The sequence below is a fragment of the Canis lupus genome, chromosome 28 (genome assembly GCF_011100685.1).
Source record: "Canis lupus familiaris isolate Mischka breed German Shepherd chromosome 28, alternate assembly UU_Cfam_GSD_1.0, whole genome shotgun sequence".
NCBI classification, from domain to species: Eukaryota; Metazoa; Chordata; class Mammalia; order Carnivora; family Canidae; genus Canis; species Canis lupus.
In genome coordinates this window covers 21,799,041-21,943,219 of record NC_049249.1, presented here as the reverse complement: position 1 = coordinate 21,943,219, position 144,179 = coordinate 21,799,041, and the positions used below count along the sequence as shown (strand labels likewise).

Here is a 144,179-nt window from a genome sequence, read left to right as displayed (position 1 = left end):
TAAGGAAGTCACCGGGGGTGGGGGTTCGACTCAGCTGACCTTTCTGATTAGTGTTCTCTCCTGGGGAATGAGAGCTTCGGTGTTGTGATGGGCCGGTGGGCAGAGGCTGGTTCCTTCATCTGGGGACTTTCAGGGGCCCCTGTTGCAGACCTGACCCTGTGCTAGGTTTACCGTCCCCAGCTGGGAAGGACAGTTAGGTGAGTTCATAGTGCAAGGGGAGGGGGCAGGCATGTGAAAGCAGATGGAGTCCATGGGTTGGCAGAGGAGCAACACGCCCATGAGTGCAGAGCCACCCCAAGCAGGTGGGAAGTGGTGGCTGGAGTGCAGGCCCGAGACTAGGACCTGGCACGGCAGGAGGTGTGGGCAAGCAACAGGGGAGCTAGATGCAAAAGCAAAAGGGGCATGTGGCTGCTGAACGTGGTGGTGAAGGGTAGCTGGCTGGAGCCGCAGGGGGAGACACAGCACAGCCAGGAAGACGGAGGAAGAGGAAGGAGCTCAGAAAGAAGGGGAAGAGGAGGGAGGTGATGAATATGCCCTGAGCACCTCAGCCAGCCACCGTGCTAAGCAGTGTTCCTTTAATCCTGTAATGTTAGAGTCCCCCCCTCCCCCCCCGTCCCAAACCAGAAAGTGAGGCCCAGACAGCATCTGTGACTCGCCCCAGTTCTTAGGCTGTGGGTCTCCAGCTGTTACCCTGGGCCCTGCTGTCTGCCTATCTTCAGGCCAACAGTCTTGTTGGAGGAGAGCCCCGTGCCTTTGCAGAGGGAGTGCAGCCTTGCAGAAACTCCCCTGTCGGGTGAGATGATGCAGGCCAACGCTGTCTCACATGACTTGTAGATATTTTCATGTATTTGTTTATTCTAACTCAGCCAAGAACTTCAAGGGAGCATCATTCCTGGAGGAGTTGTTCATCGATGTGTCACAGTTTAGCTACTGAGCCCATGGGCAGGAAGGAAACGGGCAGGTTCAGAGACCCAAACATCTGTGCCCTGTGTGTCTTGTAAAGTCGGGGAGCTGAGACTCCTGCAGCCTTGGGCTGGCACCCTTGGTTGCCCTTCATTTAAGGAGAGGGAAGGGCCAGCAGGAGGTCCATCCAAGGCGGCAAAGTGGTCCAGTAGCTCGGCCCTATAGCAGGACCAGTGGCTGTACCATATTCCCCGGCTCTTCTTGCGGCCCTGGGAGGAGGTGGCTGCCCGGTGCCGGCACTGCACCTGTGCCACCCCGGGGTATACCCCACAGAACCTATAGGTCGCTGTCCCCATGAGGATGAAGAACCAGGGGCGCAGAGCAAGTGCCACTTGCGGGGTGAGTTGAGAGCGTGTTACTCAGTGACTTCCTGGCCTGGCCCACGCCGCCAGCCGGGGAGGCGCTGACCTGGGATGCAGACAGGTCTCAGGAGCGCAGCGTGGTCGCCCTCCGGTCCTGAGAGCAGCACCTGTGCCTCTGATCCAAGCCTTTCCTTGCTTGAAGCCCAGTCCCTTTCTGGGGTTTCTTTGTTCCTCCTTCTTTCCCCCCCTTTTCTTTAGACCTTGGGGGTTGGGGGAGGAGAGCAAAGGTGGAGATGTGCTGTTTTGCACAACGGGCTCCTCTGCACGTCATCCAAACACCGAGTTCCGTTCACAGAGGAAGTGAGAGGTGTCCGATTCGGTCATGCAGAACGCAGCTGGGCTGCTTGAAACGAAACACAGTGGCTACTCTGAGGGAGGTGTTGTCCCTGGGCCGCTACGGGGTTGACTCACAGCAGACGCCACTCCCACGTCAAACATACTGGGCCATGGTCCCAGGGAGGTCAGCCCCTCACTCAGGTCACTTCCGACCCACTCCCTGGAATCACATGAAAGGGAGTAAAAAAGCAGCAGCAACCAGGAGGGCTGAGCAGGCCGAGTGAGAGGACAGCTGGCCATCGGGCAGCACCTGAGGCGGGGAGGGCCCCCTCGCTGGGTCATCTTCGCCCTGGTCACATCCAGGACCCAGGAGCCCACCTCAGTGGCGTGGCCTCCAAACACTTAGAACTTGGGGCCATTCTTAATAAAAAGAACACAAAATTCCGAGGACAAAGTTAAGTACGAAGGTGAATATTTATTTAGATGCGGGGGCGGGGATCACAGTAGATTGCTGACACCCCACAGATTCAGATCCGTTTCCTCAGACACCTCCTTAGCCAGGTTACTAGAAATGCAGACTTAGAAACACTTCCTGTTTGTAACCCGCGCCCCTTCCCTGCTTGGAAGCTTCCAGCCTCTCCCTGCTCGGAGGGCCCCGGAAGCCAGTGTCTTGTCAACTTTACAGTAAGTGACCTCCAGTGAGACCTCAGAGTCAACAGGCTGACAAGCGTGCGAGCTGCGGGCACACCGACGCCACCCAGGACTGGTGTTCCTGACCGCCTTCGGGGTCCTGGTCTCCTGGGAGAACTGGATCCATAGCTCTGGATCCTCCCCAGAAAAATGCATGATACTCATATCCACTGAAGTTTACGTACCACTCCAGGGATTCTTGGGCCCCCTGAAAGCTTACCTGTGGCTCCCAGGTGAGGATGCCCTGACCTGGGGCAATGCATCCGTTTCACAGATGAGGCAACACCCAGAGCGGGGAGGGACTTGCTCAAGGTCGCACACGGTCAGCGGGGAGCAGAGCCGGGACTCGGACCCAGCCCCTGGCTCCCCCCACCAACCTCCTGCACTGTAACAGCTGCCCTCCAGCCTGGACAGAATGGGGTCTCCAGGGGGCATGGGGACCCCAAGCTAGGGCCCTTCGGCGTGTCCTTCTCCTGTCTTCTGTATCTATCCTGGATGTCTATTTTTGCTCAGCGTAGTTCAGAGAGGGCAGAAATGATGGCACGTAAACAAACATGGACCAGGGGGCGGGGAGGGCTGCGGGGTCTGGTTTAAATGCAACGAGAAATATAAAGTTGAGCCAGAGAGAAACCAGTAAGTAAACGACGTTTGAATCTCGGGAGAGAGAACTGGTGCTGCTCTGTGCGGCGCCGGGACACCGAGCCCTGGGGAAGTCCCAGCAGACGTCCCATCACACTGGGCCCTGCCTGAGCCCCCTCCTGTTCCAGAGCCACTCTCTCCGCCTTGTACCCAACCTGGGTCCTTGGTGGCCTTCCGGGGCCCTAAGCCTGTGCTCTGCAGGTGCGGTTTCTGCAGCCTGTGCAGCTGCCCTCTCCCTGGGCCTCAGCCACCCACTCACCGCCACACGCCACACCGCTAGGCAGCCTGACACTTCCTCTGAGCCCCCAGCTAACCCGGGGCTCCTGGCACCTCCCCCCTCGGCACCTGTTCGTCTCTTCCAGAGCTTACAGTGTCTTTATCTGCTTCGGGGCGGTGCCCCCCAAGTAGCCCTGAGGCTCCCAGTGCCCTGGCGCTGGGCAGGGTGAATGGAGGCTCTCGGTGACCACGTGCTGGTTTCGATGAATGGTGGCATCTGCCAGTTTGCACCGGGCACCTGGGCACGGGGCACCTGGTGCAAAGGCCCATGGGCCAGCTCATTCCTGAGATCCCGGCCAGGACTGCGGGCAGCTGGGAGCCTGAGTGGAGAACAGGAGTGGGCACCAGTACGTGAACGGTGCCCAGCCCCTCTGAGCGCAGGCCCCGGCCACGCAGAGGCGCACAGGGCTGAGATGCCAGCCAGGCACGTGCCTACGTGGGTGCTGGCGCTCTGCCTTCCTCAAGAGCCCACCTCTCTGAACTCTGAGGGTCCCCCGATCCCCAACCAGCCAGCTCACCAGCAGATGTGCCAGGGACGGCCAGGGGACCGAGGTGGATGCGTCCCCTGAGGGCTGCCCCCCTCCAGGAATGACTAAGAAACTCAGCAACGGTTTTCTCTCCTGCCTTCTGGGCTCACCTCCAGATGATGGAGCTATCCTGAGAGGGCAGCCTGTTATTCATACTCAAGTGTTTTCCATCTCTTTCCATTTTGTTTGGGGTGGAGTGTATGCTTTTTTTTTCTTTCTTTTTCAACTTGACACCCACGACTCTATGACTGATGCTGTGTGTGATACGTCCAAGGGCCGGGAGCCTGGATCAATTCTTCTTTCTTCTTCTCAGTATCAGGCTGTAAGGGTGAGGAGGGGAGGGATTCGTGCGACAGAGAAGCACTGGGGTACAAGCTGGCCTTCTCCCAGGCTTGCTGCCTGGGGAGTAATGGTTGTGGGTGAAGGTGGCTGGTACTGACTCTACACAGCTTCTCTTCCCACTCCCATCTCTCCATCGACTGGGGTGGAGGGCAGGTGGCCAGAGACCAGGGCATCACCTCTGCAGATGGGTACCTGCCCTACTGTCCACCTTTCTTGCTCTTAAACATATCCCAACAGAGCAGCCCTCTCCTTCCCCCAATCTTGGATGATATCATCAGTATGAAGTTTTGTATCTCACTTTCTTGTACCAATTACCTTTGCAAGTGGATGAGAAACCAGCCACAAGGGATGTTTAGGCCACGGAGCAAAGCTGATTGGTGAAGATGGGCCAGAGCACAATCCTGGAGCTAGCTGACTTGCCTTCATTCTCCAGTTAATCACGATGCAGCTTTGAGTAGAGTCCCGCAGCCTCAGTGGACATAAGACATCCTCATGGCCAAGATGACTAGTCTCTGGGCATCATGACAGGGCCCCAGGCCCCCTCCCTTCCTTACTCAGCTGGTGACTCTGTCTTTGATCACTGCATCATGGCTTTAGCACTTTGTCTCTGTTCCGGAAAAGCCTTTACATTTGCTATGTCATAGCTTCCCTGACCTCCCAAGGCCAGTGCATCAAAAGAGAGTCACCATGCTCCAAACAGTGGTTCTGCTCCCAGGTGAGTAGCAGGGTGTGTGGGGCTGTCAGGAAAATGGTAGGAAATGCCTGAGCAGAAAGAAACAGTGGGCTCTTATTACAGCATCTAGCACCAGGCCTACATCACAGTAGGGCTCTGTACACTTTTGTTAGATGAATTAAGGAATGCTCAGGATCCCAAAGGGTGTGAGAAGCACTAGGAGGTGGTTCTACACACAGCCTCTGGCAGGTACAACCTGGCATTGAACAGTGGCTCTGCTGCTTGCTAGCTGTGCATGCTTGGGCATGCTATTTGATCCCTCTGGCCCTACTTCCTCATCTATAAAAGGGGGATGTGATGATGATGATGATGATGATGATGATGACGACGACGACAATAATAACTGTTGGTATGTGTAAAGCAGTTAAAATACTACCTTGCACATAATAGGTACCACATAAGTGTTTGCTATTGTTATTAAGACCAGAAATACAGCCATTCCAAGGAAATGAATATTAGTTTTAACCAGAAGCTGTGGATTTCCTTATCTTATAGGCTCCTCCCATACACATGAAACCATATATTGCAGGGGTCAGCAAGCTTTTTCTGTAAAGGCTCAAACATTATTTCAGACTTTGCAGGTCATACAATTTATGCCACAACTATTCAATTTCACTATTGTAGCATGGAAACAGCCAGAGACAGTATGTAAATGAATGAGCAAGGCTGTGTTCTAATAAAACTTTATTTACAAAAATAGGACATGGGCCAGATTTAACCCACAGATCACAATTTGACAACTCCCAATCTATTGGGGTTCTATAATTTTACAAGATTCTGCTTGAATGCTACCTCCTCTGAGAAAACTGCCCTAGATCTCTGCTATGAGATTTCACTTTCCTTTCCCTGAATTTCCAAAATATTGGTTCTGGAGGGAACTTAGTATCATCGGAAGGAATATATGTAAGGTGGCCAGCAGCTGAGGGTTTGGCACATATAAGTGCCTAGCCATTTAGAAAATTGCAGCCATTCTTGTTTTATTAATATTGATGACATGTCAGTTAATTTACTTAGGACGTATTTATAGAAGAACTATTCTCAAGTCTAGGGATGTAGACAGTTTTAAGGCTCTTGGTTTGAGGTATCAAATTACATTCCAGAAAAAGCATCTGCAAAGACACTCAGCCTTGCCCAATCCTATGTAGTAACTACCCTCTCTGGGCTCTGATGGCCACCTACATCAATAGACAAGAGTTTTACAAGTACCTGTTATGGGACCAGGTTTAAGCTTTGAAAAGCTTGCAGTCTACTTGGGCCAACCAAATTGCATACATGAAACAGGACAAATAATAAAATATGGAATTCATTAAATCAGTAATTATCTATTGGGCATCTATTATGTGCCAGCTACTGCCCTAGATAATGAATGTTATTCAGCGGTGAACAATACAGAACCAGTCCTTGCCCTCAGAAGGTCAGAACTGAGTTGTAGTTCATTTCTATAATGGAATTTAGAGAGATAAGGGACCCATAGGGACCAAGTGGATGGGGAGTGCTTCAAGAAGAAAGGTGACTCAGAAATAGACCCCTAAAAAGGAACAGGGACTAGAGGACAAGGAGTGGGTGGGCATGGAGGTTTGTGCCCCACTGCCCTCATGGCTTATGGATGGCAGAAGCGGAAAATGTCTCAGGAGGCTCCATTGTGGAAGAATGGAACAGCCATGAGCACTGGCCTGGCAAGGGAGGTCAATTTTTTTTTCTTTAGAAAACTAGAGATTCATAAAATTTTCCAAACAGGGAAAGGTGTTTAGGAAGAGTGGAAGGGTCTGGGTGGGTTAAGCCTGCAGCCAGAAGGCCAGCCATGCTTGGTGCTATAAATCTCATCCTGTTTCATTGTTTTTTTGGAAAAGATTGTTTATTTATTATTACTCCCCCAAGCAGGGGGAGTAGTAGGCAGAAGGAGAGGGAGAAGCAGGCTTCCAGCCAAGCAAGGAGCCCGATGTGGGGCTCAACCCCAGTACCCCAGACAGATACTTAACCAACTGAGCCACCCGAGGGCCCCAAATCTCATCCTGTTTCAGAAGCCAGATATGGTAGCATAACTTGGTGGCAGCATTCACACTACTTGACACATGGATTCCACCCACCATCTCCTTTAAATGCCCAACACCAAATCCTTAACCAGCTCCAGGCTTCCTTACATGGTTGCCATTGCTTCCTAGGGCTCTGGGATGAATGGATCCTAGTTTCCCCAGTCCTGGGAAGCATTAACTTGGTGTTTTATTATTAACTGCCATAAGTGTCCTTGAACCAGTGACTCTTTCAAGGATTTCTTCTGTTCCACTATGATGTGTTCCCCAGGGGAGGGAAAATACTTGATGACTGACCAATTCTATGTCCCCTTTGGTGATGAATATGCCTCCCTGATCAGGATAGGGGTGCAGAGGAGTAGGAGACCTCCTCACATTTCCTGCCTGACCATACTGGTGTATTCTAATCAGTAGTGGCAAAGACTAGAGGAGAGAAAAGAGCACAAGGCACTATGGAGAGACCCCTGTGTATGCAGAGAACCCCTCTTCCGACCCAACTGTCTTAGTTCAGGTAATAACAAATTACCTTAGACTGGGTGGCTTAAAAAACACACATTTATTTCTCACAGTTTAGAGGCTCAAAACTCAGAACCAGATGCCAGCATGGTCAGGTTCTGGTGAAAACTGTCTTCCAGGCTACAGACAGCCAACTTCTCCCTGTATCCTCCCATGGTGGAAAGAGAGTGAGCTAGCTCTTTGGGGTCTCTTGTATAAGGACACCAATCTTATTCATGAGGGCTCCACTCTCATGAACTAATTACTTCACGAAAGCCCCACCTCCTAAAACCATCACCCTGGGGATTAGGATTTCAACATCTGAATTTCAGTGGTGGGGGAAACACAAACACACAATCCTTTAACACCAACCATGAGGCCAGCTCCTGTGCCCAGTGGGTGGAAGTAAGAGGTTGGCTCATTTAGGGTATTCACAGAACAAAGAAAGAGCCATTTCTCTCATCTCCTTCCATTCCTGTAAGTTGGACCTCACAATGCACTCCCTGCCTAGACAGGCATGAGGACTGTCCAAGGACACAGGCGAGCCCACCGAGGAAGCTGCCACCTGGTGACCCATGCCCTCCGGGGCTTTCGTGGGCTTCAGTGCAGGGGGAAAGAGTGACATCCACTGATGCTGAGCTCAGGGACCTAGGTGAGTCATCAGGGTTAGAGGGGCTTAAGATCCATCCTGGGACAGACACCCTCATGGTGCAGACAGGGCTAGTGCAGGGCCACCAGTGAGGGGTTGCGGCAAGAGTAGGCTCAGCACCTCGATCTCTGCACCCAGAATAGGGTCCTTCCCCCACTATATCAGGCCTCCAAAAGGTGGTCTGTCCTTCTTGAAGGTGACTTGCATCCATGGAAATTGGTTTCAATTTCCTATTACTTGGTACTTCCCTCTTTTATTTAAAAATAGCGAAGTTCCTGAATGGGTCAGAAAATCAATAGATCCATTTAAACCTCAAACAAAAACAATTCAGGTTAAACCACAGACATGTAGAAAAACTTTTCCTGGGAAGATTGCTCACCCTATATCACTAAAGATAAGTGCTGCCGAAGGCCAGATTTGAGATAGAAAAAAGAGAAACCAAGGAATATATCACTAAATGGCTTTTATTTCAAGAGGGAATGGAGGGAGGAGTCTAAACAGAGTGGGGAAGGTGAGGAAAGCTTACCAGAAGGAGCGCAAGAGGGGACTTTTGGGGCTCAAGTGAAAGATCCCAAGGGAGGGGAGAAACCCTCCTCTGCCTACACTTGGTGGGCTGCTGGGAAACGCTCTGGCTGCTGGGTCCCCACTCTGAGGGGACGTCAGGAAGCCTGGTGCATTCACAGAGGCTGGAATTTATGAATGAACCAGACTCCACATAGTACCATCATATGCTCGTGCTATGCTCCCTTGAACCCTGCGTCCCTGCAGTCCTCCCCCTGAAACTCTCCTCCCTGCCGGTTCAGTCTAAGTCTGATGCCTTAACCATCTTCTCATTTACTCACTCACTCACGCACTGATCAACATGTAAGAGCACTCTGATTGTGCTCCGTTGGGGCTGGAGATAAACTAGGAAAACGACAAACTGAGTAACCACCCTCCCTGAGCTTGCATTTGGGAGGTGGTCAAGGTTGGGAGGTGTTTGTGGGGAGGGAGGAAAGAGGACAGGTAACTATTGCAAGACCATTCGGGTAAATGCTGTGAAGCAAGAGTACAGGGTATTTTGAGCATGTGACAGGATCCGTCCTAATTGGGGGGAGTCAGGGAGGGCTTTCCTGAGCAAGTGCCCTTTCAGCGGAGCTCTGGAGGAGTATGAATTAATTAGGAGGAGGCTGGAGGGCTTGGCAGGAAGATGGGTCAAAATGTGGACTCAGAGACGGGTGGCTTCTCTGGGGACAGAAAAGTCAGACTTGGAGAGTGGGACCCAGTGAAGCGGTAGAGGTACACACTCAGGACTGAGGCATTCCTCGATGTTTATTGTTTGCTTCAGAGAGAAGAAGGAGAGAGAGAATTAAGGTGATAAAAATGAAAGGGTTAATGTGTTACCTACTAGCTGAAGGTCAGTCAGATAAGGTGTAATGAAGCAGTCTGTGAAAGGCAATAGGGAGGAGTAGGGACTGTGGAAAACAAAAGGCTTTTATACATACATCCATATATACACATATACCGGACCCGAAGGCATTTAAATTTAAAATATGTTAAAACCTGTTACTGACCACACAAAGCAAAGTCTGAGGGCTACCACGGTTGTGGGTACTGGATTACAGGGGAATGCATTGCCTGGGAATAAGGACTGCGGAGGAAGGAGCTGGGCACTGCTTGGCCAAGAGACAGAAAAGAGCCAAGCAAGCCCCTCTGGTCCTGCTTCCGCCATGTGGCCATCAGAGGGGCTGCTCTGCACCCATGCTCTTGGTGGCTCCCTCCGGCTTGCCTCCTGGGGCTCACCTATCCCGGGGCCCCCCACTCTCTCCAAAAGCAGAGCCGAGGGCAGGATAGTACCACGGATTTACATGAATGGTGAGTGACTGGGCAGCAATCTGTAGCTCAGCAGCACCTGCCCATGGGTCGTGAGCGCTGTGCTCCCCTGTGCGCAGTGAGGCCAGCCAGCTCCCAGAACATGAAGACTGGAGGGTGAGGTAGAGTAGGAAAAAGAAACAGACGACACAGAAAGGAGTCAAAACAGATGTACACCCTAAGAAAAGAAGATTAGAGAACTGACATGCTTATCGGTTATTTCAGGGTTAAACTCCTAGCCCAGATTTGGGTCATTTGCATCTCATAATTGGCTCTTTCAAAACTTGAAGGTAGGGGAGCTTATTTGGCAACCTCCTCAACTTTCCCTTTGTGACAGCAAAAGCGTGGATGAGCTTATCTAAAATGTAATCACGTTCGATCAAAAAACAATTATTGGTTTTTTCCTCCTCTCTGCTCTGATTTAAATGACCTTGCACGTATTGGGGGGGGGGGGTTTCTGCACTTAATCTCTTCTTAGCTGTGCAGAGGGAGGATGCTCAGCCTTTGTGTGTTTGCTTTCCCTGCAACTCCGATTAAGAACTACATTCATTTTGCCAGGCCTTTGTGAGGTAAACCTCTTTGCATGATAGGAGGAAGAGCTATCTCAGAAAAAGAGAAACACTTTCAATATGCAAACATTTCTCTTGCCACATACGTGCATCTAATATTCTACCACCACCTAAAACAAAATGTGGAGATATTCCCTGAAGGAAACTCAGCTGAGACAGAATTTTGAAACGACAGGCTCACAAGAACAGGAAGTCCCTAAATGCAGTGAGAATTTGTGGCTTCTTGATGGCCCACTGTCCATTTCACTTAATGCCAGAATAGCACTGGGTTTATGTTCAGATGTCTACTCTTCTTCTCTCAGTCCAGAGGATTCTAGCAGAGTTGACTTTGCCTTGAGTTCCAAAAAAGGTATTACATCTGGGCTGAGACAGCCAGAGAATTATATTCTCTGGGTAGTTCAGAAATGCCTACCTGACTGACAACTCCAATTAGGGTCAAGAAGACTTAACTTGGGACAGGTTTCAGCTACTAGGGAAGAAGATTCTTTCCCTTTCCTGCTGTACCAAAGCCTGAGGAGACATGCTGTGGCCATCTTGTCCCCACAACAAGAAGACTTATGAAAGCCAATACATCAGAAGACAGAGCTAAGTAAAGAAATCCAAGCGTTGTGACATCACTTGAGCATTTGAATCTCACAGTGCCTGAAGCCAGCCTACCCCATGGACTTCTACACAAGACAGTACATTTCTAGTCCTTCCCCCCTTCCCCGCCAGGGTCTGAATTAGGTGTTCTCAGACTTCCAGGTATCATCTATCCAAACATAAAGGTATATGGCTGGTTGTAGTAGATGATTCCAGTCAAATCTGCCCCATTACTTTAGTCACACTTTATTGTTGCCGTATAATGTTTTCAACTTCTTAAAGCATCTTAAAAAAAAAAAAAGAGATTTTATTTATTTATGTATGAGAGACACAGAGAAAGAGACAGAGACATAGGAAGAGGGAGAAGCAGGCTCCCTGTGGGGAGGTTGATCCAGGACTCCATCCCAGGACCCCGGGATCACGACCTGAGCCAAAGGCAGACACTCAACCACTGAGCCACCCAGGTGTCCCCTTCTTAAAGCATCTCAACCAACATGTTATTGCATTTCACCATTCTTATGGGCATCTTCCCATGTCACCTCCATGTGATAAGTGGCTCTCCCAAGATGACCCTGCTACTACACAGAAGAGTCCCAATTTCCCAGCAGGCCCACAGAAGGCTCCTCTCAGCTCACATCCTCTTTTCTTGAAAGAAAAAGTTAAACATTCTTCTAACTACCCAAGGAAACTCAGTCTTGGGAAAGATGATTAAGCAGGGAGATTCTTTTTCACTGCAGCCTATTAGACAAAAACCAGGAAAAAAAGATCCCAAGTGTCCAGCCATTAGCACCTCTTTATACTGGAGTACTATGAACCCTTTAACCAGGCAGATCTAAATGTCCAGCTGCCAAGAAATACAGGTGAAAAGGCAAACTGTGTGTGTAGTACACTATTATGAGGTTTTAAAAAAGGTGTGGATGGGGAGGCAGATGAGGAGCCTATTTTGGAGGCGCTGAAAAACATAAAGAGTGGGGCTATAGGAACCTGACCCTGGAAAGGAAAAGAGGTGGCTGGAGATTTTCTGGAGAGAAAGGTAGGTTCCTGGTACTTTGCATTCACTCAAATGTCTTAACATTTTCACTGTGTGGCTTACATCTGGGCTACATATACGGAGGCCAGGGCCAGGATGGCCTCATTCTCTAATGCTCCTAGGATTAACCTGATTTTGGACAATACATATATATGGCTTGAAATTATAGTGGGAACAGAGGAATGAAGGATGTAAGTAGCTAAGAATCTCATGGGCCCTACACCATCCCCATGCCCCTGAGGAGGAGGCACCAGGAAGGCAGGGTCCACAGCAGGGAACAGCAGCAGGAGCTGGGGAAACACTTTGGAGGCACAGGTACCCAGCCGATGAGAAGCAGGAAAGACCTCTGACTCAACTGAACAAGCACCTATGATTCAAGAACCAGCAAGCTGAATGTTCTCAACAGCAGTGACAGGAACCATGGCAATTCCCCGGGGGGAGCCCAGGACTCCTCTTACTGGAGACCCTATCAGGGACCCTCTCTCACCCTCCAAAAGATCTGGGCACCAAGCAGGCACAGCTCTGCAGACTAACTCCAGCATTAGGAAGTCACCAAATTTATCGGAGTGTCTGACCCCAGAGTGTCTGGCCCTGGATGGAGGATGGAGGATTACAGTCTGTGAGCTTCACTGACGTCATCGTTTGAAACTGTGGCGTGATGGTCTTTGCTGCTGCTAACTATTCCACAGGGTAAACAGCATGTCATCCATTTATCCAGTTGGCTACTGGTGGTCGTTTGTCCTGTTTTCACTTCCAGACCATCACAAATCTTGCTGCTTTCGTCACTGGGCTTGTGCACGTGTTGTCAGCAGCTAGGACTGGGACTTGGAGTGGAATTGCTGTTCACAAGTCCGGCGTTTTGTGTTTGGCTTCAGTGGATGCTGCCAAACAGTGTTCCAAAGGCTTTGGATAGTGTACTCTCCCACGAGAGAGCTCCGGCTGCTCAGCATCCTCAACAACAGTTGGAATTAGGAGTCTTCTTAGTTTTTGTCCATCTAAAATTTTACCCCTATTAATAATCTGAAGCTTCTATTGATAGTGAGGTTGTGGGCACTCCTCACACGTTCCCCAGGCATTAGGATTTCTCATGTGATGTGTTCACTTTTTCACCCATTTTTACTTGAATTGATTCTTTAAGCCCCCTTAATCATTAATGTGCTGCAAACATTTCCCCCCATTATGTGGCTTGATTTTTCATTCTTTGTGTGTCTTGGTTTTGATATTGTGTATTTCATTGTTTCTTAATTGATCTGTAGGTGATGGACCACCTTTTTTCCCCATTTCTATCAGTGGCCGATTGACAGGTTCTAAGATAAGATGATTAACACAGAGTAAAATTAAAAAAAAAAGAAAAATACTAATTGTCAAAGAAATCTTGCTGAGATCTTCCGTGGCTTTGATTTTTAATACGTTTTTAGGTTTTCTTCAGGTGAAGCACCTGTATTGAGCCAGACACATTCAGACACTCGACAGATGCTTTCGAATCTAAAACGGAGAGGATAAGGATAAAGACATCATGTTGGCCTGGAATGCTGGAAATGGTGCATGACAGAAAAGAATATTGAGCTTCCAGACATGAAAAGGAGGAACACCAGAAAACCAGTACAATGACAAAATGTCCTCAAGCACAAAAGTCTGAAAACAATCAGATTAAGAATAGAATACATTCTACCCTAGCATATTTCTTGCCATATGAATGGCCTAGCAGAATCAAAAACAGGGAACACAGTGATCTTACTCATTTATATGCCATTACCCAGAATGCTCTATGGGCTTATCATTTTGAGGAAGAACTGCTAATGTCAGAGTTTGGAAACGAAAGCAAATTAATTTCAGATATGACAAAGGTGTGTGTGTGTGTGTGTGTGTGTGTGTGTGTTAGAGATCTGAGGATGCACTGAGTCAGTAAGTGTGTTTACATGTCGAATGTGTGTTGAGTGTGTGCGTGTGTGTGTGTGCAACTGCAGATATGTCCACAGTATGAATGTGTGTGGCAAAGACACCAGAAGGATAAAAACACACCTGCTTTAGGTCACCCGTGTTGCATCAGGAAACAAAAAGGCTGCTTCCAGAGTCTCATTTCCTTTGTGTAACATGCAGCTTGGACAAATGAAACAACGGACCAGCTACTATTTATTTGGAAGGGATTACTTTGAGCAGACGGGAGAAGCAGAGAGGACACGGGGCCACTGTCTGTCCTCAGCCTTCATGGTAATCACATGGTTTGTAGCTTCTTAGTCATCTCTTTCTTCACAGGGACTTACAGCCCACTTTTGCTCCCTTTCAAGTGAAACACTAAACCTTAATTATCCAGAGAGAATCACAGGATAGGGACACAATTCACCAGAAAGTGTGTGGGTAGGGGGAGGGGCAATGACAACAAATTAACCATTAAGAAATCGGCTTGTGGACTCTCATTCAGGTGCCTACATGACGGATATAATCTAGACCCTCAGCAGGCTGAAAGCTCTTCGAGGCCTGTGTCCCTACCCAGCTCCCTGCTCCTCTTTGTCACCCTTGGCACTAATGAGATTTTAACAATAACAGGGATAATAGCTAACACTGAGCACCTTCTCCATGCCAGTCGCTGGGCAGAAGCTTCACTTGAGTTGATGACGCACCACATGCCTTGGCCCCTGCAGACCTTTGCCCTCTCAGCTCATACTCCTCCCTCTATGCTCCAGCCATACCAGCCCTTGTGTTCTGCTATAGAACCCATTGAGCTTGTACCCACCTCAGAGCTTTTGGATTTTCAGTTCCCTCAGCTCAGAGGCTTCTCTCTCCAGCTCTCAGCAGGGTCAACTTTGTCAAATGCGGCCAAAAGACCGGCTAAGTTCAGAATAGAACGGTAATAGCTGGACCGGAGCAATGCAGACATTCTTGGTCATCTTGCCAGGTGTGGTCACGGTGGCTTTGGGACAGCAGAAACCCAACTGCAGAGCACAGAGGAGACCACATAGAGTGAATGAGCAGAGACGGTGATGACAAAAATGCTGCCGGGAATGGAGGCAGAAAAATAAAGTAATGGCAGGAGAGAGAGATGTGGGGTCAAGGAGGGTTTTTAAAAAATATTTTATTTATTTATGATAGACAGAGAGAGAGAGAGAGAGAGAGAGAGAGGCAGAGGGAGAGACAGGCTTCATGCCGGGAGCCCGATGCGGGACTCGATCCTGGGTCTCCAGGATCCCGCCCTGGGCCAAAGACAGGCACTAAACCGCTGAGCCACCCAGGGATCCCCAAGGAGGGTTTTTGTTTGTTTGCTTGTTTCCTTTTTAAGGCAAGAGATAAGAGAGCATGTCTCTATGCAGGTGGAAATGGCATGACCCTTTGGCACGGGACTAATTTCTGGGAAGAGACGTTTCGGAGAAGAGCAAAGTGAAAACAGGGTCTCATAGGAAAGTCATAGATTGCCAGGCAATATTGAGTTTGCTCAATAAATTTAATGCTTGCAAAATCCTACAGGGTAGATATTACTATTTTTCTTATTTTGTAGATGAGAAATCTAAAGGCCAGAGATGTAAAGGAACTTATCTGAGATCGCAGGCAGGTGGAGGAACTAGCTAGGGTTTGAAATGAGATGCTGATTCCTGGTTAATCACAGGATCCAAGTGCAAGATTACAAAGGGTGAAAAGTCAGAGAAAAGCTCAAGGGTTTCCGGAGATATATCTATTATTATTATTTTTTTATTTTTTTTTATTTTTGATAGTCACATAGAGAGAGAGAGAGAGGCAGAGACACAGGCAGAGGGAGAAGCAGGCTCCATGCACTGGGAGCCCGACGTGGGATTCGATCCCGGGTCTCCAGGATCGCACCCTGGGCCAAAGGCGGTGCCAAACCGCTGAGCCACCCAGGGATCCCCCAGAGATATATCTAAAACCCAAGGCTTGCAATTCAAGTGCTGGAGAAATGGAACAGCTCTAGTAGCTTACAAATTCGGAAATTTTGAAGATTTTTATTCAGTTTCCAATAAACATTCTGTTGGCAATGTTCTATTTTGACACTTGGGTGTTTGCTTGGCACCACATTTCTGTTTTGTGTGCTTTTCTGTTTGTGTGTTACATTGCATAACAAAAAGTATAGATGTAAGCCTGAGCTGCCTTGTTGATGGTAGATAACATGTGACCATCTCCCCTTGAAATGTGGCACAACTTAGCAATTAAACAACCTAACTGGTCATCAGAACCACCTGAGAAAACTTCTCAACTGAAGATACCCATTCAAGATCAGGGACTCAGAATTCCCCGGCACACGGCCCGGAACATGTATCATCGGAAAGCTCCCTGTGACTGTAATGCTCCCCTGTGTTTGGGAACTGCTGGCCTCAAGCACACTAGTTCAGTTAAAATCAATGTTTTTTGCCATGTTGTTTCCTATGGTCTTTGGAGATGCTTAAAATATGCTGCTGCCAATTGGCTGGTCAACTCAACAGTGTCCTGTGTTCTCTCCTGCCCTGTACCCTAAACTTGCCCCTACCCTTTACTTTCTGATTGTTCCTCTGCTTCATACCATGAAAATAAGAAAATATATGCAAATACACTGGGTTATAAGAAATATCCTTTAACTGAAACACTAAGTGATCCTAAAACTGATCTTGTCTCCTCTCTCATTAGCACTCCTCTCCCTTGACATCTCCCTTGACACCTCCAACCTCCTGCGGAAAGAAAGACTCCACACCACTCTGAGAAAAGAGCTTTATAGGGAAGTTGAAGCTACAGGTGGTGGTACATACACACATGTGGGAATCAACCAGTTTCCTGACTGAACTAAACCTAGCAGCAGATAGATGGCACACCTGCTAAGAAGTCCACAAAGGCACACTGGTCAGGGAAGGAGTAGTTCTCCACACTCATTTTCAATCCAGAGCCAGTTGACTGTGGCTGCTTCTGGAAGGGAAGGGCAGAAATGCTCAGAAGGGGTTCGATGTTTTAGGAGAAGGTTTAGAGCTGAAGAGGCACAAGCCAGGAGGGTTCATAATCAAGACTCACAGAGGCCTAAAGGAGCCAGTTCTGGGAGTATCACTTTCCTCATTCTCCAACCTAGAAGGAACACAGTCAAAATATAGTTCAAAACAAAAACAAAAACAAAAAACCCCAACAACAACAACAAAAAAAAACCCACAGTTGCAGTTGCCACCCTTCCCCAAAAAGAAAGAAGTAAAATAGCTCGAGACTTGCTTTGCAATTTCAATCTCAGGAATGCATAAGAAGTAGCAGTCACTGCCTTCAGAGCAAAGATGCTCTATTAAAACTTGACTCATCCTTGGCAGTTTATTGTGTCCCCCCCACCCCCACTCTCCTTCCTTGTGACACAGAGGAGTGAGGTGAGTAATCCTCTACGCAGTGAGAGAAAAATAGAACCCCAAATGCCTTCCATTATGCTAAAGGCCTGTGTCACCAGCTGTGGCGGCAGGGGGTGTGGTCATCATCCATTACAGGGGAACAGTCAGATCTTCTGACTCCTTCTCTCCAGGGCTATTTGTGGTTCTCAAAGTGCAACGAGCAGGGACTAAAAACTGATAAGCACAGAGAAGTCTAAAAGCCCTGCTGGGGGTCTTATGAGAGCCACAGTGGTCAAGAGCCTTTACATGCAGGAGTCCATATGGCCACTTAATAGGAAAACAGTTGGATCCACTTTCTGCTACCTAACACTTCCCTGCCCCTTCCCCACAGGCATAAGAACTACCTTTTCCCCCAGAGTAAAAATAGCTATATTTACCGAGTGCCTGTTACATTCCAGGCATTGAGCGAAGCATTTTCCATGGTGTATGCAAGCCAATTTTTGTGTGCATGTGTGTGCACACATGTGTCCCTGCATCGACATACACACACACCCATGTATGTGTACTAACAGAATCTTCTTTCACGGATAAGGAAACTAAATCACAGGAAATTTTCATAACTGGCCCTAGAGTCACCTGGTTAATGCAGGACACAGGCCCAGGTGAGCATTCTACACAAACACAAACACAGATCATTATATGATCTGCTTGGCTAAGTGCTGTTATTTGAACAATGAACAAGAGACATAGAGGAAAAATTTTGTGTTTCTCCATTTATTTGCTTCCCAATAAATAGACTGAAAATAGACTCCGCAGGTCTTATCCCAACGATTGGAATACTGATCAATAACCCAAGATGTCCTGAAAGCATTTTTTGTTACGAAAGGCCTTCTAAAAGGAGGAAATGGGGATGTGGTCATTGCCAGAGCTAGAGGCTTGCTAATAAAGCAGTAGCGCGTACAAATTGCAGGTGGTTATGTGGATTTTCTTCCTCCCTTATAAAAGCTTAAAAAAAATTTAAAAGCCTCTGTCCTCCCCTATGCACTTTTAAAAAGATATATTAATTTCCAATATATCAGCGCCATATTTCCCCCTTCTGGAATTGACCACATTATCCTCCTACCCAGCTGGAACTGTGCTAGGGAGAAAAATAAATGTTTGTCTCAATGGCATTTTCTTATTCAGCTAATTGATTTTTTAAAATAACAATAATGCTTGAACATCCAGCCGCCTAATTACTAGCAGCTTTTTATTTGCACTATCATTAACTTCACAGCTGCCTTGCCGCTGACAAGTGGTACCACAGAGACATCAGCTGCAACTGTTAGATTCTGAAAGGAAGAACATGAATAAGGCCTGACTCTCCCTCTGCCAAGGTCAGGGAGGGCTTCAGGCTGATTTAGCAGCACAAACGCCCCACTTCGAAAGGGGGAAACGGCATGTGGAACCATGTTGGGTGGAAGGAACCTTGAAGGGCATCCTTGAAGGGCTCAATCCTCTCCATTTACAGATGAGGGAGAGTGAGGTCCAGAGATGTTGAGTGGCTTGCACAGGGTCACACAGCTCCCCACCTCCTGCGCTGGAACTGCAGCCTCGGCCTTCTGATTCCTTAGCTGTTTTGTTTTGTTTTTGTTTTTATTTTTTGAGAGATTTATTTGGTCATGAAAGACACACACACAGAGAGAGAGAGAGAGAGAGGCACAGGCAGAGGGAGAAGCAGGCTCCATGCAGGGAGCCCGACGTGGGACTCGATCCCAAGTCTCCAGGATCACGCCCTGGGCTGAAGGTGGCGCTAAACCACTAAGCCACCAGGGCTGCCCTTGTTTTGTTTTTAAATTTAAGTTGACACATACAGACAGAGAGGTGTATGTATCATGAGTGTGCAACTTGACAATTATCTTTACGTGAAAACATCCATGCAACCCCCACCCAGGTGAAGAAACAGACCACCTCTGAAGCTCCCTGGTGTTCTTCTTCCCTTCACTACACACTCTGTCCTCTCCAAAAATACCATGATCCTGACTTCTAACATCACAGATTACTTTGGCTTGGCCCATGATCTTTCAATGAAGAGCTGTTTTACACGGAGTTTAGTTGCTCAGACCTAAAAAACAAATGTGAATTGGAGTGAAATGGAGAATTAAGACAGCATATCCCTAAAGGAAATCCCATACCATACCATTAAGGTCTATGGGGTCTTCCCTTGGGAGTGATGAAAATTGGGACTAGGTGAAGGTGGGGATTATACAACATTGTGATGTACTAAATGCTACTGAAATGTTTGCTTTAAAATGGCTAATTTTGTTATGTGACTTTTACCTCGAAAAAAAAAAAAACCTTAATCCCTTAAGATAGGTGTGTTTCACTGTATATAAGTTTAAACTAAAAATGAACTGTAAAAATATTCAACTCTTAAAGACAGCATATACCTCACAAAGACTGGTCAATACATTCCACTCATCTAGCCCTACAGCACCTGGCCAGCAAGCCTCACCTACCACCTGGGTGTTTTCCTTTGGCTTTCTTCTCTTCATTGTATTGCCATGTGCCTCTCATCCTTATCTCTCAACTAGACAGTCGCTTATCAGGGTCATCTTGCCAAAGCCACTGGCCAGTTGTCTATCCTCAACTTACTCAGCCTCAGGGCAGCATTCAACCTAGATGACAACTTGGTTGTTCTTGAAATACTTGTTTAGGCTTCTGTGACATCATGTTTGCCTTTCTTCTTACCTCAGTGGCCATTCCTCATTTCCCTTTGCTCCCCCTCCCCTTGGTATAGGCCCAGGGCCATGTTTGACCACCCGTCTTCTTTAGTTGGGTGTCCTCATCCAGTCCATCCATGTCTATGGCTTGCAAATAACTATTTCCAGCCTAAATATCTCTGCTGAATTCCAGGTGTGGCTAACCAACTGCCCACTTGACATCTCTACTTGGACGTCTCCCATAGCTAAGTCAGTAATATGAATTCTTTCCTACCCCAAGTCTGTCCCCCAATTTGGACTTCTCACTTTTGTTAAGTGACACCATCATCCACCGAAGTGCTTGGGCTAAAACTTGATCATTGTGCTTGAATCATCCCTTTTCCTCACACCTCACTTCTAACCCATCAATGGATCCTATTGGTTCCGTCTCCAAAACATATCCCAAATCCACCACCTGTCCATTTCAATCTCTGCTGCTCTAGCTCTGGTCCAGGGTCCCTCTATAATTTCTTGCCTGGACTCTTGCATTATCTCCCAATAGGTCTTACTTCCCTCTTGTCTTCCTTTACTCCAACCTTTACCTGACAATGAGAATAATGTTTTTAAAAGGTAACTCAGGTCCTCTTAACATTCCAGTGAGGGCTCACTGCGTTCAGAATAAAGCCCAAATTCTCAGAAGGTCAAGGGGCTGCTCCAGCTTACCTATCCAGTCTCATCTGTCTCTACTTGTCCCTCACTCAGGACACTGCAGCCACACTGTCTTTCTGTCCCCTGAATAGGCAAGCCAGTCTTGTCCCAGTCTGAGAGCCTTTACATTTGCTCTTCTTTTTATGGGAGCATGCTTCCCCAGTCTTGAACAGCTGCCTCTTTTTCTTATGACCTCATCTCAAAAGTCACTACCTTCTTCAAAAGACCTTCTCTGGCTACCCCCACTAAACATCCTCTCCTGCTCATGATCCAATATAATCTTCTTGGTTCTTTTTATCTATGCATGAACTTTTCTTATGTATTTAACTTGTTTAATAGCTGTCTCCTCCTGCTAGGAGTTAAGTTCCTTGAGGGCAAGGACTCCATTGTATTCGTGGTTTTATCCCCTGTGCTTAGAATGTGACGATAGAAAGCACTATAAAAGTTGACTGGCTGGATCTCATCAACTCATCTGAGAAGATGGGAAAGCAAGTTATCATATGATCTCCATTATTTATTATTTCAGGACACTAAGTTGCAAGTAACAGAAACCCAGTTTAGACTGTCTTAAGCAATAGTAACAGAGAAGACCAGTAGTAGGCCTGTCTTTAGGGACAGCTGGTACCAGAGACTCAAAATTAAATTGCAATCTCTCCTTCTCTCTCTGTTAGCCCTGTCTCCTCTGGATTGGTTCCACTTGCTGGCAAGCCCTCTCCATGCAGTTGCTCCTGCCAGCTCTGTGCTTATGTTGTACATTGTACAACTCAGCAGCCAGCAGAAAGAGAGCTGCCTCTTCCCAGGCTTTCCAGCAAAAATCTCAGAATTGACTTTCATTGGACCAATTTGGATCACATGACCATTCCTGAACCAATCATTGTTTCTAGGAGGCAGGAATATGCTAATTAGTCAAGCCAACTTACCCACTCCTAGATGGGAGAGCATGATTGGGAATTGGCTTCACCTGGGTCACATGGTTGGGGGCAGAGGAGGAGAGGCTTCCCCCCGCTAAAAAACTTCAATCTATCAGGAGGACAGAGATACAAGTTGTGGGAGAGAAAAAATGTCTATCACAATTGTCTTTTTGTTTCAGGGAGCTGAAATTTGTGCCAATTGCAGAATAACTTATGATTTTAATGCTTAAGGATAAAGAATGGTCTTGCTGCTGCCATCTTCCAGGGCAGCCTGATGAACTCAGCTACCACTGAATATTTACACAACACTGACTGTGTCATATACCTTATCTCATAAGGCTTTTGTGACATCTCCCGAAAGGGTTCATGCTTTGTCAGTCTCCTGTTTGTCAGCTGGTACTAAATTTATGATTAAGGACTGACCTCAGGACAGGAGGGTCAATGTCATTGACTCTCATTTCTTAGGTATCAGGCCTCAAACTTCCTGAGCCATGGTCCATGAAGCCCTCATCTCTCTATGCCTTGTATCATTGCTAGTCCTCCTGATTTCACCTTTCAACTCATTTTGCTGCACTGCTCCTTCCTACCCCACCCCTCTGAATCTGCTTTCTGACCAGGCCTGCTGCTACCCAAAGTCTGCCTTCACATCAGGCATTTCACTCACGAGGTCATTCCTTCCTTAATCTTTGGTGATGAGCATCACACAGAGGAAAGAGCTAGAAATGAGCTGATCCCTACCTCGTGATTACCTTTCATATACTCACAGATTGGCACTAAGTAGGTCATCCGTTTTCTCCTCTCCAATTCCATTTATTCCATTAAAATAAAGTTTTCCTAACCCTTTCAGATTGTTACTCCCCATTTGGTCCTCTGCCATTATGTGTCTTATGCTCTGTGGCTGAGAATAAGAGCACTGTAGTTTTTCCTTTGAGTCATGAACTTGGTGACAAAGTATTCTTCATGATCCCACTTGTTATTTCCTTTTTCTTTAACTGCAGAAACTCACTCTGGTGGTCAGGTAAATTCCTAAGGCGTGATCCTTTGGCACAAGTGTTCTCATTCTAACCACATATGTTGGTTGAACCTATTTACTTGCACAAACAGAAACAAAAAGCTTATTTCTCTACAGAGGCTGTTAACCTGACCCACAAAGGCAGTTTGATTCTCACCAGAGTATAAAATCCATGATGACAGGGACTTTGTTTAGTTACTATTTTATCTCTGGTTCTCAGCATATATAGGTGCTCAATGAATGACTGTGAATTCATTCATCCAACCAATCCTCATTAAGCCTTTACTAAAGAGGGTATTGTCCCAAGTGATACCTGGGATTGAAGGAATAAAGACAAATGTATCTAGGAGGATATTTCAGCAACATGTAACAGAACTGTCTTAAACAATTAGGCATTTACAAGTGCACATAAGTAGCAGTCCAAATTTAGATCAACTTAGGTTTGCTTGATCGACTAAGGATCCAGGTTTTTTCAGGTTCATCCCAACACTCCCCCTGGGGGAGAGGAGAGCGAGAAAGATCATAGGGTGGCTGCCAGTAACCACTAGTGTAACAGCTGGAAAGAGTAAAGCTTCCTGCAAGAGAAAGACCCTTCCCAGAAGTCTCCAGCACTCCTCTTCCTTCTCTCGAAGGCCAGAATTGGGTCACCCACTGACTTCTGAATCATGTCCTAGAAGCTGCATTGGCCTGGGTGTTATTCTGTATGTTGACAAATTGAACACCAATAAAAAATAAATTTATTTTAAAAAAAAAAGAAGCTGCATTGGTGATTCTGATGCCCAGCTGCATTGCATACCAGTGCTGTAAGCTAAGAACCACCATCCCATAAGTGTGTACAAATAAGAATTCAGCACAGTCCTTACCCTGGAAAGCCTACACTAAATGTCCTTTAAGAAATTTTGTCATATGTGACAGAGGAGTTCAGAGGAAGTAAAGCTCCCTCTGAGGTAGAAAGTTGGGAAAGAGAGAGAGTGGGACCTCCAAAGATGAGTAAGACTTGAATAGAGCACCCAGGGAAGCAATGTAGCCAGACGGGCACAGCATGAGCTGGGGTGGGAAAAACTGGGACACTTGTCAATTCATGTGTTGTTTGTCGGAGGACAGGCTGATCTCTGTTTTGTTACCTCGCTGGTACATGAGAAAGGGAAGTTTTGTCATCTTGAACCAATAATTGGAGAAACTGAGGTTTGTTTCCAGAACTTGGTGATTCAGTGCTATCTGATATTCCTGATACTTTGCTGGAACTATTCACCAAGCTTCCTCTTTGAGCACAAAGGGGATTTTAAGAGGTAATGATTGGGGCTTTCACATAGTTGTGTTAAAAATCAGAACGAGTGGGTGGAAAAACCCTATGAGATCACCATTCTGATGTACCTGATCTGTGGGGGAGACACAATGATCTCCTTAGAGATGGAGGTTTTTCAATTTCTCCTCAAAGCAAACTACGATAAACCCAATCAAATCCAGTCGGGCTGCAAAAGTGATGAGGAGGAAAGTTAGAAACAAGCTAGAAAATACGGAAGAAATCTGTAAATTGGCTGGCAATTGGATTACATTTAAAGATTCAATTAATGAGAGATTCAGAATAGAGTTTCCTTTAGTGAGTTTGTTAACTCCCAGGCAAGAGGCTTGGTGGTTTGCTGATAGCACAGAAGGTGAGTCATGCAGCACTGGCTGGCTCAGCCAGGCTAGGACAAATGTCACCCACTCACTTTGATGGATGCACCCCATGCACAGAAATATGTGAACAGATATTGATTTTTAAAAACTCTACCATTACTCACTGTTCTTGACAACTTATTTTCCTTCTTTGGTATACCTTTGTTGTTGATACTTCTGCTGAATCTAAATTGCCTTTTAGTGAACCTTAAAGGGGTCTCTCTCATACTAAAGGAGTTTCTGAAAGGTAGAGAGCTGGCAACAGACTTGCTAGGTGTGTCTTGGGCTGGACCTTCTGGAGGAATATTGCCTTTCTCAGGTTCAAGAGCCCTCCCTACGCGAGTTATTAAGTGGGTTCAGGGCAAGAATACTGGGTAAGTCAAGAGGTATCTACAGAAAGCAGTAATGTGGTAATTAGCTTCAGCAATGAGAAAAAACAAAATGTGTGCATATTTTTCAAGGAGAGGTCATACTATAAACTTTGTAAGAGAATGATTTTGTCTGGAAGCTCCCAGAAGGAGAACACTAGGCCACAGAGAAGAGGACTGGTATAAACCAGTGCGAGCAGAGGTAAGTGCTGGCTCACCTGGTTTCTAGCCCTGTACCCAACCAGCTCTGGCAAAAGGAAGATGGAGCAGAAGCAAGAGCAGCTGATGTGGGAGTGATGTAGTAGCAGAGGCCTCCCTACAAAGTTAAAGATGACTCACACCTGTTCAGCTGTGAAAGTCAAACCTTTCTGTGGGTTCCACTGTTCCTGGTTTGAGCTGGTCTCTAAGTTCAGTGAGAATCATTTCCCATCATGGTGGACCTGAAATCAATAATGCTGATGAACTGAAAATGACTGCAAGCAAAAGATATTTTGAAGAAATTTAGGCCTTGTTTTGGTAAATGAGTTGTTTAAACCCATTTGAGTCTAGGAGATCACCTCATAAAAGTGCCCAATAAATCTGTCTTAGAAGCAAAGACCCCAGGAATATGAATGGTAGGCATGAGTACTATTCCACAAAAAAGTGGTATAAAAAGCAAATAAGGGTAGTGTACAGTTGAAAAGAATATAAAAATAATTTCACTGAAAAAGACTGCTTTCCCAATTTAAGCCAGCTGGTTTACCCATGTGCTAATTATCATCCAAGAAGGTGGTCAGCTAAGGAGGTGAACCATTTAGCTCAAATCATCCTTGTAGTGGGAAAATAAGCCCAGTATGCTTCACTATCCTCAAGTCTCCTTACCTAAGCATGTGGACAAAATCCTTCTCCTTGGGCTTTTGCCCCAAGTTCTTTTCCACTTTTTTTCACATGAATATTTTAATTTTGGGAAATTTTATCATGGCAAAGAAGATCTTAGTGGCTAAAAAATGGATAGGATCCATATAGGTAATCAATTCAAACTCTGTTTTACTTAGGCATTCACTCATTCAATAAATATCAAGCACCCACTATATGCCATGTTCTGGAAACCTACAGATGAATTAGGCCTGCTCCTACAGGAAAATCAATGGTGAGGGTATAGTGGAACACTAGCTATAACAGAGGTAAATAAGCACAGGGTGTCATGACATCAAAAAGGAGCATGGATGGGGTGCCTAGGTGGCTCAGTCCATTGGTTAAGCATCTGATTCTTGGTTTTGGCTCAGGTCATGTTCTCAGGGTCATGACATTGAGCCCCATATTGGGCTCCATGCTCAGCATGGAGTCTGCTTGAGATTCTCTCCCTTTCCCCCTCCCCCTGCTTGTGCATGTCCCTCTCTCTCTAAAATGAATGAATGAATGAATGAATGAATGAATGAATTCTTTTAAAAATGGAGGAGCATGGGAACATCCAATTCTTCTAGGAAAAGGAGTAAGGGAAGATTTATAAGAGGAGGTGATCCTTAGCTGGGGATTGAAGGATGAGTACAGCTTAGCCAGAGAAATGAGAGAAGAAAAACCTTCCCCACAACACACACAAAAGATCAACATGCACAAGGCCACAGTGGTATAATACCATGGATTATTCAGAGAACTGCAAATGATTTGATATGACTAGGTCTGGAGATTTCAGCAGGACCCAGATCTTAAAGGACCTTGTAGGTCTTGCCAAGGAGAAGAAAGTTTACTTCCAAAAGGATGGAAAACCACTAGAAGATTGTATACTGGAAAGAGACATGATAAGAATTGAGACTTAAAATAATGACTCTGGCAGCTAAAAGAAGAAAGAGCAGGATGACACCTTAGGAGGCTTCTAGGCCATAAATGATAAAAGATTGAACTAAGCAGCTGTGATGGGAGAGAGGTTTGAGCTATGTAATGGTGTAATAGCTGGAATTGATGTCTCACTGAGGTAGAGAAGAAAAGAAAGGATGGGTCTAGCAGGACTCCAGTCTTCCCTCTTACAGGAGAATGTGGCAGGTGGCATTACTTCTTGAAAAAGAAAGGGATCCCTGGGTGGCACAGCGGTTTAGCGCCTGCCTTTGGCCCAGGGCGCGATCCTGGAGACCTGGGATCGAATCCCACATCGGGCTCTCGGTGCATGGAGCCTGCTTCTCCTTCTGCCTATGTCTCTGCCTCTCTCTCTCTCTCTGTGACTATCATAAATAAATAAAAATTTTAAAAATGTTTAAAAAAAAAGAAAAAGGAAATATGAGGAAAGGAGTAACTCTGGAGAAAAGATAAATTCCATTTTAAATACATGTGTGATCTACGGGTAATCCAGGTAATGATCAGTTAATATTTATTTATTTATTTTTAAAGATTTATTCATTTATCTTAGAGAAAGAGAGAGAAAGAGACTGAGAACATGAGTGAGATGAAGGGCAGAGGGAGAGACTCCCTACTGAACATAGAGCCTGACATGGGGCTTGATCCCACCACCCATGAGATCATGACCTGAGCTGAAACCAAGGGTTGGACACTCAACTGACTGAGCCACCCAGGTCCCCCATGATCAGCTGATACTTAAAAAGATGCTTTCTCAGTAAAAAATGTATTGTAGAGAATGACATTTGTATTGGCTGTGAGTAGAGGAACTACAACTGTTTTGTGCATTTATTCCACTGCTCAAAACTGCCTGGCACACAGTAGGTGCTCCCTAAATATTTTTAAGGACCTTTCATCCTTAGCAGTTTGAATATAATATGTCTAGGTTTATTTTGTTTTATTTTTAATTTACTTATCCTGTCTGGGGTTTACTAAGCATCTTAAATCTGTAATTTCAAGTCTTTTGCCAAACTTAGAAAAATCTTAGCCACTATTTTCTAAAAAAAAATTTTTTTCTGAACTATTTTCTCTCTCATCTTCTTTGGAGATTACAGTTACAACTATGTTAGAACTTTTGATGTTGACTCAAGTCATTGAGGTGCTCTTAATTTTTCAATTTTTTTCTCATCTTCAGTTTTGATCATTTCTATTGATCTATCTTCAGGCTCACTCTTTCATCCAATATATCCAATTATCTATTAAGCTTATTAAGTGATTTTTTTATTCCAGATATTGAATTTTTCACTTCTGGAATTTCTGTTTATTTTCTTTTTACAGTTTCTTTCCCTCTGCTGGCAGTTTCCTGTTTATTCATTATGAACATATTTTTGTTTGTGTCATTGAACAGTTATAATAACTAGCATAAAATAATTATGTCCTAATTCTGATTTCTGCATCATCTTAGGATCAGTCTCTATCAGTCTCTATCTATCTGTCTTTTCTCTTGATTATGGGTCACATTTTCCTGCTTTTTTTGATTGTCTAGTAGTTTTGGACTGTGCTTGCACATTGTAAATGGTACATTGTAGAGACTATGGCTTTTGCTATGCTAAGCTTCGAATTTTTTTTTTACTAAAGAGTTAAGTTGGTTACTAAATTTTTCTCCTCTGTTGAGGGGAAGGCTTGAAATTTCCATTATTCTTTTATCATTGGCTGGACTGATTGAAGTCTGCCTCACATGTGTGTAATTCAGAGATCAGCCAGAGATTGGGAAAACTTAATGTACAGATTCTGGACGCTCTTCTCTGCAATTCTCTCCTTACTAAGATACCCCACCACCACTGCCATTTTCCAGTTACTGTGACAGCCTCAAACTCTGCTAATTCCTCAAATAAATTAATCAAAACTGTGGATTTCCAACCACATTCTAACTTCCCCAGTATGACACTGACTGGTGCTTGCCCTTAGGCAGAAAGCCATTTAAAAACAAAACAAAACAAGGGCAGGAAATTCATGTAGTGCCATTTTCTTCTTCTAAGTATTAACTCTTCTCTAGTTTCTAGTTTGGTTTCTCTTTACTGCCTTTAGGTAATTTTCCCCCCAGAATTTATAATTATTATTTGCAAAAGGGTTAATCCCATATAAACTACTCTGCTATTAACAGACATGGAGGGTTGCCTGGGTGGCTCAGTTGGTTGGGCATCTGCCTTCGACTCAGGTCATGGTCTCAGGGTCCTGGATTAAGCCCCAAGTCAGTCTCCCTCCCCATCAGGGAGCCTACTTCTCCTCTCCCACCCCTGGTCATGCTCTCTCTCTCTCTCTCTAATATATAAAATCTTAAAAAAAAAAAGACATGGAATTCTAGGTACCCAATAAGTATTTCTTGAATAAATTCAAGTACCTACTATATATCTCCATGTTGATCTCTAATAGACACTATCACTTGACCTAGTCTAAATGAAACTACTCTTGATTCTCTCTTCCACTTCTAGCAAACTGTTCCTTCCCAAATCTACTTTATTTTATATATATGATACATATAAATATCATATGTATATACGAAAAGACTATCATCCATAAAGTCACTAAGGGCCTCTAAGTCTTAAAGACAGAGAGCCACGCTGCAGTCCTTACCCCAATCTTTGCAATAGTTGACACTTCCTTATGAGAACTCCTCTTGTGGCTTCCATGACATTATTCTCTCTTGGATTTCTTCTTCCTTGGTCTATTTTATAGGCTCTTGTTCTACTGGAGTTTATATTCTAGAGGAGATATATATATATATATATATATATATATATATATATATATATTTATATAGATTATATATATTTATATATATAATCTATCTAGAGGATCATAATTTTAATTATTATAATAATAATAATTGGGATCCCTGGGTGGCGCAGCGGTTTGGCGCCTGCCTTTGGCCCAGGGCACGATCCTGGAGACCCGGGATCGAATCCCATGTCCGGCTCCCGGTGCATGGAGCCTGCTTCTCCCTCTGCCTATGTCTCTGCCTTTCTCTCTCTCTCTGTGACTATCATAAATAAATAAAAATTAAAAAAATTAAAAAAAATAATTTTCTTGGCATTTCCACTTAAATGTATAATAGGCCTTTCAAACTCAACATGTCCCAAACTGGAACACTCTCACTCCAGAGTTTTTGCATTTGCTATTCTCTCTGCATGGAATGGTCTTCCACCAAATATCCACATGGTTCACAATTCTTAGTCTCTTCAGGTGTCAACCAAAGTCAACTTTTAAATGAGGCTTTCCTAACCTTTTGCTATACAATGAATATGGCCTGTCCCTTCCTTTTGCACTATGTATAGTGCATACTTTCCTTTATCTTTCTCCATGGAACTTATCACCATGTAAATACTATAGATCTATTTTCAAACTGTTGCTATCAATTTCCCTTCACTGGAATGTAAGCTCCATGAGGGTAAGGCCTTATCACTGCTGAATCCCTAGCACTGAGAAAAGAGCCTAGCATGGAGTAGGTAGGTGTTCAATAAATATCTGTTAAATAAATGTTGAAGCTACTTGACTAGAGAATGAGAAGAAACATGAGGAAGGAACACTAGCATTCACAAGCAGGGTGGTAGAACAAGAACCTATAAAAGAGATCAGCAGGCAAGGGAAGGAAATTCAAGAGAAAATAACATCCCAGACACCAAAAGAGGAGTTTCCAAGGAACATGCCAAATATTGTAGAGCTCAAATGAGGCAAGAACTGCAGAGTGGCTTCTGTCTTTGAGAGTTAGAGGGCCTTGATGACTTTATGGATGACAGCTATTTCAGTGATGTGGGAGAAGAGAAAATCAGATCACAGTGAGATGGAGTAGCAGCAAATAGAAACATAAGGTCAAAGGCTGGGAGAAATGCCAAGTAGGGAAAAAGCTAAACCTGTAGGAATGAGGGGTTAATGACAGCTGGAAGGGTTAGCCTTAGGCAGAAGGAAGATCTCACCCTTTGACTCTGAGATACAAGGAAGGAGGAGAAGATGGGTTTGTGTGATGTAGAGAGTCAGGCTGGTACATATGATTGTATAGGTTATGTCCAATCTGAAGATATCTGACTGAGGGGGACATTCTGCTCTCCCAGTTATAAACCCTGACATGGAGCTGTGTTGGCACATTTTCTTTTTCCTTTTTTTTTTAAAGATTTAATTTATTTATTCTTGAGACACACACACAAACACAGAGGCAGAAACACAGGCAGAGTGAGAAGCAGGCTCCATGCAGGGAACCCCAATGTGGGACTCGATCCCAGATCCCCAGGATCACGCCCCAGGCCAAAGGCAGGCACCAAACCACTGAGCCCCCCGGGCTGTCCATTTTCTTAATGTAGTAGTATCCAAGTCATGCCTCTGAGGTGTTGTGTACATTTTCCCAAGGTTTACAAAGAAGGCCTTGTGTGAACTTAAATATTTTAAATAAATATACATATTAAACTTTATATATTAAATATCACAGATAGTGGAAAGCCTCTTGCATACTACTCTCTGGTCCTAATGCCCCTTCTTCCCGATACAATCACCATCCTGAATTTAGTTGTTTTCACTCGCATGCATGGTCTTATACTTTTACTCTACATGTGTTCCCATACACAATGTATTTTTGCATGACTTTTTTTTTTAATTTATTTATTTATTTATGATAGTCACACACAGAGAGAGAGAGAGAGGCAGAGACACAGGCAGAGGGAGAAGCAGGCTCTATGCACCGGGAGCCCGACGTAGGATTCGATCTCGGGTCTCCAGGATCACGCCCTGGGACAAAGGCAGGCGCTAAACCGCTGCGCCACCCAGGGATCCCTTAAATGACTTTAAAATTTGTATAGTGGTCTCCTACTATACATAATACTATACATAATTTATTTTTGCTGAATATTTACCCATATTGAGAGTTATCCACATTGATACATGTATCTCTAGTTTGCTTTCATTAATTTCATGAATATTTATTCATCCACTGACTAAAATGTCCCACATTTTTTTCCCTCCATTTCTCGGTTGGTGAACATACAGGTTTATTGTTTTTAAGATTTTTGTTTTTAAAACCAAAGCTACAAAAAAAAAATTAAAAATTAAAAAGAAAAAACAAAGCTGCAATAAATTTTATGTGTCTCCTTATTACATATCTAGAGTTTCTCTTGGAGTGGAATTGCTGGTTTGTGAGGGGTGCCCACCTTCCACTTACTAGATGTTGCCAACTTGCTCTCCACATGGATATAGTAACATGTACTGCCATCATCCATGCATGAGTATTACCATTTCCTGGAGGTTTTTTTTCAGACTTTAAAATTTTTCCATTTCCTGGGTTATAGTTTTTGTTGCCATATCCCTGATTATGCATAAGTCTGAGTATTTCTCATATGTTTATTGGCCATTTGGGGTTCTTCCTTTTGTAAATTATTTGTTCATATCCTTTCCTTTTCCTTCTCCTTATTTTTTTTTTTTTCCATTAGGCTGTTTTCTTAATGATATATATAGGGTGTTTTTTGTTTTTTGAATTCTGGTTACTGATTTCTTTAGTGCAAGTATCTTCTTGTGCTTCTTGTGTCTTTAATTTTTTAAATGATGCTTTTGGTTGAATACATGATTTATATTTTAACAGTTATATTTTTTCAATCTTTTCAAAATGAATCAATTTAGTTTTTAGGTGTGTGTGCTGCAGGGGGAAGTTATCAAAGGAATTATTGCCAAGTGACCTTTCTTTTCTCTGTAAAGTAAAAGGAGAAGTCAACTTTGAAGAGATAAACTGTGGAATGAATCCCTGAGGTTCCTCCTACAGCTGACATATATTGAGTCCACAACAAATGCCTAGATCTAGGAGTTGGCTGGGGTGGGGCAGGGGGAGAGGATGAGGTAGGATTTCATACACAGAACCTTGCTTTACTAAAGCTTACCATGAGAGGACTAATACAGGTTAGACTGTGTAACCCTATTGTACTTCCTTAGAACTCAGAGGAAGGAGAGATGGAGATAGGATCGAGTTAATTGTCTATGGACTGGATTAATCAGGGAAGACCATATGTCAACTTTCTTGACTTCTGTAAACCTAAGAATCACAAAGTCTCAGGGCTGCAAGGAAACAGATAAGGCAAGAGAGGCCGTCCCAAGTTAAGGTCTCTCTGCTGCAGGTCTCCCAGCTAGTGAGAGGCAGAATGCATGCTAGAACTATAGTTCCCAGATCCAGAGTACTCTTCCACCTGCCAAAGCATGTTGACATGTCTTCTTTTGATCATAAAATAGAGGTCTGAGAATAACGCAAAGGAAAAGCCAAATCAGACCGAACAGAAATTCAGTTAAAACCAAAAAAGACCCAAGACCATTTAATCTGGGTTCACAAACTGTTAGATACAGTTATTATATTCACATTTACTTTTTTGTCTTATGAGGCTATGGGCTATGGGGAAATATGTTATCCTCATTTTTCTTTTTTTCAGTTGGGACAGAAAAAGATCAAGTGACTTAACCCAGGGCACTTTACAAGTCATAGCAAAAGAGAATCAATAAATATGGGCTCCATGTTCAATAATTTTCTCTTCATAAATCACAAGACAAATGGCACATATGCCTACAAATTATAGTTTCTTTTTTGTTTGTTACATTAGTTTTGTTCTTCCATTAACTCTCAGGTTAACTGGTTCTAATTCCCTCTGCTTGTGGAGAAACATCAAATTAGGCAGCTAATGAGTAACACTGAAGAAAAATAAACCAGAGGTACATTCACTAAATTGCTCATGATGAAGCTATTACAGTCCTGTTTTTCCTATCTATATCCTTATCAGCAAACACAAAGGTAGAGGGACACCTGGGTGGCTCAGTGGTTAAGTGTCTGCCTTTGGCTCAGGTCCCGGATTCCCAGGATCGAGTCCTACATCGGGCTCCCCTTGGGGAGTCTGCTTCTCCCTCTGCCCATGTCTCTGCCTCTCTGTGTCTCTCATGAATAAATAAATAAAATCTTAAAATAACACAGACACCAAAGGTAGAAATCACCTTCAACTGCCTGGAGAGACACACCGTTAATTAGGATCAATAAACAGTTCTCTCCACCCAGAAAATGCTTCAAAAATATTAACTCCTTATATCACATAGTAATTGCCTTATGAAAAAACCAGTATGTTGTGCCCGTGTCAGAGAAATATCCTAACACTAATTACAAGAAATCCTTAGAATATTCTCCAAAATCAAATAGAATATTCGTTGCTATTGAAAGTTTGCCTCCTCCGTGTTCTCAAGGAGATGGAATTCTACTAGTGCCAGGCACACCTGGCCCCTCAGATATGATGCCTTGAGGAGTTCTGTTCTAAACACTAATAGTCTAGGGTGCTCTCACTAGATGTGAAAGTATGAAGGAAGCAGAAGAGGGAGGTAGGAAGCTCTGAAGTTAAATCTGGTGAGCAGTCACCAATGCCCTTAAAGAACTGGGTCTTTTAAGATATACTCCCAGGCAGGGAACTGAGGAAAAGCATGTGACATAGAACAGACCCTAGCAGCAAAGCAGTATGGCACTAAAAGGCATGGCAGGTTTGTACATGGGGTGTGTGGTCAGGATGAGAAGCAAGCTGTGACCAAATCACCAATGGCCTTATATGGTGGGCTAACAAGTTGGGATTTTAGAGGTAGGTATGGGCAAGCACAGATTGGTGTTTCCATAAGATCAATGTGGCAGGCAAGTGTGGAAGATGAATCTTAGGGAAGGAGCCCCCTTTCTTATGCTACTGAAAAGACAATGATGGCATCTTGGTCTGCAGCAGTAGAACGGAGAGGAGGGCATACATCCAAAACACATCTAGGGGGTAGAATTAGTCAAGTAATTCTTGGAGAATTCTTGAAGAAGGAGAAAGTAATTTTTTTGGCTGAAATTGGAAATAAATTATTAAGAGCATCAGTGTCCCAGAATTCAAAAGATGAAATCAGGCAAAAATTTAAAATTTAAAAAAATTTAAAACTTCTTTATAATAGTCCATCAATTTCTACCTATGAAGAGTCTATTTTCAGAGAAAAAATAAATTATTCCATTTTTAAAAAAAAATTTACCCTAGTGGCTTTTCTGTTTATAAAAGTCATGTTTAATGGCTTTTGATAATCACCAATTGTGTCAACAATTTTTGGGAAATTCAACAGAAGAAATGCTTATAATTTGTGTATCTGAGATGCTTATGTATAAGCAAGCTCTCCTACAGCATAAAATATGTAATAGCATCTACATATTAATATCTCTCTCTCCCCACACATGCACAATCAGGTATCAGTTTAAAACAAACATGATATCATCTGCAGGAAGTGCCAAGGCATTTTTTTCCATTAGCTTTTAATATGAGAGAAACAAAATGAGAAGGTGACATTGTTTCATGGTGGGTTTTTTTTTTTTTTTTTTTGAGGAAAAACTAAGCCTTATTTATTTTTTAAAACTGAACCACTAGGAAAATATATCACAGCCGTGAAACACCAACCATAGGCTATATTATCACTTCAAGTAACAAGCTGGTAAAAAGACAATAAGGTCCTTATCATAATTATAAGGTGCTAGAGCTGGGGCAGGAACATTGCTTGCTGCCAAGGCCCCAGGCAACAGTGGTATTTGGTAATGGGTGTGTGTTTGGTGTGTGTGTGTGGGGTGTCCCTCTTTTGCTTTAAAGGAATCACAGCTCACCTGAGTTGCTTATTTTTTCTCCTTTGATCTTCCTATTGCAAAGGGATTAGTCTCTTTCAGGGGGCTAAATAAGCAATCCTGATTTTAGGCTTTCATTCCAATCTGTTCTATAAAAACCATGTTTTTTCTAAATCCAGTACTTAGTAACTCCCTTAATTAAGAAGAAGTTCCTCCTTCCATCTTTATCCCTGGACACTGGTATAGAGTGCAATCAAAACCCTCTTTCCCTGCAAGGAGAGTGCTACTACTGCAAGACTGCTCTGTGGCTCTGGTGCAGATACCCTCAGGGCCCATCAGGGCAGCCAATGAGAGGGAAGGTCTGGGAGGGAACGTCTGCTTCCCATACCCAGTGTAACATCACCTCTCATGTTATTTTTTTCTTTCCTCCAGAGTCTCCTAGCTGAAAGATGTAATGTGTATTTAAAGAAATGCATATCCACATCTTGATGGCCGGAAACACAAAACAAAACACAAAACAAAAAAGGAAGTGTTCAAAGTTCTTATCCAAACTACCTCTCTCAGGTCCACATCTTAAATCAACTTCATGGCCTTGTATATAAATCAAAACCAAGCAAAACAAAGAGCCAGAAACCCTTTTTCCCTCTTGTAAATTAGTGTTTTTAGCTTATAGAAAATGATTTGGTGATCTTCTGGTAAACAGGAGGTTGGCAACAAACAGAATCATCTCTGCTCACACTCCACCCGATCACAGGCAGGTTAGAGGAACCTGCCAGCCTGTCGGCACCTGCACCTGCGTACTAGGAAGAATGTGGTGCCCTGGAGGGCTCTGGCTTAGCATACGGGAGATCCCTAGTGCTAGGACAAGCATATGAAACCTAGGATATCAAAAACTCTCCTGTGCTCTCACCCAAATTTTAGCACCAGTTTTCTCTATTTCACTTTTTAGGGTTGAAACAAAGGAACCAGTGTCCAGAGGGAAGTGACACATGTCTCAAACTTGATACTACCCTTAATTTCTTCATAAATTTCACTTTAAAGAACAAAACTTCCAATTCTCTTTTTAAATAGATTCCTGCTGTCAGCCCCGATGGCCCATTGCAAAGACTTCTATTTCCCAATGGACTAGAGAGACTCTTTCGTCTTCTTGGTCACGGTCGGGATGAGGTACATGTGGTCATCCACATATTTGGTCACAGAAGTCTCCAGCTGCCACTTCACCTGAAGCTCTTTACTTCCTGCATCTATTGAATCTTTGGCTTTGTCATTACAATGCATGGTGCACCAGGCCAGGCAGACCTGGAACTTCTCCAACTGGGCTTGAGCCAGAGGCGCATGGCAGTGCTCAATGCACTAGTGCACCTGCTGCATGGACGTCTGGTTGTCCTCACAACAGCTGGCACTGCACCAGAACATGAGGCCCAGCATCTTCCGGATGTTCTCTCTCTCCAGACTCTTCACAATGGAATCTATCTACTGTCTCCTGCACCTGGAGCTGCTGCAGCTCCTACATGCGATCCAGTACTATACCCCTCCGCACCAGTGCTCACATGGACTCTGGTGCTTGGCCCCCGTTTCACAGTTTCTAATACAGGTAGCTTCTGGAACAGAGGCAGTTGAAGGGGTGACCCATAAAAAGTATGCCTTCTTCAATACTGTGGATGATGTGGTACACTGCCCAGATTCCCCTTTCAGAACTCAGATGCTCATTCACCCAGAACTAAGGAGTGTTGGTGGCTGACAGTTTTCAGCTGAATTATTTTCAGCTCCTTTCACAGGGGCAGCCCACATCTATTGGCTGATCATCTGGGGTTGGGTGGGTATAAAGTCGTGGCCCCCTTCACTTAAGGAGTAGAGGATCTTTGAAGGGCCATCTACCTCCAAAGCTCTTCTAGGAATGGCTGAAGCTATGCAGCAACTGCTTCTTCCTCTCTCTGCCCAGCGCTGCTCCTGTCACTCTCACAGGTGATGTTCCCAAGGCCACTACCCAATAAACTACTTTGTAGAAACATGAATCCTTTTCCCAGGAACCCCAACCTATGGCACCAATCAGGACCACAAAAAGCCTTTCATGAGGGGCACCTGGGTGGCTCAGTTGGTTGGGTGTCTGCCTTTGGTCAGGTCATGATCCCGAGATCCTGGGATCAAACCCTACTACATCAGTCTCCCTGCTCAGTGGAGAGTATGCTTCTCCCTCTCCCTTTGCTCCTTCCCCCTGTTTGTGCTTTCTTTCTCAAATAAATAAAATCTTAAAAAAAAAAAAAAAAAAGCCTTTCATGAGCATGAATTACAGGGAATGAAGAGTGTCACTATAAAAGTCCATATTGGGGATCCTTGGGTGGCTCAGCAGTTCAGCACCTGCCTTTGGCCCAGGGTGTGATCCTGGGGTCCTGGGATCGAGTCCCATGTTGGGCTGCTGGCATGGAGCCTGCTTCTCCCTCTGCCTGTGTCTCTGCCTCTCTCTCTCTCTCTCTGTCTCTCTCTGTCCACCATGAATAAATAAAAATTAAAAAAAAATAAAAAAATTTAAAAAGTCTATATTAAATATACTGGGTCTTGACCAAAATGTGCCATACTCCGCACTTACATTCTAGCTTATGTTCTAAAGCTGACAACACAGAGATGTAAACAGCACATAAGTGATCTAAAGGACTTTGGATATAAAGATGTTTTACAGAAAGAGACATAGCAAGAGCAAATAAAAACATATATATTAAAACCAAGAACAGGAGCTGAGTCCACAGGACTAGCAGTTCTTCATCTGATACTATAAGCCATTTTTTTTTTTTCCTGGTTGTTTTTCCCCATCTCCTGCCCTGAAAAGCTGCTTGACAATGTTACTTTCCTAAGTCTCCATTATTGGAAGAGGCGGGCTGTGGTGGTGGTGGTAGGGGATAATCAGACATCAAAAGATGCCTGTGTTCTCACTGCCACCTAATGGGTTCTTGGAGCATTGAGGCCTCTATTGCATAGTTTTTTTTTTTTCAGCTGCTGACACTGTATTAATAAAACGGCTAAATGTGACCATATCAAACTAGTTTTTATGAGGCAAAACTCTGGGGCTTATTTTGACTTCTGGAAAGAAGTTGTATTAACTGTCTCCTTTTTCTTACTTACATTTGAGTATATCTATCCCAGGCCACCCAGGTTGTTTAGTGTAAGTATTCTTAAAAAAAATTTTTGTTCTATTATCCACTGTGCAATAAAAGTGATATGGAATGTTCCGGGCTGTTTCTGCAATAACTAAGTTCTTTCTAAGATAAATAGTCAACATGAACACTCAGATAAAGAGGATATTATCAGGGGCTGTGATGCAGATGAATCCAATTAACTCTGAGTTTAAGACCATTTTAAGACTACCTACCACTGGAGACTTTTATACGAGAAAGCCAAGTAGGGCCAAAAAATGGAAAAAGCTGCTGTCACCACATCAGAGGGTAAGGCCCATTGGACCCTCTCCTGCATGTGGGGAAGTTAAAGTAATTTATTCTCATGCTTTCCTTCCTGGCCTTCAAAGAGCTCCTGTGACTGCTTCAGCCTCCACTGCCCACATCTTCCTGCTAGACCTTGACCCATCCAGCTTTCTTAGCCTTTTGTTTCTGACAATCACATATGCTTTTGTAACCTTTCATATTACTTCTAAGCTTGTTAAACTACTGCTAGCTCCTAGAGATCTTCTCAATTATCTACCTGCTGCTTCCCCCCACAATGGTCCCCACATACATACAAAATACCACCTAAAACTATTCTAGCTAGTTTATGAATACATTTCTCCATATTTTTATTTTGAAAAATTTGAAACTAAGTTGAAAGATTACTACAATGAACACATATATCCCCAACAGTGACTCTTAGCATCTTAACATCTGCACATTTTAATTCCTTCTCTTCATCTATACACACACATACATTTATACATGTATACACATGTGTAGGTCTGTATATACATCCATACACTATAAATACATGTACAGATACACATTTATACATGTATATATATGTACACACATTTATATATGTATACATTTATGTACACACATTTAAACATATATACATAGCTATACATATGCATGTATATATACATACATACATAATCTCCCCTTATCTGCAGTTTACAGTCTTTGGTTTCATTTACCCGCAACTTTAGTCAACATGCACATGATCCTCTTCTGAGGTATAGTCAGAAGGTCAATAGAAGCCTAACACTATGTCACAATGCCACATCATTCATCTCGCTTCATCTCATCACATAGGTATTTTATCATCTCATGTCCTCACAAGAAGGGTAAGTACAGTACAAGAAGATACTCCGAAGGAGACCACAGTCAGATAACTTTTATTATGGTATAATGTTTGGGTTTTTTATAAGATTTTATTTATTTGAGAGAGAGAGAATGTGTGAGTACAACGGGGTACAGCAGAGGGAGAGGGAGAAGAGTATCAAGCAGATTCCACACTGAGCTGAGCACAGAGCCCGACATGGGGCTCAATCTCGTGACATTGATATCATGACCTTAGCCAAAACCAAGAGTCAGATGCTTAGCCAACTGAGCCACTCAAGTGCCCCATTACAGTGTATTGTTATAATTTGATTTTATTTTTATTTTTTAAAAATATTTTATTTATTTATTCATGAAAGACAGAGAGTTGCTTACCCAACTGAGCCACTCAAGTGCCCCTATTACAGTGTATTGTTATAATTTGATTTTATTTTTATTTTTTAAAGATATTTTATTTATTTACTCATGAAAGACAGAGAGAGAGAGAGAGAGAGAGAGAGAGATTGAGAGAGAGGCAGAGACACAGGCAGAGGGAGAAGCAGGCTCCACACAGGGAGCCCAAGGTGGGAATCAATCCTGGGTCTCCAGGATCACGCCCTGGGCTGAAGGCAGTGCTAAATCACTGAGCCACCCAGGCTGCCCTGATTTTATTATATATTATTGTTACTCTCTTACTGTGCCTAATTTATAAATTAAATTATCATACATATGTTATGTATAGGAAAAAACAGCATACATAGGGTATGGTACTATTTGCTGTTTCAAGCCTCCACTGGGGGTCCTGGAACATACCCTCCCCCAACGTGGATAAGAGGTGACTACTGTGTGTATATATACATAAAAGCACATATATACACATATGTATACATCTATATTCATCCACACATCCACATGAATTTTATGAAATTCCATACAATGTTTTTGGCTGAACCATTTAAAGATAAATTACAGGTATATGGCACTTCATCCCTAAATACCTGAGCGAGTCATTCTTCTAAGTAACCTAAATAAATTTCACACTTAATAAAGTTAACAATAATACAATAGCATCTAATACTCAGTTCATATTCAAAATTTCCAAAGTATCCTCAAAGTTTCTTTTATGGCTTTTTCAAGGGGCACGGGGACCTGACCCTTGATTCTAAGTCACTCTAGACTTAGGAACTTTAAAAATGCAATAAATTTTTTGATCATCTATCAGTCATTATTCAGTTCAGCCCAACTTAACTCACATTTGGCCAGAGGAGTCAAAATTGATTCTGTGAGGTTTTGACCTAATCCTATGAGTTTTGGGGTACTTCCTTGCTTTCTTGCAAGGTGTTCTAGGCTCACTTTTGTACTTCTGTATTTTCTGGGCCTGAGACCCCAAAATAACCATTTCTCCAAGAAATGAAATGCTTTCTTTCATGGAGAAAGGGATCTAGATATCAAGATACGGGCACCCTGCATTGGGAGAAATTATATGTACACTTCTAAGAAATACATGTATAAACAACTCTGATTCAAATTTAACATCAGAGAGCTTCCCCCCACAAAACCTTTTATTTTACATTTTTATTTCTTTTCTCCTAGAGTTCTAATATAAATATATTATTCAGTTTATAGTCAGTATAAAAGACTTTTAAAATTGCATTGCCAATAGTACTATTAGAATAAATTCAAGACATTTTATTTATTTGTTTACTTGTTCTTTTTTGCCCTCAGAGTATGTCCCATTAAGAACACATGTAAGGGGGGATCCCTGGGTAGCTCAGAGGTTTGGCACATGCCTTTGGCCCGGGGCGTGATCCTGGAGTCCCGGGATCAAGTCCCGGGATCGAGTCCTGCGTTGGGCTCCCTGCATGGAGCCTGCTTCTCCCTCTGCCTGTGTCTGTGTCTCTGCCTCTCTCTCTCTCTCATGAATAAATCAATAAAATCTTTAAAAAATAAAAAAATTAAAAAAAAAAAGAACACATGTAAGACTATTATCAAATACTACTTTCAGGGATGCCTGGGTGGCTCAGTGGTTGAGCATCTACCTTCAGCTCAGGTTGTGATCCTAGGAATCTTGGGATCAAGTCCCACATTGGGCTTCCTGTGGAGAGCCTGCTTCTCCCTCTGCCTATGTCTCTGCCTCTCTTTGTGTCTCTCATGAATAAATAAAATCTTTATTAAAAAAAATAAATACCATTTAAAAAATGTCTAAAAAACTGAATGACTGTATAAAGCCTTAGGTTTTTTGTGGGTTTTTAATAAAAGATTTTATTTATTTATTCATGAGAGACACAGAGACATAGGCAGAGGGAGAAGCAGGATCCCCACAGGGAGCCTAATGTGGGACTCCATTCCAGGACTCCGGGATCACGCCCTGAGCCGAAGGTAGACGCTCAACTGCTGAGCCACCCAGGCGTCCCAAGCCCTAGGTTATAATCTTTTTCAAACTGAAGGAATTCTGTTTTCTCTTTTTAGTAGCATGTTTTCTGTTCTTTAGTGGTACACATAAACACAGGAATAGCTGAAAATGCATATCCTAAGATAAGCAAGGCAGTGCAGATTTAAGTGAACAAACCAGAATTGCTATGATTGATGAGAACCTGGTTTGGTCAGCATCTATTTAAGGTGTTTTTTCTGTCATCTTTAAATGAATGATGCCACCTAAGAATCACCTCAGGGTATATATTCAATGCACTGTACACAAAAACAATAGGCACAAAAAGCCAGTAGCTTGCCCTGCAGCAAATCTACATGCAAACATTCAAAACAGCTATTATGACCAGAGGGCAAAGGTACAAGCAGTTGTTATGACTATGTACACATCTCTAATTCATCATCTTAGGCATTTGTCAAGATTGCAAAAAAAAAATGTAGGGAAATCTGGGGCTACTTTTAGTCAGGAATGGATGCAATAAAAGCTAAGCTAAAGAATTCACTCTCCTGGAGCACCTGAGCAGCTCAGTCAGTTGAGCGTCGGACTCTTGATTTCAGCTCAGGTCATGATCTCCTCAGGGTCTTGGGATGAAGCCCAGCATAGGGCTCCATGCTCAGTGGAGTCTGCTTGTCCCTCTCCCTCTGCTCTTCCTTCCACCCACTCGCACACTCTTTTTCTCTTATATAAATAAAATCATAAAAAAAAGAATGTAGTCTCATTTAACCAATAATTTGTTGCATACTCTTGTGCTTTGCAGTGGGTTGGTACATTTTCAAAGGCAGCTGCTATATTTTATTTTCTTTAGTAAAATAGCCATACATTGTATGACAACTTGGAGTCTTCAAATGTTATTTACCTACCAGGTTTCGATAAAATACTAGGTTTAAAGAACTGGAGGTTTTAGATACCTGCTTTTTTTGAAGAATAAGCATGATCAAATTTGAATGAGAATGTTTTCAGAAAAATTAGACACAAAGTAGATTTTCACACTTCAATAGAGGTAGTAAGTCTGAACACTTACTTGAAGTATCTCTCTTAGTCACTTCACACTTGCTCCAATTTTGTCTCTAATAGCATATTGAGCTACTGTAAATCAAATGAGTACAAGTGCTTAAAATGGCGCCTGGTACATACAACTGTTATCTGTTTATGAAAACTAAAATTAAAACTATATTGTTTTTCTCCCACCAAATATAAGCTATGTTGTACATAGTGAGAGACTAAGAGCAATCCTGAAAACAAAAGCTATCAAGATGATATATAAATTCATACAGGAGCTTATAATAAATATTCTCCTATTTTCTGATCTGGAGAGGGTTCACTAGAGTTCTCTTATTTGAGGGGTGCCTGGCTGGCTCAGTCAGAAGAACATGCAGTTCTCGATCTCAGGATCATGAGTTCAGCCTCACAGTGTGTAGAGATTACTTAAGTAAAGCTTAGAAAAGAAAAAAAAGGTTCTCTTAAAGATTTTTACACAACTGCAAAGTTTACTTTATATTCAAGGAAGATCCTTCCGGCATTAGTTCTTCAAATACACAATTAGAATTAGAATAAGAGCAATTGTTACAAACTACATTATATTTGAAACCAATTTCCACTATGTTAAGGAAGTATATCCTTTCTCAGCGGTCTTCCCTCTTAATTCTAGCTACACACTACTGCCCCCTGCAGCATCTCCAATTCTTCCAAATTGCCACCCCGGTTATCACAAACCTAGTTTCCATCTCTATTAAATATCTCAGTAAAAGGGATAGGTGTCTGTAGAGAAGAAAAGGGAAGGCCCCCTCAAAGAAGCAAGAAGGAGCTAGAGCAAGATGTCCCAGTCCAAAAAAGCCCATCTGAGGAGGGCTTTCTTAAGGGTCCAGCAACAGCCCCCAGAGGGTCTTTCTAGCATTCATAAAGCCTGTCTCCCAAGATTCTTGGATTTTTAATTGGAAAAAATAGTATACGTAAGGGTAAAAATTTAGAAAGGGTAAAGTGAAAAAGATAATCAGTGAAAACATTTGGCTTAGGGGACCCCTGGGTGGCTCAGCGGTTTAGAGCCTGCCTTCGGGGCAGGGCGTGATCCTGGAGTCCCGGGAGCGAGTCCCACGTCGGGCTCCCTGCATGGAGCCTGCTTCTCCCTCTGCCTGTGTCTCTGCCTCTCTCTCATGAATAAATAAATAAAATCTTAAAAAAAAAAAAAAGATAACATTTGGCTTCTACTCCGAATCCCTAGATAGGTTTATGTGTATAGAAAAAATATGTATTATTACAAACATGTTTCTTTTTAAACAAAAATGAAAATACATCACTCTGCTTACCATTCAAGACAAGAACTTGAACTAGGGGTGGTGGAAGGGGAGGGGGGCGGGGGGTGGGGTGACTGGGTGGGGGGCACTGAGGGGGGCACTTGACGGGATGAACACTGGGTGTTATTCTGTATGTTGGCAAATTGAACACCAATAAAAAATAAATCTATTATTAAAAAAAGACAAGAACTTGGGAGATTGCCCCCTATCCCGCGAGATTAACCTACATTATTTATTTATTTACTCATTCAAGAGACAGAGAGAGAGAGAGAGGCAGAGACACAGGCAGAGGGAGAAGCAGGCTCCATGCACCGGGAGCCCGACGCGGGACTCGATCCCGGGACTCCAGGATCACGCCCTGGGCTGAAGGCAGACGCCCAGCCGCTGAGCCACCCTTGCGTCCCCCTATGTAATCTATTAAAAGCAAGTCAGTTCAAACAAAATAGGTTTTAAATCAATCAACCTTCTCTCCAATAGGTCCTGCCACAACTTAATTAGCTTTTTGTTGTTACTGAGCCTTATTATCATATAATGCGATGGCTCTGAGGCTTGAGCGGACGCTGGTATCACCTGGAGCGCTTGTTAAAACAGGCTGCTGAGACCCCTCGGATTTCTAATTCAGGAAGTCTGGGGCGGGCGCTGAGACTCCGCGCTCGTAATAAGTTACCAGACACGATGCGGAGGTTGCGGGGACCACACTTTGCGACCCAACCGCCACCATGCACGCTGCGCTAAACTCCGTCCCTCCCACCTCCCAGCACCACTCGTCTAAGAAGGCACACGCGATTATCCTCTCGGGAACTTCAGGAAGGGCGCACCGGTACCTACTCCTAAATAAGCCAAGGACTCTGCACGCGCAGCAGAAATTAGGATGAGACAAACCTACATCCGGCGCCTGGCGCAGCCAAGCTACGCCATTTCCTTTCTGCGAAGCTCCGCCCACTCCGCGTCTCTAACGCGAGTAAAGGTGGGCGGCGCAGAGAAAGCTGGGAATCACGTGAGGAGGTGACGTCTCGCGAGGCTTTTAACCTCTCGCGAGGCTTGATCCGTTCTGTCTTTTCCTCCTTCTAGTGCCCGGCTTTTTCCCCTCCCCCTCGTCGCTGACCAAGTTCTTCCTTTTCAGACCGAGTCGCCTTGTTGTTGCCGCGGAGATTTTTTTTTTTTTTCCTGCTGCTGCCGCCGCCGTCGCCGCCGCCACCACCACTGGGCTCCTTTGCCCCGACCCTCTCCTGCGCCCTGCCCCCAGCCCCACCCAAGGTAACGAAGCCGATGAGGGAAGAGAGCAGGGCCTCGCCGGGCCTGGGCCTCGGGTCGGAGCAGAGGCCTGAGGCCGGGGAGCGGGCGGGCCGCGCCGGAGAGGCTTGGGCAGCCGGCTAGAATCCCAGGGGCCCGGCCCCCCTCCCACCCGGGGTTGGGCCGGGCTGGGCCGGGCTGGGAGCTGCGTGCGGCGGCGGCGACGGGGGCCAAGCGGGGAGCCGGTCGGGTGGGGTGGGGACGCGGGAGGCCTCCGGAGGACGCCCTCAGCCTTCCTGCGGGGCGCCTTGCGGGTAGGAGGCTCCGGCGCCGCCGGGGGCCGCTCCGGTTGTGTTTTCGGTTTCCCTGGAGCTTGTGTTTGGATTTGGAGGTCTGAAGTCCTCGAGCGGTTGTGGCGGGCTTGCTCTCGCCCCTTTGGAGCCCTTCCAGATTCCAGGCTGTGCTGGACGGGAACTGGAAGGCAAGGGTCCTCGGAAACCCCGCGTGATTGCTTTATGCACCGAGAAGGGATTCTCGTGTCGTATTTTCCGGAGGAGAATGAGCCCGGTGGGTGAAAAAGGCACGCTCCTTAGAAAGCCTAAGCGGGACCGTGTTCGTGCCGTTTCTTTAGTGAAGGAGCTGCATCGGCGATATTTAAGTGACCGGGTGAAACATTTTTTTGCTCTGGAGAGAGGTTCTAAACACACTCCTATCTCACGGAGGGAGTATTATTTATGTAGTTAATCCAAAAGCCATTTCTGTTTTGTTTTGGATGTAGTATTGAGTGCTTAAAAACACTTTATCAAGTCTCCACTCTTCAACAGATTAGTGCTTTTTTTTTTCTTTTCTTTTTCTTTTTTTTTTTTTTTTTTTGGTAAAGCTGTAACACCAAACAAACAAACATAAAAGAGCCAAATAGAGTGTCCTCCCTGTTACAGAAGTTTAAAGAAAATTGGAAATTATCCTTCTCCCTTTTGTCTTAGCTCTTGTTTTCTGTTTCTGTGTGGAATTTATTGGACGTGTTTATAAACTGTGGAATCCATTGCCCTGAAGCTTGGGTTTGACTCCCAGCTCTTCTCATAATTAAGAGTAAAGGTAATGGTAATAAGTTAAGCTGCAACAATGAATTACATTGAGGAGCAAAACTGGTAAGGATGAAGGCAGGCAGACAGGGAAATTATTATTTTTTTTTTATGGTGCTTTTGGTTCAGTTTTCATGATCTTACTCTTTTATTTTCCCCAGATGTCAGAAGATCTAGCAAAGCAGTTGGCAAGCTACAAAGCTCAACTCCAGCAAGTTGAAGCTGCATTGTCTGGAAATGGAGAAAATGAAGATTTGCTAAAATTAAAGAAAGACTTACAGGTAAGTATAAGAGGACACTAATAGTTACATTGCTTGGAAAAACTATTCTTTTTCAAATGATCTTATTACTTAGAATCCAAAGCACCATTTGGAGGGGGATATTTCCTCTCCTACTCTCCCTTGTGTGTACATGTGTGTATGTACATAGGCATTTATGGCTCATAGAAGTAGGGTTGCTTCCTCTGTTACAGACCTCAAAATGAGTAAAGCGTTGTTCTGTTATGTAAATCTTGTGTGTTGATTTAACTTAAAAGAGTTGGTTTTAGAATTTTGTCAAACCTTTTAGAGAAGAGGTACATTTAACTTTACAGTAGAAAATGCTTTTATTTTTAAAGATCTGGCAAAGGAAATTTAGTTCAAAAGGTAACTAAAAGAAAAATATGAGGAATTTAAAAAATGTTAACTATACTGGAATTAAAAGAATGTGGAAGCGTTTTATAAATGATAAAAAACAATGAGAAAAATGTAACCTGATTAAGATTTTTTTTAATGTTACAAGATTCTTTGAAACAGAAATGAGAATGTGTGTGTGTGTTTCAAAGCTAGCAGGTAAACAACTTGTATTGAAAACATAAGAATATCTAAAGAGATACTTGGTTTCTGCATAAATGTTACATAATGTTTGAATTTAAGGCTAGATTTTACAGTGTAGTTGTTGATACTTGTTGAAATTGAGTGGATGTGGAAAGATCTGTTTTGTCTGTCATGGGAAAGTTCAGTAGGAATAAAACTTGGCTTTTGAAAACCTGCACTGGGGTTTCAAGACAAAATGAAAATCATTATAGTAAATATCTATTGTTTCTCAGAACATTAGGTTGATTAGTGAAAATCCTATGTGTGTATATATACACATGCATATGTATAGAACTTTATTTTTAAAAATTTGAGAATAAAATTTTGAACCTGATTTTTTTTTTGAAAGTTTTAAAAGATGTTTTTTTACTAGATGATCTTCCTTTACTGATTCAGTACAAAACTAGAATCATCTTTATCCTATCTAAATCCTTTTCCTCCTTTTATCATTCTCTTGCCCATTAAAATGAATATTTTAGGGATATCAGAACTGAAAATAAATGAAACTTCTTTGAAATGGGGTCCAAATACAGGACTTTGAAAAAGTTTATCTGGGCATAATTAAAATGAGTTGAAAATTTTTAGGTTCAAATTATGGATTTAGGATAAACATGCCTAAGGTTGCAGTAATATATAGTTTTTAAAAACACAGAAAACAGGATCCCTCTTCAGTATTTAGAAGTCAGGCCAGTGAATGTGAGAGTGCTAGTCAATACAAAAGATGTTTTGGGAGCAGTTTCTCCCACTTCCAGGGCAACGTTCTGCCTACCTCAAAGAGAGATCCTGGAATGTATCACTTACCAGCTTAAAAGTGGTCCTTTTTTTTTCTTTGAAGAAAATAAAACATTGTTGATATTGTGTATTTTGCTTCCTGGGCAGTTGTTGGAAGAGGGATATGTGTGGAACTGGTGGAGGGGAATTTAGGAATAAAGATTAAACAATATTATTGTGAAGTGGGTTTTTTAAAATATTTCTAATATTTAATAAACTCTCAGTAGTCTAGGCAAATTGCCTTACTGTGACATGATCTCTGGTGGAAGTATCGTAGGGAGAGAGACTGTCGTGGTAGGCATTATAGTAAGCACGTAAGTGGCTTACTTAGGGTTCACTTAATAATGACCTGGGGGTCATTTATCTTTAAAATATCCTTTTTCTATAACCATTTAGAACAGCACTGATGTTGCATATCTAGTTTGTAGTACTGTAGCCACTAGAGACCACTGAATATTTGAAATATGGCTAGGGTAGCTGAAGAACTGGATATTTTATATTATTCAAGTAGCCACTTGTGACTACCACCTTGGATAGCCCAGGATATAGAAGCTTAAGTTCTAAAACTTCAGATGATAATACTACAGAATGTTTTTCCTGACCAATTTTGATCACGGTTTTTTTTTCTCTTGTTATGAAAATTTTTTCATTACAGTTTGCTAGATAGAGGTCTGTTTTGAACTGAAAATTACTCAAAGGTAGAAGGGATCATTGACGATTAGATAAAGTCTGAAAAGTGTTTGGATATCTGCTTCCACCTAGTAATTGTCATCTCCATTGATTACAGTTACAGCTCCTGTTTTGTCGTGGATTTCTAAAAAAATAGTTTTCCCTTTTTTTTTTTTTTCCTCTCCTGTTTTCTGGGATATACCTCATGCCTTTGATATTTAATTCTGCCTTTTATATTTGCTGAAAAGTTGTTCAGACTGATGACTGAGTTTGTGGCCTCCTTTATTTTGTGTTCCTCTAGTGGAGTGTCTTTACCTTGGTTATGACTGTTTGCCCTTTCATTTATGACAAAATGCTTTTCTGCGTTTTTTTCAGTGACTTCATTTTGCCAGTAAGGCTTCCATGTTTATCTTTTTATGTACTGTCTTTCATATAGAGTAAAGTTACTCAGCAGGCAGCACGTTAACCTACTGAGGTCCTAATTGCCTTTTTTTTTTTTTTTTTTTTTCACTTAAAAAAGTGGGTGTAGTAAAAATCTAGGCTAGCTACCTGACTAGCTCCCCAGGCAGTCTGTGATAATCACAAAAATAGTCAATTTATTAGGCTGTTTTGCTGAATAAACTGGTTCTAAAGGAGGCAGGGGTCAAGTCACTTGTCTCATATATTACAGTGGCTCTCTGCATCCCCGAAACGCCTTCCTTCAGTAAGCAGAGTGCTTGAGTGCACCCTTTGACCTGCTGATATGTAGATCACAACATCTGATGCTTCCTGGAATTGCCGATTACTGTAACTGCTGCCCATCTGTCGATGAAGGAGCAGTTTCAGAACTCAGACTTGGGGGAGGAAAAGTAATTAATGGTATGTACCTTTAAGAACCCCCTCATACATAAAATAGTTTCTCTAATACTTTGGTCCATATGCACATGTAAAGAAAACATTGAGAAGTGTCGTCATAGTTTGTTGGGAGGGATATGTGAAACATGGCAAAATGAAAGGACAACTAGGGATAAGTGCTTTGGATTTTTTTTTTTTAAAGTGTCACAGTGCAGGGCTCTGAAAATTGTAACATGCACAGCTTTTCAGAAGCCTTTGGTGAAAATACGTTTCCTTATGAAAATAAAATGGCAAGTAGTTCTATGCTAAGAGAGGTAGAGTTCTAAATCTGAAACCTACAAATGGCAGGAATCATGTTTTGCTTTAGTTAAATGGTGTTATTTAAATGATAGGGATTGTATGGGCTCTTGAGTCAGGCTTACTGGATTAGATTCTTGGATAGTAGTTGGTTAAAAACAAGACTGGATAATTTACTTTGCATAGTACATGATCTATTTATTTGGAAGTTCTTTGCTTTATTTGCAAAGGATTGTCTAGTTAAAAGATACTTAAATGGCTCTTTGTCACCTAATAAAATCTCATTGAAGATACTACTCTACTAAATTTTTAACTCAAATCTGAGTTAGTCTAGGTTTTTGTTGTTTTTTTTTAATTCACAAAACTGGCCTTTCTCCCAGGGCTTGCCTTTTTGTTTTTTGTTTTTGTTTTTTGTTTTTTGCTCAACTATTAGTTTTTCAGAAATATCCATGAAGATATAGAATCTTTAAGAGAGGGGTGGAATGTATATCTTTTTGGTTACTGAACCAGAACTATTAGAAAACTTCAATGGAGCTATAAGAAACTCAGTATAGAGCTTAACTTTGCTATATTTTCTTCCAAACAGTGTGATATTTTAAGGTATTTGATATGCAACAATGAGGGAAGAGGTATGCAGGTTCTTAAATCAGATAAGGTGATGCATAACATAGGTCTTCATTAGAATAAAAATACAGCAGATAGGTGGCACAGTTTATCAATTTGAACTGTTATCTTAAATTTTAACCAACCCTACCAAACACTCTTGAATGAAGTCAATAAGTGTAAGCTTGAAATAGAAAAAATACTTGCCACACAGTAAGGTATTGCCTGTCTGTGTGTTACATTTCTTTTATTTTTTTCATTTTAAATGGAGCCGTGCTAATGTGCCTTTTAGAATATTTTAAATCTAACCTGGTAATCTGCTTACCTGGATGGGGTAAGTTTTATAATAAATGAATAAAGACTACTGGCTTTTTATATGTGCCTATAGTATTTTAGTAGAAATATGTATGAGGAACATTTTTATTACTAATAAGGCTGCTTCAAGTGATTTTGGTTTTATTTTGTTTTGTTTTGTTTTTGACAGGGGTGGGGAGAACATATTGGCTAGAGAGTTAATACTGCCAAGTAATGCCCCATAAAACAGTCTAGATGCATGAAATATTTTTGACAAAGATATGAGATAAAAGTGAACTTGAACCCAGTTCAGTCCCTCATAATTGACTATTTCTAATATTAGATCTGTGTAGCTAAAACAGGTACTTAGAAATAATGCATGGTAGAGGCACCTTGCTGGCTCAGTCAGTAGAGCATGTGACTTTTGGTTTCAGGATTGGGAGTGCAAGCCCCATACTGGGTGTAGAGCTTAACATGAAAAGGGAAACAATGCATGGTATAAGCTCAAGTCTACCTTTTTAAATTAGTATTTGAGGTTAATTAAGTTTAAGTTGAAAGGCAACTGTTTGAATCCTAGTTCCACCACTGTAAAAATAAATTGTATCTTAATTTCTCTGTGAGGATAATCATAGTAACCTACATCACAGTATTGATATGAATTACAAATAAATATGTGTAGTGTACTTAATCTGCTAAATGGTGTGAGAGCTATCATCCTCAAAAACTGAAAACCTGTTGAAAGTAGGTGATAAGCGAATTATAAAAATAATGTTATGGCTTTTGTTTTTTTTCTTTTTAGGAAGTTATAGAACTAACCAAAGACCTTCTGTCAACTCAACCTTCTGAAACTCTTGCAAGTTCAGACAGTTTTGCATCTACTCAGCCCACTCATTCATGGAAAGTAGGAGACAAGTGTATGGCAATCTGGAGTGAAGACGGACAGTAAGTGTAGAAAAAACTCTAACTATAACATGAAATAATAAAATGCAATGGTAAGAAGTTTTTATTCAGTTTAAACTACCCTATTAATCTTTCTATGTAGACAATATGTAGAGCCAATTTGACTCTTGGGTGGTTACCACTAATACAGTTTAGTTTTTAGCTTTAGATTACATTTTGGGGCAGTTGAAGGACTTGGATCCTAGAGGAAAATGAATGGATGGCTTTACTAATCTAAAATTTTTTTCTCAAATTGAAAACTGAGTGAATGGTTGGCTATCTTAGGATTTAGGTGAAGCACGTACACTGAAATTATTCCTATAAAAAATATCTTTTCTCACAGAGATCAACCAGAGCACATTTAATAGACATGTAAGAGACTTTCCTGACAATATTTTGATTACAACTGCCTTTTTTGATAGTAGATGGCTAACTCCAACCACTCTTGTATTATCTTTACCAAAAAGCCAACTGATAGCAGAAGTCCCATTTGAGACACGTATAATAGTTGAAGCACTGCAGTGTAAGTCTTAATAGGCTGAGTACTAAACCTTTACTCACCTGCTTACAGTCATGATATCTTTACAGGTGTTATGAAGCGGAGATCGAGGAGATAGATGAAGAAAACGGCACTGCTGCAATCACCTTTGCTGGCTACGGCAATGCTGAAGTGACCCCACTGTTGAACCTCAAGCCTGTAGAAGAAGGAAGGAAGGCAAAGGAGGACAGTGGCAACAAACCCATGTCAAAGTAAGTGATTTTGATGTTAGCAGTTTAAGTGTAATCTTCCCCATTTTGGTAGTTGAGGTAGTCCATAGTATCCATGCAGGCTAAATTAGGGTAAAAAGGTTATAATACTCTTTACCATTATTTTGAAGATTAGTAGTACAGGGTCAACCCTGTATGTGAATACCTAGGTCCACTTAGGCATTCAGTATATTTATTAAGAAGATACTATGTGTACCTCTCACCAAATCAGGTGTTGGGGTTCCATCACAGTGACTACCAAAGCTTGTGCCTTGTCCTGATTGAGTTTATAGTCTAGAGAACAAAATACAAAATTAAAGGAGAACTTTAATAGGAAAGTCTACAAGTTATGAAGGGAACATAACAGGTACTTTAAGGGAAAAAAGAAGAGTTACCTAAATTGCACTTTAGTCATCAGGGCAAATTTCTTTGAGAAAATGACATCGAAACAGATTTGAGAAGAAAATGAGGTAGTGAATGAACTTAAAAGTATGACCTTGGGCAAACTGCTAACTTTTTTCCTTATTTGTAAAACAAAGTTGACAGTATCTACATTGTAGGTTGTAAGGATTAAATGTTAGCATTTATAAATCATGTAGCACAGTTCTTGGCATGAAGTAAGATTCAGCAAATGTTTACTTTTAAAAAACAAAACGGTGAGAACATAGAAGCAACAGAAACAAATTCCTGTGGTAAAAACTTAGGGCTTGAAGGTGGGTAGTTTGACAAGAGAAAAGAGGTAAGAGGTTGAGAAGTCAAGACCAGATCACAAAGAGCCTGACAGCCACTGATGCATTTCAAATAGGGATAATATGATGTGATCATAGTTGAGCTTTCAGATAATCACTGACAGCAGAGGGAAGGCAGCTACTGGTGGGGATCCAGTGAGATGATGGTGGCTTGAACCCAGGAAGAGAAGTGGATGGTTTGAACGGTACTTAAGAGGTGGAATCAACAATATTTTAGTTAACTTGCACATATTTGCCACAGTTTTCTCTTTTTTGGATTTGTCAAGGGTTTGTAAAACCTAAGTTGTTACATAAATATATTTGAACTTCAGAAAATTATATCGCCTAAGTATCCCAATGATAAAATCAGATTGTAGAACAATAATGTAACATGTCAATTTGTAGTCTTTGACATCAGTGTTTAAAAAAAAAAAGCCTCGCTTAGCTTCCTAGTGGTGGTTATATGATACAGAGGCATCTAGATCATCTTGCCTCTTTTTTAAAGATCCGTTTCTTCATGCTTCTTTTGGTGAGAAAGTCAGTATGTAAACTGAACAGAAATTACTGAGAAAGCTTTAGGCTCTAATCCTATATAGAAGAGGTTTTTTTTTGTTTTTATTAAACCAAGTTTTTGTTTTTATGAATTTTAAGTTGTGATTCCCTTTATACTGGTGCGTTCTTCGTATCTAGATGAAATAGTTTTATCTGCATTGCATCTCTTCAGACACTTTTTCTAAATGGAGCATATTAAACTTGCTAACTTGGGGATCCCTGGGTGGCTTAGCGGTTTGGCGCCTGCCTTCGGCCCAGGGTGTGATCCTGGAGTCCTGGGATCAAGTCCCGCGTCAGGCTCCCTACATGGAGCCTGCTTCTCCCTCTGTCTGTGTCTCTGCTTCTCTCTATATATAACTCTCATGAATACATAAGTAAAATCTTTTAAAAATAAATAAATAAACTTGCTAACTGTCCATTTAGAAATGGATAAAGGTTTAGACAGCTATTAATGTTAAAACTCATTTCTAAAATGCACCCGGCAAAAGCAATGTAAATGTCAAAAAGTCATAGTTTAAATATTTGATTTGAGGGGCCTCTGGGGTGGCTCAGTCAGTGAGCAACCAACTCTTTATTTCGGCTCAGGTCATGATCTTGGGGTGCTGGGATTAAGCCCCATGTCCTCAGTGCAGTGTCTGCTTATCCCTCTGCTGCTTCCCCCACTTGCACACACTCACTTTTTCTGTAAAATAAAACCTTTAAAAATAAATTTGATTTGAATGGGTAATAGATTAGATATGGTTTGAAAGCTTCCAAGGATGCTATGTATTTCAAGTAACATTTCTTAGTAGTACTGGGTGATTGACATTGTTGGTGTTGGTGCTTCTATTCATGTAATGTGTAAGCTTATTACAGGATTTGTTTGTTTTTTATTCTGCTAAACATTTCTAAGGAAATCATCTGTTAAATCTTAAGAGTTGACATTTAGCTGTTATATCCACACAGAAAAGAAATGATTGCCCAGCAGCGTGAATATAAAAAGAAGAAAGCTTTGAAAAAAGCACAGAGAATAAAAGAACTTGAGCAGGAAAGAGAGGACCAAAAGGTTAAATGGCAACAGTTCAACAACAGAGCCTATTCTAAAAACAAAAAAGGCCAGGTTAGTAAATCCTTTCATCTTACTTCATAAATTTCAAAAGTATAATTGTCATTAAAGTAACTTTAAAAAGAAAAAGGAAGTGCATAGGCTTAAAAAAACACATAACTGGATCTTGAGAGGCACCTGGGTAGCTCAGTGGTTGAGTGTCTTCCTTTGGCTAAGGTTGTGATCCCGGAGTCCAGGGATCAAGGCCTGCAATCAGGCTTCTCGCAGGGAGCCTGCTTCTCCTGCCTATGTCTCTGTATCTCATGAATAAATAAATCTTTAAATAACCGGATCTTCAATTCAGAATCCTCTTCAATCTTCCATTTGGCTTATTGCGCGAATATCTCCATTAGCCATTGTCTATCTGCAATAGAAACACTATGAATGAGAGAATTTATATCAGGAATTACAAAAGATCTAGGTTTTTTACCCTTCAATAAACTGCAATTTGAAAAACTATATGCTACCCTACATATCACTTAGAGGGAGTGTGATGAACCGTACCTGCTTTGTAAACATGCTTTATGTGCTAGGCCTCACTGGCAGATTTTATTTAAGAGAGCACTCCAGTTCCCTTGATGTACTGTACTTCTTAAGTGTATTTTGGAAATTTTTTTCCCCAAAAAGCTAATCAGAATGGTTTCTGTTTCATTTCCAATAGGTAAAGAGGAGTATTTTTGCTTCACCTGAGAGTGTAACCGGCAAAGTTGGAGTAGGAACTTGTGGAATTGCTGATAAACCTATGACACAATATCAAGATACCTCTAAATACAATGTCAGGCATTTGATGCCTCAATAATCAGAAAAACTGTTGGATTTCATCTCTGCAGGGCTTTACATTTACCTTTTTATCCTTATATTTTTCTAAAGGTAAATTATTTGTTAGATGAGTAAGGAAGATACCATTGTCGTCCTTGTTTGACTTCAATAGAATGAAACTTGAAGAAATTGCATTTGATAACTGCTATTCATTTAACTTTTCGTTACTACTACCACAGTTTCCTCAAAGTTTGTTGAATAAAGCAACTTTTCTAGATAGATGCTGCATAAATACAGCACTTAGATGAATTGTTGATCTTCCTAATATCAGGCCCTTACTTAATGGATGTTGTGTACTTTTTGTAAAGTCCTAACTTGGAATTTTCAGATGCTTTTAACTTGCCACATATTGTAGCAATTCACCGGAACATCAAGGCAAAATACCAACCTGCTAAAGAGATCCTTTTTTTTCTTGTTTTCAACTTAAACCTAGCTGTTGCAAATTAAGCCTAAAAATAGGTTAATTTGTAAATGGCAACTTTGTTTTGAGGTTTTTCCTTAAATAATTTGTTTTCTAAGCCCATTAGGCTATCTCTAAAATTGATCCAGCTCTTAAAATTTTTACATTGAGTTTTAATTTTATGTAAGAAACCATGTTTAGGACCAGCTACCATTTCTAAGGGTTTTTTGTTTTGTTTCTAACGTTTGCTCTTTTCCTGTGTTTTTTCCCTTATGGTAGTGGTATCATTTTTTGGATGTGTAATGTTTATAAAAGAAAACAAAAAGCTGATGTATAGCCCTGTATACAGTGTAGATACTATTTTTGTAAAAAAAAAAAACAAAAAAACCAAGGCTAAATTAATGAACAAGAGTACTGAATGTTTCATCATTAAAAATTTCTTGTATTTCTTGTGCATTAATCTGACCATAATTTCCCTGTATATTATGTTCATGTAGCTGGGTTTGTAATTTTTGTTTACTAGATCAAGTTGTCAGCATTTGTTGGTATAAGTGAACATCACAGTTATCCTGAGTTGAGTTTAAGCCAAATATATGCATAGTAAAGTATCTTCCTATTACTGGAAGATGGTGATTTTTTTAGGATATGTGTTAATTTCAGTTTTTGTATGTTTAACTTTTATTAAATAAAGTGTTCTTAAAATCTCCAGGGTGTGTTACCAGAAGGGTGGTGAAGTCCTAGCTGGCAGCACTGATACGGTGATTAAGCTTCAGTGTACTTGCATTCATGATTTCCACAGAAGAGAATATTGAGTATGTGATAAAGGTTTCAATAAATCCTTATGTACTTCTTACCTTAGAGTTAAGAAATTGGATCCTAAAAGGACAACTATTTTTATTTTCAGGGCTTGTGCTGTGTATAGAGATGTTTGTACATTTTTGGGGAAAGGAAAATAAAAATGTTAATGACGTTTAAATATTTGGCAAATTAAAACTTAAGAGGACAGAGATGAGGAGTAGGATTCTTTATCTTGCCCCTTCACCTCCCTCCCAACCCAGGAGGACCACTGTTTTCCTTCCTATAATTTATGGCCACAAGGTAGAGCGTGTGACAAAGTGAAAGAGGAAGTCTTTTTAGATACAAGGTACAAATTATAGCAGAAAAGGGCTACTGAGACTGAAGAACTCTTAAAAATACACTGTTTTCATTACCAGTATAACACATTTCTTAACTAATAATGTATCTTTGAAGAATTACAAAGAAACCCTTTAAATTCAGAAGCACTTGGAAAGAAATTTGGTACAATTGTATGACCACTTAGAATGTGTTTTGGTGAGATCACCTTGGTATGTTTGTTGGAATAGTAATTTACCTGTTATTTGTATAGGCAAGAGTGTTGTGTTGTGTTGAGACTTGTATCTCCTTTGACCCAAGGGCCATCCTCTCTGCACATGAATTTTCCTAGAGGGGCTTTGCAGGAGAGAGAAAAGGAGTAACGGTGACCATACTATATAAAACATTTTTTTAAAAGTATGTAGCAGGAGATCAGGAGTTTTGGGGTCAAAGACACAGATGTGGCCCTTTGAAGAGTCCTAGTGTCAAGAATAATGATTGTTTCTGGACTAAACTGAAAGGATTCCTGGGGGATGGAGCACCTATCTCTTAGAGTGATACTTTAATGAGAGGCATGATACCTGTGATATTTTTTACAAATGAAGGTAGCTAAGTTCAGTACTCTGAAACCAAATACAACACTTTGTCTTATGAAGCTCTGTTACAAAAATATAGTTTCCCTGTCTAAAAGGGAAGGGAGTCTTGAAGCCCTGAAACTCACTGAATGAACCATTAGTCATGGACAGCTCTTCAGTAGCTTTGGTTGCATGGATCTCAAAACTTGATACTTTTGCTATTGACCATTTCAAGAGAAGAACAGTCCCAATGCCTCCAAAATAATTACATTTTAAATTTTAGTATCACAGATAAATTTTTTAAAAATTAACATGTAGAAAGGCCATATTGAAGAGCAAGGACTCAGGAGCCAGACTGAATCCTGGCCCCTCATTTTTACCTGTGTGCATAACTCCTCTTTGTCTTAAATTTCTCAGCTGTAGAATGAAAATACCTGTTTCATTAGGTTATAAGCATGAGTGAGTTCATATGTGTAAAGTGCTTAGAATACCTGACACAGTAAACATTGCAGAAGTGTTTGCTGTTTACTGTGCAGGTGGTAATGATGAATAACTGTTTCCTTAAAACTTAATGACAATTCACATAATAATGGATAATGCCCATTATAGTTTGAAGCCGCTATAAATGCATTCTTGAACTGTCAAGTTACCAAAGTTACATATTAAGTACATGCTAGTAGAAATTTAAATTTTTATATTAGAATATGTTAGGGTATGTCTCGGATGGGAAGGGTGACCTTACAGGTTATAATAAAAGTTACTCTTAATGCTTGCTTAAAGAGGAATTCCTAGATCTGGGTCTTATTCCAGACCTATTTAAGCCAAAGTATGTCTGTTTTGGACAAATATCACAGATTCTGATGTGCATCCCCAGTCTAGAACCATGTTTTAGGTTAAATGTAAAAAAGTGATTTTTCAAACTACTTGGGAAGTAGTTTGGGAAGTAGAATTATTCCTTTGGGAAGGAATAATTCCTAACGAGCAGTTTTTTTTAAGCCAATTATCAAGATTAGGCATCAAACCAAAATGAAGTGCATCTGTTTATCATAACTACTTAAAATGCTTTGTCACAGTGAAGGGTGTGCATGTACATAGGTGCATGTGGGTATGTTTCCATTACAATGCAGTTTGTTTGTTTTTTTTTAAGATTTTAGTTATTTATTCATGAGGGAAACAGAAAGAGACAGACACAGAGGGAGAAGCAGGCTCCACTCAGGGAGCCCCTTGTGGGACTTGATTCCAGGACTCCAGGATCACGCCCTGGGCCGAAGGTGGCGCTAAACTGCTGAGCCACCCAGGGATCCCTACAATGCGGTTTTAATGCTGAGTGTATCTGCCTTTAAAATAGGGGAAGGGATGCCTGAGTGGCTCAGGCCATGATCTCAGGGTTGAGATTGAGCCCTGCATGGGGCTCCACACAGCAAGTAGTCTGCTTGAGATTCTTTCCCCTCTCCCTCTGTCCTCTCCCTGCCTCCCCACATCCCATTGTGTGCTCTCTCAAATGTTTTTTTTTTTTTTTAAAGAAATAGCAAGGGAAAACCATCTGATAAACGAAAATCATAATTTTTTTTAAATGTTTGTAGGTTGTAATTATAAAAGGTGAAAAATCTATTGCTTGTGCAAATTTAGCCAAAAATTTTTTAAAGCTTTGGTTTGGCTTTTTGCTTCAACTTGGACATTAACTGAAAGACTGAAGAAGGTTAAAAACCCTTAAAATCAAAAAGGTCTTTTATTTGTTAAAATCTTGAAAGAGTTCCATACTATCTGCTGAATTGTATTATGTGTATTATACTATGAAGCAACCAGTTAGTATAAATGGTAATTTACCTGTTCAACAGTAAATGTAAACATTCTTTATATCTAGGATTTTTGAGTTGCGAGTTAAACTGAATTTTTACTACAGTGGAGAGGAAGAACATAGGCAATAGAACAGGTAATACCATAGTTTAAACAAAAATAAGTAATTGAATCCCCTTATACTATGATTTTTATGTATAGATACATTTTTAAATACCTTAAGAGATGCAGAGACCAACATTGGCATTCTAAGAATTTGTCTTGGCCCAACCAACAGAAAGAAAAAGAAAACATAAGATGAAGGTGTTAAAGAGTTCTGTGAGGTTATTCAATTGCCTTTTTTACCTTTCAGCTTATGTATATATACAGGTGGTTCTTTCATGGCCTTGAGTGGGGTAAAGCAGATCTGAGAATACTATTGGGCTTGTGGTAGTTGACAGCTGAGCTAACTAAAAATACCAAATTTTGGATAGTCCTTTTTCAGTTCTCAGAAAATAAAAACTGATACTTTACTTACATCAGGTACTTCACCAATTCACTTTTATGAAACCAACACAGACTTACTGAAATTATTAAAGTTGTAATTGGCTTTTCCCAGTTACTTTAAGATCGCAGCTAAAGAAGCCATAGTTAAATGCATTAAGAGAAATGATTGCTTTTGGTTTGAAGAGTTACTTTCTCAATATGAGGCCCAAAGTTATGTTTATTATTTTCCTGGCTCATGATTTACCTTTCTTGGTGAAACTGATATGCTTTTGCTTTTTCCCCCTTTCAAGCCCTGTACTCACTTTAGCAAGATGCAGTGCATTTCTGACCAGAGAAACAAAGAATTCAGGCTTGGAGGACACTTGACTCTATATCCTGAGAAAACTAGAGTTGAAGCCTGAGACCTGCAGCTAGGCTAGTCTTTAATAGATGGTAATTGTCCAATTGTTCATTGCTCAGAAGTATACAGGAAGGAGTAAGTATCCCTTCGGTTCTTTCACTAGGATTTTCCCCCCAAAAGAATGGTCAGGTTTAGTTGACATAGCTTTCAGAATGTGATAAAAGATAATTTAGAAGCAACTGGCTTCTTAAATTTGTATTTTTAATACACATTTTAGAGCTATGTTATGGATTTTATGTTTCTACAATACTGTTTGGTACTCTGGTGCAAAAATATGAGAGAAATATCCTAGTTATTGCCCTAGCAAATAAAGACTTTAAGCATTTCTCCGTAACAAAGCTAAGAGCTTGAGGAAATAGAAAAAATTTCAAAATGATAGGAAGTTAGTTGGCAGTACTTTAAAAGAGTTTCATCTAAGCCGTTTCCCCTAATAATTTATGATGGTACAGAAAGGTAAAACAGAACCAAGAAGTGAAGTTGCCAGCCAGTATGTGTATTCTGAACTGCACTTATTTTTTGGAAGAATCTAGATGTATTCCACAAGAAAACCAGTTTCCCATTAGATGTAGTATATGGGCCAAGAGTTTTTCTTGGCAAGGCGAACACTAAATATTAACTAGGGCATTATGAAGTTATTACTACTAGTGTTTAATAGACTCAAGCTCAAGTTAGTCGTCTTTTTTAGAAGGACCAGGTAATCACTAAAACCGCTGATACATCAGTCTTATAAAGTCTTTATTTAAAAAATTCTATAGGACATCAAAATTGACTTCTTACAAAGTATAACCTGTCATGGAATTCTGTGAAAATGAACCATTTTATTTATTAGAAATAGTCTTTTTTTCTGCAAGACCCAGAGTCAGAATAACTAAAATTCAAGATTAGGATGAAATTAGAAGGTTGCATTCATCAGAAAGTAGAGAAGTACATACCTCTTATTTTTCTTCTGGTGCTACAAACTCCTAGATTGAGTATGTGTGGGGATTTACAAGTATCGGTTTTAATCCTTACAACCTTTCAAGATAGAGGTAGTATTTGTAACAACTTTTCAGGAGGAAATAATTTCCATGAAGAAATTAAAATAACTTGCCCAGAGTCCTTAGCAAATATTAGAACTAGGATTTAAATGTGCACCCAAAGAAACCCGGTTCTTCCCACATTATGCTGTTACGGAACATGGAATTTTTGAGGTGGGACGATAATAAAAGAAAGGGGGGAAAAGGTAGCTAGTTGCTTCTTCAAGTGGAAGAAAACAAACTTACCAACGAACCTTCCTCAGGAGGTTAAACAATTTTCTCAAGCAGTGTGGCCTTAGGAAATTTGCCTCTAATCCTCACCCTTTTAAAATCCCTCCATAATGCTAAAAGCTGTCATTGTCATGGGGACCAGAAAAAACATTCCTACCAGAGTTCTACCTATTCTAATCAGAAACTACAGTCTGACTTTATCAGAATCTTCTTTGGTAATAAATATGCACTGAAACGGGATTTACCTGTATTAATACATTACTCGGGCATTTTACAGAAAAGGTACTTTAACTCAGGTTAGTGGGTGGGGACTAAACAGGAACTTCCAGACTTACTTTCAATTTAAATGTACAGTGTAGCCAAAAGGATTCCCTAAAAAGTTACTAAGAACAGATAATAACAAATGGCTTGTGTCCTACCTGAAAGCAGTAAGATTATCAGGTACATTAAACCATCTGCAGTTAGGTTACATGGAGTTATCAGTCAAGAAGGCACCTGTTTATATTACAGAACAGGAAATGACAATGATTCAAATTGTCATTAATTCTGGACTACTGACGTATCAAACACTGAGGAGATAGCTGCTGCTTAAGGTGTGGATGCCCATTCATACTTTTTCCTTCATGGAGAAGGGTGGTACAAAAAGCACTCGGGTCTTCTTCATTCACAATTTTTATTTCTTGCAATTAACTTTTATATCTTCAAATTCAATTTGTCTTTTAAAAAATTAATACTTCTTACTCATCATACAATCCACTCCCCTCCCACAAGGAAAACAAACCCAGGGAAGGAGTAATTTAGAGGGCAGTTGAAATAGGTACTATAGATTTGTGACAAAGGCTTCCCAGCCCACCAACCTGTACATAATACAACAAAATGGCAGCACCTCAAGTTCTCCTGAATGAAGTCCGAAATTCCAGCCCTAGGCAAGTGATGCAAGTGAATGTCATGGGAATAACAAAATGGAAGCTCAGTCATTGGCTTTCATTTACTTTCCATGGTAGTTAGCAGAGTCTTTAAACTGTCTCCCTTGGGAAAGTCAAAAGTAAGCAAATATATAGAGCAACATTTTGACCCAGCCAGGAGTAATTATAAGTGAAACCAGAAATAATTTACCTGGGCCAGAGAAATGAATTTATCATGTTTTTCATTAAGTCCCCAGCACCTGAAGTAGCAAGTTCTAATAATGGGCTTCTAAAGGCATGCAGTTTTTCACACATCTACTTCAAAGAATTTCTTCCACTCAAACATAGCACAATCAAGGATAAAATATTCTCGGAGGCACAGGAAGAGCACAAAAACAAGTAAGTATACGCTGAGGCCTTGTGTATGCCAAGATGGTGCACTTCATACATAGAAGCAGTGAAAGCTGTTAAAGTGCTACTTACAAAGGATAGTCTAACATTACACACACAACTCAACTGCACTGCTAAATATGGTTGTCTTTATTTTCTTTTTCCTTGCCCAGCCCTATCTAAACAAAATAAAACTACAGGACTGAAATTAACAACCCATTAAAATCAGCAATAAGTTATGAAAATCATAAAGCTTTTTTTTTTTTAAGTAATTAAGGGTAGTTAAATTATTTAAAGTATACAAAGTCCAAAGAGCCAAGGGGTAAGGGGTCCCAGAAAGCTTCCTGGGGTCAAGGAAAGGGGGAGGGGGAACCTTGGATTTTGAAAGACAAAGGGGAACACATGACATCAAAGTGCAGGCTAGAAAAGAAATTTCACTTAAAACATTTCAGAAAATATTGGTAAGAGCAACAATAGCACCTGCACAGTGGGACTGTGAGGAAGGAGAGAGACTGCCTGTGGGAAAATGGAAGCAGATCTTTACAATAAAATGAGACAAGTGCCGAACTTAACTATGTTAAGTATTATAGTGTGTCTAACTATAGATATCAGATGGTTAAAAGCTGGTAAAAGGTAATGATTCTAAAAGAAAATAAAAACAGCATTGACCTTTTTTCTACCTAGCCCAGACCTCATTCATTTTGTGCACTATAAAGAGGTGTGAGGTGTTTTATCATTATCAAATGCTGCATCAAAATAGATGATTTTTTTCCCATGTGTTTTTCCACTATAAAAGACATCTATGTTTTTTATGGACAAGCTTTAAAAAGATGTCATTTTGGTTTTCAACACATACAAACAGTTATCAAAATCTGAAATAAAAATGCTGCCGTGGCTCAGACCTTGGCCTGCTAATCTGCGTGCACAATTCTTCTGGCCCACGCAGACACAGAGGCATGGAGAGCTTTTTCCTTCTGGCCCCTCAATCCAAATTCATAGGCCCTGTGTGGTAGAGGCTGTCATACACAGACTGCCCCCACGCTGCCCAAGGGCCTAGGGCGGCTGACTGTCGAGCTGGCGGTTGGGTACCCTACTGCTAACAATGCAGGATAAGGTTAGCTTGCTTAGCATGGAATCCAACAGAAAGCTGAGCTGCATGATGATCCCTTTCAAAAGGCTTCATGGGAGTCTCTCCTTTTGCAGAGCATGAAATGAGCTTGCTTTTTTTTTTATTTTATTTTTTTCAAGAATTGATCATCCACAGGCTTCATGATAAGCTGTCCAAGCTGAGTTTTAATAGCTCTTTAGCTATCCAAGTTAATGCCTGATTATCTTGTCTTCTCATTACTATGGGTTTGATTTTGTTTTTAGGACCATAAAACTCAGGAAGGGTTCATAACCCCATCCTTAAATGTGTCTACTCATTGTATTTGAGCAAACTAAAGAAGAAAAAGAGGACAAAATCTCCAAATGTCCTCTTTCAAATCAACTAAATCAAGAAAATTTCACTTAAGTTTTCTGCCATTAGAAACTGTGATTTTCAAATATGAATATTATGAGTATTTGTTCTGCTGGGGAGGCTCTGCCCCACTTTTTGCTAAGTATTTGCTTAAATAGAGGTCTTTTGACTCTTTTGTTCAAGTATAGTTTTGTTTAGTTTTAAAGAGGAGACTGCATCATGAACCCAATTTAAGAGATTGTTTGGATTGAATTGGCCCAGTGAATATTTTGCCCTGCACTGTTATGTCATGCTGGGTTCTAGGAAGTGAACGAAAGTTTGACACTGGCACTGGAGTAACCCTCGTCACTCCCAATACTCTGCAGGCTGCTGTGGTCATCAATGTCACTGATGCTGGTGGTACTGATATTGTCCACTTCTCCATGGGAGAACTCTGTGCTTTCAACATCCACTTCAATCTCCTCTGCCAAAAAGAAAAAAGGAAGAACATTAGTAATCTGAACTTTCAAAAACGAATGAAAAAAGGGTATAAGAAAAAGTGATTATTTTTGTGCAATAATTATTATACAAGGTTATTATCAGTGATTTCTAGAGAACAGAAGTAACTGAAGGTGAAGAGACATGAATATATTTTGCAAAGCGGAATGTCTGGTATCCAGTGGTGGTCTCAATTTAGGCAGCAAGTTTACTAAAGCCTTTGACGCCAGTACGTCTGGACCTCCCACCAAAAGCACTCAGCCTATTTGGGAATTAGTGCTTAATATTAAAAGATCCTAAACCCCAAGTGGTTTAACAACATCTGTTTTGCATTAAACTAGAAACTAATTCTCAGTGCTGTTTGTTAATCAGAGTTGCCTTAAGGAGGGAAAAAGCATCAACTTAGTATAGGTGAACGAGAAAATGTATCATTTATTCTTGCCTTAGGTGGTCTCATTCTACAGACAGTTCTACAGACTTCTAGGAGTCATCATAAAGACTTCTGACTATTCAGGAACCAAACTAAGCCAGTCATTACAGAGGGAACTCTAAGAGATTTGTCTTCAACTCGATTTAATTTTCTTGCATCAAATATAGCTTGAAATGAGGGTGTGAGCCTGCAAAGTCTCTGGCTTATAATGAGATCTATAATAAAGATTATAGTAAAGGCATTTCAGTGGTTGTACTTTACTTCAAAAATCAAACATGTTTATTAAAAGAAATCCCTAAATACATATATGACCAGCTATTACCAGATAGTTTGTTAAATACTACATATACAATTACCCGTACACCACATAAAATACAATATACATTTTTAAAAATGAAAGGCAGTTGAAAAACTGTTCTCTCCCATAACAGTTAGAAATGAACTCAAGATTCTTCAATTCTTTTAAGCTCAAAGTCTGATGTTTCATATTTGGCAATGACTCTAAGGGTTCACACTGATCACAATTGCTTGCTTTAGGAAAAGTGAATTCTTGCTGAGCCCAAGAAGAGAGAGTAAGTTATTTCAAAGAGTATAATTTTCAAAAGGGCTTGTTGCTTCAAAAAAGTTATAGAAATCTGTTTCTAAAATGCAGGCATCTGTCCAAACAAGCTGTACAAACAATCCTCTGAATTCATAACTATTTGTTTTACATCCATAATGCTTTACAGGCTATTTGGTGTTTCCCAGTATCAAAGAATACTCATCCAACCTACAACTGGAAAAGAATCTTGCTGCACTCAATTATATCATAGTAAAATGAGAGACTACTCTAGCCAAATGGACTAGAGATATTAATAAAAGTCCCCTATAATACTGGGAAAGAGGTACTAGCACGTGGGGACTACCAAAAAAATGAGAATCCTAATGATGAAGACACACATGTTCTCAAATTTGGAGGGAGGGTGGGTACAAGGAAGAGTTAAGAGAAGGAAGGGCAGCTAAAGCTTGCAGACCTGACAAAGTCACATAGCTTGTAGCCAGTAGAAAAAGGACTAGAATCAAGGTCTGCCTCTTAATTTGGGGTCATTTCTGCTATACCTCACTGTCATTCATAAATGTAGCATGTCTTTGAGGTTCTTGCTGCTGCCTCTGGTATACTTTTGTTCTTTGAAACTGAGTGCCACATAAAAAAAAACCTTACACAGCAAAACAATAACAAAAACAAAAAACCCAAGGACTCCTAGGGTTGTGTTAAAAGGGATAAAAATTGATCTGAAATGTTTCTATGGAATATGGGAAATTTGAGTATTAAAAAATAATATAAAGAAGACTACATTGGATTAAAACACATTCAAAACATGAAAACCTACATGTTCCTAAGATAATCAAAACCAAACAGCAAAACAAAAACCCCTGTTACCTCTGGAGGTTGCTAAGATACCAATTCATTATTCAGAAAACTGACAAAAAAACCCAAAAATTTTTAAAAAGCATTTATCCCATCTTCCCTAGATGGACTTTATTTTGGAGTAATCAGGAAAGCTGATGAAGAAATGCTCTTCTTTATAAAAAGGTTAATAAATGCAAAAAGAATGACAGAATGAGAAACTACTATTTGTAATACCTAAGTGAAAGACAAGTGAAAGGTTGGGCATTTGCATAAATGTATCAGCACCACCTATAAAGTATTCTTGCCTCAAAAAAAGAATCTGAATTTATAAATCAAGCCATGAGATTCACCAACCAGTTTATAGGAAATAGGGACAGAAGAACATTTTATTTATTTATTTATTTATTTATTTATTTATTTATTTATTTATTTATTTATTTATTTATTGAACATCTTAAATGATGCCATGAGGATTCAGTCAGCCAAATCTAGAATGTGGGATGTTCTATAAGAAAAATGACTCTGGGGCACCTGGGTGGCTCAGTGGTTGAGTGTCTGCCTTTGGCTGGGGTTGTGATCCTAGGGTTCTGGAGTGGAGTCCCACATCAAGCTCCCCACAGAGTCTGCTTCTTCCTCTGTTTATGTCTCTGTCTGTCTCTCTCTCTCTGTCTTGCATGAGTAAATAAATAAAATTTTATAAAAGGAAAGAAAAGAAAAATGACTCCATTTCTTTTTTTTTTTTTTTTTTTTAAGATTTATTTATTTGAGAGAGAGTCAGGGGTGGGTAGGCAGAAGGAGAAAGAAACCCAAGCTGACTCTGCACAGAGCCTGCCTTAGGGCTTGATCTTACCAGTGTGAGATCACAATCTGAGCTGAAACCAAGAGTCAGACATTCAACCTACTATGCCATCCAGGTGCCCCAAAATGACTCTGCTTCTACAACAAGTAAATGGCACTGGGGAGGATAAAATGGGGAACAGAAATTATAGATGAAAAGTATCTTAAAAGGCACAAACAAATGCAATATGGACTTTGGATTCTAATTCAAATATGTCAATGGTAAAATGCCACCTTTAAGAAAATCTATCAGGAATTGGGTATTAGGGCAGCCCCGGTGGCACAGTGGTTTAGTGTCGCCTGCAGCCCAGGGTGTGATCTTGGGGACCCGGGATCAGGTCCCACATCAGGCTCCTTGCACGGAGCCTGCTTTCTCCCTCTGCCTGTGTCTCTGCCTCTCTCTCTGTGTGTGTGTGTCTCTCTCATGAATGAATAAATAAAATCTTTAAAAAAAGAAAAAAAAAGGGGATCCCTGGGTGGCTCAGCAGTTTGGTGCCTGCCTTTGGCCCAGGGTGCGATCCTGGAGTCCTGGGATCGAGTCCCGCATCGGGCTTCCGGCATGGAGCCTGCTTCTCCCTCTGTGTCTCTGCCTCTCTCTCTCTCTCTGTGTCTATCATAAATAAATAAATCTTTAAAAAAAAAAAAACCTTAAAGAAATTGAGTATTAGACATTAAATAATATTATCTGATTTTACTAATTCTGTGAGATATAATAACATTATGACTAATTTTAAGTCTCATTTATTAAATATATATACTCAAGTATTTAGGGACAAAATGATAATGTTATCTGGGATTTGACTGAAAACATTCCAGAAAAAATGGTGAGGATGAGCAGTGGAGAACCAATGAAACGAGAATGACAATGTCATCAGCTGTTCAAACTCGATGATGGGTACATGAGAATTCAATATTCTGCTTTTGTGTATGTTTGAAAATTTCCATAAGTCAAAAGAAATTTTACAAACAATTCCTTTTTTGTTTTAGAATCCTCAAGATCTCATGAGCTCCATTTTCTCTAATATAAAGCTTAAATATCCTGAGAGTTCTCCTCTGGGATCTTTTATTGTACTGTGAGGTCTGATGTGGTGGGAGCTTTAGATGAACAGATCAGTAAAATTCAGATTTTTTGGTTGATTTTTGTTCTTTCATTCTGCCAAAGGCCAATATTCTTGGAGAGATGGAAAAAGAAATGAAGGGTGCGGTACTTTAAAATACAGACATAAAAATTAACATCACCAGTCACAAAACATATCAACATCATGTATCTTCCTGATACAATGAATTGAGAAGGGCACAACATCACTTCTGTGATATTTCTTTCCCTAAACGTATAACCTCAACTCAATAATGAGAAAACATCAGACACTTGAGAGACACTGTATAAAATAAGTGGCCAATACTCTTCAAAAGTGTCCTGGGTCATGGAAACTGAGGAACGATCTAATACAATGTTGGATCCTGCACTGGATCCTAGGTAAGCAAAGGACATTAGTGGAAAACTGGTGAAATCTGAGTAAGGTCTATAGATAAAGTAATAGTATTACATGAATGTTAATTTTCTTGTTGTAGTAATGTATTACATTTACGTAAGATGTTAACAGTAGGGCAATCTGGGTGGAGAGTATATGAGACGCTATGATTTTCTACAGAAAACAACTTTTCTCTAAGTCTAAAATTGTTTCAAGTAGAAAGTTAAAAATAAATTTCTACATAATCAAGGGGGAAGAGTTCTCTTGTTCATACAGGCATTGCTAGACAACTTTGTGGTTGCACAAAACCCAAGAGTGCTGCAGTACTGGCGAAAGAGAAGAGAGCAAACAGAACGATTTCCAACGCATCCTGCCTAAATTTAGATAGGGGATGTGTAGTATTTCATTAGGGAGGAAGCCCAGGCCTACCTCGCTCTGAGTCAGAACGATCTGAAGAAATAGTTGACCCGATGCTGTCCATTCGTATTCGTTCCATCTCCTGAGAACCCTGCAGCTGCTCCAGTCGCCGCTTTAAAAATCTCTGTTCTCGTTCCAAGTTCTCTAGCTGGTGCTGGCTCTTCCTTTCAGCTTCTTCAAGTTTCTAAAATGATAAAAGACACTTATACAGTCCAGTACAGACAATGAAATTCATTCCTACCTAACATCTTAAGAGATTTCTTCTTTGGCAGAGAAAATATGAATGAATAATCAAGTATATGTGTGTGTGTGTGTGTGTATACAAACATACACAAATACATATTTTTAATCACCAAATATAGTTATTTTTCTATTTCTTTTTTGTGCATAATGAATGCTATATTACTAGAACACTATGGAATTCTCAAAGTCTGTAAAGTTATCTCCACGTAAGAGAAACTTGCTCTGCACTGTAGTTTGATGGAAAAATACTGAGGGACAAAGCCAAATAAAGTTATCTCCACCAGAGGGCACAACTGCCTGCCTTCTGCCCATCAGCAGCGTAATTGTTATTTTCCTAGTATTCCCAGCTCCTCAAATGGCCATGCTGTCAAAACAATTTAGTTTAATCAGGTTATGTTGCTCCCATCAGATTAGCTGATAAGTTTTCAGAAAGATTTCTCTGGAGGTCAGTTATTAAAGAGGGCATGGTGAGCTAGTTGATGTTTATGAATAGGAATCATTCCTTATCATGAAATAAGGGCTGAGACAATCATGTACAAATATGAAAGAAATTCTCACCTTGATGTGTGCTTTGGCTTTGTTGAGCAAACCAAGTGTTGTGTGCCTGGTACAGTCTGGTCCTAGTGGAATCAGAACTTTTAAGCGTTCTAAACACAGGCGCAGATGAGCTCGTCTAAGAAAGACAACAAATATCAAATCAGCACAGACCGAACATCCTAAAATCTATTTTGAGACAATAATAAATCACAAACTATTAGTCTATATCCATGTTACAACCCTATGTCTTCAAAGTATGCGCAAATACAGGCATGGCAAACGGTTTTCAGTCTCTACCATTTCTGCTGTACTAGGCAGACACGGTCACTTCAGATTATTATCCCCAATGGTAACCTCTGTCAGAGATGATTTAATTTTTAACCCACCCCATAAATTGTCTCCAACTGTATTAATGTGGAAGTAGGAAAGTATACTGGGGCAATTAATTGTATTTGATTTTGAATGCCTAGAACCACAGGCTAGAGTTAGCAGTTTTTAGCTGGAGTACCTACCCCTAGGGCATATAAAATGCTCACGAATTTCCATTTCCTCTCATCTTTTACACATACCCACATGCACACCCCTCTCTTCAACTGAAGCGTTATGTGTTATTACATACTAGATTGAACCATACAAAATTTCTGATATACAATTCTCACTTATAAAAATTATAATTTCATATGATCCAACATATTAGAAACAGCAAAACTGACCAGCTAAGAAAGGGTTAAGGCAAAATATATGGCTGTGGTCAATTTCAGCCACTGAAACAACAACCCATAGAACAGTCCCCTGCTTCCTAATATCTCAGTGTACCAGCTCATTAGTTAAAAATTTTTATTTCTCTCTACCTCTCCTCTATTACCCCACCTCCAATTTTTCTACACATGAGAAAAAGCTTGATAACAAAATTGTTTTTTTTAAAGAGTTTATTTATTTATTCATGAGAGACACAGAGTGGGAGAGAGAGAGAGAGGCAGAGGGAGAAGCAGGCTCCATGCAGGGAGCCCAACGTGGGACTGATCTGGAGTCTTCAGGATCAAGCCCTGGGCTGAAGGCGGCGCTAAACCGCTGTGCCACCCAGGCTGCCCCAAAATTGCTAGAGAGAGAGAGAGAGAGAGAGAGCACAAGCGAGCATGGAGGGAGGGGTAGAGGGAGACGCAGACTCCCCATTAATGGGGCTTGATCCTAGGACCCTGGGATCATGACCTGAACCAAAGGCAGATACTTAATGGACTGAGCCACCCAGGTGCCCCAACAAAATTCTTTACTCAAAGTTATTGCATTCTTTAATCCACCCATCTTATGGGCACGTTAAGGAACTTTTCTCCTGAAAATGCTAGCACAGAGTCTTGTGGATTTACCTTCCCTATATCCTAAAGGTACTATGATCACTATGATGAGAGTTCTGAGTACATAATTATACCCTAAAATAATACTAGTCCACATCTTTGGTTCTGTGATTCATTGCATAACATAATTCAACAATTAATAGTATATCTGAAAAGAAAATCCACAAATGTCTTCACGGCTTATCCTTATTAAAGAGCTATAACTGACCATTTAGCAACTGTCTCAATTGCACCAGGAAAAAAAACCATCATCCTCTCAAAGATGGCCAAAATGGTTTTACTAGCTCAACCACCAAACTATGCTTTCTCTGTCTTAAAACACAAGAAATAATAAGTGAAATTCTCAAATGCTAGCAATATGAAAGAGGGGTAGGAGAAGACAATAAGCAACCAATTGTGTCACTGACAAGCAAGGATGATTAAGGGTCATGAGGTCAGAGGTCCAGTGATGAATTATCAAGATTCTTCCAGTACCCACTACCTCAGCCATAGTTAGAGGTCCATTCCAAATCTCTTTATTGAGTTCAATAACTCAAATCTAATAGTTGGCTCCAGGCTAAAATCTGACATACTTGATGTAGATTAAGGAATTAAGTTTTTTCCCTAAATTAAAGGTAGATCAATGGATTCCCCTTAATGAGATTTAACACTTTTAAAGTCACTCTGTTCCCCCGCTGTGCTACACCAAATCATAGAACTTTTAGCAAAATTCTCATTTTTAACTGGAAAACCTCTTAAGGACTCACATGATGATGAAGTACTTCTGCTGAGCAGACTAAAACAACGAAAACAAAACAAAAAAGGAAAAAAAATCCATTGTAAAAAGTGCCTTTAAACTCTTCATTTGAATTATAGCATATGCCTAATAACTGCACTCAAGATATGACTGGAAGATAGAAAGAAATACTGATGGTTGTCTTGCTAATAGAGGTTCCCAAGGCTCTGAATTCAGTCATCTAAAAAAAGTTAATAGAGCAACCAACCGATAAAGTTAACATGTATGTTGCCACAAGATTAACTTGTCAATTTTGTTAATTACTTAACCTCAGAAATTCAGTGTATATATAGGAAATATCTTTTACACTGAGTTAAGAAACTTCAGAATGACTCCTTACTAGAGCTGTACATCGAGAAAAAAAAATGGCTGGGTCAGTTTTCTGTTTTAAGAGATCTAAGTCATATTAAAATATAGGCAGAAATGAACTAAATATTAAAATGTCAATGTTTTTTCTCTTATTATTGAGGCATATATTTACTACATGATTTTGTATATTCAGTAATATCCCACATGCTTGAGTGGTATAAGTAAAAAAAGAGATGTGAAGTTTAATAAGAGTTTATAATCTAGACTACAGAATGAAACATACTGTTTTGTTTCATTTGGTTCATAATGAAATGAGTCATACAGAAATCCAGGGCAACAGAATCTGAATAAAAGGGGAGATTGTAACTGGAGAAGGCAAACTTATAAGTTGAAACTTGACTTCGGACTTGAGGGATACTGAATTTGTCTACGAAAAAGCAAGGCTTTTCCAGGTAATTAAGAGTAAAGGATTTAAGTTCATATATTGAAATCAAGTTTAAAATTAAAAATATCTTACTTTTTTCTGTCAAGGGAAAACAACTAAATTTTGTAAGGAAATATGAGCCAACCTCAGCAGTCTGGTGGTCTGCAATAGCGCTGTCAAATCAGAATCTGCCCAGGCCACGGGAGTCAACGTGTAGGATGCTAGAACAACAGCGAAGGCAGACTGCCCTCTAAAATATTTTTTATTAGCCCCTGTTGAACAATTCTTCAGTCCAGTAATTATATATGTGCTCCAAGTTACAGCTTAAGAAAACATACCCTGAGTTAATATGTCTCACAAAGACCTGTGATGCCATTTTCCACGTTTTATAAATACAATTCTAAATACAATAGATAAGAGTATGAAGAATGAGTGGTAAATGATGCCCTGTGTTCTTTTGTGGGAAAAAGTCTCTCTGTGAGAGCCAAATATCATTTCCTTCAGTTTTCATACTCACAAGAGAATCAGGTATTTGGAGAACAAAGTAACAAGTAATGGCCACACTTTTCAAAGTTGACACCCAAATACTACACAGTTTTCCATATGTGCTTATTAGGTCAGCTTTAGGTAAATTCACCCTTCTAAGAGCAATGGGATACCCTGTGATTGTAAACTGGGAAGTTTAGTCAGAAAATTCATTCACCTTGATGTGTAACTTTTTTCTCTCCAAATTACTGTAACAAACTGTATGGCAAAATTCTTCTTCCCTTACAATGGTGCTGTGCTGCTTTCCACCCTTTCCCCATAGTCTCCCTGCTGGTAACCAGATTGCAAGCTTAACCACCAACGACCTAGAAAGGCATATCTTTTGATGCCATCTGGTCCTTTTTTTTCTTGCCTTCATTCTCATGTGACTGGTGGCTCAGGAGCCTCCTGTATGGGGTTGCCAAATCATGGACTGTAAGATACTGGAGGAAAAAAAGAGGACAAAAGGCAGAAAAACAACCACCACCACCTTGGTTTGATTTGAAAATCCTAATAATAATAATAATAATAATAATAATAATAATAAAATAAATTTTTTAAAAAAGAAAATCCTTATGCACTGAGGAAAAAACTGCAAATAGCATAAGATGATATTTTTCAAGTCTCCAAGAAATGGAAGAGCTGACATAGACAACAAGGATTCATAAAAGGCACAGCCATGTACCTTTAGTCAAAGCAGGTTAAAGAAGGTTAGGGGTGAGAGGGGTGCCTGGGGGGCTTGGTTGAGCAGCCAATTCTTGATTTTGGCTCAGGTCATGATCTTAGGGTTGTGAGATCCAGCCCCGTGTTAGGCTCTGTGCTCAGCAAGGAGTCTGCTAGAGATTCTCTCTCTCTCTCTCTCTCTCTCTCTCCTACTGCCCCTCTCTTCCTGTTCATGCTAACGCGCTCTCTCTAAAATAAATAAATAAATCTTTAAAACAAAATAAAACAAAAGATGATTGGGGAAAGTTAAGGCTGATTTTTTTTTTTAAGGCTGATGTTTTGAATATTCTGATGAACACCAGAAAACCAATAGAAAAACCCGACATTGTAAAATTTATGGAACTAGCCTTGATGGAAAACAAGAAAAAAATTTAGCTTCCTGGTTAGCATTTATTTAACTTTTCACAACGCATGAAGAGCTCAATAAAACCCATAAAATGTAAATCTTTCCTAATTTAGTGTGAGGATTAGACACTGCAAGCAGGGGTGTCTGACGAGTCTCCTTGCTGAGAGGGAGGGGGCAAAAGGATGGAGAGATACCAAAGCACTTTTATTTTCAAAGACACTTTGAGGTCTGTTTTAAAATAGATTTAAAAGTGGGTTTTACCCAGGGGAAGAGGCAATTTTCGGTGACTAACCTTATTGGAGAGAAGGTCCTATCAAACTAACCCACACCTTCAAAAAGGGCAAGCCCCTTGTGGGAAAAGGAACAATTAGAGTCTGTTTGGCTTTTATTTTGGTAAATTGGGATCATTTTTCCCTGAAGGAACCAACGCTGCTTTTGATTTCAAACCTTGTAAACTCTACTGCCAAACTGAAATATCACAGAACATGAGGGGAAATGATTTTGCTGTAAAATGGTCCCTTCTAGTAGCTGTGATATTTTAAGGCACAGGTATATCAACTACAAGAACCACACGTTGTTGAAGGAGGAGAAAGGAAGAATTCTCTTTCACACACAAAAAAATTGCAAGTACCATAGGATGATGTTTTTCAAGTCGTCTCTTGAAACTCTAATCCCTCTGCTCAACAATAATATGAAATTTAACACCTGCCAAGCCTCAGAAACCATCCACTGGCTGATGCCCTTGGAGGCACGGTCCTTCTTTGGAACTTGCTTGTCTTTCATTCCTCCACTACAGGATACCAAGACTTTGCCAAATAACTAAATCAAAATGGAAAACAAGTCAAGTGATAGGGACAGTACTTGTACTTTCCTCTCTGCTGAATGTTACGCAATGGGCTGAGTCCTCCCTTGAGCCACATTCTTCAAAGCTGCAGTGGCTTCTGGCCAGGTTTCCCAACTCCCCATACGACACTTCCGAAGCACATTACAGCAATTAGCTGCTTATCCTACACAAAATGTTCCTCTAATATTTAGTGTGTTGAGAATCTTCTGAAAAATCTCCAAAGTTACACAAAAAAATATGCCTACCTTTTTTCTTATGAAAAACGACATTAAAAATGAATCCAGATATCAAGCACATCCATGCTACTCATGGATCTTATTTATGAAAACAATTATGATCATCTTCTGCTGTTCAGCCTATTCTGTTTGTGAAATAAGAAAACTCAGACAAGCTATTCTTATATGTTTTACTTACAACTTACATATTATCTGCATCACAAAAACAAAACAAAACAAAAAAACTATTAACTGCCAGATAGTAACCTGGTAAATGGCATTTCCCTAGCACCAGAACTGAGTGTGGTGTCATGGGGTTTGATGACAACAAAACAAAAACAGGAGAATAGCTAGGACTCCTTCCTCATTTCAAAAAAAAAAAAAAAAAGGAAAGCTCTTTTCATTAATATTCCTTTTTTTTTAATATTCCTTTTAATTTAATTGGTATCTAGTAAAATAACTGGATAGAAATATCAACAAGTGTTATAATGAAACTGCAAATTATACAAATTATATATACTATGTGATCTATGTGATATTATAATAATATAAATTATTCTACAGTCACATTGTCCACCTTAGCACTGAAGGGCTTATCTATATACAATTAAATAAAAGCAGTTAAAGCAGAGATACACATTACTCAATCTTGGAAGACTTTTTAAAAATCACTGTCTCCCAATATAATCTAAGCAGTTCTTAGGGTAGGAAGCCAGAGTATTTACACCGAAAAGGTTAAATATATAGTAATATGCCTTCCAGAAGTCATACTTTTCCTCAAAGATTTGGAAGAAAACACTCTTTTGTATGAAAATAAGCACAAATAACACAAAGTATACTTTTAAGGCAAAAGAAGACTTCAAATAAATCTTGCTCTATTTTACACTAAATCCCAAGATCTACAGGAATCTATGTTCAAACTACTAGAACAAATTACTAAAGCTTACTATCAGAGCTTTAGCATTCAGAATATTGTTTCTGAATCATAACGGGGACTAGGTTTCTCAAAGGTTTACAGAGAGGAGAGTGGAGTGGGGGAGAAGAGATGGGAGAGATATGAGTACTCAATAAATTAATGATGACAAGATAATGATATATTCTTTCTCAAAATACATAGATTCCATGTAGACTGAAATTTTATTTAGCCTTTATATCTCAGAAATATAAAGAGGATAAAGTGCCATGCAGTCAACAATGATCACCAGTAAACAATCAGCTGCAGCTTATTATGCCACTGAACTAGATGCTGTAAAAAAATTTAAAAGATGCCAGTAATAATACTCTGTTTGAAGATGCTATAATTTGGTCTCTGCCTACCACCTTTCTTGCCTCACTTCCCATTACCCATACCCTTACAGACCTCTTCCACACACCAAGTGTGCTTTTATCTTTACCCATTTCTCCACCTGGAATGTCCGCCTCTCTACTGTGTACCTGGTGAGCATCTAACTCATTTATCAGTCCACAGCCAAACTATTGTTTCTTCTCTGACGCCTTCCTTGCTATATTCCCTTCTTTAGAAAATTAATAACTTGATTTTCACACTAATCACACTATATTTTACATTCAGGATAAGACTGAATTCATACTTTTAGTCATTTCAGTTTTTCCAATAACAAACAGAATAACTGTCACACAGTGGGGAGGAGGGATGTAAATTTCTGATGGATATTTCTGAGACTCTCTAACTCACCAAAGTTGAGGCAACAATACTGAAACCTCCAAACGGTATATTCAGATGCCAGGCCAAAATCCATGAGAGAACTGTTATGGATGCCAGAACTGTACCCTGGGAATTTGTGTGTCAGCTGAAATTGTGTGTCAGTCACCACCAACGATGACTGACTCCATGTAGAGTAACTGACAATCTCCAACCTAACTCTTGATTGGGGTCAACATCTCTTTTAATAGTAAAGCACAGGATTAAGAACTACAGGAATTAGGCTGATTTATCAAAGTATCTACAGTGATGAAGGGTTAAGACAACAATGTCAAATGAAATTCATAGTTTTTTTAAATCCAATTTTTTTGTCACCAATCTCAAACTTTCTAACCTTTTTAATAAGCCTCCTAACAAGCAGAAAATTTGACTGATTTAACTTTGGCCTCTGTTCCAGCTGTTATTCAAGAAATAATAGTAATAACAAGTATAATGGCAGGAAGGCAATTACTAACAAAAAAATAGAAAAGACACTGCTAAGAAAATCCAGGTATGAGAGACAAAAGTCTAAAAAGAAATAACTCTATAATGCAAGAGAGAAAAAATTAAATGAACAGTTGTTACCCTATCTGATAACATGAGAAATTAGCACCTACACAATTTAAAGATCACAGGACTGCTGATCAGTTGAAGCCAATATTGCAGAACACATAAACAAGTTTTTAAACTGTCTTGTATTCATCTATAAGGAAAACCTGATTTTTGACAGCCTCATTTGAAAAAAAATAATTAAAATCTCGTCCCAGAGGCATGTTCTTCACTGAAAACCCCCACAAGGAACCCAATCTCCAAAGTGATTTAACAGAAATTGTTCACTCGATGTCCATTCTGTGCTAAATTTAGATTCCCTGCATATATCTCATCCCCTCTCTCATCTGTTTATTAGTATTTGGTTAAAAAAAAAAAAAACTTGATCATTCATTCACCATATTTCTTCTTTGGTCACACAAGAACTTTCTGTATTCCAAGTTTCAAAGTCTGGGAAATAGGGCTACATCACTGAAGAAAACAGTGGCAATTTGTTCTAAATACAAAATAGCTTATTTTCCTTTGGCAACTCTCCAGGGGTTTGGGTAGAGGGAAAGGATACTCCTCTCTGGAGAGATCAGGCTCTGAACCTGGCCTACTGTCAAAACTTAGCTGTGGGTGGGAGAGAAATTTTTAACAATTATTTATCTTTCACATCAATTTGGAAATGGATTAAAGATTTTTGCATTATTAACAGTTTTTCCAGCCTTTTGTTGGTGTTCATCCCTATTCTGGCAACCCCCATTGGCTGATTTAATGGTACCAAGGGGCTGAGAAGTGTTGCTGTCCAAAGAAAAAGCATTCTCTCACAGGGACTGGGAAGGCAATCTGCAATCACAACAGTAGCTACTTGTTAATTTTCTATTTGAAACACAGTGATGTCAATAGTATTGTACCCTGCCAGCCACCATGGGGTAAAGTACATTTTGAAACCAAAACAAACTTCCTACGTGCTGGCAAGTCAGATTTGAGACACAGTGATAATGTTCTGTAAGACACTGCCCCAGTTTTATACATGAAATGTACACAACAAGCATTAGTCTATTCTTCTATAAAAGTGTGAGTCTAACACTCATAGCCCCACTCTTACAGACCAGTGCAACTCTTGTATTATACCAAATTACAGTCCAGGATGGTAGAGGGAAATGAAGAAATTCTGTTACTTATCTCTAATAAAACGATGATCCTACACAGCACAAACAACACAAAGAACGCTCTGGAATGTAAATGTTCATTTAGAAGTATAAAATGAAAATGGCACAATGCTTTTAAATATGGGCCCACTAATAAGATGTGATTAGTGTAATAGTTCATTTTAAGGCGGTGTACTCACTTAGGAGGAAAGATACATTTTATTAAACGGAAAAGGAACACTATGGCCTAAGAATTAACACATCACTGGAAGATGAATATCCACAATTTGTACTGAATATGAAGAACCTGAAATACGGAGCTAAATGATTAAAAGTGGTGACCATGCTTACTATTGGCAGAGGGCAAATGGTCTGGCATTGCTGGATATCTGCCAATTCAGTCAAGTTAGCCAGGGATTATTTCTGTAGTTCCATTTTAGAAAAATTTCCCTGAAGTTGAAATGAGGGGTTGTTTGTGTTTTGTTTTGTTTCATTTTGTTTGGGGGAGTAAAATTTGGGGCAGGAAAAGGGTAACAAAGAGCAACTGCTGACCACCGTAGAATTTTAAAACAATAATAATTCCTGAGGTATTCATTGGGCATTGAGAAAAGAATCTCTACAAAAATAAGACTCATAGAATTTTAAACATGCCACAGTCCTGACAATGACAGAGGATTAATGTTTTGGTTTATCTTTATTTCAAAGTTACATAATCCTTCTGATCTTTCTCTTTCATTATATTGTATCAAATTTTTTTTCTGATCACAAAGGGTCCAACTGAAGTCTAGTTTTTGAATGTTACTTTTGGAGGCAGCTTTGTATAACATCTGGCTCCCATCCTGGGCATGATAAAAAGAGAAATGTTTTCAGTGTTGAATTAGGGCATTGAGCATTTGTAGGCAGGTAGAATATGAACATGCCTTAAGGACTACTTTACTTTTTAAGACCCTTCTAAAAAGGAAAAGGTATTTAACAGAGTAAAAAACAATTGCAATAGTCACCTAAAAGACAAACTTTAATCAGTAAAAAAACTGGGGTCAAATTTATGACTTGTTTCTATTTATATCTGTCTAAATCATAAGTTTGACTCTCCTCTGGAAAAACCCAGGAAAAAAATCAAATGAGAGAAGAATCAGAAATCTAATATTTATCCTGTATGATTCCAGCCTTAACTCAATACCAATATAGCTTTCTGTCCAAGAAGGACCGCTGTACAAGTGCCATTACACTTTGATGCCAGAACAAATCTATACTGCTCTATGAATTTGAAAAGAAGAAAAAGCTAGGCTGAGGGAACATGCTCCAGATTATTACCACTGCCAATCAAAAGTGAGGCAGAACAGTATATTCCAAAGAGTATATTCCAAAGAAGTATATTCCAAAGAGAACACAAAAACTGTTGGTCCAACCAAAGAATGTGATAGAATTTGGAGGATAAGTTTGCCCTTGGCTGTATTTCCTTTCAGATATTAGACATGTAACAGGATGAAAGTCCTGAAATATCTCTAGGATCACCAATATCTCTAATCTCAGGTGACAAAAGATATATGAAGGATCCTCTGAAGTGATGAAAAATAACACCCAAAACATATTCAGTATTTTCTTCTATACATACCAATATTTCCTGAACATTGCAAGCCAGCAAATCCATGTTTCCTCCTTCATATGACCCAATACATACAGCAGTAAATTCCAACTGCTTTCAAGGGAGTTCTAGGAGCCCAGTATCACCAAATTGCTCTTTAGGAAAAGCCTCCTGCATTACAAAAATAGCAGTCTTGCAAAGTCATTCAGCTCTATCTAAATTGTGTTATGTTTACAAATGTTTTAACTACAAAGACAGAATTTCCAATTGAAAAAGAACCTTATTTAGAAAAGACTGGATTTTTTTTTTTTTTTTTTTTTTTTTTTTTTTTACAGCTATGCCAAATGCAAGCTGTTCTGTAAGGAATAATTGTGAATCAGACTGGAATAAAGTGAAGCAAGATAGAAAAACCATACAGACATTACAACCCTAGAGAAAAATGCCATAATTGGTCACACCAATGATCCAAATACCAAAGAGTACATTTTTGTCAGTGATATCAACAGATGGCTCAGGAAAACTATGATGATTATCCTCCATGAAAATAAATAATATATATATAATATATATATATATGTTATATCAGAAACATATATAGTTTATATAATTATATATATTAGAAACATACTCCTGTCATATTACTAAAACCCAATAGCAACGTTTTATTAAATAACTGATCTAAGGTGGTTTGATTTTATTTACATTTTTTATTAGGGTAATAAATGCCTATAAGAATTTCAGTGTGTAGGGGCAGCCCCGGTGGCGCAGTGGTTTAGGGCAGCTCAGGGCGTGATCCTGGAGACCGGGGATCGAGTCCCGCATCAGGCTCTCTGTATGGTGCCTGCTTCTCCCTCTGCCTGTGTCTCTGCCTCTCTCTCTCTCTGTCTCTATGAATAAATAAATAAAAAATCTTAAAAAAAAAAAAAAAGAATCTCAGTGTGTAAAGCAGAATTGTCCATTTTCTTTTTAAATCCAGAGATCCCTCTTTTAAGCTTCAAGGGACTTTATTAATTCTAGTTATTATGATTTTGGTGAAAATACTCTTGGTTTACTCCTTCTTAATTTCTAGATTTCTCCTTTATTCTAATATAGCTATTGCATCCAAATTAGAAAACCTAGATTTTTTTCATTTACTTTTAGATTAGTTTAAGGAGTTCACATTGCTTTAATTACTTTGGGATAAAAGTATTAGAAAATAAAGCATACTATAAAAAACAGACTTTTTGTAATGGCATAAAATCCCATGTCAACCTCCTATATCAGTTTTTAGGCAAACTTAAGAGATAGGCTGTATGTTGAAATTTTTAAAAGTCAGTAATTTAAGGTTGATGTTCTACAGAAAAGCTTACAAAAGCACAGTATCTCCCACAAAAACATCTTATTTGGGGTTCTCCATTAAAGGATAAATTGAGCAGCACTCAGAAGAAATAGAAGTAACAAGGGGAAAAACATGGTCACAAAAGTTACTAAGACTATCATATAGAGCTTACTAGAATAAAATGAACATCTTCAACAGTACTCCAAAACAAAACGATGTATAAGAGATTATGGAGAGCCAAAGAAATGGGCTTTCAGGTTTTCCTCATTTACCCAAAGTTATAGGAGATGGACCTATCCCAGTTAAAGCTTTTTTCACAAGACACTTGGGTATATTCACCAACATCACCACTACAAAAGAGAGAGAACCATAGTAGGCACCCTTTCATAGGAAAAATAGCCACTTGAAAAACAATATTGAATTTTAGCTGCCATTAGAGACATACCAGGAAAGCAACTATAGATTAAGAAGACTTTATCACAATCTTTAAATACAGTCCCATGCCCATATCTATCTTATCCATGCTTAATAGCTGGAAGTTCAATTTCTTTTTTTTTAAAGATTTTATTTATTTATTCATGAGAGACACGGAGAGAGAAAGAGGCAGAGACACAGGCAGAGGGAGAAGCAGGCTCCATGCAGGGAGCCCGTGGGACTCGATCCCAGGTCTCCAGGATCACATCCCAGGCTGCAGGCAGCACTAAACCGCTGAGCCACCAGGGCTGCCCTGGAAGTTCAATTTCATTTCAGAATAAGTGACAAACTATATTTTAATGATTAAAAGAGCAAAAGCTTCAAATGAAGAATTTCTCCTGAAAGTCTTTTCAAACATATTGAAAATGTGATAAATCCAATTTTGGCAAACTCCTAGAGAGAAGCATACAAGTCACAAGAATAATCACCACTCATAACTAAGTTGTTTATGCTAGCTATGGCCTATGATAACCTGCTGCTTTGAGTTTAACTCAACTTCCATCTGGGACATACACAACTTAACAATTATATATTTCTTTAAAAAAAAAAAAAGATTTTATTTATTTATTCAGGAGAGACAAACACACACACACAGAGAGAGAGAGAGAGAGAGAGAGAGCAGAGACACAGGCAGAGGGAGAAGCAGGCTCCATGCAGGGAGCCCGACGTGGGACTCAATCCCGGGACTCCAGGATCACTCCCTGGGCCAAAGGCAGGGGCTAAACCGCTGAACCACCCAGGGATTCCCTAATTATATATTTCTTATAGGGGCCTTATAATAATATATGTTGTCCTCTACCTACCCTATAAATCCTCAAAAGCAGAGTCTAGGACTTCTCCTTTTATCCTATCTCTAGTACCTAGCACACAGTCAATACCTAGTAAGTGCTTGTCAATTGTTTGAAATTATCTTCAGAAGTCTTTTGTCAGTGCCAGAAATCAAGTGACTTCAAATGAACTCCCATTTCCACCACAGATTTTTTTAAACGAATTTGCTGCCATTTATTTATTTATTTATTATTTTATTTATTCCTGAGAGACAGAGAGAGAGGCAGAGACACAGGCAGAGGGAGAAGCAGGCTCCATGCCAGGAGCCTGACGCGGGACTCGATCCCGGGACTCCAGGATCATGCCCTGGGCCAAAGGCAGGCACTAAACCACTGAGCCACCCAGGGATCCCCCCACCAAAGATTTTAAATTAGAAAACATAATCTTGGGGTTAATGGTTGTTAGGAGGGATCCCTGGGTGGCTCAGTGGTTGAGCACCTGCCTTCAGCCCAGGGCGTGATCCTGGAGTCCTGGGATAGAGTCCCACATCGGGCTCCCTGCATGGTGCCTGCTTCTCCCTCTGCCTGTGTCTCTACCTCTCTCTCTCTGTGTCTCTCATGAATAAATAAATAAAATCTTTAAAAAAAAAAAAGTTGAAAAATCTCTAATTAATGTTCATTTGCCAAGAAAGTAGGGCCATTTTGTAAATTAAAGCTGCCAATTTCAAACATATGTTTGAGCTCCAGCTTTGCTATGCCTAAACTAAGAAATCACAGAAGTAGAATACAGTTCTTTTATATCATTTCCAAAAATGTTTCTCCATAAAGAACTACCATCTGAAAAAAATTATTTTTAAATTACAGGACTAACCAGAAAATGCCCTCAAGCTAATGTTTAAAAATTCATTTTTTCAAAACAGATGCTTCAATATACAGAAGAAACTGGTGGTTGTGGGAGGGAGGAAGGAGCATGAAATAGGTGAAGGGTTAAGAGTACACTTGGCATGATGAGCATGAGTAATGTATAGAATCGTTGAATCATTATATTGCACACCTGAAATGAATATAAAACTGTATGTTAATTATACTTGAATTAAAAAATAAAAATCCATTTTTTCCTATTCCATTCAAATATTACTAAATTAAGCACTGTTGACTATAATTTTAAAATGAATTTTCTTATAGCAAATTCTAAGACCAATTAAAAATTTAGAAAATGACAGTCAAAGGCCTATTAACTTTATCATGAGTAAACAAATAATCAAATCTTTATCTGTATGAAAGTTAAAAAATTCTGTGATCTCAAGAACAGTGAAAAACTAAGCACTAAAATCATTCCTTCCAAGCATAGAGGATCAAAATGTGCTAAACATAATTATTTTTAAAATTTCTAATAAAATGCTCAACAAAGCAAGAACAAGTTTCAATATACCATGTTTGAAATATACTAGTTACAGATCACTTCCTATTTAATAAATTCTTATCTCTATTTTAATTAATTCAGAGCTTTCAAATGAGCCAAACTCATAACTGCTTTTTTATTTATTTTATTATTTTTTTAAAAGATTTTATTTATTTATTCATGAGAGACACCGAGAGAGAAACGCAGAGACACAGGCAGAGTAAGAAGCAGGCTCCATGCAGGGAGCCCGACATGGGACTCGATCCTGGGTCTCCAGGATCACGCCCTGGGCCGAAGGCAGGCGCCAAACCGCTGAGCCACCTGGGCTGCCCATAACTACTTTTTTAAATAAAGCTACAGGCACACACAGATTTTTAAATTCTGCAATTCAATAAAAATGACTCTAGATGAAAACCTATGAGCACCAACTGGCCATTTCAATAACAATCTCTTTGGCTAAGAGTATTTATGGAAATTGCCAGTATTCCATGATGTTTTCCTAAAGCTATTAATTCTAAACTAAGAGAGATGTCAGCCTTCCAAAAAAGAGTAACTCTCCCTAAGGCTCTGCCCAAGCACAATGCTCTACCTGATAATGGGAATTTGATGAAAGAATCTGTTTTAAAAATTCTGCAGGATTTTAATGATTCAAATTGAATAGCTATCAGAGTAAACCAAGTTACCAAAAAACCAAAAGCAAAACAGAATTAACATACTGCAGATAAAAATCAAAAGAAGACTCTGTATCTCAAAAAGCAAGCTGAAATTTAGTAAAATGCTAATATCAAGTTATAGAGCTATTTGGACAGAACAGGGTAACGACACATCAAGGGCAAGACACTCATATAAACTCCAAACATTTTGAGGAAATGTTTTCACAACAAAAAAAGATCTGCCACAGCTTCTATGCTATTTATAGTAAAACTTTAAGTCACAATTGAGTTTCTTGGTCTGCTGTATCAATTCAAATACAGAGAAAAATGTGCTTTCGTCTGTAAAACCATCACACTTAAGAGGCATTTTCCCATGCTACAACAACTTTAGCAGAGGTCCCATTATGAAGCACAATCACCGCATATTTCCTAAGTGGGTCATATTACCTAGAATATCCTATGGGGACAAACTGTTCTCTCTGAAGCATTAGTGGAGAACAAACTATTTTCCTTGGAAAGGGAAGATATTTGCAGGGTAGCAAATATCTCACTATGTGCCTTCCTAAAATACTTTCTATCTTGAAGTGGCAGCATTCGCAAAACAAAACAGCAAAAAAACAAAAACAAAAACCCCACACAGCTGTTTATTTGGTTTGGCATTTAACTTTTTTCTCTTAATCTGACACAAGGTGCATAGCCTGCCACAAAAATCAAACAAAAATATTAATTATTAATTCACTGAGCACCTGTTAATACACAAGACGCTGTGTCAGATACAGAAAAAGAGCAAGTTAAAATTCCTCCCCTCACAGACGGGAAGCCATTATAGTATAAAGTACTATAGGTTAAAATTCATATAAGTGATGCAAACAGTGAACAGGCAGGAATTTATCAATTCCTGAGAAAATATTACTTTGGATAATCAGGAAAGACATTAATGAAAACTGTTTATTTTAGCTGTACTTAGAGGGCAGCGTGGAAAAAGTTCTAATTTGGGAATCAGAAAATCTAGGATCTCATCTTGACTTTGTCAATTAATCAACTTGGTAGAGATGAATTCAGGTTTCCTTATCCATAAAATAAGGATACAAGACCAGATGATTTTCAAAGGCCCCTTCCAGCTTTATGATCTATGGAAATATATTAATATGCCTATATGTATTAATATATTAATAATCTTTCAATTCACAATATACTTTTACTACAAAAACTCTAACAATCAGATCAACACTACAGTCTCTCCTCAATTCTTTCCCAGAGGTAACAAGTGTATTAGGTTCATATGTATCTTCCCAGAAATTTCCCAATGTATTTACATATAGGACTGTGTTACTTTAACATTAATGAGATCACACTGGAAGTACTATTTTTCAATTTGCTTTTTTTACTTAATATACCTGGAAATCTCTCCATATACACACAGACAGGTCTGTATCATTCTTCTTACCTGCTGCAAGTTAGGAATATATTATCATCTATTTAGCCATTCCCCTATTGATAGAAATTCAAGTTACTTATTTTTGATTATTATAAAAACTTTTAGTTATTCACGCATCTCTGTGCATTAGATGTCCAAAAGGGAAGTAGGGGTGGGGAGAGTCAAGGAATTTGAGCCAAAAGAATATAGGTAAAACACAGAGATGAAGTTTGGATCAGGTGTCCAGAGTCTCAGCAAAGGAGCAAATGGGAGTCACAATAATATTCTGGAAATGTCTCTAGGAGTTAGGAGATATGGGTCCTAACTCTTGGTTCAAAAACTAGATCTGAGAGTAAAAAGTGGGATTGGGCACTTAATCTCAGAATGTTTTTGGACTGGAAGAGATCTTAAGAATCATTTAGTTCTACACTTAATTCTAGAGAAACTGACACCCTTCCATAAACTAGAATGTGATTTTTTAAAAGATTTTATTTATTTATTCATGAGAGACACAGAGAGAGAGAGAGGCAGAGACACAGGCAGAGGGAGGAGGAGGCTCCATGCAGGGAGCCTAATGTGGGACTCGATTCCGGGACTCCAGGATCATACCCTGGGCCGAAGGCAGGCGCTCAACCCAACCGCTAGCCACTCAGGCATCCGTCAAATGTGATTTTAATGACCCCTAATTCAGGCTTTTACCTCACCCTCTGCTGGGGGGATTAAAAAAAAAAAGGTTGAATAGTCACTGTGATAAATGCTATAAAGGAGACAACAAAAACTCAGAATGGCTGATCCATAAGGAGGTTACAGTTAAAGACAGCATAAATTTCTAGTGAACTTAGCACAACTCTGATTTCCGGCAACCCTTAGCAGCTCTAAACTTGAGGGGGCGAGGGGGTGGATGGACAGTTAAGGTGTCCCAAAATGCAGGCTTGGCAGACTATCAAAGCAGTGAGGACATTACTGAAAAGCTACTTTGAGATTCTTCAAATGGTAAGTAAGAAAGATCGCAATATATTGACCTACAGCTACTTTCTCTACAGATTGTTTATAGACAAAATATTTTTTTTTAAGAGTTTTTTATTTGAGAGAGAGAGAGCATGCATACCAGCAGGGGGAGGGACAGAGGGAGAGAGAGAGAGAAGTAGACTCCACTGAGCAGGGAGACTGATGTAGGACTCCATCCCAGGACCCTGGGATCAGGACCTGAGCCAAAGGCAGATGCTTAACCAACTGAGTCACTCAGGAATCCCAAAGACAAAATGTTTTAAATAAGTTACCTAAGGGGATACCTGAGTGGCTCAGGGCATGATGCCGGAGTCCCGGGATCAAGTCCCACACTGGGCTCCCTGGAGTGAGCCTGCTTCTCCCTCTGCCTAGGTCTCTGCCTTCTGTGTGTGTGTCTCATGAATAAATAAATAAAATCTTAAAAATATTTAAAAAAGTAAGCTAAGCCATCTTTCCTTAAAGTTCTATGTGACAGGATGTGCTTTTTCTTCCTGGTATGGCATACCTCATTTAGTGATCACAGAGGCCTATTAAAATGACTGATCTGATACAGCAATAAGTTACAGCTATAATCGCAAAACAGGATTTCTGGAGCCTGAGCAGACATAAACTAGTCAGAGAATTAAAAAAAAAAAAAAATGTGACCAAGATTTAGCACAATCATGTTTACAGATTAACTGTTTACATTTCCTTAGATGTCAGTGGTAAGTATTTTTCCAACAGGAACAAGGTCCTAAATATTCAGTAGTATTAAATATCAGAATTCAGGGGTGCCTGGGTAGCTCAGTTGGTTAAGCATCTGCCTTGGCTCAAGTCATAATCCCGGGATCCTGGAATGGAGCCCCATATTGGGCTCTCTGCTTAGTGAGGAGTCTGCTTCTCCCTCTCCCTGACACTGCCCATTTGTGTGCATGCACTCGCGCCTGTGTTTTCTCTTTCTATCAAATAAATAAATAAGTAAGTAAGTAAGTAAATAAATAAATAAATAAATAAATAAAATCGTTAAAAAAATTTTCAGGGCTCATATCTGTGTGTGTCCACGTGCGCGTGTGTACATACAGTTTTGAAGAATGTATTTATATTATTTATATACACACAGATACATCTGCTTCCCAGAGTAAATTCTAGTTTTATATTACTGTTTGCTGTTTATCATTAATAATAAGTGCTTAAAAATAGGCTTTTATCATTGTAGGTATGGCACCATATATTATAATAATCTTTAGATATTTTACAAAATCTCAAAGTTTGAATGAGATGAGGTTCTAAGCTCATTTTTCCAGCTGTTCTTTCATTGTGTGTGTGTGTTGGGGGAGGGTTTGCATGCATACTTACATATATATATATTTATATCAGGAAAATGCTTTGCAGACAACAGAATAATAAAGTTTCTAATATGCCTATGATTGCTGAGCTTAAAACTAAGAGAATTCTATAAGTTTTCATATAAGAAGGGAATTCGGAAATCACCCAAGTCTCTCCCTTTTACTGCCAAGGAAAGCAAGACCCAAAGAAATCAAATAATTTATATAATATCTACAGTCCACCAGTAGTACAGATGAAAGGAAAATTATTATCTTCTGCCTCTAGTACAATTTTCACATCGATTACAAATCCACAAAGAAGTTATCTGTGTTAGATTCCAGGTATCCTTTTCAACAACTTAGCTCTTAAGCTATGTTTGGTATTAAAATCCACCTTTCTCTAATATCTAATAGCCTTCCCTGAATAACAACAAAACAAGGAAGTCATGTACTTATGAGTTCATTAAGTTTCAACTTTTCTTGAGTTAGAAGATATGAGTATAAGCAACATGTCATGTGATTATCCCAGGGCTGTTAATTATTTTCTAAGCAAATCTGTCCTTCAAGAACTGGTTAACAAGTAACCATATTAGAAAATTCTATTCTCATTACTGAATTCTTCTTTAGACCTGTGGTTTTTCCACTAGTAACATCCATGGGACTTGCAATTGGCATTATTCACTAGAATATACAGAAAAATATAAGTACAAAATAATTACTCTCTTCTCTGCAACACCTAAAATATGTCAAATGAACCTGAATTTTTAGAAGATAAAAAATGCAAAATACTAAAGAACTCTCTCATGTAATAAACAGCTTTCTTACTGATGTACCTCTTGGCATGCTTTAATTACCAAAATTTTCATCAAAATGGAAATTTCTTTAAAAGAAGAAGATGCTGCCTTAAGAAAAAGTACTTGAATTACAGTTATTATTATTAAACCAATATTTATCAGAGTATTTATACTGTACTGATTACATGTAGCAAAGGAATTTAGCAAAAGAGCATACTGCCTTAAAGTAGAGTAGACTTCCACTGCTATACAGCAGTATAATATTATAATTATATAATTATAATGAGCATCAGTATAAAAGGCATAGCCAGTTTTTGTGGACCAAACATATTCCTCAAGGTGCATATAAAATAAATTTTTGTATACTATATCATCTAAAATGTATCAAGAAAGTCTATTAATTAAACTATCCCTTTTTCAAAATTACAAATTCATAGTTTGAGAGGAAGTGTTTTCTTAAACAAGATAACAGTTAAACAGAGATAATCTGCAATCACTTGAATAAAAATGTACTATACCTTCACTACGGTAAATAATATTCACCATGTCAATTACTGAAAGTCTAACAATTATTTATTTCTAGACATTAAATTTCAGAGTTTCAAATTATAGTATTTCCGGGTTATTTTTAAGACCTAATGATCTCATCTCTTCCTATGTTATTAATTTAAGTGATATCAACGTTAGGAACTGCACAGCTTAAGTTCTGAAAACACTTGGTTTCTAGCATGTAATCCTTGCCTGAATCAGCCTCTATCACCTTGTAGCCTAGGTCAGGGAGTAGAAAGCTTAACCTTAATGAGCTATTTCTGACAAAGGTCAATACAGAAAATGTGAATCTATCTAGATAATAATGCAATGACTTCATTGCATAGGCTGCATTTTAGATGTGTAATTTTATCTTGGCTACACTTCCTTTATTAACCATAAATTTTATCTCCAAAACCCACCAATTACTTCATCTCTATCTCATGTAACATTTAATTCTAACAGGTGCCCATCTCTGTACTCTGACAGCTATTTTTAGTTTGTCTGTAGTTTTCAGCATTCCTATCCCTATAAAAATATAATTAAAATATTCATTTTCTTGCATTCAATAATAAATGCATCTATTATATGTCTCCACGACAAATATGGTAGTACTCTGCATACAGTTTGAAAAAGTTAGCATCTACATTTATCTGGTTCTATAGCTTCATAAACAGAAAAACTCTATTAAGTAAGTAGCTCTTACTTTCCAATGCATAGCTACTTTTCTAGTGCTCTATAGTTAGTCTCAATAGCTCAGAACTATAAAAGAAATTTCTACACTCCAAAACAAAACAAAACTCTGTACTGTAACTGGACTCCTACTATCTAAAAAAGTATAAAGAATAAAATTATCTTCTTCAGGACTTTTACATAAATTAAAAATAAGGGTGTCTGTTTTCCATCTTTAGACTAAAAAGGAAAGTAGCCATCATTTTATTTGCCTAATCAGAAAACTAGATCAGTAGCTATTTCCTGGTCTCTGGACAGTGCGATTTCTCCTTCCCTACACAACTACACTTTTAAAATTTGTTGTTTAAGGTCCCCCAAATACAGTCAGGTTATATTTTATTACACCTCAAATGAAACTCATATAATTTCAATATATGGTCTTAATTTTGTTGGATTTCATTATTAATTAGAGGTTCTTAAAGACCTTTTAATATACCCTTCTTATATGTGACAGAGCTCAAACCTGACTTATTATCAAGCTCAGACCATATTAAGTAGTAGCACCATATAATATATTGGGAACTTATCTATGGTTAATTATAGGTCTTAAGTAATTATAAACTGTTGAGTCATTTGTGTAGTGCCATCAGATGATAATGACATCACTACTTTTAAGTGCCAAACTATGAGGTCAGTCAACTTTTTCAGACCTTTCTACTAATCAATGGTTACTGATATGATGAATGGACCACCACAAAGTTGGTGAGCTTTTTTAAGTTAGCCATTAGTGAATGCGAAGTGGTACCACTTAGTCTGGATTTTCATTTCCCTAATGACCACTAATGTTGAACATCTTTTCACGTCTTTGGAGAAATAGGTACTCAAATATTTTGCCTGTTTTTATATTGAGTTGTCTTTTTATTGTTTAGTTGTAAGAGTACTTTCTATATTCTGGATACAGGTCTCTTACTGGATATATGCGTTACAAATATTTTCTCATTCTGTGATTTGTCTTCACTTTCTTGATGGTATCCTTTGAAGCACATATGTTTTTAATTTTGATAAAGTTCAACATATCTAATTTTTTTTGTCGCTTGTACCTTTGGTGTCATGTAAGAAACCATTACCTAGCACAGAGTCACAAAGATTTTACTCTCATTTTCTAAGACCTCTATAGTTTTAGCTCTTAAATTCAGGTCTATGGGGCAGGCCGGGTGGCTCAGCAGTTTAGCGCCGCCTTCAGCCCAGGGCGTGATCCTGGAGACCCCGGATCGAGTCCCACGCTGGGTTCCCTGCACAGAGCCTGCTTCTTCTCTCTACCTGTGTCTCTGCCTCTCTTTGTGTGTCTCTCATGAATGAATAAATAAAATCTTTATTAAAAAATTTCAGGTCTACGATTCATTAAAGTTAAATTTTACATATGATGTGAGGTATATATCCAACTTCATTATTTTACATGTAGATATCCAGTTATATCAGCTACCATTTGCTGAAAAGACACCAAACTGTCTTGGCATCCTTGTCAAAAAAAAAAAATTGTCTTTGGTACACCACAAATGTGACTGATTACCTCTGGACTTCATTCTAGTGATCTATAAGTCTATTCTTTGGCCAATACTTCACTATCTTGATTATGAAGCGTGGTGCTAAGTTTTGAAATTAAGAAATAGGAGTCCTCCAATTTTGTTCTTTTCAAGATTGTTCTGATTATTCTGCGTACCTTGCACTTCCATGTGAACTTTAAAATCAGTTGTCAATTCCAGTTAAAAAAGGAAGCTGGGATTTTGACAGGGCTTGCACTGAATCTACAGGTCGATATAGATAGGTCAACTGCCACTTTAACAATATTAAGTAGTAGTTTTCAGTATATAAATTTTTTGCCTCCTTGGTTAAATTTACTCCTAGGTGTTTTACTCTTTTGGATGTCATTATAAATGGAATTGTTGGGGAATCCCTGGGTGGCTCAGCCGTCTAGCGTCTGCTTTCGGCCCAGGGCATGATCCTGGAGCCCCAGGATCGAGTCCCACATCCGGCTCCCTGCATGGAGCCTGCTTCTCCCTCTGCCTGTGTCTCTGCCTCTCTCTCCGTGTCTCTCATGAATAAATAAATAAATAAAATCTTTAAAAAAACAGAATTGTTTTCATAAATTCATTTTCAAATTGGTATACAGAAACACAATTGTTTTTTGTGTCAATCCTGAACCCTACAACTTTGCTACATTTAGTTATGAGCTCTAATAGTGTTTTTTTTGTATATGTGGATTCCTAAAAATTTTCAATACATATGACTATGATGTATAAAATGGTTTTATTACTTGCTTTCCAATCTTGATGGCTTTTATTTCTTTGTCTTGCCTAACTGTCCTGGCTAGAACCTCCAGAACAATGTTGAGTAGAAGCCATAAAGGCAGACATCCTTGTCTTATTCCTGATTTTAGGGGAGGGCATTTAGTCTGTCACCATTATGTACAATGTTAATTGTGGGTTTTTCATAAATGCCCTTTACCAAGCTAAGGAAGTTACTATAAGGCATTTTCATATTGACATTTACTATAAGGTCTTTTCATACTGAGATTTATATGTAAGTAATAAACCAAGGCTAAGAAGAGTTTTTGACTAAACATCCCAAAATTACTGAACCCAATCCCAAATGTGGACTCCTGATCCAGATGCAGTCATGTATTTTAAACCTACAATAAAAATTTAGTTTCCCTAACCTTGTAACTTGTCTTTAATGCAAGCAAATATTCTTTTTTTTTAAGATTGATTTTATTTATTTATTTATTTATTTATTTATTTATTCATTCATTCATTCATGAGAATACACAGAGAAGAGAGAGAGAGAGGCAGAGACACAGGCAGAGGGAGAAGCAGGCTCCATGCAGGGAGCCTGATGTGGGACTCGATCCCGGGACTCCAGGATCACGAACTGGGCTGTAGGCGGCGCTAAACCGCTGAGCCACCAGGGTTGCCCCAGCAAATATTCTTTAGGTACTATTAGTTGACTTAAAAGTTTCAGTGAAAGTTCTGCCAAACCAATCTTATAATTTTTTCCCTAACAGATACACATTTTTTCTAAAATGTACACACTATATATAAAAGTACATGTTCTTTTTAAACAAATGTCATACAAGCACCCAAAATATGCAGCTAAAACCAGTTATATTATATGCTCTTCCTTCCAAGGAATCCTAAATAATCAGGTAATATACTAAGAAACCACTGCCAAGATTTAGTATTGTTTTGTTCTAGAATAAGGTAGATCAAAACAATCACTCTGTCAAGATGTCCATGTCAAATGGGGATTAGATATGTAGATAGGGGATCCCTGGGTGGCGCAGCGGTTTGGCGCCTGCCTTTGGCCCAGGGCGCGATCCTGGAGACCTGGGATCGAATCCCACATCAGGCTCCCAGTGCATGGAGCCTGCTTCTCCCTCTGCCTATGTCTCTGCCTCTCTCTCTCTCTCTCTGTGACTATCATAAATAAATAAAAATTAAAAAAAAAAAAAGATATGTAGATAGTCTAGAAAAAATATATTGTATTCTTTATCATGTGCAAGCCATTGGAATAAACAACTAATACATCAAAAATTCTAACACAAAAATTTGAAATTATTTATATTTCAGTCTCCAAGTATATATAAATCTTAACCTTGTAAAAATGCTTCCCATTTTCAAGTCATAGAATGAGAAAGACATAAAGATCCTAGAAGTGGAACATGAACTCTATCAGGTAAACTATCCCTCTTTAAAAAAACTACCTGTCTTTGTCTTAATGTACTATATAATATCCTAATGAACTCAAAGAATCAATTAGTTATTGATTCTCTTCTTATAATCAAAACAAAGTGCCTCACAATAAAAACCTTTTAAGATGTTTTCAATTATCAAGTTTTTTCATATAATGCATTTATATTTTAAGAATTCATTAAGTTTTCCATATACATCCTATGAAATTATTTTATAACAACATGTCTGTTGAACTCTCAAGTATTTTCTATAATTGTCATTTTTCTCTTAAGCTATTATAATTCAAGTACATACATCATTGTTTATGGATATACTCAATAGCACATATAATCATTTTTTTCACTCAATAAATATTTACTGAATGACTGCTATGTGTGACGGGTAAATAAAATCCCTGCCTTCCTGAAACTTATATTCTATGAAAGAAGTCCAATAACTCAAACATAAATAATTCAGACAGAGATAAGTGTTAAGGTGATAGAAAAGGCAATGGGATAGAGAGTGAATGGGGAGCAATTAGTGTTCTCTAGGTAGATGACCGGACAACTAATGATGCGAGCTAGCAGAGCAAGAGTTTTCCAAGCAGAAGGAAGAAGTGCAAAAGCCTTAAGATGCAAATTAACATGGTGTGTCTGAGGAAAAGCAAGCAAGCAGTGTCAGTCAGCTGGATCATAGGAGACAAGTGGCAGATTTGTAGGCCGTAGATTTTACCTAACTGGGAAGCTGTGGGGGACTATAAGTAGAAATGACATGATCCGGTATGTCCTTTAAGAGGATCACTCTTGCTGCTGCTGTGTGAAGAATGAAATGGGAGGAAAACTAAATGGTAGCAGTTAACTGAAAATAATATTATTTTTTATGGTGTTTCTTAGTCTTCTCTCTTCCTTTCTGTTCCCAAGTCCATCATGTGAGTGCTGATTTTATATTCTACTACTACATGAGCTACTTCAAAAGCATCTACATCAGTCTCACCTAGACCATACTTTTTTTTTTTAATAAATGCTTTGATGATTTCTACTACCAACAAAAGAAAATCCAAATGCCGTAACATTTAATAACATTGCACAATTTGGGATCCCTGGGTGGCGCAGCGGTTTGGCGCCTGCCTTTGGCCCAGGGCGTGATCCTGAAGACCCGGGATCGAATCCCACGTCGGGCTCCCGGTGCATGGAGCCTGCTTCTCCCTCTGCCTGTGTCTCTGCCTCTCTCTCTCTCTCTATCATAAGTAAATAAAAATTAAAAAAAAAATTAAAAATAAATAAATAAATAAATAAATAAATAAATAAATAAATAAATAAATAAAAATTTAAAAAATAAAATCTTTAAAAAAAAAATTGCACAATTTAATTCCAAACATCTTTCTGGCCTCATTTCCCACTGTTATTTGATAGACTCTGCTCTTCCACTCAATATGGTCTACTCACTCTTTCCTGAACACAGCTTATGATGTCACCCTCTATGGCTCTAATTACACTGACCTCTTCCCTTATTTTTTCCGTAGATTCAAATTCTATCTCTTATTCATGTCTCAGCATACATTCATTCTCCTTCACTATTCAGAGCAGTGGCTTTTTGATTATGACCACAGTATTTTATATCATAACCCAGTATATACAAGTTTCATAATTCTACATTTAACTTTACTTCAAGCAATGTACTTTCATATTTTCTAGTCTTTTCTTTTTTAAAATGACTCACTAAAATGACTGCATACACTATTAGTAGGTTTCAACTTTCAAGAGGAAAAAAACACTTTTAGTACATCTTTCTAGACATTCACTGATAACTAAACTAGATCCTGGTACTAAAAGATGAAACCCATTAATTACCAAACTATAATGACCTTAACTTTAAGGATAGGATAGAGTCAGTATCTTATACATCATTTTATTTACCACAATACCAAACACAATATTTATTAATCATTACTGAAGAGAAAGACTGATATTAAATACAGCTATCATATTTATGACCAGATAGAATCATGGTTAGGACTATTTTTGTGTTCTCATTATCTTGTTTCAAGTTGTTATGATGGTCAAAATGGCTAGTTTTCAATAACACACTGGCCTACAGTTTTGCCTTCCTACCTTATAGGATTACATAATAGTCTTGCATAGTGGGGGAATATAGTAAGTACTACATAAAGGTCATTTTTATCTTTCCCTCAGAAATATGAGAAAGTATCTATATGGAGGACACCTATTACCATTCATTGGAACTGCTTCTCTTTTATCCCAAATACTTAAGCACTTCTTCTCTGCCAGTATCCTCATTTGGCCCTTCTAGCTTTGCCAAAATTGCAATAAGGGTAAGCCTTTTGTTTCAAAGGAATGACAGCTATTAGGGTTGAATGGCCTCTCCTGCCGTCAGCACTAAGGTTCTTGATCATTAAAGTCCTGTTAAAGTTGTTGACTCTTTCAAAAACATCATCAGTAATTTCACTTAAGAAAATGAAAAAGCAATGAAGTGATCCAAAATCTACACTGCATGGTTTTTTTCTCTGGTAAGGATACAACTGATAAGCCAGTGGATAACATGAAATTTTTAATTCTTAAATCTCAAAGACTCATTAATTTTACCATGAGATGATACATATAGATTCCTAAGGAATGCAGAACATCTAAAGGTACTCTGCTCCCATTTTACTTCCACCTCCAGAGCCAGTTACAAGCTATGATGGGTCTAGGGGGACAAGGTGAATATACAAGTAACAAATGCTCTGAACCATCCAGACTAGGCTCAGTGTAACCATCAACGTTTTAGGCAAAAATAAGCCCCCAGGACTTATCTAAGAAAACTGGAGTTCCTTTATTAGTCCTGAAAATACCCCAAGCTCCCTAATGCTCTATCTGCATAGTGAAGTAACTGTAAGCCAGAACAAACTACATTGGGCCTGCTAGACTCCATATTTCCACCATTAGGCCTTCCTCTGACATCTGGTAATATAAACCTCAACATTTGCTGGCTACTGTCTCCTCGAGGCCAGATCAAGAGCTTCAACAATCGTCAGGCTTTAAGATAGCCTTAATCTGGAATTTCTGTTATTCACTAACAATTTAAAATCATCTACATTAATTCTCATTGCTTTGCCCCAGTAAAATACACTAACTCAGAACAGTTTTATATGCAAGATTTTAAACCAAGTTAAAAAAAAAAACAACTCCTGACATAAATGTATCATATGTAAAGTGGCAAGATCTCAAGAATATGAATTACTTCAGGAATATCTTCTAAGAATAAAGACAAAATTAAGTTACCCTTTTGACAGTGAATTACTTTCCTCATGTAAATTCACACTCAAAAGCAAATGAAAGGCAAAGCCAAAATTCTATTTATTTTAAAGGATGGCAAAGCTAGGTTAAGTTTTTTTCTTTAATATAGCAAATAAAAATGGTGCCTATTTAATAGGAACCATTAAATAGGACAGGTGTCGCTTAAAAATGTTATAACAATATAGATTTAAATTTTAAAAATACTCCTGTGCTGCCTTCTTGCAATTTGGCTAAAATACCTCCTTCCCTTTAACTCATGTTGTGTTTACCATTATTTTCGGTTTTTTGCTAGATCACAAGCCTCTAACTTTTCAGAAGTGGACTGCAGGTTATTAAATTGGACTCTTTCTTTGGCATTCATCCTCTGACACATTCCTCTAAATCTGAGATTTATTTATATTGATAACTACCCCTTTTAAAAACAAATGCATCTTAGAAAGGTTAATTTTATATTACCTTTCAGTCAAGCCTCAAGGAAGAGAGGAAGGGAGAAGGAAAAAGAGGAAGGAAGAAGACAGAAGATGAGGGAATCATGTCAAGAGGAGTAGGGTAGGAAATCAGCCAGAGCCTTAGACCTAAGTAAATAAAATGGGAACAAAACATCTTCACTGGAGACACTGGAGTTCACATAATGTCCAGGCAATCAAAAGCCACACATGCTATAACAGTCCCACAGACAGATACTACATTAAACAACTTCAAGACATATCAAAGTAATAATATGAGTGATAAAGTTATCAACAAGTCAGAATTGATTCGCGGAATGCATTAAACAACATTTACTCAAAGATTTAAAAAGCTCCAACCCCAATAGTTTACTGAAGAATTTCTTCAGGGCAGCCCAGGTGGCTCAGCAGTTTAGTGCTGCCTTCAGCCCAGGGTGTGATCCTGGAGACCTGGGACGGGGTCCCGCGTTGGGTTCCCTGCATGAGCCTGCTTCTCCCTCTGCCTGTGTTGTGTCTCTGACTCTCTCTCTCTCTCTCTTTGTCCCTCATTAATAAATAAATATTTTTTTAAAAAATAGTTTCTTCAGTGTTAAAGGCTTCTGGTAGGTTTCCAATTAGGGTCTCACAAAGACTCCCAAAGACTACATTCAGGTGAGTGAAAGAATTATGAAAGCCACATGTTTATCAGTATTTAAAATGTGGGACCCCAAATACACTCTATGGTCTAATTTATTTTTTTTTATTTTTATTTTTTTTAATTTTTATTTATTTATGATAGTCACAGAGAGAGAGAGAGAGAGAGGCAGAGACACAGGCAGAGGGAGAAGCAGGCTCCATGCACCGGGAGCCTGATGTGGGATTCGATCCCAGGTCCCCAGGATCGCGCCCTGGGCCAAAGGCAGGCGCCAAACCGCTGTGCCACCCAGGGATCCCTCTATGGTCTAATTTAAAGCACAATATAAGGTTTTAATTTTAGAATTCTCAGAGCTGTCATTTCTTGGTGTTTTTGCCATTTTTAAACTAGCCAGATACTTCCTTTAATATACCAGAAGTTCAAGGAGAGTCTTTAAAATGAAAGATTTGCCAAACTGCTTTGCCACAAAGCAGTTTTTCACTAGACCACTGAACTTTGCTACAGTTTTAATATTGGCTTCACTCAATATTAAAGCCATCATCTACTACAAATGCATCAAATGCTAGGTACTAAGGTTACAAAACTGAACAAAACAGAATCCCTGCCTTTGAGGCAGTCATAGTCATTCAGCAGAAAGAGACATATGAACAGACAATTATACTACCTAAGTTTTATAATAAGAGATATGAACAGAAGATTGTGCAAACAAGGTGGTAAAAGCCACCAAGTCAGCCTGGAGGACTATGCTAAGCCTGTTCAAGAGGATTTGACATTTAAATTCATCTACAATGAGGTAGTTTAGGTTTAGTCAATTTGTAAAGACCCTTCTATTTAAAAAAAGGTAGGACACACACACAAAAAAAGGTAAGACAAAAAGTTGAAGGTCATAGAAATCTTGTAAAAAATGATGCAGATTATTCCAGTTTGTTGTTTATTAATCTAATCTCTTTATCAAAAAGAGAATATTTTACTCATATAAATCCTCATCTTGTCTCCCAAACTTGTCCTCTTCCTGCATTCCTTTTCTTGGTAAATGGTAATACTATCTAAAACTTAACCTTCCACAGTCAACTAACTACCAATTCCTACTGATTCTACTCCCTAATAGTTTCTTTATTCTGTATACTTCTATCTGCAATGGCTACCATCATCCCTTATGTTGGAAGCTTCCAATAGCTTCCAAAAGAGCTTCCTTCTCCCAATCAACTAATTCTTCACACTATGGCCAGAGTGATTTTCCAAAGCACAAATCTGATCACATGACAACCCATCTTAAAACCATTCCATTGCTTCCTATTGCTCTTAGAAGCCCAAACTCTTAAGCATAGTTGTCAATATCTGGCCTGGCTTGCCTTGTGCTGCAATCTTTTGTACAGCACTCATATTGAAACTTTTGCAGTTTCCTTAATACACAGTACTCACTTATTCACTGTCTTCTGGAGAGCCTTCCAAGACTCCCTCAAAAGAAAATCAGATGACTCTCCAAAGTGATCTTTCAGCACCTTCTGCTTCTCTGTTACCATATTTACCGCACTACACAGTATTTTAATTACCTGTCTGTCTCCCCCAGGAAACTAAGTTCCTTAAGGGCAAAAACTATCTCACACATTCTTGCATTTCCTATCTAAAGCATATGCCTGCCTGGCACACACTTCACGCTTGATAAAGATTTGTTGAGTGCATGAATAAATGAACAAATGAATGAACAAACTGCAAAGAGAGAAATTCAATGACCTACAATTTGTGTTAATATTAGCTACACTATAGAAACGCTTACTCTGTCTACCTATAGCTTGAGCATATGTAAGTTATGAGGCTATCACAACCTGTTTTCAGAAACATAAAGAAAGGCAACTATACCACAAACTCAAAAATCAAATGAGCTTAAAAATTTATTGATGTCCTCCAGTTTAGACAGTATAAACTTATATTGAAAAAGTCATTTTTTGGATTGAATATATATCAGAATTATCCTATACATTTAAAAAATAAAATTATAACTACCTTTGTACTATTACATTATTTTCACAGGAAAAACATTAAGTTTGCAAAGCTGCATTCATCACTGACTCACCGATTCTTTTCCAGCTCATTGTGTGTAGACCTAAAGAAAAACAAAAAAGACCATTAGACATTTGCTGCTAAGGCTATGGAAAGGGAGATTAGTTATATCACACCCAGTGAATTTCTTTAACAGTGCAATATATAATCAGACTTCTATAATCTCACTCATCAAGAAGAAATAGTCCACATTCATTAGAACCATTCATTCAGATATGGTATATCCAGTTAACTAATTATTCTGACACTGGTGTTTCACTGTTTTTTTAACAAAATTAATATGAGCACATATTCTCTTGCCTACTTCTAGTATCCTACATTTTATTGATCTGTAGATTTTTAATTCAAACATCATCTCATTTTTGTTTAAAAAGAAAAACGTACTTCCTATGTCCTCTTCTCTCTCCACTTAGTAACTCCTAAGCATAAGGAGAAAAAAAAAGTTTTGGCTAGCACACAAGCTGAAACAGGCTTGCTTTACTGCTAAGTGATACAAATTCAAGCCTTCTTGCTCTTTGTGTAAAATATAAACAAACAAAAAAATTATACAAAGAAGAAAATAATATAAGGAGATATATTAATAAAATCAAGAAAGACTGTTTAAAAGACTGGGAAGATATACCTAAAAATGCTAACATATTTTCTTTTTGTGACTTTTTTCTGTTTTGTTCATCAGTATTTGTTATAAGAATACTTATCATCAAAAAAAAAAAAAAAAGAATACTTATCATCTACTGAACATAAAGTCTGCTAAACAGTATGCTAAACAGTTAACATATATTATTTCATTTTATCCCCCAAACAACTCTTGGGTTTTTTTTTTTTTTTTTTTTAGGATTTTATTTATTCATTTGAGAGACAGAGAGAAAGAGCATGAGCAAGGGTAGAGGGAGAAGCAGACTCCCCGCTGAGCAGGGAGCCTGATGTGGGGCTCAATCCCAGGACCCTGGTGTGGCACTGCATCCCAGGATCCCAGGATCATGACCCTAGCCAAAGGCAGATGCTTAACAGACTGAGCCACCCAAGAGCTCCCAAAACCCCAATTCTCAACTACCTTGGTGGAGAGAAGTTAAGGACACACAGGCTCTTAAGGCTAGACTGCTAGGTTCAAATAGTGTATTGCCTAGTTCAAAAGTGCCTTCATTTCTCTGTGCTGTTTCCTCATCTATGAAAGAGGAAAAGTGACAATACGTGCCTCATGTGATTGTTATGAGGAATAAATAAGTTTACTCTGAACAGCAAGATATAACAAACTCTAAAGTTAGCTATTATTAGAATTATGTTATACTAGTCCTCTTAAATGAACATGTATTACTTTTATAATAATTTAGCATGAACAGTAACAGGAATTTTATAAAAGAGAATTTAAGTTCCTGTCTCCAGAACTAAAACTTCAATTATTTAATATATTCTGGTTAATGTCAAATGTTTTCAGAATATCACATTACTGATTACTTTAATCTGATTTACTATTCCAATGGATATTTAACAATTACATTTCTAAACTTCAATAATAGAAGTATTTTTGTCAGTCTCATAATTTGTAGAAATTGTACCGTCTTAGTTCAAAATCCAAAAGGTTTGTGTTACTGCATCCTGTCCACTTTTTCCTTTCTTAACGGTTTCATAAGGTCCAAGTGACACAGGATGAAAAAGACTGATATTCATTTTCAAGAGATTATCTTATTTATAAAAAGGATTTCTCTCTCAAAAGAGGCAAAAAAAATCTTAAGATGCTTCAAGAGCTCAGCCAAATTAAGAGCAAGGATATGTACAATTCAGATGGAAGAACTCATAAAAACAGAACTTTTAGTTTAACAGAGACTCAAGAGTTCAAAACCCTATAAATAAATTATAACTAAATTTCTATCACTATATAAGTATTTACAAAAAGTTTTAAGTTCTTTTTTATTTGTCAAAGTAAATCAGTAAGTCAAAAGAGGAAAAATACAAATCTTGAGATTTAAAACAAAAATGCTCAAAATTTGAAGGGGTTATCAATGATGGAATTTCCCACTCCCTCATAGTAAGTTTTGGTTTAATTGCTTTTATCTGAGAAAAAAACTTAAAACAAATAAAGCAAAAGCAATGGAATACTAAAGTAATAAATGGAAATAATCTATTTAGAGAGAAGTAGGACTATTTACCATAAACTTAACCTGTTTTTTTTTTTAACCTGTTTTAAACAGTTTGGAAATCCCACATATGGCTATAAATGCAAAGGAATATATATATCTAAAGATAACCAATTGTTGAATTCCAATATTGTATTAAGCCTATTATCAAAGCTAGCACCAAAAGAACATAATCTGACCCACTGCTGTGAACAAAATTAAAACAGCAGGTTCTTCCCACCTCTCTCAGACTTTTACTTATCTTCTTTCTAAAAAAAATATAAAATAACCAAGAATATGAACTTTTTCACCAAAGAAATGCATGTCCTATCTAGTTATACCACCAATAACGCTTAACATTTCCAAATACTAAGAAGCAAAAATGATCATGTATGTACTCATGTTTACCATACTGCCATGTTCTTCCAATTTTTAAAAAATGCATCAGTAGTACTTACATTTAGATGGCTTTTTTGCCTATAATCTCAAGTCAACAAATACTTTGATTCTTGTGGTGGTTTTAGGTAGGCAGAATTTACTTCCCAATGTGGCTAGCAGGGTAAACTTTAGAAAAAGGTAGCATTTGGTATGGATCTTAAATGATGACTATTTGCTACTAGTAGAAGCTGGACCTGGTAGGGAGAGGGCATAACCAAGTGGAAAGGAGCACAAGTAAAGAAGCAGAAGCAGAGCTGTCCCACAACTATATGGTCAACTACTTTTTGACAAAGCAGGAAAGAATATTCAATGGAAAAAAGACCTTACAACAAATAGTGTTGAGAAAACTCAACAGGAACAGGCAAAAGAACTTTCTTAGACCATGCACAAAAATAAATTCAAAATGGATGAAACACCTAAGTGTGAGATGGGAAACCATCAAAATCCTAGAACACAAACAGAACCTCTTTGGCATCAGCCTTAACAACTTCTTACAAGGGAATGGAAAGGAAACAAAAGAGAAGGGAAGCAAGGGAAACAAAAACAAAAATAAACTATTGGGACTTCATCAAAATAAAAAGCTTCTGCACAGCAAAGGAAATAATCTGCAAAACTAAAGGTGAACTTTGGGATAGGAGAAGATATTTGCAAATGACATATCTGATAGTGGGTTAGTATCCAAAATATATAAAGAACATATAAAACTCAATACCAAAAATACAAATAATCCAGTTAAAAAACAAGCAGAAGACATGAAAAACATTTTTCCAAAGAAGACATACAGATGGCTAACAGACACATGAAAAGATGCTCAACATCACTCATCATTAGGGAAATACAAATCAAAACTATAATGGGATATATCACCTCACACCACTCAGAATAGCTAAAATTAACAGCGCATGAAACAACAGACCTTGGCAAGGATACAGAGAAAAGGGAATTCTTTTGCACTGTTGGTGGGAATGCAAACTGGTACAGCCACTCTGGAAAGCAATATGGATGTTCCTCAAAAAGTTAAAAATAGAACTATCCTATGATCCAGGAATTGGGACTACTGGTTATTTACCCAAAGAATACAAAAATACTGATCCAAAGGGGTACATGCACCCTGATGTTTATAGTAGCATTACCAACAATAGCAGAATTGTGGAAAGATCCCAAACGTCCATCAACTGATGAATGGATAAAGAAGTTATGTATGTACATATATACATGTGTGTGGAATATGGAATATTACTCAGAAAAAAAAAGACTGAAATCTTGCCGTTTGCAAAGACGTGAATGGACCTAGAGAATGTTATGCTAAGAGAAATAAGTCAGTCAGAAAAAAACAGATACCACATAATTACACTCTAATGTGGAATTTAAGAAAACAGATGAATATGGAGCAGGGGGAGAGAGAGGGACAAATCATAAAACAGAATCTTAACTACAGAGAAGAAACTAAGAATTGCTGGAAGGGAGGTGGGAAGTATGATGGGTTAAAGGGGTGACAGCTATTTAGAAGTGCACTTGTGATGAGTATTGGGTGTTAAACGTAAGTGATGAATTGCTCAATTCTATACCTGAAACTCGTACTACACTGTATGTTAACTAATTGAAATATAAATAAAAACTTGGAAGAAAAAGAAAATAAGCAAGCAGAGCTGTGAAATCCAAAGCAAAACCAGAGAACAACAATGTACAGGTCAAAAAGATCTGTGGTGTTAGAATAAAAATGTCCTGAGTCTATTAATTCTATCACTCTCATTAGCTGTGTGACTTTATTTTTTTTTTTAAGATTTTATTTATTTATTCATGAGAGACACAGAGAGAGAGAGAGAGAGGCAGAGACACAGGCAGAGGGAGAAGCAGGCTCCATGCAAGAAGCCTGATATGGGACTCGATCCCCAGTCTCCAGGATCACAACCTGGCTGCAGGCGGCGCTAAACCGCTGCTCCACTGGGGCTGCCCCAGCTGTGTGACTTTAAACAAATTATTTAACCTCTCTCATGGACAGTTTCCCCATTTGTAAAACTAGAATAACACGTGGCTTGGCTAGGTTAGTGTGAGACTTAGAAAAATATGTAAAAGCATCTAACACATAATAAACATTTAGTATATGTTAGCCATTGCAACTACTCTTACTATTTTTAATGAAACTAAAAATATACTACCTAAACCTAGTATACTATGTGGGGTAATAAACTAATAGATTCTCAGTAACATTTGAAATTAGTCTGGAAATAAACCAACAATCATAATCATGAAAAAAGAAACTGAAAGAAAAGATAAGTATTTTGGTCATTTAGTCAGCTGTGAAGACAGTACAAGGTTTAGGTAGGGTATGACAGAAAGATGACTAATTGTATGTACACAAAGAAAATAATGATCCAAATAGTGCCGGCAATAAATGAATATTACATACTAGCACACCTGGAAACCACCTCTTTGCTTTTCTAAGCCTATGTGTCCAACCAAACCTTTCCAATAATATGCCATTGAAATATTCAATTATGATAAGTTCTCTGTAAGGTTGAGGTGTTCTTTTTCTTTTTAAGAGTTTATTTATTTGACAGCAAAAGAGCACAGCAGCACACTGGCAGGCAGGACAAGAGGGAGAGGGAGAAACAGGCTCCCCGCCAAGCAGGGAACCCAACATGGGGCTCAATCCTAGGACTCCAGGATCATGACCTAAGTGGAAGGTAGATGCCCAACCAATTGAGCCACCCAAGTGCCCCAGGTTGAGATGTTCTAATAATCCAGTGGGTTAGCCCACTTTTCTTCAAATAAAATGCATCTCTGAAAGCAAACACTAATCAACTGTATGCCTTTCAGACACCCTTATTCTGAATGCTTAATAACTCCCAAGGACAGAGAAAAGACATTTCTATCATTTTATCACTGAAATCACAGGTATTCTTTTTCACAAATAATATCCCTTTAAGAGAGACATACTAATGAATTCACTATTAGAATGGGAATCATCTCAACCAGATCTGTGACTTTTCACTGACCAGTGCACAGCTCTAATACATAAACTTTTAATTCTTTAGGGTGTAGTTTGGTGGCAGTCAATGAAGTGAAGCGTAGAATTAAAATTGAACAAAATAGTACAGTCTGGCTCAAGAGTAGTGCCATCGTGGAAGAAAAATAAAAGCCCCCAATCCTAGAATTCATATTATCTTCCAGCAAAAAAAAAAAAAAAAAAAGACCTATCTTTGTTGAATTAATGAGCAAACCTCAAATTTGTTAACCTTTTTGTTTCACTTGCTTTGTAAAATGGATGTCGCCCTCCACACAATGAAAAAAATACATTCTCTGAATCTAAACAAGTATCTTCTAATTGTATCCTAAAGCTTATATTTCCTTTATAAATACTCAAAGGGCAAGAAAAACAGAAAATCTTAGCTACATTAGAGCAGGGATCCCTGAAGTGTATGCCTGAAGGGGGCTGACAAGAGTACATAATTTTTGCTGTTAATGGTATAATATAGTGTTCAATAAAATTTGAAAAACACTATAATAGAAGAAAACTATGCTAATAAATTCTTTTTAATTTTTAAATTAAATTTTATTGAAGTAAAATTAACATACAGTATTATATTAGTTTCAGATATACAACATGATTCAGCAACTCTATACATTACTCAGTACTCACCCAATAAATGTAGTCACCAAACAATATTATTACAATTTTATTGACTATATTCCCTGTCATACTTTTCATCTTCATGACTTATTTTTTTAAATACTGATTGACTGATTGATTGATTGATTGACTGATTTGGGAGAGACAGAGAGAGTATGCATGCACGCACACAAGTCAGGGGGAGAGAGAGAGAGAGAGAGAGAAGCAGACTCCCCACTGGGCAGGGAGCCTGAAGCTTGGCTCAATCCTAGGACCCCAAGACCATGACCTGAGCCGAAGGCAAAAGCTTAATCAACTGAGCCAGTCAGATACTCCTCATCTTCATGACCTATTAAATTAATTCTTTCAAAAAGGAAATTTTGAATATTTGTTTTTATCAAAGATACACATTTTAAAAAACCATTAAAAACACAGTAAACCTTGATTATTGCAGGCTTTCAGGAAAACTGCCTTATAAGAAATGTATTGTTTCTTCCTTAACAATGACAAAAACATAACCACCATAATAACTAAGGCCACAAAAAAGCAAGTGTCTAAAAAGGATGCATAACAAGAACTACAATCAATAAAATTTCCCTTAAAACTTACATAGCAAAGCTGAATATATGCAATCCTCATGACTCAGCATCTCTACTCACAGGCATATACCTAACTAATAACTGTTCATCAAAGGACATACAAAAAAATGCTCATTCTTTTCATACCAGCCAAAAACTGGAAACAAATATCCATCAATAATAGAATGAGAACAAATTGTGAAATATTCATACAATGTAATACAATGGAAAATACAACTGAAAATGAACTATTATGCAATATGTATGAATCTTCATAATTTTGACATAATGTTGAATGAAAAAAAGGCAGATATAAAAAAATACATACTGCTTAACTCCATCCACACAAAATTCAAAATAGGCAAAACTAATTTAACAGCATCAAAAGCTGGAATAGTGGTTACCTCAGGGAGGCAGGGGGTGTGACTGGAAAGAGTCAAAGGAAGGGTTCCTAAGAAGAGTCTATAATATAGTATTTCTTCACCTTTGTGAAAATTCATTTTATATTTTCGTGTTTTTGTGTACATTTTTCAATAAATGGAAAAAATTTTAAATTACATATGAACCAAATTAAGTAAAAAACAATTATTTCAAATACAGCAAACACACTAATTTAAGCCTCTGATAAATCTTTTGGCTCACTACATAAACATGCCTAAGTTATACATTTTGTAAAGCATAATTTTCAATAAGTTTATAATTACTAAAATTATACAAGGTAAGTTGTCTAAGCACAATGGAATTAAATTAGAAATCAAGAACAACAAGATAACTAGAAAAATAATAATGTTTGGAAGATAAGCCACAAATCAAAAAACAAAATGCAGAGAAATTAGAAAATATGCTGAATGATAATAAAAACACAACATATCAAAATTTGTTGGATGTAAAAAAAAATTTGTTGGATGTAGCTAAAACAATATTCACACAATAATGTTTAACTTTAAATTCTTCTATAAGAAAAAAAAGAAAGATTCAAAATCAATGGTCTTTCACCTTAAGAAGCTCCAAAAAAGGGATCCCTGGGTGGCGCAGTGGTTTAGCGCCTGCCTTTGGCCCAGGGCGCGATCCTGGAGACCCGGGATCGAATCCCACGTCAGGCTCCCGGTGCATGGAGCCTGCTTCTCCCTCTGCCTGTGTCTCTGCCTCTCTCTCTCTCTCTGTGACTATCATAAATAAATAAAAATTAAAAAAAAAAAAAAAAAAAAAGAAGCTCCAAAAAAAAAAAAAAAAGCATATTAAACCCAAAGAAATAGAGGAAGTAAATAAGAAGTCACAGGTTAAAGAACAAATCACAAAGAAATCAGAAAATATCTTCAGAGGGATTATAAAGAAAATGCAACATATCAAAATTTGTTCAATACAGCTAACGCAGTGCCTCAAGAGAAATGTTTAGCTTTAAATCCTTACGTTGGGGATGGAGTCCAAAATTAATGACTTGAGATTCCACATTTAGAAGCTAGAAAAAGAAGCAAACTAAACTGAAAGAAGCTGAGCAATGGTTCTCAACTGTGGGCTATTTTGTTCACCAGGACATATTTGGCAATGTCTGGAGTCATTTTCTGTTATTACAACTGGGGGATCTATTGGCATTTTGTGAGGAGTGGTCAAGGATGCTGCTAAACATCCTATGATGCTCAAAACAGAATTATCTGGCCCAAATTGTCAATACTGCTGAAACTGAGAAACTCTGAGGTAGAAGAAAGAAATTAATAAAGCCAAGAACAGGAAAGAACAAAATAAGAAACAGGAAACAATAGAAGTATCAATAAAACCAAAAGCTGACTAAAAAGTCAGTAAAATTTATAAGCTTCTAAGACTGATTAAGAAAAAAAAAGAAAAAAATTACTAATACAAAAAATATAGTATCAGGATGAAAGAGTGCCCATCACTACAGATCCTAACATATTACAGGGGATAAGAGAATATTATAAATAACTTTATGCCAATAAATTCAAAGAACTTAGAAGAAATGAACAAATTTCCTGAAAGATACAAATTATCAAAACTGACTCAAGAAGAATTAGAAAACCCTGAATACTCTTCCATCTACTAAAGAAATTGAATTCATAATCACAAACCTTCCCACAAAAACTCCAGACCCAGAACTTTTCATTGTCAAATGTTACTAAGCATTTAAGGCATAAATAATATCAATCTCACATAAAAGCTTTAAAAAAATGAAGAGGGAACATTTCCCAACTCTTTCTGAGGCCAGTATTATCCTGCTAGTGAAACCAGACAAAGAAATTACATTGGAAAAACAAAACAAAACAAAAACCAGATTACTATCCTTCATGAACCCAGATGCAAAAATTATTTTTTTAAAGATTTTGTTTATTTGAAAAAAAGAGTACACATGCGCATGAGCAAGGGGAGGGGTAGAGGGAGAAACAGACTCCCCACAGAGCAGGGTGCCTGATGCAGGGCAGGATTCCAAGACATTGAAATCATGACCTGAGCTGAAAGCAGATACTTAACCAACTGAGCCACCCAGGCACCTACAGATACAAAAATTCTTAACAAAATATAAGCAAATTGAACCCAACAGCAAATAGATAGTATCACTTTTACAATAAGAAATTTGTCTGGTCACTGTCCCAACTTTCTGGAACCTTGGAATTTCAAAAGATATAGGAGTGTCTACATTATTCACAGTGGGCCCTGGACTACACTTGAGTTTATGCTAAAGAGAGGACTCAAAAAAAAAAAAAAAAAAAGAGATGACTCAGATTGGAGGCTGGTCATAACAGAAAGATGAAATGTGTCATTAGAGGGTTGGGGCTTTGAGCCACTGATACCACCTGACTTCCTAACCTCCCGGGAGAGAACAGTCACTAGAGATGGAGTTCAATCATGTGACCTATGATTCAATCAATTAGGACTACACAATAATTCTGAAATAAAAACTATGGAATCTGAGGTGAACTTCCTGGTTGGTAAATATATCAACGTGCCAGGAAGATAATGCATCGATTCCACATGGAAAGGATACAGCAGCTCTATGTTCCCAACTCTCCCGGACCTTGGCCTATATATCTCTTCATTTGGTTGGTCCTGATTTGTACTATTTTTTTTTTAAAGACTTTGTTTATTTATTCATGAGAGACACAGAGAGAGGCAGAGACACAGGCAGAGGGAGAAGCAGGCTCCGTGCAGGGAGCCCAACACGGGACTCGATCCTGGATCTCCAGGATCACGCCCTGGGCTGAAGGTGGCACTAAGGTTTACGCTGAGCCACCTGGGCTGCCTGATTTGTACTATTTTTAATAAAATTTATAATCCTAAGTATAGTGTTTTCCTGAGTTCTGTGAGTAGTTCTAGTGAATTCTCAAACCTGAGGGGACTGAAAATCCCTGATTTTGTAGCCAGTTAGTACAGCTGGCATCTTAGTGAAGATCAGTCATATTGAAGACTGCACCCTTAAATTTGTGGACACTGTGCTAACTACAGGTAGTTGGTGCCAATATCACAAAATATACCATGACCAAATAGTGTATTCCAGGAATGCAAGACTGATTTAAGATTCAACAGAAGTATCAATCAACGTAACTGACCACATTAAAAGAACTTAAAAATAGCATAAACTCAATAAATGCAGAAAAAGCACTTAACAAAACTCAGCATCTGTTCACAATAAAAAATAGAAACACCTCAGTATATTAGGAAAAAAAGGAATTTCTTTTTTTTTTAAAGGAATTTCTTGAACCTGTGAAAAGTATCAACAAAAAGTACAATTATTATACTCAATGGTTAAAGAATGCAAGTTTTCTTAAGATTAGAAACAAGGAAAGATGTTCACGCTCACCACTTCTATTCAGCACCATATTAGAGGTCCTCGCCAATGAAATAAGGGAGAAAAAAGAAACATACAAAATGCAAAGGAAGAAGTAAAAATATCTGTATTGGAAACAACATCATTTGTTATCTATTTAGAAAATCCTAAGGAATATGCAAATTATCAGAATATACCAAATTAAACTGCCATTTACAATAGCATCAAAGATTAATAAATGTTTAAGGATAAATTTAACAAAGTATATACATTACTTACATTCTGAAAAACTATAAAATATTGCTGAACTTTGAAAACATTTAAATAATTGAGTAAATGAAGTGATATACCATGTTCATGAATCAGAAGATTCAGTATTGTTCACATGTGTAAGGTCTATCTAAATTAATCTATAAATTCAATGCAATCCCAATCAAAATTCTAATAGGCTTTATGAGCAGATTCTATAACGTATGTTAAACTGCAAAAGACCTGTAACAGTCAAACGAACTTTTTAAAAGGAAGAACCACTTTGGAAGATTTGCACTGCCTGATTTCATGACGAATTAAATCATGTTTAGGTGTCTGCCTTCAGCTTGGGTCATAATCTCCAGTTCCTGGGATCGAGCTGGCATCAGGCTCCATGCTCAGTGAGGAGTCTGCTTTTCCCTCTCCCTCTGCCCCTCTCCATCATTCATTCTCTCTCTCTCTCTCTCTCTCTCTCCCTCTCTCAAATAAATACATAAAATCTTAAAAAAAAAAAAACCTATAGTAATGAAAACATTGTAGTCTTCAAATAAAAATAAATATTCTGACCAACGGACCAATCATAGATTCACACATATGTGGTCAACTGATTTTTTACAAAGATGCTAAGCTAATTCAATAGAGAAAAAGAAAGTATATTTGCCAAAAAATGAACTTCTGCCCTTGCCTCACACCTTCTACAAAAAATAACTCTAAATGAAACTTAGATCTAAATATAGAACTTAAAACTGTAAGACTACTAGAAGAAAACAAGAGAAAATTTTTCATGATTTTTGGATGATGCAAAGATTTCCTAGGACATTAGGAGGCATGAATAATAAAAGACAAACATTATAAACTGAACTTCATCATGACATGCAACTCTCATTCTTCAAAAGACAGTTTAAAAATAATAAAGGCAGGGATCCCTGGGTGGCGCAGCGGTTTGGCGCCTGCCTTTGGCCCAGGGCGCGATCCTGGAGACCTGGGATCGAATCCCACATCGGGCTCCCGGTTCATGGAGCCTGCTTCTCCCTCTGCCTGTGTCTCTGCGCCCCTCTCTCTCTCTCTCTCTCTCTCTCTCTCTCTCTCTGTGACTATCATAAATAAAAATAAAACAAAATAATAATAATAAAGGCAAATGACTGAGTAGGAGAAAACATTTGCAAAACACATATGTAATAAAGAACTTGTCTCCAGAATTTACAAAAAACTTCTTTTTAAAGTTGTTGTATATTTTGGATAATAGTATCTATCTATCTATCTATCTATCTATCTATCTATCTATCTATCTATATCGAGGGAGGGAAGGGGAGGGAGAGGGAGAGGGAGAGAGAATCTCGAGCAGACTCCAAAGCAAACTCTGTGCTGATCAAGCCCGGACACAGGGCTCAATCTCCCAATGTTGACATGACCTAAGCTGAAATCAAGAGTCTGATGCTTAGCCAACTGAGCCACCCAGGGACCCCTACGAATTTACAAAGAATTCTTTATAGTTCAACAAGAAAACAAAAGAAAAAAGGCAAAACATATAATTAGACACTTCACCAAAGAAGACATATCAATAGCAAATAAGCACATATAAAGACGCTCGAGATCCTTAGTTATAAGGAAAATGCAATCTAAACCACAAGTTATCATGACATACCCATTAGAAGAGCTAAAATTTAGACAATACCAAGTGCTATCCAGGTTGTGAAGCTACTAGAAGTCTTCTACACTGCTAGTCAGAATATAAAATGTACAGACACTTTGGAGAATGGTGTGGCAATTTCTTTACAAAGTTAAATATATACTTAATATATGGCCTAGCAATTCCACTCCTAGGTATTTATCTAAGAAAAATAAAAACAAATATCTACAAAAGACCTGTTCATGAAAGTACATAGCATCTTTACTTACAATAACTAAAAATGTCTATCAACTGGTGAATGGATAAACAAATTGTGGTAGAACCATACAATGGACTATTACTCAACAATATAAAGGACTGAACTACTGAAACAGAAAAACATGAATCTCAAAAAACACTATGCTAATAAAACAAGTTTGACACAAAAATAGCATGTACATGATTCCACTTACATAAAACTCTAGAAATGGCAAAAATGCAGTGACAAAAAACAGATTAGAAGTTGCCAGGACCAAGAGGCAGAGATAGGAAACTGACTATAAAGAGGCATGAAGCAATTTTTTGAGATGATAAAAATGTTCTGTATCATAATTTTGCTGGAGGTTGCAGGTCTGTATATATATGTCAAGTCATCAAATCACACACTAAAAATTGAAGAATTTTATTGTATGGAAATTATATCCAAATAAAACTTATTTTTTTTAAACATTTTTTTATTTATTTATGATAGTCATACAGAGAGAGAGAGAGGCAGAGACACAACAGGCAGAGGGAGAAGCAGGCTCCATGCACCGGGAGCCTGATGTGGGATTCGATCCCGGGTCTCCAGGATCGCGCCCTGGGCCAAAGGCAGGCGCCAAACCGCTGCGCCACCCAGGGATCCCAAAACTTATTTTTTAAAAAACTAGTAAGCCTCATTCAGAAATTAAGGCAATAATCCAATGTACCATGAAGTACTCAAAAATGAGAGCAAAATATTAATTTATTGTGGGAGATTGGTAATACAAATTACTAGAAAGTACATAATCTAAAAACATCATTCCTTTGGGAAATATCTGTATTTATGTATATTTTTTTTAAATTTTGGGGATGCATGGGTGGCTCAGCAGTTGAGCGCATCTGCCTTCGGCTCAGGGCGTGATCCTGGAGTACCTGGATCGAGTCCCACAACAGACTCCCTGCATGGAGCCTGCTTCTCCCTCTCCCTGTCATGAATAAATAAATAAAATATTTAAAATTTTTCATTTCTGGCATGCAATTAATCTGCTATTAGTCAAGTGTACAGGCAGTCAAGTCCTCATCTTCTGTAACAGGAAATTGATAGAGAATAAAAATAATAAGCTTTTTTTTTAAATTTTAAAAATATTTTATTAATTTGGAGAGGAAGGGTTGGGGGAGGGGCAGAGGAAGAATCTCAAGCAGATTTCACACAGAGCCTGACAAAGGGCTTGATCTCATGACACTATGATTGTGACCTGAGCAGAAATTAAAGAGTCAGACGCTTAACCGACTGACCCACCCTGGTGCTCTTAGAATAAGCTTCTTATTTAGAAATAAGAAAGCAGGGGCAGGGGATCCCTGGGTGGCTCAGTGGTTTGGCGCCTGCCTTTGGCCCAGGGCGTGATCCTGGAGTCCCGGGATCGAGTCCCACGTCGGGCTCCTGGCATGGAGCCTGCTTCTCCTTCCTCCTGTGTCTCTGCCTCTCTCTCTCTCTCTATGTCTATCATAAATAAATAAATCTTAAAAAAAAAAAAGAAAGAAAGAAAGAAAGCAAGCAGGCAAGCAAGCAGGGGCACCTGGCTGGCTCAGTCGGAAGAGCATGCAACTCTTGATCTCAGGGTCATGAGTTCAAGACCTGTGTTGGGTGTAGAGATTACTTAAATAAGTAAAAACTTTTAAAAAAGAGAAATAAGAAAGCAAACAACCAATGAACTGTTAAATTACTGGAAGTGGTAGCCTCTAGGAAATAGAAATTGAAGGGGAGAGATGAGGCAGGGGAATGTTATTCTTCTTTGTAAGGATCTGCTAGTTTCTATAGTTTTGCTTCTTATAAATTTCACATAATGAAATCATACAATATGTACTCTTATGTATCTGATTTTAATGTTTCTGTGGTTCATCCACTTTGTTATAAGTAGTTTATTTACTTCTATTGCTGGAGAGTATTCCACTGTATGAATATACTACATTTTGCTCGTCCATCCATTCACCTGCTTATGGATATCTTATTTCCAGCTTTCGGTGGTTATGAATAATGCTATGACCATTCACATTCAAGTGCTCCTGTGAACATGTGCAGGACAGTACCTCACACTTGTTACACTCTACCACTAACATCCAAGTTATTTACCACATTTATGAAAATGGCTAACAGTATGAAATACATACTGGTACTTAATAAGTTAATATTAAATTCCTACTGATATTTAAATGCTTGTTTAAAGAATAAAAAAACCACATTACTCAGCTATTCTAATAATATGGGCTTCAACTTCAATGTTAAAAACACAAACATAACTTTGTCTCCAGTAAGTATACCTGCCACAAATAAATTGATAATGAGAATGATTTTAAACACCTGTAGATCAACTTCATACAAAGCAATCAATTGTGCCCAAGTTTCTCCACAAATGTCAACATTTCATCAAACAAAACCCTCAAATCTACATGATCATGCTCAAAATATTTAGCCATTCATTCATTTAGTATTTAATGAGTGCCCACACTAAGAATATAAATACTCTAAAATTGCAGAGTGCTTGCCCTCATATAGCTCACGTTCCATCATTCACTTTTGCTAAATAAATAAATGAATAAATAAAGCATCGCTTATTGAGAAAATTACAGCTATATAACACACTATGACATTTTATCTTTACACTGTTAAACACCATGTAATTCTATTTATTTATATATACTTAAAGATGTTTACTTTTTTAAAGATTTATTTATTTTATAGAGAAAGAACATGAACAAGGGAAGCAGCGGAGACAGAGGGAGAAGCAGGTTCCCTGCCCAATGCAGGAGCTGAGCTGATCCTAGGACCCCAAAATCATGATCTGTGCTAAAGGCAGATGCTTAACCAACTGAGCTACTCAGGTGTCCCCAAAATGGTTAAATTTTATATAAACTGTTTTGTTTATTTAAATGAATTATAGTATTTATGATAAATTCCATAAAAACATTAGACTTTGAGCTTTTAGTAAACCTCCATAATAAAACAATGATTCTATAGAAAAATGAAAATCAAGTACTTTTTTTGCCTTACAGAACTATTTCCAGGAAGGTAACAAGCCTTCCGAAGGACAACTGACTGGATAACATGTTAAAATGATAATATTAAGAACACCAAATGGTTTTAGAGCCACGCTAGTAGTTGAAATTTTAAACTGTAACTTTTGTGCATTGACTGTCACCAGCAAAGACTACAGAAAACAATCCTAACAGATTCAGTATTAACAACAATATATTGTCCAGAGTTTTTGTGGAATCTGAAGACTGCTTTTTTTTCTGTTATCATATTGTTATTCACATTCATACTTCCACACAAGATTATGGTAATCAAAATTTAAAACCTCAAGACAAACTTACATTTTACCCTCTGGTGTCTTATTACATAAAAAGAAAAATTCTTTATACTTCCTCAAAGAGAATCCTAATTGTCCCTTTCTAATTAATCAAAATAAGAATAAAGGAAAATCAGTTGCTTTATCAAAATATGTTGACTGAGCCTAAAATTATGTTCTTTTATAATTTAAAAACACCCATTTCAAATGGCTTCAAAGCTCTCCTTATGCGGCCTCCACAGTGTTTACATAGTGATCTCAAAAGCCTATCCAACATACTTCCCATGATAAACAAATGTAAGGAAATAAATAACACACAGAAGTCTTTTTATCCAATGTCATAAAACTAAATAAAAAGAAACTCCACAACACTTTTCCCTTGAAATGTCTGTAGTAACATTAATAAAATTATCTACCAAACCAGATAATTTTATAAGAAACTACTTAGGTAAAATGTAAGGAATTACACTTATACTAAGTTACAGAATCCCTATATCTCCTTGTCAATAAACAAGTATATACTGTCAATCTATAACATTTCTACAATAACCTACTGTAATCTCTTCTATAAATTTAAATAATTGAATCTAGAATAGCCATGTTTATAATATCCTGATTTCCATAATTTACCATTTTATTATACATATATTTTTCCAAATACACCGTAAGATCCTCTATGGTAGGGAAGCATGTTTTACGTACATTGTGTAAGTTCAAAAAATTTGGTTACTAATTACCTTTAACAAAGCAGTTTCAATAACTAGTAAAAAAGGAAGCAAATTGCAAAAGTTGAAAAAGCACTAGTGGGAAAGCATTAAAGCAACAGATGCAGACCACATATTTCAGGGATTTGGCAAAGCAGAAAAGGAGAGCACTAACACATAAATTCAGGTTACAGTCACTCTGTCTTAGTTTTTAACTAAATTATTACTAATGACTGTTTGCTAATCCCAGGGAAAAAAATCCTAGGGATTTGTCTCATGTCCTAGTTCTACCTGCGCAACTTACCTTGTGTGCCAGTCCAGATTCCTCCACAAAAAATACAGAAAATATTTTCATCTTACCTTACAGAACTATTCTAAAATTCAAATGAGGTAATAATGTACATTAAAGGGCTTTATAGACAAGTAGGTTATTAAATGCAAGGTGTTACTATTATTATTTTGAAGATGGATTCTACCCTTTGACCCAACAATTCTGATTCTTAATGTTCATCCTAAGGATCTAGGTGGACAAACGTACAAAGGTATCTGCAAAAAGATGTTCACGGTAGCTCTGTTTCAAATAAAAAAAAAACTAAAAATAACTTAAATGTCATCATTGGATGACAGGTTTAACAAATTATGGTATACACATGAAACAGAATATCATGCTGTAATTAAAGATGATTTAACAGATGTGTATCAACATGAAAAAAATGTTCAAGATAAGATAAAGCAAGACTGCAAAAGTTTCAACTTTTGGGATCTCTTCCTTCATCTCTCAAACTTAATCAGGTCCTCTCTGTTACACCCCTCGTAGGATTCTCTATTTTTCCTATATTAAAATAATCACAGTTTGAAATAATATATTTGAATAGTAATAATAGTAATAAATAACAATAATGTGTTTCCTTTATAAATAAAGATAATAAAGGTAATAAAGATGGTATACACACACATATATGTGGGGGTGGAGGGGGAATATGACAGTATTTTATAATGTAGGAAACCAAAATGAAAAATAAAAACAATCAAACAAAAAAATATGCATGTTTATATTATATCAGCACTACTGACCAAAAATGGAATCTGGAAATACATTTTGTCAAACTATACCAGCAAAGCTCTTTGATCAGCTTAGTATCTGAAAAACTGTCTTCACTTAAGAAGTAACAAAGAATCATGCTATAACCAAAAGGAGGCGATGCTGCTTCCTTTTTAAGGAGAAATCTAGAAGAAAAAGCTTTCTTCAGGTCAACGGTCTTATCTGAGAATGATGCATATTCTGCTGAAAATCCACCTACAGCTAAATAGATATCTCTTACCATTTCTCTAGGCCACCTGAGTTTTAGTCATAAAATGCGTGATAATATCCTACCTTCATAAAGCAGAGAACTATACCAAATAAAGTCTTGAATTCCCTTTCTACAATTTGTGATCTTCCACATTATGTATTCGATATTCTGGAAAAAGGCCACTAATCAAATAGGAACAGAAGCAGCTGTTCTACAGACTTACAAGACATGATCATCAAGTCTCCTTGAAACAATACTTCCATAGGGAATATGTCCTTTAGAAACTCTGCAATAGCAAACTCATGCTTCAGTGAAGCATTTAATGAAAAGTCTAAATAATTCTTGGGAATTTTTCATTTAAACTCAGTGGAAGACAGAATATCACAGAAAACATCACACAGAGGTATTAATCACTCAACATTTGGAAAATAGTGAAGAACAATTTTAACATCACAAGGAGTTTAACTGCTACTAATGTCTACCTTTGTCCTGATACTCTAGGAGTTACCTATTCCACCAAGACTCAGAAACTATTTCTTGATACAGAAAATTTGAAAAGCATAGAAGAGTAAAAAGAAATTTCACAATAAAAATAAAGTTTCATTCAACTGCTCAGTGAACAAATAGGTACATGTTTCAAAATAAAAACAGAAAATATAACAAATTTCAAATTACTTATACTGGGAAAAAATCTTCTACAACTATTCTTAAAAAAAAAAAAAATTCACCACTACTTCCCCAAAAAACTACTGATTCTTTATAGAAGACAACCAAAAAAGCTTTAAAGCTGAAAATATAGCAATATAATCATTTCATCTAAGACTAAAATATGGCATGATTCTGCAGTTTAAAAACAGTTAAACTAAAGCCTTAACAAGCAAAAGGAAAGGTGTTTTGTTTTTTAATGTCCTCAATCCTAACAGGTGGAATTGAAATATGGCTGCTATTGTGAGATTTGTTAATATCCAAAGGATACTAAATAGAATAAATTTTTCATAAACTTAAAATTCAAGCATGAATTGGTACTATTATTTTCTACATCACCTTAAAACAATGGAATTACCATGTGTCATAGGCTCATACCAACATTTATTGCCAATATTTGGCAGACTTATGGTTTTTGCAGATATAAGTTTTAATATTTTATTTTCATAACAGGATGACAATAAGTGTTCTTTAAAATTAACTGCAACATTCTGTAGTCTACTATACTTATATACTATATAGTATACTAGAATATACACTTAAAAGAATTGGCAGTTGTAGAGTTTATACTTCAAATACTACATATTATTTTTTCTCCAAATATATTATTGCTAACATCCTTTAGAATACAGTATAATCAGGGACACCTGCGTGGCTCAGCAGTTAAGCATCTGCCTTCAGCCCAGGGTGAGATCCTGGGAGTCCTGGGATCCGGTCCCACATCAGGCTCCCTGCAAGGAGCCTGCTTCTCTCTCTGCCTATGTCTCTGACCCTCTGTCTCTGTGTCTCTCATGAATAAATAAATAAAATCTTAAAAAAAAAAAAAAAAAGAATACAATGTAATCAGAGTTTGCCAAAGCAGGAGTTGCATCATTTCTCCTTCCAGACTTTAATATGGTACTCAGCACAAAAGAAAAACGAAGTTCCAACAGAGGGCAGTCTACATGGAGTTTAGAAACCTTCCATTTTTTAAGAAACACCTACTCTGTACAAGGCATTGTGATAGTTACTGGGGATAAATCCTTAAGCAGAAGAAATTCAATTTCTACCTTCTTGGAGTTTGTAGTTCAATGAATGAGATGTGAATTTATCAATCAGAGAACTGTATTTCTACAACTATGATAAATATCATGAAGGGAAAAGCAGGGCTGCCATCCTGTGAACATCTTATCTACTTTGGCTGATGAGGAAAAGCTTCCGTGTAAACATTATGATTGCACTGAAATAAGAATGTTATTAGATAGAGACAACTTGGCAAAAGGGGAAAGAACAGAGTACATGCAAAGACCCTGAGATAGGAAACATGGTGTATTGAAGGAATTGAAAGAAAGCCTGCCAATATAATTCATTAGAATTGTATATAGGGTAGGAGTAGTTGCATGGATACCAAGTAGGAGGTTACAACATTCTCCAGGTGAGAGATGGTATCTTATTAGGGGGGAAGTAATAAAGATAAAGGAAAGAAGGCAGATTCAAAAGACATTTTAGAAAAAATTGAGTTACAATGAAGCCAAGTAGAGTAGTATTAGTAGAGTTTTAAGGATGACAGATCTTGAAATTCCTCAGTTGTGAGATCAAATAGTAGAAAGCTGGTAATCTGAGCTTATGTGATGTTCCTCAATGAGCCAGATAGCAATTGCAGCCAGGTTTTCTAATAGCAGCAACATTTTAGGAAGGGTGATTTTAGGAAATGTGCCAGAAGGCCATGACCAAGACTACAGTAAAGTCAACCATGTATTTAAAAAATAATTACATACTATCTATAGGTCCCACTTCTGAATTGTCAGTCAGAAGGATACCAAATGATAAAATTACTGGGATTTTCAAGGTACATGCTTGTAATATCACATTACATCACTTATTTTCTCTCCTTTGTACTTCTGTGAAAATAAGACTTAAAAAAAAAAAAGACTTCAATATTAGGAGTTAACATTCAGCATAAGCTTATAAAACAGCATTTTTTATCAGGAAGATCATATTATACCTGAGAATATTAGGAGGAAAAAGTCACTAACATTATATCTGAAAGATGCTACAATGTCCGGGAAACAAATGTCCCCTTATGACAAACAAGATATCAAAGTCCAAGATTCATAATAGTAACAGCAACTTCCACACACGGAGCTTTATATAAGATCAGGAAAATAAGACAGATATGCTCATAATTCCTTTCCTTGTTTCAGATGACTAATAAATGGAAAATTTTTACAAGTCTTACTTTCTGCTTCATGTAATCAATATAGTAAAATTTCTACTAAATCCAGTAATAGGCTTAAAGTTAAGAAAAGTCCATAAGGTCTCCTTCAAATGGACTAACAACTCCGTTTCCCAAATACCCCAGCATTGGAAATTGATCCTTGGCTCCTTTATTCCATGATGCAGAAGTTTTTTGTTTTTTTTTTTTAATATTTATTTATTTATTTATTTATTTATTTATTGATAGACAGAGAGAGAGAGAGAGAGGCAGAGACACAGGCAGAGGGAGAAGCAGGCTCCCTGCCGGAAGCCTGACGTGGGACTCGATCCCGGGACTCCAGGATCACGCCCTGGGCCAAAGGCAGGCGCTAAACCGCTGAGCCACCCAGGGATCCCCTGATGCAGAAGTTTTAAACAAATGGTAAGGAAAAATAATTTCTAGTGTTTAACATAGGCCCCAGTCTAAATCCCACACATGAGTGGACCTTAAGATTTTCTAAAATCTATTTATTTGTCTTTTTATTTCCCTCTTATTATTTCTATTCCTGTGAAACATGATCTTCCTTAGTCTTAGGTGGTCCAATATATACATAATTATTTTCCCATGGGTACTGTAAGAACAACATGGCATGCCTACAGTTTTATAAATTTTCAGATATGCTGTGCTAAAACATACAGTAATTAGCATTATGGTTCCACACACCATACTAGAATCCTAAAAGGAATACTACCATGAAACAGAAATGCCACACAGTCAGATCCCCAAGCTGAGTTGAGTATAAGTCAAAAGATGACAAAGACTTATTAATGACCTGCAACATGACTGGTTAAATCTAGAAATATACGTCTTATTTATGCCTCTACAGTCTTTGAATTGTTAGTAACAATGTCACATCTGCAATGATGGAATGGTATAGTAAATAACTATACAGTAACTGATCTCTTAAACTGTCAATAAATCAGTTTCATAGAACTTCAGGGGAAGAAGGAACCTTGGTAAATATGTAGTCCATTCCTTCATTTTATAGATGAGATGAAGGACAAAGAAAATGTAGTAAGATTATTTATCTGATTTCTACAAAATAGGAAAGACTCAGTAAATACTTGTAGCGTGACAAAACCCAGGTCTGGTTTTCCATCTTTGCGTGCCTCTAAATTAAAAAAAAAAAAAAAAAGCCTTTTTAAATCTACATGTGGACTGAAAAAGCCATGAATTCTTGAGATATAGATTCTAACTGCTGACACCTTAACCAGAGAAACTGTGAAGAACGAGAAAATTTATATTTACTTCTTTAAATACTGCAGATTGTATTACATATTTTCATCCTAAACCTATCATACCATAAAAAATCCTCTAGACCCACACATAAACATAAATGCAGCATATTAAGCTTATAACTATTTTTATAATTTTAAAAATTAAACTTAAAAAACACGAACAGTCCTAACAAAGAAACCAAAAAAAGGAAACACATGGCTTTAAAGATTAGTCAAAAAGGGACGAGTGAATCCTAGTTTTGCCTCAGCAATATCAAAAATGCAGAGTGGGAAGATCCAACCTTTGGAGCTCTAATTATTATCTGTAGAAGCCTCAAATTTCCTGCAAATATTAGTAAGAGCCCCTAGTCCTGCTCTCTCCCAACCTGTTTCCCCAAGTGACTCCCCAGTGACCTGCCTGGAGTTTCCCAAACACTTCAGGTGACCTTAGTTACCCAGAGATTGCTCTGTGCCTCTCCAAAATAAATGCTCACATTCTCTAAATAAAGCTTTGGGAATCAAGAAAAACGCTTCATTGAATTCCTCCTCATCAATGGAAAAAGCAAAAATCAGCAGCATCTGTTGATTTTTAAGATGGCCTTCTGAGAACTTCCTACGAGTTGAAGCCTTAGAATTCTCTGGCCCCCTGGGATAAAATACTGAAAAGACAGCCAGACACTACCAAAAGTTCTCAAAAAATAGAAGTTTTCAACAATGCCTGAGTACATCCATTTTCTAGGGATCTCTTTGGCCTAAAAAATAAGCGTCTTTCTTTTTCTGTGTGTGTGTGTGTGTGTTTTAAAGCTCCTTTACCAACTCAATCTTATCAAATAAGAGACAACTTTTCCTAGCATGGTCTTCCTTTTCACTCTTAAACAAATAGATTATGCCCACTAACTTCCTACTCTAACTAAATATTTTTATTCCTTTAACAAAACCCTTGATTCTGCTTTACATCCTGCCTGAGCTATTTCTGGTTTTCAAAAATTCTTCTTGGACTGTCCAAATTTAAAGCTGGCTCAATTACTTTTGGCATGTGGTTGCATGCATGGACACATGCTATCAAGTCTCTCAAGGTACTGACCCTCTCCAGTCACAGACTTCCCCACTTAATAACCCCCCAGCAAGGGATCCCTGGGTGGCACAGCGGTTTGGCGCCTGCCTTTGGCCCAGGGCGCGATCCTGGAGACCTGGGATCGAGTCCCACGTCGGGCTCCCGGTGCACGGAGCCTGCTTCTCCCTCTGCCTGTGTCTCTGCCTCTCTCTCTCTCTGACTATCATAAATAAATAAAAATTAAATAACCCCCAGCAAGAACTCTTTGGTTGCTTTCTGGATTCTACACCTTCCCTTCCACACAAAGCCAGGTTATGATATCTAGACTTGATGAATTTAATAGGGCCAAATGTCCAGGGATGGTGGTAAAGGAACTCGGCTGGCTATTCAGCATTGCTCCAGACTCCATATTAGAGGACTGAGGTCGGTAGCCCCTGCACTTTTGCGTGTGTGTGTGGTCCCTCCCTCAGCAGCCTTTTCTAAACCTCCCCAGCTTGCTACCTGTTGGCAGTGCTGGTGTTGCTGCTCCCGGTGCTGTGTTTCTGTGCTCGGCTCAATCTCCTTGGGGGCTTTGAATGCTGCAGCCGGGGGCTCGGCATGGAGGGGAACGTTGAGGCATAGCCATGTTCACACTCTAAAGAGATAGCAAGAAAAAAAGACATGGTAACAGGAATATACCCAAATCCGTGGATCTACTGATCTAAAGTCATTGCAGCAATGTGTTGCAGAAAATAGCAGATAGAATGGAGGTCGTATTTTTCCACTTTTTGGCTGGAAGATAAAACTCTCAGTCCTTGCCAGGACATCGATCCTGTGACATTATATACAGACCCAACCCCATTACCTGAAAGGTGTACAGATACTTCCTCTAAACCTCTAAGAAATATCTCCATCCTCTCCAAAACCCTTTTCTCCATGAATTCTTGACTGAAATACACTAATTTCTGAGGCTAGCTACCATCCACCTCAATTACTTCACCGGCCTCAAAATCCCCCTTTAACTTACTCTCCCCATCCTAGGTCTCTCGCCAAGGTCCCCATTTTCACCTACTTCAAACCATCCAACTGCCTCCTCTCGGACGACATTTTCTCCCCTGACACCGTAATTTCCAGAGTTCCTACTCTCCGCTCCCCAGCCTCTTCACGTCTCTTCCAGGCTCCGTTTCTCAGAGGTCCCTTCCCCAGAGGTGTGCATCCTCCTCCCCGCGGGCTCCTCAGCAGGCACTGCCCCCTCTGCTCCCGGCCTCGGCTGCTCTCCCCTACCTGCGCCGCCGCCACCCCGTGCCTTCAGTTCTCTCTTCCCTCTCTCCTCCCAAGTCCTCGGGCTGGCGCCCACTCTTAACACCCGCTTCCCTGGGCTCGGCCCCCCTCCCCCCTCCCAGTCCTCCCGGCTCACGCGCGCCAACCCGCCCGCACAGGCCCGCGCGGCCTCCCCCGCACCCCGCCCCTCGCAGGCTCCGGGCGCCCTCACGCGCGCTCCCTCCTCACACCCCCCTCCTCGCGTCCGCACCCCTCACACACACACCCGCCTCCTCACGCACGCACCTGTCGCACGCGCACCGCTCCTCACACACGCACCCTCCCTCCCCTCACACACGCCTCCTTGCACGCGCGCCTCCCCTCACACGCGCCCTCCACACACACTCCTCACGCACCCCTGCTCTCACACACGCACCCGCCCTCCCCTCACGCGGCGCACCGCACTCCTGGCGCCGACGAGGACTGCGCGGGCTCAGGTGGCGGCGGAGGCAGCGGCGCCCGGCCGTTACCTCGGTCCCGGCGCTCCAAAAACTCGGCCGCCTCAAGCAGGCGCTGCACGTTGATCATCCGCACCCGCTCCATGGGCACCGCTGGTGGCGACCGGGGCCTCTCCGCGCTCCCTCTCCTGACCGACAGGAGGCGCCGCAGGCGGCTACAGGCCGGCGCCGCCCCGGGACATGTGCGGCGGGCGGGCGGGCCAGCCCGGCCGCGGCTCGGCGCGCTCTCCGCCGCCCCCGCCGCCCCCGCCGGCCCCCCCGCGCCCGCCGCGCCCGCCGCCGCCGCCGGCAGCCCGCGCGCGGTTTGTTTACCTCTCCGCGCGAGCACGGGGGAGGGGCGGGCGCAGCACCGAGGCCCGCCCCGTCCCGCCCCTTCCTGTGCCTCCTGGGAAATGTAGTCCCGCCCCTCCCACAGCACACCGGGAGTGGTAGTACGCACGCCACCTCAGTGCGCCTGCGCTCTGCCGAATTCCGCAATGGCGGCTGGGAAATGTAGTCCCCTTCGGCTTCTGTCGCCAGGGTGTAAAAACTAAGAAGTTATCCGAGCTTCACTTCGGGGAAGGAAGAATTTGAGCGAGTGCCGGGGAAACTTTTTTCAGCCACTCCTGGCTGGTGCCCAGGACCTGGAGCATTCTTTATCTGAAGTGCCGTGTTCCAGTCCTCTATCGACTACTACTTTTTCGTGTAACTTCCATGCCTTAGTTTCCCCATCACAAAATGTGCTGTTCGGCTGGTGCACACAACAAAACGTTTGAAAAGCCAAGATCACGGTACAGAAACAAGAGATGATCTCATCAGTGCCAGGGAAAGCTTCCATGAGGTCCTTCTTCCACCTTAGTTTCCATATAACGTAGTTCTGGTTTTCGTGGGGTTTTTCAAGTCGTATTTTTTAAAACTTCTTTTTGCTTCAGGCCCTCACTAGTGACTTTGGAAGCTAGAAATCCTCTCTGGTGTTGCAAGTGCAGGAATTCGGTGGGTAAGTAAGTGATTTGGTGCTGAAGTCACAGAGGGTTCAGTTCAAATCCTGACTCTGCTACTTACACTACCTGTCTGGACTCTTCAGGCTTCGTTTTCCTCATGTATAAAATGGATTCGATTACTCCATTTATCCAAACATTGAGGGCCTGCCATGTACCAGGCACAGTACTAGATATAACGTGTACCGTAATGAGAAAAACAGACACGGACCCTACTCTCTCAAGGAATCTATAGTCAGTAGGGCTTATTGTGAAGATCAAATGAAAAAAATCCAGCACTTAATATATGACACTCAATTAATGGAAGTGATGGTGGCGATTTCCTCTCTTGCTCTCCTGCATAGAGGCAACTGAAAGCAGTGGCTAAAGAGAGCAGGGACCACATTAAAGGATTGCCAGTGGCTACCCTCTCTGCCATTCTCTTTCCAAGTCCTCAGTCTAACAAGCCCTCAAAGTCTAGACCAGAGTTTCTCAACCTCTGCGTTATTGACATTTCGGGCAAATAATTCAGGAGTGGGGGTGGAGGGTGGGGGCAGACTTGTGCTTTGTAAGATGTTCAGCAGCATTCCTGGCCTCTACCCACTAGATGCCAGTAGCACACTACCAACCAGAAAGGTCTCCAAACATTGCCAAATGTCTGCCGGGGCACACAAATCACTCCCAGTTGAGCACCATTGGTCTAGGGAGAGGAAGGGCAAGAGGGTCATAACTGTTGAATGCTCTAGGAGCAAGCTGGGAATTGTATAAACATCCATAACTTTTTCCCACCCTGATTATTTTAACCTGCTGGTGGACATCCAAAATAACAGGAAGCTCTTGGTGAGGGGAGAATTTCCCCTTCCCTGTGGTCATTCCAGTGGCTACTGTAGAAAATATCATTCAGAATGAAAATCTTACTCTTAAAAATGTCGTGAGATTCATGCTGCATTTTAATGCCCTCTCTCTTGCACTCTTCTTTTTTCTTTTTTTTCAAAGTGAACAAGATTTCCAATGAGGTCAAAAGCTGCGAAATTATGCCACTCTTTTTAAATATTACACTTGGCACCACATTTAAGAACCAAATAGATGTTCCATCGAATGCAGGGAAATCCAAAATGACAGATGTTCACAATATCACAATGATAGATATTCACAGGAGAGGGTTGTTTTTGTTTTTGTTTTTGTAAAAACCTGGAAATAGGGATTTTACCTTTTCTGCTGTTGGCCAGGTCTCTTCAGATCTGGGCTTTTCCATTGGGTATTGGTAACAACCACTCTTGACAAGGGACATGTTGGGTAAAGGGAAGAATGGAATTATTTAAAAGAAAATAGCTCTTCACCAAGATCTATTAGTGGAAGGCAGAAATGATTAAGGTTGAAAGTTTCTACAACTTAAGCTTTAGAATCCAAATTGCTAAGGGCTACTCCAGGAATTTTAAAAAGGTAGATTTATGACAAAAGTCTCCCCAATAGGAGATAAACCATGCAACAGGCAATCAAAAAAAAAAAAAAGTACCAACTAAAATACACATGGGTTTAAATTCATAGATCAAAAAAATAAATAAATTCATAGATCATAAGACCTAGCAGGTTATTAAGAGAAAGCTGGATGCTTGGTACCCATGCCAGACCTTTCACAGTTGACCTCCAGATGAATTAACCAGCCCTTCTTTTAGAGCCATAGCCAAGAGGGAAAGGAGGAAATGGAGAGTAGGGCAGGAGTCACCAAAAAGGCCACCTGCATCTGTTGAAGAAGAGCAGAGATGATGGTGATGGAGGGCAGTGGGACAGTGTCAACCAAAGGCGCCATTTCCTTCTCCCTGCTTTGACTGACTCCTAGAGTTCTTGCTCTACCACTGGCCACAACGGCTTTCCACAGTACAAAGCTTGGGGCTCTAGCCTCGGCAAAGTAATGTGCTTCACCTTCCCTCAGCATCAGTCCCAGCCTGGAGGAACCCAGAGGCAGCTATGGCCTTTCTTTTGTTCAAATGAATCCAGTTTGCCCTACAAATGCAGATGGGGAAACTGAGGAAAAGCAAGGCTTCCAAAGTCTTCTGACCAAAGAACCTGGAATCTTATCTGCAATCCTGCAATCTCTGGACTGCAATCTCTGCAGTCCTTTCCCTAAAGGATCTCTCTCAGGGTAGCCTCATTGGAAGATGGGAAAAGTCCCCCTGAATCCCCCAGGCCTATAACAAACACAGCCCAGATGGGGGCCATATCCCCCCGGTGGCGGCGGGGGGGGGACAGAAGGCAAAGCTCTCCACTCTTAGGAGTCCTTTCTGTCACAGTTTACCCAGTGCAAATTTCCAAACGACTTTTTTTTTTTTTTTTTTTTGGATCCAAACGACTTATTGCATATTCACGAACAATGGAGGAGGCTGGTCTGTATTACATCTTTTCTGCAGACAGGAGAGATGGAAACAGGGGAAGGGACCCTGAGGTTAAGTTACAAGCCCCCAAGTCACTGTATCGGTAACACCTGGAGCTTGAGAGAACTTCCCTGAAAGTGCAAAATGCTTGTGGCGCAGGGCACTGGTTTCTGCAATTATCTTTAAGGATGGGGGTTTTCAAATACTGAAGGCTGAAGACGGAGGAAGAAGGGTGAGTCCTGAGCTCCTACTAAAGGAGAACCGTCACAGTGCTACATCTTTCCATCCTCCACCCCAAAACGACAACCGCAGCCTCCTTCTCCTTCCCACCTCCCCCCTCAGGGCCCCAAAACGTGAAGAGCAGCAGAAAACCTTTGCCTCTGCCCAGTGAGTCAGCCTTGCCTAACTTCATGCGTAAGCTCTCCTGGAGTCAGCGGCAGCTCAGAGCTGCGGGTCTGCGCGCAGCCGAGATAAATTTGGGTCTAGAAGGGATGACGTAATGCTAAACCCGAGAGGTAGCTGCCGCCTCCCGAGGCTCCAGTCGCCAGGGCCGCCGGCTGACATCCCAAGCACACGGAAAAGCACCGAGCGACCCAGGTGCCCGAGCTGGGGGGACAGGGAGAGAAGGGACAAAGGGGCGGGAGGAAACGGCAGGGGGAGGCAGTGTTCATCCGAGATCGCTGAATCTGGAAGTTTGTTGTTTTTAACTTCAGTTTTCTGGTGAGATCAGGCCACTGGCAGAGGCTCAAACAGCTGCACTTGACTTCCATCCTGGTCTATCTCTTCCCCCTTAGGAAAGGGCTTCTTACAATTTTATTAAATAGCCCTTCTTACAGCAGCCTGCTTCGGCGATTATAATGGATGTGGTAATTTCTCGAATGTCCTTTCCCTTCTTTTTTGCATTAACTTGGATCCAAGAAGAAATCTGCATTGCAGGACTCAGTTCATAGGCACCTCTAAGACACTTGCTGCCCCTGGAGCATCCATCCCACTTGGGGGTGCAACTGATAAAGTGTTCTGGATTTTGGAAAGGGAATTTGCTAGGGACATGTCAAGTTAATGTCCCCTCAAATAATATTTCATGGTTTATTTCATAGACGTTTATCTTGTTAAGCTTGTTCCTCAGTTCAGTCTCCATTTTTCAGATGAGAAAACTGTGGGCCAGAGAGGTATGGTAACTTACTTGAGGCCACACAGCAGCTATCTATCAAACCCACCAAGCAAGGATTAGGTTTCAGGCCCACAGACTCTCCTGTGCTCTCTACCCATCTCCATAGTTCTTTTTCTGGTTGACTCGTGTTCTTAAAAATAAACAAATAAATAAATAAATAAATAAGAATACATTTTCTGATCTTTTTAATGTGTGGAGCACCAAACCTTTAAATATCAAGTTACATTCCAAAGGGATCCAAAGCCTGCTTTTGTTTTCTGTTTAAGGTTCATTCTTCTCTAAGGAAAAGGTGGCCTCAGAATCAACTCCCTTCCTGGTGATGAGCACAAGCCATATGCCTAACCTCATGACACCCCTTTAATTAAAAGACCACCACAGGTAAATCATCTTTACTATATGGAAATAGTTTCCTTCATCAGGAATATGCCTCCTGTTTCCTTTTTGCCAAATGACATTTCATCATTTGTTGCCCTAGCCACTTACTATTCTCCTTTAATTTGAGGTTATACTCATTTGTACTGGTAGATTTCATGACTTTCAGCCATTCCTGGCATATAGCCTGCTCAGCCATGGTATGTTATTCTTTTGAAACATCGCTCATTCCATGAATTAACATTTTCCTAAAAATGTTTGCATCTATATTCAAAAGCAAGAATATACTGTATATATTTTTGGTTGCATGTATCAGGTTTTGGATGCGATGATCTGTTCTTTCAAAGGTAGATGCATCTTGCTTTTAAAACCTTAAAAAAAATAAAATAAAAGGAGGATCGCCAGAGGCCTTCCCTGCTGCTAAAGAGGATGCCCCACATTCTTGCCACAGTCCTGGGTAACTCTCCCTCCCTTGTCAGGAGCCTGGCTAGAGCTCCCCTGCCCCCCCACCCACCCACCCACCCACTGGCATCACCACTCCCTTCCAGGCAGCAGACACTTGTGGAGGTCACTCTTAGGCCCAGCCAGACCCTGGAAACTACAAAGTCACATACTCGGCCTGCTGCCTGGGGGCTGAGTTCTCGGCTTCAGGTGCACCATTTAGAATAAAAACACCAAAAAAAAAAAAAAAAAAAAAAGAATAAAACACCAGGCCCTTGGGACTCAGGATCACTCAAGGACATGAGTGATCTCGCCATCTCTTCCAGCCCCAGCATTCTGATTCTAGGATAGTGGGATTCCCCAAGAGCTTAGAACACTATGCCTCATCTGTGTACTAGTTTGCACGTGATGAGAGCCAACTATGTACCCAGTGTTGCTCACAAACTCCTCAGCACACCTCAGAGATTCTGTTTCACAGATGAGGCCTGGAAAGGTTAAGAGATTTGCCCAATGTCATATAGGTAATGACCAGATTCAAGCTTAGATTTTCTAATTCTGGGACCCTAAAGCATACATTAAGATATGTTTAATCAGATGAGTCACACAAAACTGGGTTAGGGCAATGGTCTCAACCAGGGGTAATACCATCCCCCAGGAGGCTTTGGAAATAAGTGTCACAATGATTGGAGGGAGGGGTTTCTGCTGGCATTTAGTGAGTAGGGAACCAAAGGTATTATAGCCTGCAGTATCCTGGACTAATCTGCACACAAATGGTCTCACCAGTAGCTCCCTTGCTGAGAAACACTAGGTCAAAAGGCTAAAGAGAGAGAACTCATCATTCATTCAACAGATACTCCTTAAGCATCTCTTACGGGTTGTGCACTAAGCTAGATGCTGAAGACAGAATAATGAATGAAACTACTTCATGACCCCGGGGCTCACGGTGCTTGTATTCTAGTCCAACACACTGATGACAAGCAAGCAAAATCATAATAAATTGTGATGGGTAGCACAAAGGATAAATAATAAATGTGGGATAGCTTCAGGTGGGTAGAAGTTTCAGGGCAATCACAAGGACTGTCTAGGTCAGCTTCTCAAACTTTAATGAGCACACACATCACCTGGAAATTGTGATAAACTACAGGTTCAGATTCAGCAGGTCTAGGGTGGGGCCTGGGAGTCCCATTGCAGATGCCAAGGCTGCCCATCCTAGGACTACACTCACTCTCAACAGTAAGGGTGAGATAGGAAAGAAACCACTGAAAGGCTTTAAATAAGTAAGAGACGTGAACCCAGTTATATTTAAGATCACTCTTGTTTCCTCGATCTCCACTGAGGAGATCACTTGACCAGAACCAGCTGGCCCACACTGTCACAGTGGCAGCCAGGGTCTATAGCTCATCTCTGCAGCTCACACATGCTTCTCCCCTCTGGCTTCTCTGGCAGAAGCCCTTGGCTCCAAGCGCGGCCAGACCAGTTGCCCTAGAACTTGAACGCCTTCAGGAAACCTAGTATAGCCTGATAGGGTGTGGATTCACACCCCTGACACCCTAGTGTGCAGAGCCACAGGAGCCCTACTGGTTGGGTGAGTTCCCCAGGGGCCAGGTAGTACTGCACATACAAATAGCAACACCCTAGACCATTGCCCTTCGGAAGAAGGGCCCTTATCTGACATTAGTGTCAATACCCAAAGAGTCCTGGAAGGTTTTGGCTGCCTTCTCTCTGCCCTAGGATGAGTGGAAAGGAAAGGAAGTCACCCCAGGGAGGCATCCCCAAGGGGACCCTCAGCTTGGACTTCAAACGTTCCAGATTCCATCTCTAGCCTCTTGCCCCTTGAGGCCTAAGTTTTCCTAAGAAGAAAGAAAAACCTGGATTGGAGTCTCAGCTCCACTCTATGTTAGCAGTGGCTTTAGGAAAGTTAGTCAGCCTTGCTAAGGCTGAGGCTTTCCTCGTTTACAAATGAAGATAATTCTAGCACTCTGCTATTGGACGTTTGTGAGGATTTAATATAGAGCACTTAGCATGGTGCTGGTACATAGTAACTGCTCAGTAAAGGGGACATTATCATTATTCCTTTGGAAAACAGAGACAACATTGCACTTGTCAGCAGTCCCCTTGCGGTCAGGTATTAGACTCCTAGGAGACAGGCAAGAATTATTTATTGGTCTCTATTTGTCTATCATTTGTACTGGAATATGAGCTGGAACTGGAGACCATACCTCCTGCACTTTGAAAGCATGAAGCACGGGGCTTGGCTCCTGGAAGGTTTTAGAAATTATCTGTTGAATTGAGCTATATTTTACAGCTGGTGAAATGAAAGAAACTTGTATGCAAAGAACTCAGAGTTTTATGAGTCAAGAAATATAGTATGGGAGGTCAGGTGTGGTGGAGGTAAGAGGCAGATAACACAGGGATACCATAAAGCAGTTCTGGGTTTAGAGAGAAAAACAGAAGCCACCCCAGCTCCCCCCACCCCCACCTGCAACCCATGACCACAAACAGAGCATTCCTAAACATGCCTTCTATTTTAATACAACAGTATTAAAATTGTCTCAAATCATCTTTACTCAAGTATTCCTGCTAATGGCCATAAAGATACAAGAGTAAAACATCTCAAATAGTAGGTAATCCAAATCCCTTTTTATTGGCTTTAGTTTGAATTTCCCAATCTCCCCTAGGACACTATGTTTATCTTTCTAATTTTGCTGTGTTTAAATTTCCTTAGCAGATGCTGCAGTTGGATATAAGAGGTATGTGGCCAAGGGCATGTTATATGGGAGAGTGGGCTTGGTAGGAACACTCGTATGGACCATCCTCCAAGTACAGAATGCCCCAATCTGTAAAGAGCTGGGAGTGGAATGTGTTTATTTACAAGGCTGCTTACAGGGTACTTAGTTTCCTAAGCACAGGCAGAAAAAAAAAGAAAGATCTGTAAAAAATTACAAGGACAAATACAAAACACAAAAGATTTTAAACACAGGGGTAGGGGTAGGGGGTGCAGGGAGGGGAGGGACTATTCCTTTTAGGAAGCCTAAGATAAATTTTTGTTTCATCTGTAATGATGGCTAGAACCATAGACACAAAGGTCCAGGCCAGAGGCACTTCTATATTCTTGGGATTCACTTTAAGACAATGGAATTTCTACAACCTGGCACTGGAATAGAGTACAGACTCCATGCATGAGGGCAGGGACTGTAGCCCCAGGACCTAGCATAGTACCTGACATAAAGCAGCAGTATGTGCTCCTTAAATATCGAATGAATGAATGAATGAATGAATGAGTGAAGAATTCACAAAACAAATTTAGGGAAAACATAACAAGCAACATAATTCCACAGATTATAAAAGGATTTGCCACAAAGGCCTTTTAAAGAGAGGTTCTCCAATCTAAATGTTTTAAAAGGGGGATTGTATTTACATATATTTCCTGGAGATTGATTGCTCAAAGCCAGGGTCACCTGCACTTTCAAAATGTTTCACAAGCAAGGGGCCTAGCACAATTCTGTCAAGATGAGGAAGCAAAGAAGAAGCCTCAAGCTCTGGAGGATGGTAGCAAACTCCCATTATTTTTGGCCAGAGAGATCAAGTCAGCTGTTGACAGCTTTAACACCTCCAGCCAGGCCACTCAGGGACAATGATACCAGAGACAATTACTTCCCCTTAGTAGCAGAAGAGCCAGAGAGCAGGTGTCTATCCCTGTGGAATTGAAGCTTTTCTCCAGTGTGAGCTGGGAGCTCCACCCACCACTCCCAGAGGAGGCCCCTCTGGGAAGACTTGTATTTCTCCTCTTCAGATATGGCTTGGGTAGCCATCCTGTCACTGTCTACTGCCTTTGGGTAGCCATCCTGTCACTGTCACTGCCTTTGGGCTCCCCAGGCCCAGTGTACAAGAAAATTTTTTTTTTCTAAATAGCAAATTCAAATTAGCTTCATTTTGAAAGACTATTGAGAATGTTGCAATGACCTTTGCAATAACCAGACACACCCTAGGTTTGAGAATTGCTGACTTTTATAAGCACCTGACCTGTAAAACAAAAGCCCAATTTGGGGCTCTGCTTGTTATCCATTCTCACACCAGGTGAGAGCCCCAGAAGAATCTGGTTCTGCCTCTGCTGTGTCATCTTGGGCAAGCCACTGTCCCTCTCTGGGCCTCAGCCTCCTCATCTATACAGTGAGGATGATGGATGTTCTGTGACCTCTAGGGCTCCTTCTGGTCCTGACCCTCTGTCTTACTACCTGCCTCGTTTAAAAACAAAACCCCAAATGGAGTGGAAGGAAGAATGAGAAAGGCAAGAGAATGGCTCAGAAGGCCTGCCTGCCATACGTCCCCACAACTACCACAGCACACCCCCCCCCCCAATATCTGCCTGAAAACTGCTTTCTTCATTCTGTAGGAAGATTCCTATTTCTTGGCTGGATTGTTGCTTTACTTCTTTTTCTTCTCTCTCTCTCTCTCTTAACTCAAAAGCCACAAAACCACAACTCACCTTCCCAAAACGGGTCATTTGGAAGCCAGAGCTGTCAGGGGGTTCGGTGTCAGGCCTGGCATACTGGTGGTATCTAAGTGAGGACCAGGCCAGGGCAGCCATGTGCTTCTCCTCCAGAAACCCAGTTTAAATCAATATTTATTCAACTGTATTTATAGAAAGTGGTGGTGGTAGGGAGGAGGGGATGGGGTAAGGAGGCAGGGGGGATCTAAAACAGAACAAGCCACAATGACTGATGCAAATCTTTGTGGCCAATTCGTTTCTGCAGGGCCGGGCTTTTTTTTAAAGGCAAAAGACCCGGCTTTTGATGAACCTGCTGTTGGCCCCAGTACCATAGCAACAGCCCAAGTCCTCTGATATGCCCAGAGGACAGACTTGGGAAAGGCAGCAGGAGGGGGTGGTGTTTCCTAGGAGCCTAAACTTGAGTTAGGGCCAGAAGAGTTGAACAAGTCTGAAAAACAAAAAAAAAAAAAACCTCTCTGGTTGGCTCTTCTGTCCTCGGCCTCACTTCTAAGCCTTTTCTAAGCAGGGTGTGTACAGGAAGACCTTGAACAATCAACAGAGTGTTTCAAATACCAGCTCTGCTTTGGGGTGCTGGGTGACCTTGAGCAAGTCATTTTACCTCTCTGGACTTCATTCCTTGGCTGGAAATTGTGTACATGCATGTATCATTAAGACTGGAATCAGAGGCCTAGGTTCAGAACTCAGCTCTGCCACTTACTAAACCATATGACCTTTGGGCAAGTTACTCAACATCCCTGCACCTTGGTTACCCCCTCCATAAAATGGGATAATAAAATTGCACACATCATGGGGTTGTTGTGAAGACTGGAAGAGATAATGCATATTTAACCCCATACTTGGTATATAGTCAGTGCTCAAAAAATGGTAGCCAGTACTGATACTATGTAAAGCAATTAGTTGCTGCTGCAACATGCTGGCACTCTCTTTATTTTCTTCAGTTTTCCCTCCAAACTCTTGCCCAGTCATCCTCAGATAAAAATCCCCATTTCTAGGTGTGTCAATGGAACAGTGTTTCTATCAGCAAAGGAAGGTCGATGAGCAGCTGTTGTTTTGCCTTGGAGCTGATGGAACCTCCTTTTCCCATCCAAACCAGGAATGGCTTAATTCAACTTCTCCAATTTTCTAAGGGTCCCCTGGGTCCCCTCCACAGGGTGCCCAGTCCCTGGGAGCTCTGGGACTCTGAAAGCCACAACAATATCTTCAAAGTCTACTTCTGGCATTTAGCAGTGGGCAGAAATCATAATTAAAACTGGAGGGGAAAAAAAGTTGAATCTGAGAACATAATTTAGGATGCAGTGAAAATAAAAACCTGATTTGGACAGCCCGGGTGGCTCAGCGGTTTAGCACCGCCTTCAGCCCAGGGCGTGAACCTGGAGACGGGTGATAGAGTCCCACGTTGGGCTCCCTGCATGGAGACTGCTTCTCCCTCTGCCCCTCTGCCTGTGTCTCTGCCTCTCTCTCTCTCTCTCTGTGTGTCTCTAATAAATAAATAAAATCTTAAAAAAAAAAAAAACCCTGATTTAAGAATGTTCTTTACACAATGCCCCAAAACCCAAATATCCCAGTTTACCCCCACCGTAAATCAACCCACAGAGTTTTCAGGGAAAAAGCAAGTGCACATAGTAGATGCTCAATACATATCTGTGGAATGAATGAATGAATTGAAAGATGCCTGCTGTGTAGAAATGTGACCTGCTTGAACATTAGTTGCCATCAAAGCCCTCCATTTTAGCAAAGTCACCCTAGTACCCTGCTCTCTAAGCTAGTAACTGATCCATTTCCAGGGTCACGGCGGATGACAGTGGGCACTTTTAACAACCCAGGCCTGACCTACTATCTCTTTGAAGCCCCTGGTCTTTACAACCCAGGGGCAGTCTGTGTGGATTACGGGAGACCCTCTTTCCTTGGAAGAGATCAGTATTTCCAACTCTTCTCCAAGTCCCCAGAAAGTCTATATTGTGTCCCCCCAGCCTTCAAACCTGATCGCTGTGTCATAGCCAGTAAAAGCCAATTCAACCAATCAATGTATATTAAGTATCTCCTATATGCCCAGTGATGCACTCTATGCAATGGTGACATATACTGAAATACTATAGGTGATCTTTTCCCCTAGGATGCTATTATCTCCCTGTGAGGATAAAGCTAATACACAGGAATCAAGTAGAAGTCTGCATGGTACTGATGATTGAAGCTCAGAGAAGAGGCTATTTATTGAGCACCTACTATATTCCAGGTACTTTTTTTTTAAGATTTTATTTTATTTATTTATTCATGAGAGACACAGAGAGAGAGACAGAGAGAGAGAGAGAGAAAGAGGCAGAGACACAGGCAGAGGGAGAAGCAGGCTCCATGCAGGGAGCCAGATGTGGGACTCGATCCCGGGACTCCCGGATCACAGCCTGGGCCGAAGGCAGGCACTAACCCGCTGAGCCACCCAGGGATCCCCTATTCCAGGTACTTTAGATGTTTAAATGGAGCATCTCAATTAGTTGTTCAGCAATGATGTGAGGCTGGTTCTATTGTTATCCTCAATTTACAAAAAAGAAATGGAACCTCAGAGGTGAGGTAACTTGTACCCAAAGTCATGAAGCCAGTAAGCAGCAAAGGAGGAATCTGGGCTCTGCTCTGAGTAACCGTAAAGCTTTCATTCTCTCAAGTACACTGAATTAAGAAATAGCCAGAGGAGGCTTCCTAGGGGAGGTAGGAACTGACCTAGGTCTTGAAGGGTGAGTAAGATACAGATAACCCCAGAGGAGTAAGAGAATGAAGCCATTCTAGACGCAGGGAAGAGTCTGAGTCAAGTACAGAGGCATGACTGCCTAGCATGCTTGCTGGAGGACCTGCTGGACGGGAGCAGGGGAGATTAAGTGAGGAAGGCAGGGTGGGGCCATATGACACCACAGAGCAGCAGCTTCCTCCATCAAGAGGAAGAGGCTGCTCCTTGGCCTGTCCATGCCCCTAGGAAAGCACCTCACCCTCAAACGCAGATAATCCACTCCAGGGAGCAGTGCCTGCCTTCTATTCCCCTGTAACCCTTCATCTCTATCTTAACCATTGCCCCCCAAAGCTATCCTCCCCAGATACTGAGAAGCCCCATTTCTATCCTCTGGATGTTACCTGTTACAGAAGCTACTACTTGCCCACTGAGCAGCTCTTCTGTGAATCTGGTTCTTTTTCCCTTTCAGTCTTAACCTTTTTCCAAAACAGGAAGTAAAGATTTTTCCCATTATTAGTCAGTTCTAAATCGCCACCTCTTCACTGGACCTCAAATGGATATAGGAGATGATGCCAGAAGTGACTGACATATAACTTCTGATTTTGTGATAACCGGTCCTCGCCTCCATGATGAATATTTCTGGAGACCTGTGAGATCCTTAAGGATTCCCATCAGTTGGCGCGTCAGGAAAACGTTCCTGCGTATCCCTGGGAATCCTGGCCTTGCACAGAGCAGACAGTCAATAGTGGGGGACTTAATTTGAACACCCTCCCCCTGAGGAGATTCACCAAATCTACTGGGAATAATTCAACCCTGTGGCCACAGCTTGGGGAGCACTCCTACTACGGAAACCTCAAAGAGGCGATGAAAAGCAGTTCTGGCAACAATGGAAAATACGGCAAGCTCCTGCCAAGTAAGTACTTCGCAAACAACAGTGAAAACGAAACGTGTGAACTCGTGACCAGGGTCTAGTGGTGCATTTTGGGAAGGTCTCACAAGAGCCCGAAATGGAGAATCAGGGCTGACACACGTCTGGGGGTGGGGGGGTGGGGGGAAGAGCGTCCCTTTAAGAAGGGACCGTACCAGCTGGCCTCACTAGGGCTCCCAGAGATTTCCTGGCTGGCCTCCTGGCCCCACCCACCAGGCTCTGGCCTCAGCAACGCGTGACGTCAGAGAGAGCCGCAGCCGGCGATAGGCTGAACCACGCAGCTAGGTCAAGTCCAGTCAGAGGAAAGAAGTTTGTCTCCATGTGGAAACCATGTGTCTCTAGCTGGGAGGGGGAGGAGGAGGAGGCGGAGAAACTGAGATCAAGTGATTACAGGGGAACGGGCTGAAATGAAGGCGGGGAGGTTGTGCACCTGAGCCGGCCAGCACTGCCCTTTGCAGGAGTGACCTAAAAAAGAAAAGGAAAAAAAAAAAAAAAAAAAAACCTTGCCCAAAAAACCAAAGCTTGAGCCCCCTCTCATTATAATAACAATTGAACAACTAGGATCCCTGCTTCCTTCCAAAAACCAGGGACCTGAGAAATGCCGGAGCCCTATCGGAACGCCCAGGTCCCCCTCCCTCCCCCAACGACCGAATGATGTAAGCGTTTCGGAAAGCGGGGCTCTGAAGCAAAACAAGCCCCGCGCGCGCGGAGCGACCCGCAGTGCCCGAGCCCGGCGCACGCACGACCCGCCCCCCAACTCGCGTTATTGCTGTGCACACGCGGACCGCCGTGACGCGCGGGCATTGTGTGCAGCAAGCAGAAAACAACGGCAGCGCCGCCAGCGCGAAGAAGCGCCCCCAATAAAATGAGGCAGATGTAGGGCCCGCCGTTTTCCGTACCAGGAAACCGAGACCCGGCGGGGGGGGGGGGGGGGGGGCGAACGTGGGGAGGGTAAAGCAGCCCCCGTGGGCCGCTACTGGTTGCAAGGGGCATAATAGGGGCCCCGGAGCTGGTCGCCCGTACTTTGCTGGAGGTCACCCTCGCCTGCGAGAGCTGCTGGGGAGGGGGCGAGGGCCTGGAGCCGGCGAGGTCCCCGCAGCCAAGCCGGGCAAGGCGCAGCGCCCCACGCTCTCGGGGAAATCTGGGGGCCGCTGGCATCACGTCATGCAGAGCCAAACAGCGGCGGCAAAGAGAGGCAAGGGAGCTAAAAATACTCCCGCGGGGAGCCGGCCGGAGGGGGGAGCAGCGGGGCCGAGGGGCTGATTACGCACGCGAAGTTGACTTTGGCTGGGGCGCGTGGGTTCCCGACCCCCTCGCGGGCCGCTCGGGAAGGGCACCGGGAGGAAGCCCCCCGGCTTCCCGGCCACAGGCGCCCGGCTCCCCGCCGCCGGCCCGCCCCGCGCGGGGTAGCCCGGCCCGGCGCGCCCGGCCCTCTGCTTACGTGACTGGTGGCCACGCCGGAGCCCCGGCACGGGGTAAACTAGGAGGTGGCGACGGCCAGGGCGGCGGGGGACGGCTCGGGGGAGGCGGCAAGGGGGGCGGAGGTCTGCGATTGTCTGCGGGTGCGCGGGGGGGGGCGGGACGCGGTGGAAGCTCCAGCCGCCTCCTTAGCACACCATGCTGGGGTAGGGAGAGGGGGCCGGGCTTGCCACACACTGCCAAGGTGCCCTCTTTTGGTGCACCCCCCCCCCAGAGTCGGCACCACGGGACGGGCTCCGGAGAACCCCGGACGGGGGTGAGGGGTAGCCAAAGAAATCACGCCCCTCCCCCCTCCAACAAAAGCAAACACACCAAACAAAACCACGTCTTCACCCAGCTCCCCAGCAGCTCTGGCTTTTCAGAAACTACCCTCCTGACGAATGCACCTCCCCCCCCCCCATGAATAATCGCAAACTGATTCGGCTACACCGCCAGCGATGCGCCTTTCTCGCAACCCAGGCACTCCGAGAAAACAGGAGAGAAGAGAAAGAAAAGAACACACACACACAACCGTCCTCCCAACACAAATCCTTGGTTTTGCCTTCAGCCGCTGCACAATTGCGCCGGCAACACACGGTTCCTTTCACCCTGGAGGCCTGGGGTGTTGGTCAACTAAGGTGTTTTTGTGTTTGAGGATTGTTGTTGTGTTTTGGGGGGAGGAGGTTGCAAGATCTGACACGTTGCAATCGGACCTTTTTTTTTTTTTTTTTTTTTTTTTTTTTACCCCCTCTCTCTTCTCATTGATCTTCCTACTTGTTCGGACAGATTAAACAGCCTGGTTCTCTCCAGTCTATCGGTTTATCTGCCTCGACCCTTTCCCCGTTCACGCAGCTCTTATTTGTGAGGACCGTGCTGGAGACATCGCACACGCGTGCCCCCGTTAGGACGCTGAGTCGACTGCCTGGGAGGACCGGGGGACCCAGCAGGCAGGGGCAAAAATGAAACAAACAAATACAAAAAAGGAGGCCAGGCCGGGTGGGGCTCCCAGCACCCCCGCCCCCAGCCCTGCTCTCCACCTGAATCGGCGGAGGGGGGTGGGGGGCGGGGGAGGAGGAGGAGGAGGAGGAGGAGGAGGAGGAGGACAGCAGAAATCCACCAGGCAGGCGTCTGCCTTCCTCGCCAGGCGCGCTCACTCGTAAGTCGTCTCCCGGAAAATAAAGAAACCGCACACAACAGCCCACACCTTCTTCCCCAACTATTGTTTCCTGCGAGATCCCAAAGTTTCCTTTTAGCTGCGTCCCCCTCGCCAAGTTTCCCGGGCGCAGGAGGGCGAGTCCGGGGCGAGCTGCTGGCGCTGCCTGGCCCAGCCGGCCTGTTTGGGGGAGGGGGGGCGGTGGCACCCCAGGGCGACGGAGGTGCTGGGGTACTGTGTCCGTGGACGCGACGGCCTGAGCCCCGCTGCGGGCGGGGAGGAAGAAGCACAGTAGACAGGAGGGAGAAGCGCAGCCGAGCCGGCCAGCCCAAGCCCACGCCGCGGAGGGCTGTTTGGTTGTTGTGGTTGTTGTTATTGTTGTCGTGTGTGTCTCTGTGTGTGCTTTTTTTTTTTTTTTTTTCTTTTTTTTTTTTCTCGAACCGCTGAGCTCTGCCTACGATTTCCAACTTTCGGCTTCTAATCCCCACCCCACCCAGGAACGAGCAACAGAAAAACAACACTTGTCTGCCCGAGAAGGCTCCGGCGCGGGGGGGGGGGGGGGGGGGAGGAAGAAAGGCGACCTCGAAGAGATGAGCTCTGGGCTCAGTTGTCAGCAAACAACACTCCCCCGCTTGTCCACCCGGCGGTCGTCCCAGCCTCGGGGAGACGGACAGACGGACGCACCGACAGGCCCCCCTCGCCCCCCCTCCCGCTCGTCTTTGTTACATCTTTAGCAGCTTTGTGCGTGCGTGTCCTTTCTCCGGTGTCATCGGCTTTACTGCCGAGGGCTGGATGTGTGTGTTGGGGGGAGGGGGACGCGGGCCGAGCAGGCGACAGGGGTCGCCCAAGTGGTTGAGGAAGAAAGAGCCGGGCGCCGAGGAGGAGCCGGGGCCCCTAAACTTACTTTTGTTTTCTTTCTCGATCTGCTCCAGGTAGCTGGCGGCCTCGAGCAGAATCTGCACGTTCTGCAGAAAAGTGTTGATGTGCTTCTCCATCGAGTTCTCGCTGGTGTTGAAAATGTCCGAGAAGGGGCACCTGAGCTTGGCCCCCGCGGGCTCCTCGGGCTGGGCCGGGGGCTGGGGCGCGGCCACGGCCGGGGGCGCGGCGGGGGCCAGCCCCGCGCCCTCGCAGCGCGCCTCCTTGCGCGGCCGCCCGCGTTTGCCCATGGAGGAGCCGGGGTCCGCCGAGCTCGTCCTCCTTCGGGGCTGCGCTGCCCGGCCGAGCTCCGGTCCCCGAGGAGCCCCGGCTGGCTGGAGCGGAGCGGGCGCCGAGGCGAGCAGGCGAGCGACCTGACTTCCCGAGCCTCGCTGCGTGCAGTTGTGTGTGTGAGTGTGTGTGAGTGTGTGTCGGTCTCGCAGTGGGTCTGTGTGTATGGGAGATTGAATGAACCTACAGGACGGACGGAGGCGCTCTGGCGCCTGGGTCCTAGCGCGAGCCCGTCGCCCGCGGACCGGTCAAAATAAAAGGTGGAGACTCGCGAGGCAGGGACCGCCCTCGGCCCATCCCCGCACCCTCCCCGCCTCTACCCAAATCTTACCTCAGAGCAGAGCACTGTATTTCAACACGAATGGAAAAAATAGTCGATGCCCTGAGCGGACCTGCATAAAAAACAAACTAGTAAGCTGGGTTTTGTCTTCACATAAAAATAAGACCTCGTAAATGGTCCAGCACAGTGCCTCGCACATTAAATGGTAGCTATGACTTCTTCTTCCTTTTTTTTTTTTTTAATAAAAGCCCAATCCGGAAAAAAAAAAAAAAAAAAAAAAAACCATCACATGTAACCTGAAGTTTCCCACCCCCGATTCACACGCCCCTACGCACAGACAGCCACAGAGGCATGCGCCTTCACGGGGTCAAATGAAATCCCCAGGCCGCCAAATCCCAGTTACAGATTTACTCACTCTTTCTCCCTTCAAATGCAAAGTTATTTTCCAGGAAGGGGGAGGAGATGTAAGCATCTCGCTCCACAAGTCCTCTTCCCAGCCTTGGTCCAGCTGTGCAAAGCTCACGCTGGGGTGCCTCCGCACCTGGCACCCTTTTATTTGACGGACTAGCAGAAATGGCAGCCCG

General features: G+C 40.4%; 2 protein-coding genes, 2 long non-coding RNA genes and 1 pseudogene across 7 annotated transcripts; 2 read left to right on the top strand and 3 right to left on the bottom strand.

The window, feature by feature from the left end:
- Window positions 1–6,706: 6,706 nt before the first annotated feature.
- On the bottom strand, window positions 6,707–45,363 carry LOC102156445. The gene is made up of 5 exons (XR_005380585.1): window positions 44,925–45,363; window positions 17,001–17,051; window positions 16,808–16,898; window positions 14,749–14,947; window positions 6,707–13,499 (listed from the first exon to the last, which is right to left on the bottom strand). It is a non-coding gene; the product is annotated as an uncharacterized LOC102156445 (long non-coding RNA).
- Window positions 36,175–37,164, bottom strand: LOC100684269 (annotated as a pseudogene).
- On the top strand, window positions 45,092–56,924 carry SMNDC1 (survival motor neuron domain containing 1). 3 transcript variants are annotated; one of them, XM_038578766.1, is made up of 6 exons: window positions 45,092–45,299; window positions 46,519–46,638; window positions 51,479–51,621; window positions 52,207–52,368; window positions 54,591–54,744; window positions 55,391–56,924. In XM_038578766.1, exons 2-6 carry the CDS (start codon window positions 46,519–46,521, stop codon window positions 55,526–55,528), a joined length of 717 nt encoding a protein of 238 aa, XP_038434694.1. In that variant the 5' UTR covers window positions 45,092–45,299; the 3' UTR covers window positions 55,529–56,924. The 3 variants fall into 3 exon arrangements, with proteins under 3 accessions (XP_038434694.1, XP_038434693.1, XP_038434695.1); XM_038578765.1 differs by lacking the exon at window positions 45,092–45,299 and adding an exon at window positions 45,597–45,842; XM_038578767.1 differs by lacking the exon at window positions 45,092–45,299 and adding an exon at window positions 49,322–49,509 and having other exon boundaries at window positions 46,513–46,638.
- Window positions 56,925–62,220: 5,296 nt separating this feature from the next.
- On the bottom strand, window positions 62,221–143,477 carry MXI1 (MAX interactor 1, dimerization protein). Of its 2 annotated transcripts, none has more exons than XM_038578762.1 (6): window positions 143,014–143,477; window positions 124,777–124,909; window positions 101,118–101,147; window positions 70,145–70,259; window positions 69,356–69,527; window positions 62,221–64,783 (listed from the first exon to the last, which is right to left on the bottom strand). In XM_038578762.1, the coding sequence occupies exons 1-6, from the start codon at window positions 143,273–143,275 to the stop codon at window positions 64,620–64,622; spliced, it is 876 nt and encodes a 291-aa protein (XP_038434690.1). In that variant the 5' UTR covers window positions 143,276–143,477; the 3' UTR covers window positions 62,221–64,619. The 2 variants fall into 2 exon arrangements, with proteins under 2 accessions (XP_038434690.1, XP_038434691.1); XM_038578763.1 differs by lacking the exon at window positions 143,014–143,477 and adding an exon at window positions 126,045–126,262.
- On the top strand, window positions 126,452–131,318 carry LOC111093049. Its single transcript, XR_005380586.1, has 3 exons — window positions 126,452–126,852; window positions 126,944–127,008; window positions 130,798–131,318. It is a non-coding gene; the product is annotated as an uncharacterized LOC111093049 (long non-coding RNA).
- Window positions 143,478–144,179: the final 702 nt, after the last annotated feature.

Bases quoted from the DNA above. Each gene is read 5' to 3' on its own strand.
- MXI1 (XM_038578762.1), bottom strand. From the start codon at position 143,275: ATGGGCAAACGCGGGCGGCCGCGCAAGGAGGCGCGCTGCGAGGGCGCG. The intron at 69,528-70,144 runs GTGAGAATTTCT...TTATCATTTTAG, and splicing joins AAGCCAAAGCACACATCAAG to AAACTTGAAGAAGCTGAAAG. The intron at 64,784-69,355 runs GTAGGCCTGGGC...TCTTTTTGGCAG, and splicing joins TCGTTCTGACTCAGAGCGAG to AGGAGATTGAAGTGGATGTT.
- SMNDC1 (XM_038578765.1), top strand. The intron at 51,622-52,206 runs GTAAGTGTAGAA...ATATCTTTACAG, and splicing joins ATCTGGAGTGAAGACGGACA to GTGTTATGAAGCGGAGATCG. The intron at 54,745-55,390 runs GTTAGTAAATCC...CATTTCCAATAG, and splicing joins CTAAAAACAAAAAAGGCCAG to GTAAAGAGGAGTATTTTTGC.